This window comes from Podarcis gaigeae (genome assembly GCF_964106915.1).
Source record: "Podarcis gaigeae genome assembly, chromosome: 6".
In the NCBI taxonomy this organism is placed as follows: Eukaryota; Metazoa; Chordata; class Lepidosauria; order Squamata; family Lacertidae; genus Podarcis; species Podarcis gaigeae.
In genome coordinates, this window is record NC_139682.1 from 7,689,005 (window position 1) to 7,832,317 (window position 143,313).

The 143,313-nt window shown below is 46.1% G+C and overlaps 3 protein-coding genes and 1 long non-coding RNA gene across 15 annotated transcripts in view; 2 read left to right on the forward strand and 2 right to left on the reverse strand.

Annotated features, from left to right (window-relative positions):
- Nucleotides 1–1,392: 1,392 nt before the first annotated feature.
- Nucleotides 1,393–13,263, reverse strand: PPDPF (pancreatic progenitor cell differentiation and proliferation factor). The gene is made up of 5 exons (XM_083744831.1): nucleotides 12,889–13,263; nucleotides 7,190–7,280; nucleotides 4,049–4,123; nucleotides 2,800–2,896; nucleotides 1,393–1,843 (listed from the first exon to the last, which is right to left on the reverse strand). Exons 2-5 carry the CDS (start codon nucleotides 7,242–7,244, stop codon nucleotides 1,729–1,731), a joined length of 342 nt encoding a protein of 113 aa, XP_083600957.1. The 5' UTR covers nucleotides 7,245–7,280; nucleotides 12,889–13,263; the 3' UTR covers nucleotides 1,393–1,728.
- A 17,579-nt stretch (nucleotides 13,264–30,842) lies between these two features.
- On the forward strand, nucleotides 30,843–67,727 carry EEF1A2 (eukaryotic translation elongation factor 1 alpha 2). 2 transcript variants are annotated; one of them, XM_083744496.1, is made up of 8 exons: nucleotides 30,843–31,061; nucleotides 33,826–34,051; nucleotides 46,784–46,963; nucleotides 48,516–48,812; nucleotides 60,517–60,667; nucleotides 63,725–63,981; nucleotides 65,639–65,873; nucleotides 67,365–67,727. In XM_083744496.1, exons 2-8 carry the CDS (start codon nucleotides 33,908–33,910, stop codon nucleotides 67,490–67,492), a joined length of 1,392 nt encoding a protein of 463 aa, XP_083600622.1. In that variant the 5' UTR covers nucleotides 30,843–31,061; nucleotides 33,826–33,907; the 3' UTR covers nucleotides 67,493–67,727. The 2 variants fall into 2 exon arrangements, with proteins under 2 accessions (XP_083600622.1, XP_083600623.1); XM_083744497.1 differs by lacking the exon at nucleotides 30,843–31,061 and having other exon boundaries at nucleotides 33,809–34,051.
- Nucleotides 67,728–82,256: 14,529 nt separating this feature from the next.
- On the reverse strand, nucleotides 82,257–98,753 carry LOC310847275. The gene is made up of 3 exons (XR_014565752.1): nucleotides 98,616–98,753; nucleotides 89,277–89,378; nucleotides 82,257–83,187 (listed from the first exon to the last, which is right to left on the reverse strand). It is a non-coding gene; the product is annotated as an uncharacterized lncRNA (long non-coding RNA).
- KCNQ2 (potassium voltage-gated channel subfamily Q member 2) overlaps nucleotides 97,452–143,313 on the forward strand; it is a 146,457-nt gene continuing 100,595 nt past the window's right edge. For 4 of the 11 annotated variants that reach the window (XM_083744209.1, XM_083744207.1, XM_083744208.1 and 1 more), the window contains exon 1: nucleotides 97,460–98,111. In XM_083744209.1, the coding sequence (XP_083600335.1) occupies nucleotides 97,819–98,111 (293 nt within the window). In that variant the 5' untranslated portion in view covers nucleotides 97,460–97,818. Of the gene's footprint in view, nucleotides 98,112–143,313 lie in introns of all 11 variants that reach the window. The other 7 variants (XM_083744206.1, XM_083744202.1, XM_083744205.1 and 4 more) reach the window with 4 other exon arrangements.

A 143,313-nucleotide genomic window follows, 5' to 3' on the forward strand; every position in this document is an offset into this window, starting at 1 on the left:
AACCACAGAGCCTAGGACTTGCCGATCAGAAGGTCGGCGGTTCAAACCCCCGACGGGGTGAGCTCCCACTTCAGTCCCTGCTCCTGCCAACCTAGCAGTTCGAAAGCATGTCAAAGTAAAAGTAGATAAATAGGTACTGCTCCCGCAGGAAGGTAAATGGCGTTTCCATGAGCTGCTCTGGTTCGCCAGAAGCGGCTTAGTCATGCTGGCCACATGACCCAGAAGCTGTATGCCAGCTTCCTCGGTCAATAAAACGCAACCCGAGTCGGCCACGACTGGACCTAATGGTCAGGGGTCCCTTTACCCTTATATCTGGATTATCTCACTATTGCCTCGTCGAACTGGATGATTTTATTATTTATACCCCTCCCATCTGGCTGGGTTTCCCCAGCCACTCTGGGTGGCTTACAGCACACACATATATATAAAAAATACAGGGTTCATCCACACTTCCGCATGTGCTGTGCCTAGAAAGCACAAGTCCTGGCAGCTTGACCCATGCTTTCTAAGTATGGGTCCAAGGAGTTTTCCCCTTGCCCCACTCCTTTCCAAGGGAAAACCCGCTCTCTAGTGACACATCAGAACAAATGGCAATCTGGGGGGAAACCCAGATTCCTGCTAGCTCCGAATGAGCACTAAAGAATAGTTCTTTTCCGGGAGGATTTATGGAATAGGAAGTCTACCCATCCTAATTACCTGAAACCAAAATGGGACAAGTTTGCACTGCAAGAGTGGGGCCTTAGCTCCATGGAAGAACATCTGCTTTGCACACAGATGTTTGGGTCCTTGGTTTGACCCCTGACTTTGGAGAGGTTGGTTGTTTCTGTGACGTAACAAACTTGCACATAATTCCTTTGAAACTGAAGCCCCTCATGTTTTCAGAGTTCACAAATAGCAGCGGGTCTTTGACCTTGTGATGCCTCCTATACTACAGTCCCTATCAAATGTAGAGGTCAAACCATGTTACCTGCATTGTACAGTGGTACCTCGGGTTACATACGCTTCAGGTTACAGACTCTGCTAACCCAGAAATAGTGCTTCAGGTTAAGAACTTTGCTTCAGAATGAGAGCAGAAATTGCGTTCCAGCAATGCGGCGGCAGCGGGAGGCCCCATTAGCTAAGGTGGTGCTTCAAGTTAAGAACAGTTTCAGGTTAAGAACGGACCTCTGGAACGAATTAAGTACTTAACCTTAGGTACCACTGTATAGGGAAGCTTTAAAATGTATGATGCTGTACAGTGTTTTTAATATTTTTCTGGGAGCTGCCCAGAGTGGCTGGGGCAACCCAGTCAAGATGGACGGTATACAAATAAAATTATACTTATTAAAGTTATTTGGGCAAGAAATAACTTGCGCCTCCCGTTCGCAAGAGCACAAAGCCACACGCAAGCGGTTTAAAAGGCTGCTCAGGATTTATTAGTTTCCATCAGACGAGTACAAAACAAGAATGAAGTGTTAAACAAGGCTTCGTTGGGTGGGGAGGGAGGGGTTAGAAGACGTAGCTGCACCAAAAAAAGAAAAGAAAAAGGAAGTTGTAGAAAAGGATGGTACAGAAGATTTCTCTTTTTTTTTTTTCCTTTTTAGTTGCCGTTTCTTGCTTTTATAAAAACCTACGTCTAAGGAGTACTCGAAGCAGCCTGCCCTACTCTACGGGGAAGGGGAGTGGAAAATGGGCTCTGCCTCCTAGCGTTCAAGTCAGAAGCGTCTGGCCAGGGGGGAGCCAGCCTCCTCACGCGGTGGGACCCGCGTTCGGTTTGCTGGGCTCGCTGGCGTGGCGCTTCCTCATCACGTCCTGAGCCAGGCCACATGTGATCATGCCGTTCGCCACCTGGAAAGTGCCTGAGCTGGAAGGTCAAAGGGGAGAGAGAGATCAGAGGGTCAGAATGGCAGTATCGTCACTCGAGAATCACAGAACTGTAGAGTCGGAACCACGAGAATCAACTAGTCCAACCCCCTGCAATGCAGGAGTATTTTGCCCAACATGGGACTCGAACCCAGGACCCTGAGATTAGGAGTCTCACACTCTACCGATTAAGCAGTATGGTAGCCCACTTGCCCTGAAAGCGTACAGGGCAATCTTAAATGTGCTTACTCAGGAGCCCAAACCCACTAAATTTGAATTATATTTATCCAATATCCTCTCTCTCTCCAGAAATGTCTATGCTGGCCTGACCAGGGATAAACTCTCCCCACTAGCTACTGTGAGTTTAATGTGCAAAGAGCGTATGCTTTTTGTTATTATTTATTACTGTTACCATTTGCTTAATTTTAGTGTGTATTACACATTTTTTTTTGTTGTTGTTGTACTCTGCTTGGGGATTCGTTTTTATAAGACAAATAAATAGGGGACTAGAAACTTGCACTGCACACAATTCTTCCCTCTCGCCCAGCTATTTGGATGCAGAAAAGCAGGTGTGGTTTAAACTCTGATTCTATAACAGCCAACTCTGATTCTATAACAGATAGATATCTTTCACATTGCACACACTCCACCCCTCCCCATATAGGACCATTCCAATGTTGGAAATATAATGCAACACTTAAATATTTTCAAAAGTTAACCCAAACACTAATCTACCCATTTAGGAAGTATACAGTCAGGAAGAACAAGGACTGAGCTAGTTACAGAATCAGTGAAGAACAGCGGGGGCAGAGAAAACATTAGCTTCCCAGATCTCCCATCCCAGTGACACGTCTGTTTGAGATTTTCCAAGATCCCCTCTTCAGATCCAAACACACACACACACACACACACACACACACACTATTCAATTTCCAAATTCGGCACAATTTCACTTACTTCTCTGGGGATTCCGACACAGTTGTCATGACTGGGTGGGTCGTCTTTCCAAAGAAGAAGCTGGCCCACCAGTGCCCAGGGTCAGACTTGGGGAGACCTATGAGAATGGACACAAGTGTTGCAGTCAGAAAATGGGGACTCCTCTTCGATGCCCAGCTGGTGGAGAATTTGGCAGACAGATTGATGCCTTATGAATCTCTGCTGGAAGAGTGTTCCGCAGGAATGGGACCAGAGACACAAAATGCCTGGCTTGTAGTAGAAGACAGCTGAGCTTCAACTAACAGCCTTTCTCTGGATGATGTCAAGAGACTGATCTGAGATACAAGAGCTCAGGTGGTCCTTAAGGTATCCTGGACCCAAGTTCCACAAGAGCCCTGAACTTACTGCAAGGATGGGGAAGCCATGCCCTTCAGATGTTGTTGAATTAAAACTTCCATCACCCCTGGCCACAGGACTCCCACCAAGGGCAGACCCTGATGATACGGTGCTCTGCGCGAGACCAAAATTTGCTGCCCTCTCCAGCCCTTCCCAAAGCCTGGGAAGCAGGCATGAGGCTCTGGCAGGGTCCTAGAGCCCACCTTCGTCCTTCCCAAAGCCCAGCTAGAGCTTGCCTGCTTTAGGAAGGGGGAGGACTCTAGGACCTTGCCAGTACTTGCCACCCCCTTTTCCCAAAGCTGGGCAAGTGGTCCCTGGGCACCTGGTGGCATTGCCCTAAAACCGCCTCTGCTCCCACACCTGTCAAGGTAAAGATAAAGGGACCCCTGACCATTAGGTCCAGTCGTGACCGACTCTGGGGTTGTGGTGCTCATCTCGCTTTACTGGCCAAGGGACCCGGCGTACAGCTTCCAGGTCATGTGGCCAGCATGACTAAGCCGCTTCTGGCGAACCAGAACAGAGCACAGAAACGTCGTTTACCTTCCCACCGGAGTGGTACCTATTTATCTACTTGCATTTTGACGTGCTTTCGAACTGCTAGGTTGGCAGGAGCAGGGACCGAGCAACGGGAGCTCACCCCGTCGCGGGGATTCGAACCGCCGACCTTCTGATCGGCAAGTCCTAGGCTCTGTGGTTTAACCCACAGCGCCACCCGCGTCCCTGTACACTTGTCAAGAGCAGAGGCCAAAGAGCAAGGCATCGCAGTCTGAGCCAGCGCTCCAGAGAAACCAAATATGCACCCTAAAACGAGCCTGCAGGCAGCCCCGGGACCGTCCCCTACAAAGGCGACACCCTCAGAAGCAAAGATACTGACCTGGATGGTGAGGGATGACCTCCCCATACTCTGCACTTCCACAGGAGCTGTTGCTGGAAGTGGAACCCAGACGCCCTGCAAGACAAGAACACGTTTTTGCCCCATTAGATCATCACGCACCACAGTTCCTGCTGCAGCTGGGAGGAGTGCAGGAATAACGCAAACCGCAGTGGAGCTCTCTCTATGGAGGAGGAAGAGTTTGGATTTGATAACCCGCCTTTCACTCCCCTTCAGGAGTCTCAAAGCGGCTAACCATCTCCTTTCCCTTCCTCCCCCACAACAAACACTCTGTGAGGTGAGTGGGGCTGAGAGACTTCAGAGAAGTGTGACTGGCCCAAGGTCACCCAGCAGCTGCATGTGGAGGAGCGGAGAAGCGAACCCGGTTCCCCAGATTACGAGTCCACCGCTCTTAACCACTACACCACATTGGCTCTCTTCCAGCCAGGGCCGGGCCGTATCTGGGTTTCAACATTGTGATGTATTGCCAGGAATTCATGATATACCAATTTATCACGAGGTCTGAAATGACGGAGCTACGTAGAAGCATCGTCTGGCTTCACGGCTTTTTCCACACTTCAATTTTTTGCATAGCACAGAGACACACGATTTGTGTTATGTCGCCAGGTCCGAAATTACAAAACGGATATCACAATATGGACTTCAAGCCTGTTTTTGGATGATATATCAATACATTGCCCAGTCCTCCTCCCAACCTGCACGGCGTGAACATCCATGTCAGAGCCGCTTCGTGAGGGTGCTGGGAATTGTAGTTCTGCGAGGGGTAAACGGCAGCTCCCAGGACTCTTTGAGAAGAGCTGTGAGCTTTTAAATCTGCATTGAAAGTATAGTTTGGCTCCAACCCCAGTGCTGTGTTTCGTGGGAAGACCTTCTGAAACCAGGAAGGAGAGACCGGACTCTACTCTTGTCTCTAGCAAGGACTTCCACTGGAAGCAATGGTCAAAGCAACGGGAAACTCTTTTGGGAGCTCTGCCTGCTCACAAACAGCAAATCTGCAAAGCGTTTGGCTTGCACAACCAAACAGCAGCTGCTCTCAAAACTCTTGCTGGCGAAAGAACTGCAGTTTTCAGAAGTGGAGCAGAGAGGGGACCCCACCTCTCCAAGGAGGCCATTTTCCCTTACTGGTTTCTCCTGCAGCACCAGCCCTGCTACACTTTTAGATGAGCACACTGGGCTCGGAGCCCAGAGAGAGACAAAGGATGACATTCAGCCTCCCGTCCAACAAACTCAGGCTTTGTTTAGCTGCAGAACCGTTGGAGCTGACCTTTTATGGAGTCTCGGCTCCAACGCAGCGCCTTTCCCCTCTGCGCTAACGTTTAGGAAGGTTCCCTTAAAGGGAATAAAACGCCAGGAGGATGTTGGGATTATTGAGAAGCGGCCCCCGCGAGCTCGAGGCCCCGGGCGAGGTGGATGTTGAGCAGCATAATTCAAGACACCTAGAGAGGTTTGAAGAAGCAGGCAAGCAAATGTCGTCTTCTCCCTTCATTTATTCCAGGGCTGGCCAAACTTGGCCCTCCAGCCGTTTTGGGACTACAACTCCCATCATCCCCTAGCTAACAGGACCAGTGGTCAAGGATGATGGGAGTTGTAGTCCCAAAAAAGAGCTGGAGGGCCAAGTTTGGCCATCACTGTTTTGTTACCTGCTCCAGTGCAAGTCATAGGAACGTCTGCCGCCTCCCACAAGCTATCTGTGCACGATTGTAGTGAATGCAAGGAAAGTATTTTCTAGCCAGCCTCTATCCATTTCTGGGCGCTGGGGGGCTATTAAGAAAGAGCCAGGATGCCCACAGCATCATGGTCTTGCAATAAAATAGCCCACCAACAGGGGTCTTTTATTATTATTATTCTAACATGATAAAAAGTTCCTTTACATGAACCAATGGTGATTTACTGTTATAATTACAGTAGTACCTCGGGTTAAGAACTTAATTTGTTCTGGAGATCTTTTTTTAACCTCAAACTGTTCTTAACCTGAGGTACCACTTTAGCTAATGGGGCCTTGCACCGCCGCCATGCGATTTCTGTTCTCATCTTGAAGCAAAGTTCTTAACCTGAGGTACTATTTCTGGGTCAGCAGAGTCTGTAACCTGAGGTACCACTGTAGTGTTATTTGTGCATATTATTTCCCCCTCTTTTTATTCTTTCTTTAATTTTACTTCATTCCCCACCTTTATTATTACAGTGGTACCTCAGGTTACATACGCTTCAGGTTACAGACTCCGCTAACCCAGAAATAGTGCTTCAGGTTAAGAACTTTGCTTCAGGATGAGAACAGAAATCGTGCTCTGGCGGCACGGCAGCAGTGGGAGGCCCCATTAGTTAAAGTGGTGCTTCAGGTTAAGAACAGTTTCAGGTTAAGTACAGACCTCCGGAACGAATTAAGTACTTAACCCGAGGTACCACTGTACAACTATTATTACCATCACCATCAATTACATTTATATATCACCCTTTTCATCTAAGGAGCTCAAGGTGGCTGGGCGTACGACCCTGCAAGGTACATTAGGCTAAGCAGCGGTGACTAGTCCAAGGTCTGCCTGGAGCTTCATGGCTGAGTGGGGATTCGAACTCTGGTCTCCCCGGTCACAGTCCAACACCCTAACCATTACAGCATGGGTAGGCAAACTAAGGCCCGGGGCCCAGATCTGGCCCAATCGCCTTCTAAATCCGGCCTGCAGATGGTCCGGGAATCAGCGTGCTTTTTACATGAGTAGAATGTGTGCTTTTATTTAAAGTGCATCTCTGGGTTATTTGTGGGGCATAGGACTGCATTCACCCCCCCAAAAAAAATATAGTCCAGCCCCCCACTAGGTCAGACGGACAGTGGACCGGCCCCCTGCTGAAAAAGTTTGCTGACTCCGCATTGGAGTACTCCAGCTGCTTTGGGACTACAGTTCCCATCATCCCTGACCTCTGGGTCCTGCTAGCTAGGGATGATGGGAGTTGTAGTCAAAAAAAGCTGGAGACTCAAGTCTGGGAAACCCTGATCTTGACCTACAGCGCTGACTCTTATGAGCCATGAAGCACAAGTCTTTCCCAGCCCCACAACCAAAGGTCCTGGAGACGCCAAGGCTTCACTCTGGGCCTTTCTCTGCGCAACTCACACCCCTTCCCCATTCTTACTTCGGTAGTAGTCGTGGGTTGCCACAAGGGAGCCGCTTGACGGGATTGCTGCCATGTTTCTTTGTCTTCGTTCTTGTGCAAGTTGTAAACCCTGCGAGACAAAACAAGAGTAGCTGTAATAAAGAGAGACTGTAACCTGGTGCAGAAAGACGAACACAGGGAGGAGAAAGGCCATGGTGCATCTGCAGCAGCACAACCGGACGCCTTCCTCTGCCCCAGCTGCAACAAAACCTGTCTCTCCCCTATCAGTCTCTACAGCCACAGCAGGCGCTGCATTACCCTTTACCCTGACCATTAGGTCCAGTCGTGACCGACTGTGGGGTTGTGGCTCTCATCTTGCTTTATTGGCCGAGCGTACAGCTTCTGGGTCATGTGGCCAGCATGACTAAGCCGCTTCTGGCGAACCAGAGCAGCGCATGGAAACACCGTTTACCTTCCCGCCCGAGTAGTACCTATTCATCTACTTGAACTTTGATGTGCTTTCAAACTGCTAGGTGGGCAGGAGCTGGGACCAAGCAACGGGAGCTACCCCGTCACGGGGATTCGAACCACCGACCTTCTCATCGGCAAGTCCTAGGCTCTGTGGTTTAACCCACAGCGCCACCCACCAGGCAAAGACCACCTGTGTGAGCTCTCCTCAAGATGCAAGAAGCTGTCTTCCCAAACCATGTGAGCTAGGTGGGCACCAAGAACCTGTGGTCCTCTGCTTGCAGCTAGACTACAACTCCCATCATCCCTGACCACGCTGGCAGGGACTGACGGGAGCTCAACAAAATCGGAAGCATCAGAAGTTCCCCGATCCCTGGAGGGCACTGAACATTTCACCACACCCCAGCATTGCTAACTGGCTGGAGGAGTGCGGGTTAAGTTTGCACCTCAGAAACGCAGCACGGAGGAGGGCATGGCAATATTTGTTTCAGGCTACTCAGTGAGTGATCTCATCTGTTTGCCCACCAGGTTTGCAGGGAATGGGGTAAACCGGGTCTGTACTGGTCTATAGTGGATGAGAAGAGTCCCTGCCTGAAGAAAATGTTGAAATATACATTTATTAAAAAACCAGAAGCATTTTTATTAGGCATTGTAGGAACTGATATAAATAGAAATGATTGTAAGTTGTTTTTGATACGCAATGACGGCACCAAGAATTTTACTGGCACAAAAATGGAAGCAAGAAGAATTAGCGACAAAAGAAGATTGGAGGATGAAATTGATGGACTATGCAGAACTTGACAAACTAACGGGAAGAATTCGAAACTGGCAGGACCAGAGATTTACAGAAGATTGGCGTAAATTTACGGACTATATGAAAAGTAATTGTGATGATTCGATTACATTTGTAGGTTTGCAGGAAGTTTTGTAAGGGGAATAATTTGAATTATTGCCTTATTGAATGAAAAGGATGATATTAGTTATGAGGTTAAAGGTCATACAAATTTAAGAAATGCAGGAGAAATCTTAAAAGGCGGGAGATCATCAGAGGAAGTCCAAAAGATTGTATAAGAGATGGAAATTTGTAAAATGTATGACAATACAAATGTAAAGAGAGAGAGAAGGGTCCCTGTTTCCAGTTCTGCGTGGCATGGTTTTCTCGAAGCTGGTTTGTTACACAAGAACCTCTTTGAGCAGCCTTTTCAGGAGTGCTCGCCAGAGGTTTCATGCTGCGGCAGCACATTCCACAACAAAACTGCAAGCGTTGTTGGAGATGATGGCACGTGGGCAGAGACCGAAGCGAAACTCCAGAACGCTTGGCACAGCCAACCCCCCCCCCAAAGCAGACAGGCTCACAACGGCCAACTGCTGGGGGAAGAAGTAAGCTGCCTGTAATTAACTTCCATGGGGGAAGAAACAGTTGTCGGTTTGGCTTGGTTCTGAATCGGTACCTTTTACCAAACCCTCTGCTACTGGTCTGTTCTTTTATTGTTATTAGGTCTCTTGTGGTTTTCTACCTTGATTTTATTCTGTGAACCACCCTGAGACCCCGGGCACAGGGCAGTATATAAATTCATTAAGTAATAATAATTTAATCGTGAGAGGCAGGACTGAGATTTGGAGTTGCTTTGAAGTTCAGGCTCTGGGAAGCCACAAAAATTAGAATTAAATTCGGAATACAATTGGATTTTTTTTATTATTTTAGTTTTTTATTGGATTGCGATTTGATATGTTAATTGGATGTTTTTATTGGAAAATTAATAAATGCGCCAACAAAAAAATTAACAATTTATCCACGCCTCCTGCCTGCGCAGGAAAGATCAGCAGCAAAGTGCAAATAACATGGGGGAAGAGGGAACAAGACCAAGAAGGAGCAGGGATGAATTTTACATGACAATTTGAATTTGCTAACCAATATTTTGGATTTAGAATTAAACTGACGCTTTTGTCTGTATTTAGTATTTGGCTAATGTTTTTCCCCCCAAAAGGCAGGAGCTATCAGTTCCTAGCAATCTATTCATCAAGTCTGGACTATCTAACAAGAACGGTCAAAACACATTGGGCAACTCAGGAGAAAAATTAGCCTGCTTTGTACAAAAGAGAAAACAGCACTCCGTTTGGTAATCTTGGCTGGCTTGCATCGTATAAAAAAACATTTGAACATTTCAAGCTTGGATTCAAGCTCAGGCCCTGAACCTAACTCAAGGATGTGGTGATGGTAGGATTTTTGTAGTAATACAAAATGATTTACCAGTTTGCATTTAGTGAAGTGGGGTCTCAGCCACACCACACATTTAAACCACAGGGCTCCCCCCCCCCAAGAATCCTGGGAGTTGTAGTTTGTTAAGGGTGTAGGAAATTGTAGCTCTATGGGGAGAACTACAGTTCCCAACAATCTCTGGGGAGAAGCCATGTGCTTTATTGTGTTGATGTGACGTTATTCTTCTGGAAGCCTATAATGTAAATATGACCAAAGAAAATGTGCTAGTGCTAGAATGTAATATTTCGATATAATTTCACTCATTAGAACCTCTTTCCTAACCTTGTTGGACTACAACAGGATTAGGCAAACTCGGCCTTCCAGATGTTTTTTGGTACTACAACTCCCATCATCCCTGACCATTGGTCCTGCTAGCTAGGGGTGATGGGAGTTGTAGTGCCAAAACATCGGGAGTTTGCCTATGCCTGGACTACAATTCCCAACAGACCCAGCCAAAGTTTTTTTCTACATGGAGGGCTCACACAAATCAGACTAAGATGTTCCCTGTGGACAGAGAGATAAGTTTAGAAACTTCATTTTGGTTGTTTTGGCACCCCCTTAGCCCCCGCTTCCCTAAAATGCAGGGTTTTACTTTTTCCCTAGGACTAAAACAGCATTATTCCCTCACTTGTAGAGAACAATGTTTTGTTGCATTGTGGATTTTATTAATTATGTAGATATGAGGTTTCTATTGTTTTTCATTTTTGTAAACAGTCAACTTGAAAGCAGAGTAAAAAAAAAATGTTGAACACACAAACAAACCAAAAAGTTAAAAGGGGGGTGCACTGTTTGGGCAAGGGGTCAAGTCTGTCCCTGTGACCTTGGGCCATTAAGAAGCCCCACTGAGTTCCCCTAGATGTGGTCCCAGACGTTGATTTGAACAAGCAAACCTTCTCTTAAGCCCTTACATGCACCTACAAAAGCCATTCTCTGCAAGAGTAGAAATCTCCTTTACTTTGAAAACCCCCCCTTTTTAAACTTTAGGGGGTTTTTTTGCATGTTACCACACTGTAAACTATCAACCAGCCAAGAGACTAACATGGAACATTATTAGTCTATTGTGTTGGTAAAAAGCAGAGGACACATGGCATTAAATGAGTCAAAACCACCAACAGGAAATCAGATCTGGTTTATACCAGTTTACACAAACACACTCCTCTCTCTTTTGTCGCAATAGACTCGCGTATTCCCAGTTCCTTTCAAGTGGAAAGAGATTCTGAGCTACAAAAATGCACTCCGAGACAGAAACACGCGCTAAACTCTTCCCTCTACCTCAAGTAAAATAAATGAGATTTTTGCGGGGTAGGGGGACCTCAACACCACATTCAGTTGACTCAGGGAGTGTGGGTGAACAGATCCTCCGTTCCTTTGTGCCTTTCTACAGAATGTTCTCATATCTCTTGTGTGCGTGTGCGCGCGTTTAGCGGGTGGGGGAAGTCTTCCACAGCCAAGCAGCCAAAATCCGGACTGAACTGGCTTGCTGCAACCTACACATATAGAAACCTCCTTCCTCAACCCCCAGCCTTTGCAGTCGAAAGACACAAGCAGGGCGCGTGTCGCTTTTGCGTGCTGAAACAGCATTTCGGGGGACGGAGGAGGAAGCGAGGGTGTGGGGGGGAAACAGATGTAGAAAGAAATTATGCAAAAGCTCGAACAATGAGCCGAATTTTGGCGTGGGTGCCCCGAGCGTTTGCTCTCAGCCAATATGGCCACAAAGCCACCACATGCAGGGGCAGGTCTGCTGCACAGCTGTCAGCCAGCGAAAGGCGGCGGATTGCAAAGGAGCGAACGGATAAATATTTAAGTCCCACCAGAGGGAGAGAAAACGCAAAGAAAACTACCGCCCGAGTGGTGGCAACTGGGTTACAGGTAATCAAATTAAAAGGTTTCCAGTCAACGCTGCCCCCCCCACCCTCCCCTCTGGATAAGGCGGTGGTCTGCAAGCCGCGAGAAAGGGCGGAGACCCGGGAATGGAACGTTGAGACCCGGGAATGGAACGTTGAGACCCGGGAATGGAACGTTCATCAAGCGAGTAGAACGTTCACTCTTTGTTCGCAGCGGATGCACCGTCAGGAAGTAAACAATCACGCCCTGACGGTTTACCAAAACAAATCTCCCCCTTCTCGAAGCAATTCCCTTAACAGCTTAACGATCGAAACCCGCACATTCCTCCCACTTTTCAGTACCATCAACACATTTTAAAAGTTGGCAGGGGCTATAGAGCAAAGGTCGCTCCCCCCCCCCCCCCGCAGCAGTCGAGCAAGCCGCCATAACCCGAGGCGCTGGCTTTAGCCAACACAGATCGGCGTTTTTCGAATTTCACAACTTCTCCAGCACTTTTAACAGCCGGGTCTTGCTCGGAACAACGTCTCGCCGCCGCCTCCAATAAGGGCTTCTTCTGTTGCAAACCTAATTAAGCGCCGCTTGCAGGCGAGCAAGTCGCATTGGCCTCAGTGGGGTTTTGGGAGTCGCTGTGTACTTCCAACCGAGCCTCTCCAGCAAAATTACAAACCTAGCCCAGTCCACCTCACCTTTCACTTGTCAGAGGTTTAAAAATCAGACAGCCCTTAAGCAGGCGTGTTACTAGCTTTCAAATAAAATAAATTACAAAGCCCCCAAAGGTAAGTTTTTAACGTGTGATATTTTACTGTATTTTTGGTTTTTATGGAAGCCGCCCAGAGTGGCTGGGGAGGCCCAGCCAGATGAGCGGGGTATAAATAATAAATTATTATTATTATTATTATTATTATATTACGACAGCGAAGCTTCCCTCTGAATTCCCCCCCCCCCGCTTCAGCAGACTGAATTGTCGGGGGGTGAGAAATAAATAAAAACAGCATGCAAGCGATTTAAATCCATGCAATTACGCGCAACATTCATGCCCCAAGATGAATATGCTTACAAAAAAATAAATAAACAGCGGAAGCTCCCAGATCTTCCAGCGAGCAGAGCATTGCTACATGGCGGCCAGAGAAAGAAAAGGAAGAGAGAGGGGAAAGGGTTTTTTTACCTTTAAGACTTAACGCTTCGCTCAGCAAAATCCCAGCGGCTTCAGACCACAGGTGACCTGGCTCAGGGGAGTAAACGCTAGGCGACGGAGCCCATTTGCAAAGGAGATTTTGGGAGTACACTCCACGTCCACAAAAAAACACAGAGGCGTCTATGGATTTAAAGGCTGGCACTGCCGCTGCGGCGCTTTATATAGGGTCAGCCAAGCCTGGCTACGTCAGCTCAGGTGACGCCTCCATCCCCAAAACGGGGCGGAGAGGAGGGTCGGGTGAGCTAATCGGGGTGAAACACACGGGCTGCGCTGCGGCGTCTGCCCTCCTCGCCTTTTCCGAGCGAACAATAGGAGAAACGCCGTTTACGCGCAACGTTACTTGCGAAATTGGGAAGGAAACCACGACTGTTAATAAGCACAAATGAAAAGAACTAGGCTTTCCCCCAAAGACTCCTGGGAAATGTAGTTCGTTAAAGGTGCTCGGAATGGTGGGGGTAAACTACAGTTCCCATGATATCCTGTTTTTGGGGGGGGGGATGGGGGTGGAGCACCATACACTTTAAGTCAGGCATCCCCCCCCAACTCGGCCCTCCAGCTGTTTTGGGACTACAACTCCCATGATCCCTAGCTAACAGGACCAGCGGTCAGGGATGATGGGAGTTGTAGTCCCAAAGCAGCTGGAGGGCCGAGTTGTGCGAACGTGGCCTTGGACTCGAAAATGGCAACATCCTCAGCATGCCAAGGAATCATGGGAGTTGTAGTTTAGCCCTCCCAGAGCTATACTTCCTGGCACCCTTAAACTGCCCTTCCCAGGATTCTGGGACTATCCTCTGAAAAAAACAGAACCTTATTTTGAGGTGCAGTTCAAAAGGCTGGTGCTTCTTCTGCTGCGAATAATAGAATCAGAAAACAGTAGAGTTGTAAGGGACCCTAAAGGGTCATCTAGTTGAACCCCCTGCAATGCAGTGTTGTAAACAAAAATTGTCCTTTTCCCTTATGGGGTATCCAAGAGCCCATATAGAGTCCTTACGTAGGTTCCCTATTGGTAGGAGAAAATAACAGAGGCCAACCAGAGACTATTGAGAAGCAAAGCAGCTGGTAAGCTTGATCTTTATTGATCTGTTGCAACAGGGTGCTCCCCTCACCCGCAGGAGAGGAGGAGGACCCAGAAAAATGCCGTGCAAGGCCTTCTAAAGACTTTTGAAATTGCCACCCTGTAGATCAAGACCACCCCTCAGATACATCACACCTACATCACAGAAAAGGCGGTCTAGAACAGAAATTTGAATATTGTTTATCTCCTGTCTGGTAGGTTACTTGATTGGATTGCCTGGGGAGCCTGGCCATTCTTTTGTAGTGATAAATACTTAGTTCCTGGGCCAGGTCACAGGCTCACACCCTATTCATATCTTAAATGTGTCCTTAAGACAGGATTTGTGTGGAAAGAGACAATGGGGAGGTTTCCCACTTTGACTTTGCAGAGAAAACATTTGGTCAGTTTAGGAATCAAAATGGTTCCAGGTTGGTCTTCCTGTGTTGATCTATGTACGTGCGGTTATGAACATTAAAGGTAAAGGTACCCCTGCCCATACGGGCCAGTCTTGACAGACTCTGGGGTTGTGCGCCCATCTCACTTAAGAGGCCAGGGGCCAGCGCTGTCCGGAGACACTTCCGGGTCACGTGGCCAGCGTGACATCGCTGCTCTGGCGAACCAGAGCCGCACACGGAAACGCCGTTTACCTTCCCGCTGGTAAGCGGTCCCTATTTATCTACTTGCACCCGGAAGTGCTTTCGAACTGCTAGGTTGGCAGGCGCTGGGACCGAGCAGCGGGAGCGCACCCCGCCGCAGGGATTCGAACCGCCGACTTTTCGATCGGCAAGTCCTAGGCGCTGAGGCTTTAACCCACAGCGCCACCTGCGTCCCTATGAACATTACCCTATATTTAAGACCTCAAAATTCCTATCACCGCAGGAATACTTCCTCCACATCAGTCGGCCTGGGTGTCAAGTTCCCCTTTGCAGGTGGAGCTGCTTTTGTAGACCAAGGCAAGGCAGGTGTGAGGGCCAGTTGTGGAACATTTTCTCCTGGGACATTTGCCTGGGACTTATTGCCCTTATCTTTTTGCTGCCAGGCATTTTAATTAATCATTGTTAGAATTGGTTTTATGCTGTTTTTAATCTTCTGCTCTTGCTGATTTTTTTTATTTAAAAAAAATAAATATTACTGATACCTTTTTTTTTGTTCAGGCAACACCAAGTTAAGTCCTCTTTGTTCTGGGATGCTTGAGAGGAGGGGAGTCACATTCAGAGCCAGCTGTTCTGCTGTATCACATTTGAGGCCTAATTTCACCCCAAATAACAGGCTTCTCTCGTCTGTTTATTTCCTGCTTCCTCCTGCTGCTTCACTGCGCACAGGACCACAAATAATATTTTGTATTGTGCTTTTAATGCTGCCTTTCTTTCTCTCTCTCTCTCTCTCTCTCTTTTGTTAGATGTCCTGGCCTCCTCCTCATCAACACCACAGAAGATTGTGTTCAATCTCAATCTCTTGATTGAATTCCATACAGTTGCTTTTAGCAACATAGGAAGCTGCTGCCTTATGCTGAGGCTGCATGCATTTAAAACACATCATCCCCCCCCCCAAATAAACCTGGGCTCTTAGGGGGAAATAATGTGCTATGAATATATGGTGCATGTGCAGTCAGACCATTGGCTCACCTGGCTCTGTAAAGAAACCTGGGAATTGTAGTTTACCCCTCGTACAGATACAGTCCCCAGTAGTGCCCTTAACAAAATACAGTTCCCAGGGTTCTTAGGTGGAAATAATGTGCTTTAAATGCATGGTGTGTATGCATTCATGTCACTGGTCCATGCAGCTCAGTACAGTGCACTCTAACTGGCAGCTGCTCTCCAGGGTTTCAGATGGGGGGTGGGGAAGATATTTCTCTCCCGGTCTTACCTGGAGACCCCAGAGATTGAAACAGGGACCTCCTGCATGCATTTCAGGTGCTAAAGCCCTTCCTGGTTTCTCTGAAATGGTGGATGAAAATCTTAAATGAATAAGGGGTGGGTGGGTGTCATAGCTGTCAACCGTCCCTTATTTGGCGGGACAGTCCCTTATCCCAGCGCCGTGTCCCGCTGCTGTCCCTTATTGATTATGTCCCTTAAATTTCCCGGGTTTCAAAGGAAGCAGCTCCTCTCCCTCCCTCCCTGCCGGCCAGGGAGGAGGGAGGCTCCAACTGTGTTGCTTGGCTGTGTTGCTCGCCCAATAAGGAGTCTAAGAACGACTAGGGGGTGGAGCTTGCATGCTTTGTGCCGATCAATTCGCCCGCATTGCCCGGGTACTCGCCTTTGCTCAGCGCTTCCCAGCAGAGAGATGACGGTGGTTTTCCTTGCTGCATCCCCTTTGCCGGGTTGCTGCACTGTGGGAACCACCACTTGAGGCTTCGTTTGGCTGCTGGTTGACTAAAATCCCTTATTTTGGCTGCTGATCCCTTATTTTTGAGGCTGCTGGTCCCTTATTTTCAAATCTGTAAGTTGACAGCTATGGTGGGTGTTTTGAAGCCAACGTGACCTGATGCTCACTCCACCAGGGCAGATCTCGCCCACGAGCCCCAAAGTTTCTCCCCTTCCTCATTAACGTCAAGTGGGATAGCTTAGTTGGTAGAACATGAGGCTCTTAATCTAAGGGCTATGGGTTCAAGCCCACCTTGGGGCAAAAGATTCCTGCATTGCGGTGGATTAGGCTAGAATGATGATCCTTTTGGTCCCTTTCAACGCTACAATTCTATGACTTCTCTTGCTAAGAAGAGCTTCAGGGTTCCCCTCTTGGTTTTGCAGCTGCAGTCTTTTTTTTTAATCAGTAAGTTTGGTAAACATCAAGGAAACGAAACGTCTCAAGTAACACCATGTACTTGGCACACGCATGCAAACACACACAAAGAACCCTCATCGAGAGAGGGTAACAAATTGTGTCGAGCTGGAGAACTGGATAAACTCCGGGCCCTGCCAGGACATGAAAGGGTACATTAATCATCATAATATGGCATGCCTGGGACTCGAAAGCAAAACAACACAATTAGTTATCTCTTGCCTTTGCAGAGTCGCTTTTCCCGACCCGGCAAATTTCAGTCATGCAAACAGGCCCAGATTGCAAGCAGGCAATTTGGATACTGGTGGATAGAACAGAATAAGAGAATACAATAATGGAAGGGACCCCAGGGATCATCTAGTCCAACCCCCACTGAAATAGAAAAATTAAGGTCTTTTATACACACACACACACACACACACACACACATATAAAATAAATGTTCGTAAGCGTACCAACCAAGCACGTACATAGATATGTGGACCACATGTCTGGAGCAGGACAGGAGGACTGTCCTGAAACCATTTTGACTCCCAAACTGACCAAATGTTTTCTCTGCAAGGAGGGAGGGGGTGAGGGAACCTTCCCATTGTCTCAGGAATTGGGAAATCACCATCTCAAAGGGTGACAGATTACCAGGAAAGGCAATCAGATAAGGCATTATCAGATAACCTGGCAGACAGGAAAAACAACAACATTCAAATTTCTGTTGTAGACCGCCTTTTCTGTGATGTAGGTATGATGTTTGTGGGGGGGTGGTCTTGGGTTACACCCCTTCTGTGATGTATGTATGATGTATGGAGGGGTGGTCTTGAGCTCCAGAGCAGGGAATTTAAAATGTCTATACAGTGGTACTTCGGGTTACATACACTTCAGGTTACAGACGCTTCAGGTTACAGACTCCGCTTAGCCAGAAATAGTACCTCGGGTTAAGAACTTTGCTTCAGGATGAGAACAGAAATCGTGCTCCGGTGGTGCGACAGCAGCAGGAGCCCCCATTAGCTAAAGTGATGCTTCAGGTTAGGAACAGTTTCAGGTTAAGAACGGACCTCCGGAACGAATTAAGTACTTAACCCGAGGTACCACTGTATAAGGGCAGGCACACCTTGGTTCTGGGTCCTCCTCCTTTCTCCTGCGTGTGAGGGAAGCACCCTGTTGCAACAGTTCAATAAAGATCAGGCTTACTAGCTGCTTTGCTTCTCAATCTTCTCTGCTTGGCCTCTGTTATTTTCTCCTACAGATGGAGAACCTACAAAAGGCTCTATAACGGCTCATGTGTCCCCCATAAGGGAATAAGGGCAGATTTTCGTTTCTTACACCTGCAATGCAGGAATCAAGTTTGTTTTAAAATGGAACCAAGCTTGAAGGAGCTCAAGGCGGTGTCAATGGTTGTCCTCCTCATTTAATCTCCCAGACAACCCTGTAGGGTAGGCTGGGAGGCAGTGACTGACCCAAGCTCACCCAGAGAGCTTTATAGTCAAGTAGTGATTTCAACCCTGGTATCGCAGATCCTAGTGAGAGACTCTGACCAGTGGGACGCGGGTGGCGCTGTGGCTTAAACCACAGAGCCTAGGACTTGCCGATCAGAAGACTGGTGGTTCGAATCCCCACGACAGGGTGAACTCCCGTTGCTCTGTCCCTGCTCCTGCCAACCTAGCAGTTCGAAAGCACACTAGTGCAAGTAGGTAAATAGGTACTGCTCTGGCGGGAAGGTAAACGGCGTTTCTGTGCACCGCTCTGGTTCACCAGAAGCGGCTTAGTCATGCTGGCCACATGACCCGGAAGCTGTACGCTGGCTCCCTTGGCCAATAAAGCCTGATGAGCTCCGCAACCCCAGAGTCGGCCACGACTGGACCTAATGGTCAGGGGTCCCGTCACCCTTCTCCTTCATTGCAGATCCTAGTGAGAGACTCTAACCAATCTACCGCTTTGGCTCTCAGTTATACGGATTGCTTTCCGGCGCAATTCGGAGATTTTTGCACCAGATCGTTCCAAGAACTGTCTGTATCTTGGTCCTACGTGAGCCGTGGGGATTTGCAAAGCTCTTTCGCAAGCGTTCAAAGCGGCCTTCTGGTAAACATTGCCTTCTCGAGGGAGAGACCTTCCTGCTCTAAGCTTACGGTATTTCTTCCGGGAGTTTTATGACTCTGGCTGCATGGCCAAACCCTTTCGGCTCGTTGCATCACTGAGCAAGGGAAACCCACGTCTGATACAAAACAAAAAACAAACATCCGCCCTGCGATGGGGAGGAAAAAAGGAAATTTCAAACATTCTGGTGGTGGTGCAATTGCCTTAACCTTTTAAGGTGGCCTGAGGATTCCTGCTCTCCCCCCCCCCCCTCTTTTTGCTTGCTATTTTAACTTTTTAAAAAGAAAGAAAAATCCCCGCAGTGGCACAAAGCTCTCTCTCCAGAGCTGCTCACCAGCTACGCTTTCTGGAATGGCTTTTGGAGCGACCCATGTCTCATCGCTTCCAAGGCATTCTGGGAAGTTGGGCTGGGGGGGGGGGAGCAGCAAGACGAACCCTCTCTTCCACCATGGGGCCAGCTACACTTCGTGACAAGAAGAGAATTATTATTATTATTATCAAGGATTCATTAATCACTTTCTCAACCATCGTTCATTGCACATCGGCAAGACAGCTGGTACTCACCACGGAGTTGTTAACAGTAAGTGCCACGCTTTTTAAACAACAAACAGGTGTGCCGGTACTGCGTACACCTGAGTACCCCCTTTTTTAAAAAAAGCACTGCTTTTTTAAAAACCTATCAATTCTTTATTGATTAAAAGATTTGCATGTCTATACAAACATTATGTATTACAGTGGTACCTCAGGTTACATACACTTCAGGTTACAGACTCCGCTAACCCAGAAATAGTACCTCGAGTTAAGAACTTTGCTTCAGGATGAGAACAGAAATCGTGCTTTTGCGGCGCGGCGGCAGCAGGAGGCCCCATTAGCTATAGTGGTGCTTCAGGTTAAGAACAGTTTCAGGTTAAGAACGGAACTCTGGAACAAATTAAGTACTTAACCCGAGGTACCACTGTATCTCTTAACAGGTAAAAGAAAAAAGAAAAAATTATATAAAATAGAAAATTTATAAAGAAAAAAAAGAAATAAAGAAGTAACAAAGATAAGAAACAAAGAAATCAAAATTTTAAAAAAGAGGCAAATTTATTTACATAGTAAAAATACTCATCAGCACAATCCTTCTCATCCTCATTATACTGTTTGAAATAACATTCTTTTTTACACAGGTTTACATTGTATAATATCATTTCTTTCTGCTTTGCATACATTCCTTTGATCCTTTTCTTTACAAATATCACTCAATTTCTGCTAATATGGAGTTGTTTGTACAATAAAGTTTTACATAATTCTTAAATATTATCCATTCTCTAGTTGTTTAAAAAAGCACTGCTAATGTAGGACATATCCAGGATATATCCAGAATACTGCAGCTGGCATCAGTGGCCGTTTTTGAGCCATAAAAATGTCAAATTTTTTTGGTGATTTTGCTAAAGAAGCTCAACAGCTTTGACAAAAAGAAAACGAAAAAAAAAAGCTCTCTGTAAGCTTTCTGCCCAGCAACCCTATGAAAGTCTACCAGGCTTGCTTGTTAAGTGTGCACACTGCTTTTTGGAAGTAAACAGGGCTGGATTTAAGTTTGACGAAGCCCTAAGCTACTGAAGGTAACGGGGCCCATTATATATGTCCAGCTGTCCTTTGTCAACAACAAATTGTCGCTGTTTTTTGTGTGGAATATATGCTATACGGTAATTTATGGACCTAATAGGTATCTCAAGCCATTTGCACATAACAAAATATGTATTTTATCAAAGTAATTGTTGAAAAGTCTATACAGAATGTAAAGCCCATGCAGAATATAGGCACCCTATACAGTGGTACCTTGGGTTACCTACGCTTCAGGTTACCTACGCTTCAGGTTACAGACTGCGCTAACCCAGAAATAGTGCTTCAGGTTAAGAACTTTATTTCAGGATGAGAACAGAAATTGTGCTCCGGCAGCACTGCGGCAGCAGGAGGCACCATTAGCTAAAGTGGTGCTTCAGGTTAAGAACAGTTTCAGGTTAAGAATGGACCTCCGGAACGAATTAAGTACTTAACCTGAGGTACTACTGTATATAGAAATGAGCAAACCAGTGATATTTTAGGGAGCAGGCTAGCTGGCGGGGCCCATGACTTACATGGAGCCTACACAACACAAAACACTGTTGCTGTATGTAGGTTTTACTTTATTTGTTTTTTTATCTTCTATTTTGGAAATGTACATCCAGGTTTTTTTCCCTTTAAATTTTTTTGGGGGCTCCCAAGAGAGTGGGGCCCTAAGCTATAGCTTATTTAACTTATATGTAAATCCAGAGTGAGTCATAGGCAACTTTCACCCTCCAGGAGCGATACCCCAACACCCTGACATGCATACTCTCTTTTATATACAAAGGGAATAGATATTATCCAAGGCAATTTTGCTGCCTCTGCCAGGTCTACCTTGACACTCCCATTTTAAGGTCATTTCCCTAAGCCCTCTTGCCTGGACGTAAGTCAGTCAACATGATTCAGAGATGGGTCATATCTTCAGAGGCTGGGTGTGCCTACAAACACTGATGCATTAAACATTATCCAAGCCAAGGGCCTTGCTTAACCTGACTCCTTTTTCTTGCAGAGCTCTGCACGTCCCAGAGGGACTGGGCAAAAACTGCAGCTGTCTTTCGGGGAGACGTCACCCCCTGGTGGAGCACTGGCGCAGCACACTGGGAGAAAACTTTTAAAATAAGACATTACAGTGGTACCTCGGGTTACAGACGCTTCAGGTTACAGACTCCACTAACCTAGAAATAGTACCTTGGGTTAAGAACTTTGCTTCAGGATGAGAACAGAAATGAGAACCTGAAACTGTTCTTAACCTGAAGCACCACTTTAGCTAATGGGGCCTCCTGCTGCCGCCACGCCGCCAGAGCATGATTTCTGTTCTCATCCTGAAGCAAAGTTCTTAACCTGAAGCACTATTTCTGGGTTAGCGGAGGCTGTAACCTGAAGCGTCTGTAACCTGAAGCGTATGTAACCCGAGGTACCACTGTACTGAAAACTGATTTTTCAAATGTAATTTTAATTGCTGTGACCCTTCTTGGGGCGTTATGCTGAAAGACGGGTAATATATCAGAACTTTAATTTGTATTCTGCTTTCTCTAGAGTTTCCAAGGTGCTCAGAGGATGTTTGCCCCTTGGGCTCAGTTCCCTTCGCCTCTTTGGGCAAAGAAGCGGTCGCTTGTGCACCTGAGACAGCTTCCGGCACAGGATGAAAACGCTGTTTCTTCCTCTCTGACGGCTTCATTTCTATGATGTGGCTTGACAATAACAGGTAGCAGGAATCCCAGGGAGAGTGGGTTGCTCAGGGATGCAGCTGGTTGCCATGGCGATCCTGAGCAGCATCGCTGCTTTGCAAAGACGCCAAGTGAACTGATGAAGCCATTGGCGTTTTCCAACAGTTATACATATGTATTATCTCACAGAATCATAGAATTGAAGGGACCCGAGGGTCATCTAGTCCAACCCCCTGCAATGCAGGAAAAAATTGTGTGTGTGTGTTCAATACATTTATTTATTTTATTTTTACTCATAGCATTTATATCCCACCTTTTCCTCCCAAGGAGCTTATGGTGGTGTACATAGCTCTCCCCGTCCTCATTTCATCCTCTACAACAGCCCTGTGAGGTAGGTTAGGCTGAGGAAGTGTCTGGCCTAAGGTCACCCAGTGATATAGTTAAGCACCAAAAAGCATATATTTATTAAATCGGCTAACGAAACAGAAATACCAAATCATTTCAGCTTCTGGCTTCTTCAGGTGCTCTGAGGTGAATCAAAGGGTAGGATGCTTTTCCAGGGAGTCTTCTCTTCTCATGAGGTGGCCAAAGTCTTGGAGCCTCAGCTTCAGGATCTGTCCTTCCAGTGAGCACTCAGGGCTGATTTCCTTAAGAATGGAGAGGTTTGATCTTCTTGCAGTCCATGGGACTCTCAAGAGTCTCCTCCAGCACCATAATTCAAAAGCATCCATTCTTCGGCGATCAGCCTTCTGTGTGGTCCAGCTCTCACTTCCATACATCACTACTGGGAAAACCATCGCTTTAACTATACGGACCTCGGGTTAAATATGCTTCAGGATGAATATTTTCGGGTTGTGCTCCGCGGCGACCTGGAAGTAACGGAGCGTGTTACTTCCGGCTTTCGCCGCTTGTGCATGCGCAAACACTCAAAACGACATCACGCACATGCGCGGAAGTGGCAAATCACGACCCGTGCACGTGCAGATGCCCGAACACGGGTTGCATTTGCTTCAGGATGCGAACAGGGCTCCGGAACGGATCCCATTCACATCCATCACTGTATAGGATTAGGCTGTCAACAAAGTACTTGACTAGAAGGACAATCCTAAGCATGCTTTCAATTTGTTTAAAAATATATCTGCCAGTTTTTGCAGATATTTCCCCTCTTTTTATTGTACATGAAGGGTAAAAGACCCCGACCCTTAGGTCCAGTCATGACTGACTCTGGGGTTGCGGCACTCATCTCGCTTTATTGGCCGAGGGAGCCGGTGTACAGCTTCCGGGTCATGTGGTCAGCATGACTAAGCCGTTTTTGGTGAATCAGAACAGCGCACAGAAACACTGTTTACCTTCCTGCCGGAGCGGTACCTATTTATCTACTTGCACTTTGACGTGCTTATTGTACATTGCCTTCAGCCAATTATGTAGAAGGTGATTATTAGATGATAGATTAACCGACGGGCAGGTGCTGCCTTAGCAAAAGATGAATGGGGCTTACTCCCGAATAAGTGAGTTGCTGCACGTCTCATGATAAATCAGCTTAGATCACATTAATTTGGTGGCACATCTAAGAACCAATGCATGCTGCTGGATCTTGTAACTATCAAAGCCACAGTCCTCTAGTAAGACAAAGAGCCTTGCTGTGGAGTGTGTGCCTTGTGTGTTAAGAACTGCCAAAACAGGATCGTTTGTTTTTCTTTCTTTTGTGCCTAAATCTTGCAAGCAACAGTTTATTTTACTTTGACGTGTCTCTGTTCTTCAGACACACAGATGATGTGAATCTGAGCAGAGAGAGAGAGAGAGAGAAATAGAATACTCTCCCGCCTTTTCTCCCTCCCCTTCCACCAAGTATGCTGTTGCAATCAGATGAAATTCAGGTGCTTCCTGACATGATGTAATCCCATCTTCCTTAAACAGACTCTCTCTTTCTGCACTTTAACACCTCACAGCTTGAACCTGTAGGATAAAACCCAATTACAGCATCACTCCGCTTCAGCAAACACAATTGTCCTTGCTGTAGAACTGCTACCCTTTTATAGAATTGTAGTGTTGAGAGGGAACCCCTATGATCCTCTAGTCCAGCCCCCTGCAATGCAGGAATCTCAGGTAAAGCATCCATGGCAGATGGCCATCCAACCTCTGCTTCAAAACCTCCAAGGAAGGAGAGTCCACCACCTTAAATGGGAGTCAGTTCCACTGGTGAACAGCTCTTACTGTCAGAAAGTTCTTCCTGACATTTATTCAGAATCTCCTTTCTTATAACTTGAAGGCATTGCTTCGAGTCTTACCCTCCGGAGCAGGAGAAAACAAGCTTGTCCCCTCTTCCATGTGACGGCCCTTGAGATATTTGAAGTCCGTATAGTTAAAGCTATGGTTTTCCCAGCAGTGATGTATGGAAGTGAGAGCTGGACCATAAAGAAGGCTGATCGCCAAAGAATTGATGCTTTTGAATTCTGGTGCTGGAGGAGACTCTTGAGAGTCCCATGGACTGCAAGAAGATCAAACCTCTCCATTCTGAAGGAAATCAGCCCTGAGTGCTCACTGGAAGGACAGATCCTGAAGCTGAGGCTCCAAGACTTTGGCCACCTCATGAGAAGAGAAGACTCCCTGGAAAAGACCCTGATGTTGGGAAAGATGGAGGGCACAAAGAGAAGGGGATGACAGAGGACGAGATGGTTGGACAGTGTTCTCGAAGCTACCAGCATGAGTTTGACCAAACTGTGGGAGGCAGTGGAAGACAGGAGCGCCTGGCGTGCTTTGGTCCATGGGGTCACAAAGAGTCGGACATGACTAAACAACTAAACAACAACAACTATATCTCCTCTTTTCCAGGCTAAACATACGCAGCTCCTTCAACCGTTCCTCAAAAGGCTTGGTTTCCAGACTGTTGATAATCTTGATCCTTCTCATCCACCCACATTTCTTGAGTTCCCTTTAGTGCAGTTGCCCTCACAAAGTGTTTCCATAAGATATTAAGATTATGAATCAAATAGTAAACAAACACAGGTCACTGCATACTCGTATCTTTGCACGATTGGGGTCAGAAATCTCAGCACCTTACACTGGGGCTGGGCTTCATGAATGAAGCTTTTGCTGCAGTTTAAAACACCCTGCATCAGCGACAAGGTAACTTGATAGGGGAGAGGCAGCTGGCATTAAATATAGCACCCAGCTGCCTCGAGTTTTCCTGGCTGTCCCTTGCACATCAGGGTTTATTTTTAAATCCCTGACTCCAGTTTGAGGGCATCAGCAAAGCACAGAGATTTCAGCCACTTCAATTATTCCAGAATTCCCCTCTCCTCTTCCCCTCCCATAGCACTTGTGGACAATGAACTCCACCCCTAGATTTCTGGAGTCCAGTGTGCCATATTGACCCGAATATAAGCTGTACCTGCAAATAAGCCACACCTTTAAAATTCAAGGGGGGAGAAAAGACAATACCTGAATATAAGCCGCTCCCTTAAAATTGGGTTACAGGCTGAAAATTGCTATGGTTGGTAGAATTGTAATTCCGAGCCAATTTAAGTCTTTGATCTTGCAAGCCCGCAAAACCTACTATACAATTGATAAAATCGCAAATCGCTCTTCGGTTGCTACAATTCCGCAGGCACACAAGCTCGCAAATGGCAAATGAACAGTCCTAAGCTGGCAAATCGGCAACAAAACTTTTTTTGTGTGTTCCGTTTTACTGCATGTCTGTTTCAGCAGTGGTATTGTCAAAGCTCGTTTTTGTAATTTTTGCGAATTTAAGCCGCACTTTAACTTTTGACGGTCGGAATTTTTTGGGGGGGAGAGTGAGGCTTATATTCAAGCCAATATGGTAGAAACAAGCCCACGTAATCTTCATGTATACCCTTCAGGAACTCCTGGAATTGCTCAGTCACTGCCCTCTTCGCCACCTTACCCAATAAAGGGAAATTTGTGACCAGGTGGTAATTGTTATAAACCAGAGGATCTGAGGTGGCTCTCTTCAGGAGTGAGCACACTACTGCCTGTTTAAGGGCAGCTAGCACAGGAATCGTAGAATTGTAGAGTTGGGACCCCAAGGGTCATCAAGTCCAACCCCCCCACCCACCCGAAGATGCGTTCATCATGCCCTGGACCATGGATAGGCAAACTAAGGCCCGGGGGCCAGATCTGGCCCAATCGCCTTCTAAATCTGGCCTATGGACTGTCCGGGAATCAGCGTGTTTTTACATGAGCAGAATGTGTCTGAAATATACTCAGAGTCGAGAGTGGATTTCATGCTCTTTATTCAGCTCATAGTGGTGAGGAGGAATGGAAGTTCCCCCAGAATGTCTGCTTTATATACGTACATTATCTACACAATGGGCCCCACATGATTGGCTAATTCAGGGATTCTCCTGTAGGCCAATCTGGTTGCAGATTCACTTCCACCTGGAGCTGGATTGGGTGGCTCCTGCAGACCAATCAGACTGCTGCATTTGGATCCTATTCAACTCAGTACATAACAGTGTCCTTTACACTCATACCTCATGTTACATCCACTTCATGTTACGTTCTTTCAGGTTACGACCCGGAAGTACCAGAAAGGGTTACTTCTGGGTTTCGCTGCTTGCGCATGCGCAGACACGCAAAATAACGCCATGTGCAGAAGCGGCTAATCACAACTTGTGTGTGTGCAGACGCACCGCTGCGGGTTGCATTCTTTTCATGTTGCGAATGGGCCTCCAGAACGGATCCTGTTCGCAACCAGAGGTACCACTGTATTTAAAATGCATCTCTGGGTTATTTGTGGGGCCTGCCAGGTGTTTTTACATGAGTAGAATGGGTGCTTTTATTTAAAATGCATCTCTGGGTTATTTGTGGGGCAAAGGAATTCGTTCATTCCCTCCCCTCAAAAAAAAAAAAAGTCTGGCCCCCCACAAGCTCTAAGGGACCGTGGACTGGCCCCCTGCTGAAAAGGTTTGCTGACCCCTACGGCTGGACCCATCTGACCAACCCCTCCCGGCTGGCTTTCACCAGTCAGGATGGGCAGGGATGAAGAGAATAAGAAGTCGGTCCTTTCCTTCTCTCTGGCAATCTCACAATGTGCATTTCTGTAGCAACATAAAAAATGACAAGACTCCAGTGCTCTCTGCAGCAGCTGCCCCGTGGAACTGCCCAGCACCAGACAGAGAAGGGCAGAGTTGAGGGTATGCTAAAAATAACATTTAAGACTGACTCGACACAGGGTTGGGGTGGCCAGCACTTGCATGACTGATCCAGAAACATTTGATTAAAAAGGAAAGAATATCACACAGCTCCAACTGGTCCAGATTAATCTGGTCTGAGGGCTGCATTTTAACTGTGTTCTCTGCTATTTATAGCACTGTCAAAGCAGTGTTTCATTGTTAAAACAAGAGGAGTGGCCGTGTGGGTCTGATTCAATCCTGCTAGCGATCTTGGACAACACACGTGTCTAAACTTCTTCTTGGCAGTGCAATGTTTTCCCTTTTGTACATACATTTAACAGGTGCATTTGCATATATATCCAGAGGCAGAGAGCAACAATACTCACTAAGATGTGGGGGTTTTTTTATGTTCTCCAAATCTAAATGAAAATGTCAACATTCCTGGTTAGATATTCCTGGATTTTCGGAGGTGTTGTTGTACTCAGAGTAGACCCACTGAAATGAGTGCACCTAGGTTAGTCATGTCCACTAACTTCACTGAGTTTGGTCTGAGTACAACTAGCTCTAAAAAAATATATGCAAGAGTTCTGTAAGTTCCGTACGATTCAGCACTAAGATATTAAATGTTTTCAAAAAGTGTATCACTCAAAGGTGGAGTTCAGAAACACAATCCAAAAAACATGGTCTTTGGCTTTAAGGCCAAATTAGGAAATAATGTGCGATTTTCAATTTGAGAAACACTTTTGTTCCAGTTCTATTTAAATTGTGAGCTCAAAGAGGGTGAACCCCAGTCCAGCCCCCCCTTCTTTCTTTCTTTCTTTCTTTCTTTCTTTCTTTCTCTCTCTCTCTCTCTCTCTCTCTCTCTCTCTCTCTCCATCTTTTTTGTTTATGCAGTTCTTTGCACCAGCTACAATGATGGCACTATGTAAATGATTTAATGGGCTGAATCTAGAGATAAATCAGTGTCATATGACTTTAAGCAGGCATGGCTCCTTCCAAAGCATTCTGGGAAGTGTAGTTTCTTCAGGGTGCTGAAAGCTCTTAGGAGGTGCCCTATTCCCCTCACAGAGCTACAATTCCCGGAGTTCCCTGGGAAGAGGGGTCGATTGCCAAAGCACTTTGGAAACTGTGGTCAGTAAACATGCTTTGCTCTCTCTCTGTGTGTTTCATTTTAAATTCATTATTCCCTCACCCTTTTTTTGTGCCTCTGCAGACTTTGAGATCCTCCGCACAGCCTGCTGTTAGCTCATCACAATCGCATAGAATTCTAGAATTGTAGAGTTGGAAGGGACCTCAGGGGTCATCTAGTCCAACCCCCTGCCCGAATCTCTTGCCCAGCCTGGGACTTGAATCCACAACCCTGAGATTAAGAGTCTCACTCTCTACTTACTGAGCTGTTGCTGTTTGATAAGTTCACTGTTAGTACATATAAGGTAGACATATAATATGATATGGCTGATCAATTCAGTGAAACCCAGATTTTTTGGGGAGGATAAATGTTATGTATGACCGCAATTACAAACCAGAACATTGTAAAAATGAATTCCACATGTCATTAAATAAGTCAGGGATATTCCTTATGGAGTCCTTCAGACATTGCTGGGTGGAAACTCTCGTCCGACCAAGACAGCATGGCAAATCTATTTTGACTGCGCCATGTTGTGCCATGTTGACCACACTGATTTAAATTCTTGATATGTGCATGTCACCTGTTCCTTATGTGAAAAATAATCTGGAAAGATCTCGACCCTTAGTCTTCCATATGTGGTTCTGCTGATTAGAAGCGGAACATGAGTCATAGGCCTGATGCAACTGCAAAAAATAAAAATAAAAGGTTGATGCAATTTTAGGCTGAATGAATAGAACCAAAGATTAGTCCAACCTAATCAAGTCCTGCTCTCCGAGAAGACTATAGACAAGTTGGAATGAGTTCAGGGGAGGGCAATGAAGGAGGTCAGGTTCTGTGGGAAACTAGCCCTATAAGGAAAAGTTGGAGAAACTGAATATGTTGGGAGAGGGCCATAGTTCAGTGGAGGTACATCTGTCCTGCATGCAGAAGGAAGGCCTTGGGTTCAAAGCAACTGCTGTTCAGAGGCATGCCAGGCCCCCAGCAGTGAAGGAAGAAGAACACAGAGCCGTTGTGCTTCGTAGCTTCCTCCTCCGTGAATTTATCTCATCCTTTCTTTAAAAGCCATCTGAGTTGGTCGCCATCACGGAGAGTGAATTCTACATGCTTCATGGAGGAAAAAGGACTTAGAATCACAGAATTGTCAAGATGGAAGGGTTCCCAAGGGTCATCTAGTCCAACCCCCTGCAAATGCAGGAATCTTTTTGCCCAATGTGGGGTTTGAACTGAGATTATGGGCCTCCTGCTCTATGGACTGAGCTGTTCACTTTTTGCTCTTTATTTTGTCTGTCCTGAACCATCCAACATTCAGCTTTATGGGATGGCACCACTATAACTTCTGTTCCAGTCTGTATTTTTATTGAACGTGGTTTTACACATGAAATGGTTTTGAATTGTTTGTATGAATGGCATTGATCCTAATTGTTTGTGTCAACGTGTGTGTGTGTGTTTTGCATTGTTTCCCTATACGAAATCATTTTAAATTATTGCCACACATGGAATTGTGCTTGTTTTGAGTTTTTGCGTACGAAATCATTTTAAACTCTCGCTACATATATACTTGGGATGCGGGTGGCGCCGTGGGCTAAACCACAGAGCCTAGGACTTGCCGGTCAGAAGGTTGGTGGTTCGAATCCCCGCAACGGGGTGAGCTCCCGTTGCTCGGTCCCTGCTCCTGCCAACCTAGCAGTTTGAAAGCACGTCAAAGTGCAAGTAGATAAATAGGTACTGCTCCGGCGGGAAGGTAAACGGCGTTTCCGTGCGCTGCTCTGGTTCGCCAGAAGCGGCTTAGTCATGCTAGCCACATGACCCGGAAGCTGTACACTGGCTCCCTCGGCCAATAAAGCGAGATGAGCGCCGCAACCCCAGAGTCGTCCGCGACTGGACCTAATGGTCAGGGGTCCCTTTACCTTTACATATATATTTGCGTGTGCTTTCAGCTTTTCCTATCATTTTGAATTCTTGCCAGACATGGAATTGTGCTTGTTTTCAGTTTTTGCGTATAAAATCATTTTAAACCTTTGCTACATATGTACTTGCGTGTGCTTTCAACTTTTCCTACCATTTTGAATTCTTGCCACGTGTGGAATTGCGTTTGTTTTCATAGCTTTCCCTGTATGAAATCATTCTGAATTGTTGCTGCGTGTGGGATTGTGCTTATTTTCATATAGGTTCTATGGAATGGCTTTGTCACCGTGAAATCGTTTTGAGAGATTTCCTGGGGGGCGATTCCTAAGTGGAAGATGAGGAAACAAACGTCACCAGATCAGAAGCAGCAATGGTAACGGGGATGAATCATACCAAACTGGCGGCGCGTCCTAACGCTGCTCCATATTACGCCCTGTCCCCGCATTTATTCCTCTCCATCCCTTCCTCTTTCTCCTCCTCCCTCCACCTTTTCCTTTCTCCATCCATCCTTCCACCTGCTGCATACCTCCCTCCCTCCCCCGCAGCCTCTTCCCTCTCGTCCCTCCTCCTCCTTTTTCCTCCATCCATCACCCTCCGCCCTCTCCCTTCTCCGGCTCTCTGTACCGCAATGCTGTAGTGCGGAGGGGAGGGGGGAAGAGCAGCAGCAGCCGCCGGAGGAGGAGGAGGAGGGGGGGTGACTGCATTGCGCCGTCGCCGTCAATAGGTGGACCCCCTCCCGGGGAAATAAAGCCGTCCGAGCCGAAGCTGGCAGCCTCTGCTGTCTGAGACCACAGCTGCCGGTAAGAGTCTCTTGAAAGCTTGCTTTGCTGCCGAAGGACAACGCACCATTATTTCCAAACCCCCCTCCTTCCATTTTTATTTATTTCTTTTTTTTGGGGGGGGAATACCTTTGCAAAAATGGGGAGGGGGCTGGAACAGGTGGAGCGAGGAAAGCGTGGGCTGCAGCCTTTAAAAATAATAATACTGAAGCTGGGGGGGGGGGAATGTTGGTGCTTTAAAAAAAGGGGGGGAAGGCTGCGCTTTTAAATTTTTTTTTGCAAAGGAAGAGCAATAATAACGGGCGTTTTATTTGTTTGGCGAGGCGGCGATGGCTTTTTGCAAAACTGCGCTCTCCCACCCAACCCTTCCCGGTTGCAATCTCCCGTCTGGAATCGTCTCTTGTCTCTTATCTGTAATCCCCCCAACCCCCCCCCCATCTCCACCCCCTTCAAGTTGCGCAGGTGATATTGTGGAAGCGGGTCCGGGAGAGCGCGCGCGCGGGTTCCAGGGCGCGCGACCCCTAAGGCACTTAAGCCGGCCAGGAGCATCCGCGACCCAAGCGGGCGTTCCGGCAGAACCGGCCTGTGGATCGGACTCCTGAGCGGGGGGGGGGGGTTCGCTTTGCTGGGGTCCGGATCCTGTTTTCTGTCTTGTTTCCAAGCAGGTCTCTAATTTGCACAGTCATTCCAACCCGCGCGCCCCCCCCCGCCCGGTTTTATTGTCTTTTTCGACACCCCCCTCCCTCCTACACACTTAAGGCCTTTTTCGCATTTAGAAATTGAACCCCCCTTTTTTTAGAGGTGGGGGAACAGGTGGGGGCTTGGAGAGAGCGGCGCAGAAACCCTCCCTGCGTCGCACCGGTTGACCTTGCCACCATATCCCTGGCCAGATTATACGATTTGCAAATAACCATGATAATAATTACCCTAGATTTTTTTGAAAATTTGGTGGGGTGTTTTTTTGTTGGGGGAGGAGGTGTGTGTTGGGGGGGGGATCAGCGAAAGGGAAAAGAGAGGGGGGGTTGCAGCAGGTTTGCATTGCTTTCCCCCAGAATTTATTTCGTTTCAGCTCTGCAGGGATTTGCGCGGCGTTTTTAGCTCCGCAGGGGATCTGAGATAGGTTGGGTCATTCGGTTTTAAAAATAACCCCTTGCAAAAGGCGGGTGGGGGGGGGGTGATGTGGCTGAGAGCTGCATGCCTTCCTAGCTGATCCAATCCCTCATGTGGGTGGCGTGTGACAAAAGAGTGGCAGGGACAACCTTCAGATACACCCCCCTTCCCTCCCCATCACAACCCCAAAGCGGGAGATATATAGAATTATCCGTGCTCAGCTTGACAGAAATGAGCAGCAAGAAAATGGCTGGGGTTTTATGTTGCATGAACATAGAGGCTTCTAGAACCAGATATGGTGGCTTATGCACCGAGATACATTTTGCAACTTGGGCGAGCCGGGGCTGTGCGATTTGCAGAGCCTGTTTGCAAAAAGAGTCCATATTCCCAAATTATAGCCCCCTCCTCCCTGAGCGTTTGATACAGCGAGAGAGGCAGGTGGATTTCAACCCCCCCCCCCCAAGCGCAGGAGCAAGAGTGTCTGAAAATCAGGCTTTTATTTTCTCTTTTTATTTTGGAATGATGCAGCGTAGCTTTGTGAAAAGGTTTCGAAAGCTGAAAACGCAGTCTTCTTGGCTTGTATTGACCTAAGATTTCCAGATCTGCCTCTGCTACATCTTGGTGTTATGGGCAAAAGATGAGCTCTCCCTCCCCTCCTTCCCGCCCCCCCCCCTTACTGCTTGATCCTTCCACGCACAGCCAGATTCCAGTTTAGCCGCTCTAGGGAAGCACACCAAACAGCTATTTCTGGCGCTTTCCATTTGTGGGCACCATATTGTCCTTTCCGAAGATGAGCTTACTGGGAAATTTCCTAAGGTGGATCTGAAGGCCCGTACGGAGGAAAACCTCTCTCCTTTCGATACGATATCTTTATTGTCATTGTCCCATACAGAACAATGAAATTGAAAAATCTACATAAGAAATTCAAAAACCCTTAAAAACTCCATTTTAAAATACAATATACTATAGAGACTCCTTATACTGCGTTTAAAACCAGAATTGCATTGGGGTAGAAACTGTTTCTCAGGCGGCTAGTCCTGGTCTTTATAACCCTGTATCTTCTTCCAGAAGGCAGAAGCTGAAAGAAGAGATCATTTCCGTTGCTTAGGAAAGTGTAGTCCACGGGATTAGGTGCAATGAAGGAGTTTTTGCAATTGTTATATACCTGGGGTGTGTGGGAATAAAAGCACACTTTGTGCACAAGCGTGGCGGAACCAAACGTAGCTTATTTGGGAAAGGGTTTTTTAGGAGAGGCTACCAGTTCTAAAAAAAGGCAATTTTGGGGCGAGAAGGAGGTTGCGCAGGCATCTCTGGCTTGCAGCGCAATGGGGTTGCCACTGGTGTCAGTGGGGTGGACCCAGAAGGAAAAAACAAAACAAAAAACAGGGGTTCCTTTTCCCAGCTAGAGTCGGGGCGGATTTCTCCCATGGCAGACAGAAAATCCTCCTGTCTGGCCTACATTCTGCCTGCTGTTTACCCACCAAAAGATCTGATGGCTAAAGCACAGGCTTAACTTTGTGACAGGAAACCCCAGACAAAGACGCAAACACACACCCCCCCCCCCCGCAGGGCTGGAAAAGGCTCTGTGGCAGTTGCGTGTCTGGCTGTTGTGTTGTGCTCCTGTTGCTCCTGGCGACACTCCTGATCTCCTCTCTCGCACTGTTCTTTGCAGCAGCCGCCGCCTTGCTGGTCACAGCCGCTGCTGAGCTCTCCATCCCTCCGCAAGCGCCGGCCTGCCGATCCCGAGGAGAGGAAAGATGGGGAAGGAGAAGACCCATATCAACATTGTTGTCATAGGACATGTGGACTCCGGGAAATCCACCACCACCGGCCACCTCATCTACAAATGTGGGGGCATCGACAAAAGGACCATTGAGAAATTTGAGAAGGAAGCCGCCGAGGTAAGGCTCAAAAGGCACACATGCGTACAATTTGACCTTCAAGTTTGCCCTTCTTTTCTCTCTCTCTGGAACTAGAGTACGAGATGGAATAGGAGCAGTTGTCGCCTGCCGCTTCCCACGCCTAGAAGAATATTTGCTATGTATTGTCTCACGTGCTTTTTCATAGGTGCCTTTTCTGTCTTCCACCACGATACCACAATATATTTCCCAGGCCTGCCTCCCCTTGCAACTTTCCGATTCGTTATCCGAACAAGATAGGCCCAAACAGGGAAGGGGGTGACAGTGGAAAGCCTCCCAGCAGTAAACTGCCCCACCCCACCATCTTCCTTTGGCGTTGGCCACACCTGAACATGCAGCGCAATTGTGCTGGTGGCATTTCAGTTTGTGGTCCCAGGTCCCCTTTTCTTTGCATGAGCAATGTAGGTTGGAAAGCATGTTTGTTTGTTTTCTTCTGAGGCTAATGCTTGTGATGATGTGCTCTTTTGGCAAAATCGCCACCCCTGAATATATAATAATAATAATAATAATAATAATAAACCTTAACTCTTAAATAATAATAATAACGAAGGGGGGAACTTTGCCTAGGAAACCTCAGCTTTGCACCAAAAGCAGCAAAATTGTGAATTGTGCCGAATTGCAAAATTATTTTGCATAATTTAATGTACATTTCTTTACTTTTTATTATTCAGTTTGAGGGAGGGGTATCGGGAAAAGAGCTGCGTAGGACTCTAAAGCTCAGTTCCAAATCAGGTCCCCCACTTACTTTCGAACTTATTTTTGCACCTATACAGACTAGGGGCTTTTTTTTTGCAAATGAAGCTATGAGATTCTGCACCCAGTGTCAGCCCAGTCACAGTGGTGGAAAAGGCCAGAAGGTTTAAGTTTAGCTCTCTGCTGAAATGCAGAATCTTCCAATCACTGTTCTCCACCTACACCCTGATTAACTTGCCCAATAACACAGCACCGTGGGTCAGCTTGGCACTCAGTAGTATAGACCATGTGCTTTGGGTTCAGAATCCCCTGATTTCAATCTCCAGTATCACCAGTTAAAAGGATGAAATAGCTGCGATGCACAAGGCCTCCCTCTAATACTGAGAGCCAGAGAGAAGCCTGGGAGATTGCTTTCCAATATAATTCCCCCCTTTCCTTTAGGTGACCAGTCAGACCCTGATCTTGAACAAAACGCTCATCTATGGACACCTTCCTCCACAAGAATCTTGGGAACTGTAGTTTACCCATATAGAAAACTACAATTCCCAGCACCCTTAACAATCAACCGATCTCCAACTCAGTTCTGGGGGACTGACCTGTGTCTGCTGCTGCTCTCCCTGACCTGGAAATTCTGGCTGCCGTTACTTTAGAGAGAGTGGACTGTAGTTGCTCATTGGAGAGGGGAATGCATTCTGCACATGCCCAGAGTTGCTGTGTTGCATGTTCCTGGTATTGCCTGTTACGATTGTTGAGGGTGGTTAGGAGATCCTCCACAGAGCTATAGTTCCCAGCACCGTGTGCAGGCTACATTTCCCAGGATTCCTTGAGGGGAGCCATGACTGTTAAAGGATGTTGTGGATGTAGTCAAGCAACTTAGGGACAAATCGTGCCGAATAAATACCTTGTCTGTTTAGATCAGTATCATCTAGGGCTTGAGGCAGGGGTTCTTTCCCACCTCTGCCAGGATTTGAACCTAGGACCTTCTGCGTGAGAAGCCAGTGCTGTTCCACCGAGATACAGCAATTCCCGGAAATATCTGGTCCCCATCTTTGTCTTAGGCTCAGCTGTTCTTTGAGGGCAAGAGGCTCAGGAGACAGAGCCCGTTACAGTCTTTGGTAGCTGCATCAAATAAATATGGGCCTGTATAGTCTGAATTAGGGCATAGCTACACTTCAGACTTAAGCCAGAAGAGCCCAGAGGACACCAGCTGTGCTGAAAATTCTGTAGCAGACCCTCAAAAAGTGGGGCAGATGTTACTTTGCCTAAGTCCTGCAAGAAAACTGGTCACTCCAGAGGGCTATCTTAACTTAAGTGAGCAGATGTGTTTTCTTCCTAAACTCATTTTCTAATGGTCCCCACTTGAGATTCTTCCGGGGGTGGGGTGGGGAGCGCAGAATGGTGGGGAACCTTCCACAACATATTGTCAGAACCAGCTCTAGTTCTTGTTGTTGACTGAATCTGTATTTTGTTATTAGTTATTACCTTAATATCCGGCTTCCTGCCCCCCAAGTTGCTCAACGCAGCTTATGTGATCGTCCCTCACCTTTGTCTTCATAACACCCCTTTGAGGTAGGCTAGGCTGTCTCGAGATCACCCAGTGAAGTGCATGACTGAGAGCAGAGTTGAACCCTGGTCTCCCAGGGTGCAACACTCTGAACCATTTCACAACGCTGGCTGTTTTCTGATACCCAAGAATTGAGGGTCTTAGCTGTCTAGTTACTTGGCCAGACTGGTATCCGCTGCACTCTTTCCCCTGCTTTCATAAAAAGCATACCTTGGACCCCGGACAATGAGTCTAGGCCACCAGAAACCTCTCTTGCACAACCCTTAGATGGAGAGATGGCCGCTTCTTATAGACAAAGCATCCTTCTTGACTTGCTCCATTGCACCCACCTTTTTCTCTCTCCCCTGACCTTCTTTATTTTGCTTCGCTTAACATCCAGTCTTAAAAAACAGCTCCGGAAAAAAGCTTGTCTAGAACATCGGGACTTCCAACTTGGTCTTCATAAAGGAATTACAAATTGCTCTCTCCCCAGTTTTGGGTTCCCTTCCTAATGGACCAACATGGTTGCTTGATAATTCTCTAGTAGATGGTATGTTTCGGGTGCTTTTTGCTGAGTCAGCCCATTGGTCTACCTAGATCAGGATTGTCTACACAATGACTGACAGGTTTTGAGTCAGAAGTCTGTTTCCGCGGCCCCGCCTGAAGAGGCTGGGAATTGAGTTTCCAATTCAGAATGGATACTCAGTAAACAGCCAGCATCATAAAACCTGCCTGCTGACTTAAGTGCAAATCGTTGAGGACCGATGCTCAAGAAACAGGTTATGTGGATATGTTTGAGTTTCGCTGATTCCTTTATCACAGGACCCCTTTCGTTTTCTGCTGCCAAAAGTAGTATCCTTTATCCATTGGCGATGTTCTGTAGCGAGAAGGAAGGGAGTCATCGTTTGATGTGAGCCCACGGATAAATTGTGACGCCCGGGGGCGTGTCATTTTAGCCTCAGGTGAGGGGTTAGAGGGGAGATGAGATGAGATGAAATGAGGGAAGAAGGAAATCCCCTTCTGAACCTTCTCCACTTCTCTACCTACAGTCTCCCCCTCCCTTCTCCAGGAGGAAGGGGTCAGTGAGAGGGAATCCCCCTCTGCCCTGTCCTTCCTTATCCCTATAGTAAGACAGACCACCCAAGAGTGGTTGTTAACTGAGCTTCCTCAGCTTGTGTGACCTATTTCTGGGCTTAAACCAGGAAAGATGGATGCCTTCTTCCCTTAATTCTCCCCACCCTCTGCCGGCTCATGCAACTGGAACAAATGCATATTCTTACTCTGTTTACCTGTTCCTCCGTCCCTTTCACCACTCTTCTGTTGCCTTTTCCAGTGTCAACTTCAAGTTAAAATTGGAGCTGCTGCCAGCCTGTGTAGACAATATTGAGTTAGGTGGACCCTTGGTTTGAGTCAATATAAGGCAGCTTCTTAGGCAGCGGTAGAGTGTCTGCTTGGCATGCAGAAGGAACAGAGGCTCAGTCCTCTGCATCTCTGGATAAATGCGGGAAAAGGCTCCCCATCTGAAACTCTGGAGAGATGCTGCCTGCCAGGGTAGACAGTACTGAGGTAGATGGACCAGTGGTCTGACTCCTACTAAACATCAGGAAGAGCTTTCTGACAGTAAGCTGTTCGACAGTAGAAAGGCCTCCCTCAAGAGGCTGTGGACTCTCCTTCCTTGGAGGTTTTTAAGCAGAGGTCGAATGGACATCTGTCTTGGATGCTTTAGCTGAGTTTCCTGCATCGCTGGGGGTTGGGCTAGATGCCCCATTGGGTTCCCTTACAACTCTACATTTCTGTTATTCTGTGACTCAGCATAATGCAGCTTCTTGCACTGCTAATACCTCTCTCCTCATACTTGGTAGAATGCCATGCCTGTTCGTAAAGGTAAAGGGACCCCTGACCATTAGGACCAGTCGTGGCCGACTCTGGGGTAGCGGCGCTCATCTCGCTTTCTTGGCCAAGGGAGCTGGCGTACAGCTTCCGGGTCATGTGGCCAGCGTGAATAAGCCGCTTCTGGCGAACTAGAGCAGCGCATGGAAACGCCGTTTACCTTCCTGCCGGAGAGGTACCTATTTATCTACTTGCACTTTTGACGTGCTTTCGAACTGCTAGGTTGGCAGGAGCAGGGACTGAGCAACGGGAGCTCACCCCGTTGCAGGGATTCGAACTGCCGACCTTCTGATCGGCAAGTCCTAGGCTTAACCCACAGCACCACCCACGTCCTTTCCAACTCTACATTTCTGTTATTCTGTGACAAAGGATAATGCAGCTTCTTGCGCTGCTAATACCTCTGTCCTCATACTTGGTAGAATGCCATGCCTGTTTATAGTGCTATGTAAATAATCATAATGAATAACTCAGGTGAATCTCAGGTTTGGGCAGGGGGGGCGCAGTGCATGGACTATCAGGGACATTGTCCTAACCACATTTCTATTGCTTGCTGGTTGCCAAAGTTCTTGCAAAAAATAAACGTTTGCCACATTGGACCATCTTGCAAGGCCCCCTCCTTGGGTTCTTAGAGCAAGAGGATGCACTGAAAATGGCAATGCCTGGTTGGGGGACCTGCAACCCTTTAGATCAGTGGTGGCCAAACTTGGCCCTCCAGCTGTTTTGGGACTGCAATTCCCATCATCCTTGACTACTGGTCCTGTTAGCTAGGGATGATGGGAGTTGTAGATGTTGTTGGGACTACAACTACCGCTTTAGATGTTGTTGGGACTACAACTCCCAGAAGCCCCAGGCAGCAAGGTGTGATGGGAGTTGTGGTCCCAACGACATCTGCACAGCTGCCTCATTAGTTCCTAACTCTGCGCTCCTGTGCTATAAATTTACAGTTCTTTGGTAGATTGTAGGGGCTTCTAGTAAAAAATTTAAACCGTGCGAGGCTCAGTTGGCCTACCTTGCAAGGTTATTGTAATGCCAGTCGGAGTTAGAACTATAAATTGCCTGCTGGGTGACGAGCTGTATGGGCAAGAGATCGGGATCCCGAAAGGGATTTGCAAGGTGTTTGTCTGTGGGGCAGGGACTGGTGGAAAAGAGGACACTTTTTGCCCTGATTGTCACCTGGGTGGTGAGGGTACTGCAGGAAGCTTGTTCCCCATTCCTCCCAGACACCCCTTTCCCATCTATTTCCTACCTTTGCAGGTAACAAATAGGTGATCATCAAAACAAAGCAGATCACTAATCTGTGATTGCACCGTGCGAGAATGGAGCTTGAGGGTGGGCTGTAAATTCAACAAAATTCAGCTGTGTTTTCTCTCCTTTGTTCCAACAACTTAGCAAGTTTTCAGCCCTTAAGACAGGCATCGAAATAAGTGGATAGCAATGCCCTGCAAAAATCTTAGCGGTTTGACGGAGTGGATTGAGACATCTTTTAGAGCTCAGGGACCAATGTCCCTGTTCCTTCCTAGAAGCAGAATAAATTATGCAGAATAGGGCAGCGTGTGGAAAGTCCAGCACTTTGCATATTTTAAGTGGATCATAGAATACTTTCCGGTGCATGGTTATTTATTTATGCATGTGTTTTGGAAACGGAATGACAACATATTTATGAACAGGCCTTCTTTCTTTTCATCCTGCTTTTGGAATGGCTAGTTTTGTACCAAAGAGGCCAAAAAAATTTCCTCTTTAGGAAAGAGCGACGCCATTTCACGACGACGCCTGTTACTGCCCACAGCCGCATATCCCGACTCCTTATATAAGAAGCAAGAGAGGGATCACAATAAATTCTCTTTTAATGACACCTTCTTGACTGTTCCCTCAAATATACTGGGCATATTATTTCCAAGGGCAGATTCCTTAATGTCTTGATATATCAGCTGCAAATTGCCTCTGGTCCCTGAACCGTTGGGACCAAAGTGCTTAACACGGATCAAAATGCACAAGTGTCAAAAAGCACCCCGGCTTTCCTGACTCGCTTTTACCTTCCTGAGCACCAAGAATAGTATCCTAAGCTATTGTTCCATTTTGTGTGCGTTTTATTTCATCACTCTTCCCATTTCTGCAGTCTCAGTGCACCCACCTTGGTTGTTTACATCCACGTCAAGCTCCCTCTCTGTTTAACTATTCCAACTTTTTCGTACGGTGCTTTCATGCTTATTCAATATAATCCCTTTATCATACCTGTGGGGTTCTGATATGTCTGGCAACCTAATAAGGGCAGGGACAATTGGTTCATGGTGTTTCCGTGCGCTGCTCTGGTTTGCCAGAAGTGGCTTAGTCATGCTGGCCACATGACCTGGAAGCTGTACATCTGCTCCCTCGGCCAGTAAAGTGAGATGAGCGCTGCAACCCCAGAGTTGGCCATGACTGGACCTAATGGTCAGGGGTCCCTTTACCTTTACCCCAGTTAAACTATTTCAATTCAATTTTTTTGCCAGCTGATAATTTAAAAAAAATCGAACGGGATTTCTCTCACGTGAAATGTTAGCTGTCCAAATAAAGAGAGGTCAGGATTTATGTTTTAATTAATAGAATAGATAAACTATGAGAATATCTTCACAGGCAGACAAGAAGATGATTTTGCACCGAGTAGATGTCTCTGACTTTTTTTTTTGCCACGAGGTTTAAACATGCCATCATGAGGTCCAGAGACTTAAAAATACAAAAATGGAGGCCGGAACTTTGAAAACATGTTCGATGTGGTCCCCTCGCCATTTCTGCAAACAGTCGCCTGCCCCCCATCGTTATCTGAGCAAACAGCTCTACCTTAGACCCTGCAGCTTTGCAAGAGATCTGTACCAGCTGCCGAGATGCAGTGAGGTCTGGTATCTTCTAAAATAAGCTGTCGTTTCTTTGAATCAGCCAGGCAAGCCTTGTGGCACCTTCGCTGGCACGGCAGAAATATGCAGAGGGACGTGAAACTGCTATTAATAGCCAATTGACTCTGTGCTCTCAGCCTCCATTTTCTGATGCAAGGCAGTGTGTGGCGAGGGTATTCCTTTCCATGCGATTGCTTTGGTAGGAAATGGAGTCTGGCTCTAATAAGATTTTTCAAAGGTGCTGCTTAACTAGGGTTTTGTTTTGTTTTGTTTTAGAGAGCTAACGTAATGGAATAGGGTCCTTTGCCTTATAGAACAGAAGATAGTAGCAGTTCAGAAGGCTTTCTCTCCCTTAAAAAAATGAAACCCATCCTTTGTGGCCTTAAACAATATGACTTCTCCCTCTGCCCGGCCAATTCAAGATGTATCGAGTTCTGCAACAGAGCCGTTACTGTGCTAGGCTAGAAAATACGGCCTTTTTCTTCCCCTTTTGGTCCACGATCTCTGCGGGTAATCAAATATAGGCAGATGAAAAGAGGAGCAAAGGCATTTTGCTAAATAGAGGCTTGTCGCACACTCATAACATGATGCAGCAAGTTTCGGCGCAGTCCATTTTTTCAGCCGGAATGTACCAATTTTGATGGCTGCGGGAGCTGGATGGGCTGATTAGTCAACCTGATAAATTGTCGTCATCATCATTCGGTTGTACAGGGTGGGATGAGGGTCATGGTGCTTCTCTGAAAGGGAAACCCTTGTTAATTGCAGGTCAGGATCTGTCCTTCTCTACCCACCTGTCACACTGGGTCTGCTAAATGCAAGGAACAGATTAATTCCAGCAACTCCCTGAGCAAAAGTATTTATTTATTTATTTATTTATTTATTTATTTATTTATTTATTTATTTATTACGGGTGCTATGTATTCAGAATCAAGGTTGCACTCCCAGCCCAATAATGTTGGTTTATTCTGGTTTGATTCTTCAAGGTTCAGTTAATTGCTCTGGCAGTTGGGTTGCTGTCGTTGTTTATGTAATAAAATTATTAATGACCTTGTGATATTGAAGTCCACTTGGTGGCATTCTGGTCCAGATAGTTAAACAGGTGTAGGGCTGTGTGTTGTGCTGCAGAGGGCTGAAAATAATAATTTATGGAAAATATGCAAATGTGTGCAAATCATTTTCAGTGCATATGGTTCATCCTGGTTCCTGAGCACTGCTTGGGGCGCAGAATATTTAGAAGATGTATAAACTGCAGGATCAAATTGCTCTCCAAGCACTGTAGAAATGAAACCCTACAGAACATATAGAGAGTTGGAATATAGGGAAGTTTCGATGGGGAGAATGGAAGGAAACATGGCGTTATGCAGCTTTCTGGCCTAACTGCAGCAGGAAACTGGGCAGGTTATTCCTCAAAGGTGACAGGCATCCGGTTTAGGAGAACAAAGCAAGTTTTATTAATTAATCGGATATGGTGTGATGCCTGTCGCAGGGACTCCTATCACGGCTACAGAATAACTCCACCTCCAGCTTCTTTCCTCCACTGGAGGTTTTGAAGCAGAGGTTAGATGACCATCTGTCATGGATGCTTTAGCTGAGTTTCCTGCATTTGAAGGGGGTTGGACTACAGGACCTTTGGGGGTCCCAACTCTACAATTCTATGATTCTATAGCTCCTAACAGGCACATTATGCCCCTTGGGGACAGCCTCAGAGGTAGCGTGAGACATCTACTTAACATTTTGTGTTGCAATATATTTATCAAGGATTTAAGACTCAAGGCTTGCTGAGATGTTTAAGACTGAATCAGATAAGTGTTGGAAATCAAATAAGTTGAGGGAACATACTTTCACACGTGGTGGACTTGTAAAAGGGTGAAAGAGTATTGGGAAATGATACATAATTATTAATAATAATAATAATAATAATAATAATAATAATAATAATAATTTATTATACATACCCCGCGCATCCGGCTGGGTTTCCCCAGGCATTCTGGGCGGCTTCCAACAAAATATTAAAATACAATAACCTGTTAAACATTAAAAGCTTCCCTGAACAGGGCTGCCTTCAGATGTCTTCTAAAAGTCTGGTAGTTGTTGTTCTCTTTGACATCTGGTGGGAGGGCGTTCCACAGGGCAGGTGCCACTACCAAGAAGGCCCTCTGCCTGGTTGCCTGTAACTTGGATTCTTGCAGCGAGGGAACCGCCAGAAGGCCCGTGGCGCTGGACCTCAGTGTCCGGGCAGAACCATGGGGGTGGAGACGCTCCTTCAGGTATACTGGACCGAGGCCGTTTATTGAAAAAAAAAAGTTCAAAAGTCCTTTCTGTTGGGGATAATTCAGACGGAAATTCCCAGGTGTCATAAAAGGTTATTTATGTATGCTACTACTGCAGCCTGTGTTTCGTTAGCCCAAAAATTGAAAACGAGCGAGGTCCCAACCAAAGATGAATGGCTTCTTAAGCTGACAGAATATGCACAGCTTGTAGACTTAGCATATAGAATTAGAGAACAAGAAGAACATACGTTTAGAGAAGATTGGAAAACGTTTATTGAATGTATGGGGGGAAACTGTGTACACCTCAAAACGTTGGCAGCATTAAGATAAGTTCAGCAGTGTAAATACGTTTTGATGGATGCAGCAATGGAATAATGAATGGTTTAGTTTTTGTAAAATATGCAGGGATATATGATATGCAAAATGAACCGTGGAAAGAGGAGAAGGGAAGTCCTTGATATTTTAAGGCAGTATAAATGAGTATTTTAGATTGTAAAACAGAAAATTTACCAAAAAATTATATATATAAATAAGACTTAAAACTTGAAAGAAGTCTATTCTGCTCACTATGTTGTTGTTGTTGTTTAGTTGTGTCCGCCTCTTCGTGACCCCCTGGACCAGAGCACGCCAGGCACTCCTGTCTTCCGCTGCCTCCCGCAGTTTGGTCAAACTCATGTTTGTAGCTTCGAGAACACTTCCAACCATCTCGTCCTCTGTCGTCCCCTTCTCCTTGTACCCTCCATCTTTCCCAATATTAGGGTCTTTTCCAGGGAGTCTTCTCTTCTCATGAGGTGGCCAAAGTACTGGAGCCTCAGCTTCAGGATCTGTCCTTCCAGTGAGCACTCAGGGCTGATTTCCTTCAGAATGGATAGGTTTGATCTTCTTGCAGTCCATGGGACTCTCAAGAGTCTCCTCCAGCACCATAATTCAAAAGCATCAATTCTTTGGCGATCAGCCTTCTTTATGGTCTAGCTCTCACTTCCATACATCACTACTGGGAAAACTATAGCTTTAACTATATGGACCTTTGTTGGCAAGGTGATGTCTCTGCTTTTAAAGATGCTATCTAGGTTTGTCATTGCTTTTCTCCCAAGAAGCAGGTGTCTTTTAATTTCTTAGACACTAGCAATTGTAATTAACTCGAAGCAGGGGTTTTTAGTGTTGCTACTGACCATATACTGTGGAATGGCATTCCTGTCCCAATACGACAGACGCCCTTTCCAAAAACAACTGAAGACCTTTTTGTTCTGACAGCTTTTCCCAGACAAGTGAATGGGTCTCTGTCATCAATGCCTAGTTTGTATCGTTGCTTTAAATAAGTCTGCTTTTTTTGTTGGGAGTTGGTGTGTTAAATAAATCTGCTTGGGGCGGGGTTTAAAACTGTTTTTTATTTTACATTGTCTTGAGCTGATTGTGTAGTTTTAACATGTGGCTTGGACCGACATTTCCTGTAGCTGCCCAGCCTTGGTGCAGCTGGTTAGCAGTAGCCTCACCTGTTGCCCCCAAAAGAGGAAAGTCATTGCTAAAGCACAGGTGTGCACATGCTAATTTCTATGTGTGGATGTGAATTTGTAAAGCACTGATAAGATTTAAATGGAGGTGCATCACAGCTCACCATAGTGGGAAGGACTGAGCCAGGTAACCTGTGTACCTGCTTGAGCTGCTGTCCAGGTGAATAACTTTGGGTGTTTGCAGGAATTTTTCCAAGGGGTGGAGAGTGAAGGAAAATGCAGAAGGCTAGTTATCTCCACCTCCACAAATAATGATGAGAAAATAAATGCTTGTCCATTTCCCCTCATATCTCAGAATCCACAGATGCTAGAAAATTAGGATTTAAAAAAAATGAAAGCTGGGGACTTCAAGATCATAGTTTGTGGTGGTGGTGGGGCAGAGAACTAACTCCTTGATGGGCACCCTCAAAGCCCCTGCTGTCCCTTCTTAAGTTGTTTTTTAATATTCCAAACGGACTCTGACCCTACAGCTTGAAAAATGGGGGAAAACCTTCAGATAGAGCAGGGGTCAGCAAACTTTTTCAGCAGGGGACCGGTCTACTGTCCTTCAGACCTTGTGGGGGGCCGGACTATATTTTGAAAAAAAAGAAGAAGAAGAACGAATTCCTATGCCCCACAAATAATGCAGAGATGCATTTTAAATAAAAGGACACTTTCTACTCATATAAAAACACCAGGCAGGCCCCACAAATAACCCAGAAATGCATTTTATATGAAAGGACATATTCTACTCATGTCAAAACACACTGATTCCTGGACCGTCCGCGGGCCGGATTTAGAAGGCGATTGGGCCGGATCCGGCCCCCGGGCCTTAGTTTGCCTGCCCATGAGATAGAGGGCTGTCCTCTGCAATGCAGGACACATGGACACCCTAACCCGGCCTTTGACCCTGGGTGGTTACTGCTGGGGACCCTGTAGGTTGTCGCTCATCATGAATGGATCCTGCCGGCGAAAGCATTTGACAACATTCCCAGGTTGTTGGTTCAAAGGTCGGAAGAGGTTTCAACAGCTCAGCAGGCAGAGACTGAAAACGGCATTACAGGAAATGTCCTGTAGGCATCACACAGGCTTCCCTTAGGCATCTGGTTGTTTTTCTAGAAAAATAGGAACTCTTCATGAACGCCTCCCTCGTTATTCTACAATGGCAGTGGCACAAAGGTGCTCGAAATGCGTTTTGGCGAGTTCCCTGTCCCTCCTTAATTGTGGTGCTTGAAAAAACCAGCCATAACCGCTGCCTAGGCCCAGGGACCAATTTGGCAAGCTTGCTTTCTCTCGGTTTTCAAACTTAATCCGTTCCAAGGATCAATGGGCTGGCTGCAAAGTCAATGGGGGGAAAAAGAAAAGAAAAACACAGCTTGGAACCTGTTCGTTCCAAAACCGGAGCAGTTACTTCCGGGTTTTCGGCGTTCGGGAGCCAAAACGTTCCAAAACGGAGGTGTTCGGGAACCGAGGTTTGACTGTACATTCAAACCCCCAGAGATACAGGAACACAAGAATTGGAAGGGGTTTGGGGCATCATGCAGACTGTTTCCTCCCCTCTCCCAAATAAATCACAACCTCAACAGCATTCTTTGTATAGGAAAGCCTTTTAATGTGTAATGTTTTATTATGTTTATATATATATATTGGAAGCTGCCCAGAGTGGTTGGGGCAGCCCAGTCAGATGGGTGCGGTATAATAATAATAATAATAATAATAATAATAATAATAATAATAATAAATAAATAAATAAAAAAAATTGCACTTGGATTTTTCATAGAATTTTAGAGTTGGAAGGGACCCTGAGGATCATCTAGTCCAAACCCCTGCAATGCATGAATATGCAGTTGTCCCATAGGGGGATTGAACCTGCAACCTTGGCATCATCAGCACCATGTTCTAACTAACTGAGCTAAAGCCCTTACAAAAACTTCTCCCCTCTTTCTCCAACCTGTTAGATGGGGAAAGGCTCCTTCAAGTACGCCTGGGTGCTGGACAAGCTGAAGGCTGAGCGTGAGCGAGGGATCACCATTGACATCTCTCTCTGGAAGTTCGAGACCACCAAGTACTACATCACCATCATTGATGCCCCCGGGCACCGGGATTTCATCAAGAACATGATCACGGGGACTTCGCAGGTGAGAAAGGGGAGGCTGTTCGTCTCAGGGCAGGGGGCAGGGGACACCTTTGGGTTGTTCCCTGAGCGCCAGCATCCTTTTATCCTGGATGGGTCCCTGCCAGCAGAACTGTGTGACCTGGATTTTTTAAAAAATTGAAGTCCTAGGAACCCGGTCTAGCTTTGCACTCTGGCTGGCCAAATGGTGAAGCTAGCATGCTTTGTGCGTTGGAAAGGGGCCGTAGAAATTCTTAAAAATGCATTTGGAGCATGCTCTCCCCTCCCTACTTTCCTGGGAGTAAAAAAGGACAAACTCCCTAAAGGAGCCATCAACTATTTATAGGAGCAGATGGCACTATCAGTTTTCAGGTATCGAGCCAACAGTTCGTAGAACTTGTTGAGTTACAATATTGGAAGGGAAGATGGGATATTAGGAGCCCAATATGTACCTGTTTTGTTTAGGAAATCTCAGGGGGTGCTGCTGTATCCCAAGACACGTCGTTTGTTTGTTTATTTACTTATTGTGGTTATATTCTACCTTTTCCTGCAAGTGGCTCTCTTCCCTCCCCCCCACCATCTGCTTTATAAAACAGTACATGAACCGAAACACAGTCATCTTTTGAAACTCGCACCCCTCCAAATTTTGCAATGCAGGTCCGCAAGCCAAACAGTGTGTGCTGAAATTGGCTGTGCATTCAGTATAGTGAGCCTCGGCTTGCGGAACTCTCTCCCACCTGAGATTAGGCAAGCTCTCCTCCTTGTTGAACTTCCAGCAAAGACAAAGACATTCTTATTCCAGCAGGTGTCTTGAGGCCTTTAGTTTGGTTTCGTGATGGATTTTTATTGTTTTATTTTCCCATTTTCTATGGATTGTTTTTATGTACAGGTGGCAACCCTTTTGCGCAAGGGTTCTGTTCCTGGCCCCCGCGTGTGTCGGCAGAGTGCAAAAAACCCACCTTGTTCTGGCCCAGCTCTGCTTTTTTCCAAAAGGGGCCCAAGCACCAGGTGTGCGTCAGTTGCATGCAAATCAGTGCAAATTGGTTACTGCCTGTACAGTGCTTAGAAATGAGAAACGTACTTAAAAATGCAATACATTGGTTACCTCGGTTTTCGAACGTAATCTGTTCTGGAAGACCGTTGGAGTTCCTAAACGTTCGAAAACTCAGTAAACTCAATACTGCGTGGCCTTTTCAACTTCTGAGGCAAGTTCGAAAACCAAAGCATTTACTTCCGGGTTTACGGCGTTCAGAAACCGAAACGTTCGTCAATGGAGACGTTCGAAAACTGAGGTACCGCTGTATATTGCTTGGCAAAAAATGTGCGTATTGGGAGACGTTTGCACTAAAATGCTAGATGCTATTTTTTAATTTTATTTTACAAAACTCTGATAAAAGTTTCACGAGGACTTCTTTAAAAAATTGCGAGCCGATTTGGAAAAGTGGAACTTAAGATTGGGGGGAAGAAACAAGAAATGGAGAGAAAGTGAAACGGGGAAATTCTCCTGTGACGTTTTGCAAACCATCGTGCGAAAACCATCACACTCCTAAGCGTGTCTGTGCCTTGTTTCCCTGCAGGCCGACTGCGCCGTCTTGATTGTGGCTGCTGGGGTAGGCGAATTCGAAGCCGGCATCTCCAAAAACGGCCAGACCCGCGAACATGCCCTCCTGGCGTACACCCTGGGCGTCAAGCAGCTCATCGTGGGCATTAACAAGATGGACTCCACGGAACCACCATACAGCGAGAAGCGCTACGATGAGATCGTTAAGGAAGTCAGCGCCTACATCAAGAAGATCGGCTACAACCCAGCGACCGTTCCCTTTGTGCCCATCTCTGGCTGGCATGGCGATAACATGCTGGAGCCGTCTCCCAACGTAAGTCTCTGGTGGGCGGTGCTAGGCTGTGTTCACATGAGGTTTGCAGCTCCAGTTGGGTCCAATCGAAGCTGGAGGAGCTCCTCCGTCGTCATCTCCGAGGGACCGAGAAGTCGAGTTGTGAATACGAGAAGGGTTGGCTTGAAGAGGGAGTCTTAAGGCAGGACAGGGTTAGAAACTCGAGTATATAAGCTAGGTGCCAAATGGCTCCTTAAACCAGGCTTAAGGATGCTTAGTTGCCATTTTGGGGGCCATTTTGGCTGCTTGAAAGTTGTATTTTCAACACGACTTTCTGCTTCCTGAAATTTGTTCTCCTTGGGCAAATAAAACATCGTGGATAGAATTCTACAGGATGGCTTGCTAGTCCAATAATAATAATAATAATAATAATAATAATAATAATAATAATAATTTATTTGTACCCCGCCCATCTGGCTGGGTGTCCCCAGCCACTCTGGGCGGTTTCCAACATAGATTAAAAATACATTGAAATGTCACACATTAAAAACTTCCCTGAACAGGGCTGCCTTCAGATGTCTTCAAAATGTCAGGTAGTTGTTTATCTCTTTGACATCTGATGGGAGGGCGTTCCACAGGGCGGGTGCCACTACCGAGAAGGCCCTCTGCCTGGTTTCCTGTAGCTTTGCTTCTCGCAATGAGGGAACCGGCAGAAGGCCCTCGGCGCTGGACCTCATTGTCCGGGCTGAACAATGAGGGTGGGGACGCTCCTTCAGATATAGTGGACCGAGGCCATTTAGGGCTTTAAAGGTCAGCACCAACACTTTGAATTGTGCTTGGAAACGTACTGGGAGCCAATGGTTGGCGCTGCCTGCTGACATCAAAAGGGCTCTTTCTGAGGGTGGTAGCCAATTAAGTTTCACTCAGAGTAAACCAGTGTTTCACTCAGAGTAAACCTGAGTAAACTAGGCGTTTCGTTTTGGCGACTGTAACCCTGGTTTAAGGAGCCATCGGGCACCTACTGTAGCTTATATATTTATCAGAAACTCAGATATATATAAGCTACAGTAGGTGCCAAATGGCTCCTTAAACCAGGGTTACAGTCGCCAAAACGAAACCGCGTAGTTGCCATTTTTGGGCCAGATGTCGCTAAAGTCTTGTTTTTCAGTACAACTTTTTGGTTCCTGAAATTCATTCTCTTTGGGCAGATAAAACATAACAGGTAGAATTCTACAGGATGTGTTTCTGGTGTGTGAAAACAATCAACATCCAGGGACCCCCAGGTATGCACCTCCAGATGGTGGAGATGTCAGATGTCATCCTGGCGCCTGGGCATCTTCACTTGGTAGCAAGTGACCGATAGCCAGGTGCAAAATGCGCCTGGTGACTTTCAAATGCTGACCCTATGGGGAGAGGCTGTCCTGTCTACGGGGCTGTGCCTTGCGAAAACCTGACATTCCTGGCTGAATTGGATCTTAACAATTGCCCGGAAAAGATCCAGAGGCAGATTTTGCATAGCTGAGTTTCAATTGAGTGGATACGATTGGATTTTTGCAAAGCAGAGCCACAGAAGTCTTGGGCTTGTGGGAATTTGTCCACAACACAGTGGTACTTTGGGTTACATATGCTTCAGGTTACATACGCTTCAGGTTACAGACTCTGCTAACCCAGAAATAGTACCTCAGGTTGAGAACTTTGCTTCAGGATGAGAACAGAAATCGTGCGGCGGCAGCGTGGCGGCAGCAGGAGATCCCATTAGCTAAAGTGCTGCTTCAGGTTAGGAACAGTTTCAGGTTAAGAACGGACCTCCGGAACGAATTAAGTACTTAACCTGAGGTACCACTGTACAATCAAAATATGGGCACGGCTAAAGTGGATGAGCCCTCGGTTTATGCAGGGGGACAACCAGACCCAGCAAACCTAGTCATTACTCAATATGAGCATGAATCAAATATGTCCGATAATCCTTGAGATTCTGCTACCATCTTTCATTTGTTCTTTATTGGACCAATCAATGAACAAAGGGTTCCCTGAGTCTAAGAAGTTTGGAAAACATTACTTTGGGGCACCACTTGCCGTCAGTGCTGGAGTTGTGAGCTGTATAATTTCTTTTTGGGATGACTAAGGACACGGGTGGTGCTGTGGGTTAAACCACAGAGCCTAGGACTTGCCGATCAGAAGGTCAACGGTTCGAATCCCTGTGACGGGGTGAGCTCCCGTTGCTCGGTCCCTGCTCCTGCCAGCCTAGCAGTTCGAAAGCACGTCAAAGTGCAAGTAGATAAATAGGTACCGCTTCGGCAGGAAGGTAAACGGCGTTTCCGTGCGCTGCTCTGGTTCGCCAGAAGCGGCTTAGTCATGCTGGCCACATGACCCAGAAGCTGTACGCCGGCTCCCTTGGCCAATAAAGCGAGATGAGCACCGCAACCCCAAGGCCACGACTGGACCTAATGGTCAGGGGTACCTTTACCTTTACCTAAGGCCTAGTTCTTAACAAGATAAAGGGTTTCTGGCCTGGCCTGTAGTGCTACTTAAGTTTTTTGTTTATTGATTCAAAGCAGTGATAATAATAATAATAATAATAATAATAATAATAATAATAATGATGATGCCGGGCTCAGAGTGGCTAACAACAGTAAAATGATACAACATTCTAAAATCATTTCATTCTAAAATCAGTTCAAATCAGATTAATGGCAACCATTGGGCTCTGTGAGGATTGCCAAAGGAGGGGGTCAGGTTGTGCCCTGGCCAAAGGCCTGGTGGAAAGATGTCAAGTCCCGCAGGGCCCTAGTCTCTTGTGACAGAGCGTTCCACCAGATTGGAGCCACAGCCGAAAAAGCCTGCTATTCAGCTGGAAAAGGTTCCCAGAGCAGTTTGCATACCAGTAAAACTAGTGCATTAGTCCGAGCATCAGAGAGAGCCCCTTTCTCCACTAAAGGAGGCTTAAATAGCTACTTAAATACAATGATGTGAAAGATGATTATTCTGATGACCTCACAGCCTTTATTCCGGGTTGTATCTGGGAGCAGAAGAAGCTGCTGTTCGGCTGCGCCCCTCGGCCTCAGTTGCAATGTCTGTAAAATGGGAATAATGGTGGCTGAGTTCACAGAGTTATTGTGAGGGCAGGCTCAGCATCGGTCATGTAGCACTCTGCAAACCAAACTAGTAATCGTTTGCCACCACCTGTTAAAAGCTGTTTTAGCCAATTATTTTAATCAGCGTACCCAAAGCCCAGACAGCTGAATGTCAGCAGCCGCCAGTGTTGGAGAGATGACACTGAACAATCTAATTAAAAATAGGTTTGGGGAAAAGAGGGTGACGTCATTTTGAATTTATACTTCCTAAATATGGAGGTCAAGTGAGACAGGGCAGCAGTACATCATTGCAAATCTGTGTCTAGTGGGGCGTTGCTGGGCTTGTGATTGAAAGCTGACCCCCCCCCTTAAATCTGGTTCCCAGAACTTTTAGATGCAGCAGAACCACCTATGTTAGGAGGAATGCTCACAAAAACCTGACAGATATTTTGCAAGGATGCAGAAATGCATAGCTGTCAACTTTTCCCTTTTCTTGCGAGGAATCCTATTCGGAATAAGGGAATTTCCGTTAAAAAAAGGGGGAACGTTGACAGCTATGCAGAAATGTGGGGAGCTCAAATTCAGAGTGGGAAATTGAGAGAAACTGAAATGGATAGATAGATAGATAATGTCTGCCTCTACAGTTGACCCATCACTGCAGTTGCATGGGATTACCTCAGTTGTTGAACGCAATCCATTCCGGAAGACCGTTTGGCTTCCGAAATGTTTGACAACCAAGGCGCAATGGGCGGTTTGCAAAGTCAATGGAGAAAATTGGGAAGGGGGGGGGAGAAATGCAGCGGAAGCTGTTTGACTTCTGAGGTGCGTTCAAAAACGGAAGCATTTACTTAGGGTTTTTGGCATTTGAAAACCAAAATGTTTGGCTTCCGAGACGCTCTAAAACCAAGGTAGCACTGTATTGTGCTGAGGCATCCACATTGGTGTCCAATTCCTGGGAAGTAATTCCTTTCCTCCCTTTTGAGGGAAAGAAAGGGCATGTGAGGGCCTTCTGGAGGACTGGGGCATCATGTGGATATAGCGATGAGATGTTCCACATTTTTTTGGGGGGGGGGGGATTTTGAAAAGTATGAACTGGGGCTTTCTCTGGTCAACAAAGTAGTCACTCTGTCCTGCCCTTGTTCCTGCATCAGTTTGCTAGATGCTAGATCATTTATTATGGTCAAAGACCAGCTCACATAACATAACACAATAAAAACAGCGTTCATAAAGATAAAATACAGTGGTACCTTGGGTTAAGTACTTAATTCGTTCCGGAGGTCCGTTCTTAACCTGAAGCTGTTCTTAACCTGAAGCACCACTTTAGCTAATGGGGCCTCCTGCTGCCGCCGCGCCGCCAGAGCACGATTTCTGTTCTTATCCTGAAGCAAAGTTCTTAACCTGAAGCACTATTTCTGGGTTAGCGCAGTCTGTAACCTGAAGCGTATGTAACCTGAAGCGTAGGTAACCCAAGGTACCACTGTATAGGGTGCCTATATTCTGCATGGGCTTTACATTCTGTATAGACTTTTCAACAATTACTTTGATAAAATACCACTGTATACAATTGGAGCAGATAGCAGTAATAGCTCATGAGTTAAAATTGAGATATATGCATACACCCGTACAACTGAGATTTGGGCTACCGTAAAAAATTGACCCTGAGGCGCCCCAAAGGGCAACTTCAGCATTTCCCTAGTAAGCAATTTTATTCTCTGCATCAGTTTGTAACTCCACAGCTTCTGACCGTTTTCAGTTCCTCCAACGTTTGTGAGTCTCTGGGCTTGCCAAAATTTAATAATTACATTTTTTTACTTGCCCTCCTCCGTGAGGGTCCCAGCAACTTAAGAATACGTCAAGTCAAAACAGATCACATTCAGGAGAATAGGGTGGGGCCTAAAGTGCATAACCAAACAGACAACCCGCCCCCCCCAAAATAGTTACCTGAAACCGAGAGGAAAAACGAATACATTGAAAGCAACTTGCCTATTTCTAAATAGGCCACACAGATAGTTAAAAGCCCAAGGCCTAAAGAGGGAAGTTTTCACCTGGTGCCTCCTTCTGGAGCATTCCAGAAACGGGGAGCCACCACGAAAGAGGCCCTGTTCTTGTGTTGCCACCCTTTGGACCTCTTGTGGAGGGGGCACACGAAGAAGGGTCTGAGATGATGATCACGGGGTCTGGGTTGGTTCATATGGGGAGAGGTGGTCCTTGAGGGATTGCAGTCTTGAGAGTGTGACCTCTGCTGGACTGTCACCTCCCCAAAAACATCAGAAGGCAGTGGCAGTACCAACAGTGTCCACTGATTTTCACACCCGTCTTTAAAAGAAAGGAGACGGTCTTTCAGATAATGGCGCCAACTAGCTAGAGAGCCTTTGTGGGAATAGGGGAATAGGTGTCTCCTTACAAAACTCAGCACCCTGGACAAACTACATTCTCCATAATTCTTTGGGGAGCAAGCCAGGACTTTAGAGTAGAATGACGCTGCTGTAAATGTTTGGTGCTGGGCTATCATTTAGGGATTTTTGTTGATGGGGTGGTTGTTGTTATCGATACTAACTTTTTGTATCTTTGTTTTAGATCTTACGATTTACATGTAAATTTTTCAGTTCCTTTGTGCATTTTTCTGATGTTTTATTTATTGCTTATGGCTGCTTTCGTTACGTTTGTTTATGTGTCTTTTTTGTGTTGTAAGCTGCCTTGAGCATGGTTTGAATTTTGGAAAGGCGGCATACAAACAAAATTATGTATGTATGGTGTGACTGGCCTAGGACTGGGCAGATCTGGGTTCGAATCCTTAGCCAGCCATGAAGTACACTGGCTGACCTTGGGTCACCCACGGTATCTCAGCCTAACTAAACTTCCAGGGGTGTTGAGGGTAAAAATTGGGGGCGGCAGTAGCACTTGTAGTCTTATGTTCAACTCTTTTGAGGAAAAGTAGGTTGTAAGAGCAAATAAAGAGAGAATTGCTTGGTTACTTAAATTTCTGTAAGAGATTATTATTCTTAGTGCTCTATAGAGCTGTTCCTATGTGCTCAAAGCAGTTCACATACATCATCTCAGCCGCTTTCAACAACAACCTTGTAAGGCAGCCCGCTATAACAGGTGCATTAATGCAAACTAGAGGCAGGGCTGAGATTAAAGAAGTTAGTCTCAGCTACTACAGCTCCCATCATCCCTAGCTAACAGGACCAGTGGTCAGGGTTGATGGGAATTGTAGTCCCAAAAAACAGCTGGAGGGCCATGTTTGGCCATCACTGGTCGAAGAGGGTATGTTTCCTGCGATTCCGCAGTCCCATGAACAAATGAAGAATTTGGTGTTAGATGTAAATTCCAGTGGCTTGAGTACGTCTCCTTTCGGAAATGCAACCTCTTAGCCCTTAGGACCACAGGGATAAGCTTGAATTTTCCTTGCAGATTGCCTCAGAAGCTGGTGGGAAAGTGAGAGCGAAGGAAACGGGGTGCAGAACAAATTATACATAATAAGGTGACACATGCAAATTGGCTTTATGTGCATAACCTGCACAGGTCAAAGTGTTCAGGTTTTGTGATGCGTAACTTGCAAAAGTGATTTCGCTACTGAATTTTGCCTGCGTAGTGTTGTCTTTCGCTGCTCAGACAGAGACGCTCTGTTTTTCTGAATAGCATTTCTTTTCAGAAACGTGGAGGTCCTGTTCTTTCCTCTTCTCTTTCTACCCTCCAGATCTCTTTATATTCCCTTCCCTTCTCCTGGCTGGGCTGGGGCCTTCCTTAATGCGGAAGCTAGTCAGGTGACCCCTCTGAGCCTGTCATGTGACCACCTTGAAATTCAGCAAGTCAGCGTTGGTGTGTTGGCGGAGATTAGTTTCTGTGAATCCTCTTGACGGTCCTGCACAGCTGGGCTAATGCTTGGTGACCTCCTTCAGGGAATACAGGACATAGCTTGGATGCAAGACAGACAGTATTGGTGGCTAGGAAAATGCGGGAGGGGATGTCCACAGAAGTTTCAAAATGAAGTCACCTTTAAAGATGTAGAAAATCACTGAGTGGGTGGCTGCTAACTACTGTCTCTCTCACACACTTGCAATTGCTAAATTTGTTAGGGGATTTGATAAAACAATGTACATTTAAATTTCAGGGTAGGTAAACGGAACCTCCAGGGACACGGGTGGCGCTGTGGGTTAAACCACTGAGCCTAGGACTTGCCAATCAGAAGGTTGGCGGTTCGAATCCCCGTGACGGGGTGAGTTCCCGTTGCTCGGTCCCTGCTCCTGCCAACCTAGCAGTTCGAAAGCACATCAAAGTGCAAGCAGATAAAATGAGCCCCAATTTTAAACTTATTTTTTTTGGTAAAAAAAAAACCCCTAGTCTTATACACGGAAAAATATGGTAATTTCGGTCACAGACCAGTTCCAGCTCACATACAATATCAGGGAAATCACAAAACACGATAGGGATACATTTGAATTTGCAATTGGGTACAACAGGGACAATACAGATATTGCAGCAGTTAAAAATATGTAAGTTAAATCTTAATCACTAAAATATAACCTAAAATTGTCATTGAAGGCCTTGGTCATCAAGGTAGCACCGCTTGTTCCCTAGGTTTTATGGCAGGCGCACAGAATTTGGCCACCCTTAGCGTGATCTCTAGATCCTTGTCCTCTACCGGGGATTTTAGACATAGGGTGAGGGATAATGGCAGATGTGGTCGATCAACATCTGGCATTGGAGAGAGGAAAACAATACTTTACACTCTACTCCAATTTTTTGCGGTCGACGGAGCCTCCCACATCCCTTCTGCATTGAAGGTGTACCACGCAAAAGTGGTTTCCACCCTCTGTTATGCTGCCCCACTCTGGGCCCCAGGGTCCAATTTAACATCGCTGGGGACATTGCAGAATCAGTTTCTCCGTCGCCTCCTGAAACTCCCCATGTGTGTGAGCAATGCAGCCATACATCTGGAGCTAAGGACTGCATCATTGGAGACTGTCATCTGGAAGCGAGTCTTTGGCTACTGGCTGTCCAGCTGGCATAGGCTTCCCGACCATTACCTCTTTCAGTGCCTCTGGCGGGATGACTTTGTTAATCCGTGGGTAGGAAAAATCCATGCCAAACTTATGAGCATCGGAATTTCCCCAGCAGACTCCTTAAAGATGAACCTACGCTCAGCCAAAAGCCTTATCGAGCAAAGATTAGCAGACATTGAAAATCAACACAACCTCTCCAGGGGTGGGGGTGTCTGCTCCCCCAGGTATCATGGAATAACCCCACCACTTGGCCTTCCATCATATATGTCATCTCTTTCATCTGTACCACACCGACTTGCATTTATTCGTGCAAGGTTCAATGTTTTTCCATCGAACCTGCTGAGCCACAGATTTTCCAAGGGTTTGGTGTCTCCCCTATGCGAGTGTGACGGGAAAACAGTTGAATCTCTTCCACATATAATGTTCAACTGTCCCTTACATAGCATAGCCAGGACTAAATTCCTGGGTCCTGCTTTACTGCGCTTGGTTGGCAGGCCTGTTGAGTCACATGCCGCACTGCTTTTGCAGGATACAGATCCTTCTGTAACTCTGCAGGTGGCGAGATTCCTGAATGCGGTTATCTCACACACAAAAACCACCAAAAAACAACATCAACAACAAAAACTAATCGGACAGTTATGATGAGAGTGCATGACGGATCTCGTCTCCAGTTCTCCTTTTTCTGGGAACCGTCCCTTGGATCTTTCCGGGCCCCAAGCTGTTATTTGTCACTGCTCAATGACCCACCCTTGCATCGTGGTGTTCCCCTTCTGTTGTTAGATGTATTGGTTTTTATGTTTCTGTGCTTTTAGGTTTGTACACATTTTATGGGCTAATAGCCGTAAATAAATAAATTTGATTTGATTTGATTTGAGGACAGCTTGAACTGGGTTCAAATCCCCACTTGGCCATGAAGTTGAGTTAGGGTAGGAATTGTTTTTTTTTTAAAGGATATTTATTAAGGTTTTCAAAAAAATTATAAAAAATAAAAAAACAAAGAAAAAAACAGAAGAAGCAATAAGACATACATACAAAACACATACAGTAACAAATATAATTTCAATCCCTTATATTCATAAAACTTACTTTCCCGACCTCCTCATACCTCCCCTTTCTGTATCCCAATCTCTAATTAAGTCAATTCAGCAAATCCTTCCCCTAATTTCTGTTTAGTTTTTAATCTTTCTTTTCTTAATTACATAATCATTACAGCTGAAAACCCCTAAATTTCTAAATCAACATCGTTCTAACATTCAACAATCTTACAATGTTTCTTAAGATAGTCCTTAAATTTCTTCCAATCTTCTTCCGCCGTCTCTTTTCCCTGGTCTCGGATTCTGCCAGTCCCATATAGTCTATAACCTTCATCTGCCATTCTTCCACGGTGGGTAAATCTTCTCTCTTCTGTCTTCCAATACTTTGCAATGAGTATTCTTGCTGCTGTTGTAACATACATAAAAAATGTTCTGTCCTTCTTTGACACCAATTGGCCAACCATACCCAGGAGAAAGGCCTCTGGTTTCTTCAAAAAGGTATATTTAAGTACCTTTTTCATTTCGTTATAAATCATTTCCCAGAAAGCCTTAGGGTAGGAATTGGTGACTGGTGTAGCCTACCTTCAAGGGTTGTTGTGGAAGGGAAGCAATATGGATGCTGCCTTGAGCTATTTGAGGGTAAGGACCGTAAATAAGGAAGCTACGCAGTGGCAGTTCCAATGGTTGTTAATGCTTTCTTTATTTATAAGATGTCTTAAATCTCACTATAGTCAAAGGACCCTCAAAGCGATGGACGGAAAGTAAAATAAAAAATCAAAAGCGGTCCATCAGAGTTTCTGAACATTGTGAAAAGCTGAGATCCAGTACCAGAGAAAAGAACATCAAAGCCATGTACAAAATAAAAATTCAAGTACCATACCAAAATAAAACGGGGAAGTGGCTGTACTCTAGGGACCAAACCTTCCCTTCCAATAATTCATCTTATTCTTAGAATTGTAGTAGTAGTAGTAGTAGTAATAATAATAATAATAATAATAATAATAATAATAATAATAATAATAATTTTTATTTATACCCCACCCTCCCCAGCCAGAGCCGGGCTCAGGGCGGCTAACACCAATAAAATCACAGTAAAAAAAAAAAGTGATGGGGGGAAAAACCCCAATTTAAAATACAGGTTAAAATGCAATATAAAATGCAGCCTCATTTTAAAGTAGCCAATAAATCAAGACCATAAGGGGAGGGAAACATAAGGGTCAGACTGAGTCCAAACCAAGGCCAGGCGGAACAGCTCTGTCTTGCAGGCCCTGCGGAAAGATGTCAAGTCCCGCAGGGCCCTAGTCTCTTGTGACAGAGCGTTCCACCAAGTCGGGGCCAGTACTGAAAAGGCCCTGGCCCTAGTTGAGACCAATCTAACCACCTTGCAACTTGGGACCTCCAAAATGTTGTCATTTGTGGACCTTAAGTTCCTCTGCGGGGCATACCAGGAGAGGCAGTCCCGTAGGTACGAGGGTCCTTGGCCGCATAGGGCTTTAAAGGTCAAAACCAGCACCTTAAACCTGACCCTGTACTCCACCGGGAGCCAGTGCAGCTGGTAAAGCACTGGGTGAATGTGATCCCGCGGGACCACAGGGGTCATCTAGCTCAACCCCGTGCAATGCATAAATCTTTTCCCAAGGCAAGGCTCAAACCCATGGCCCTGAGATTAATAAAGAGTCTCGTGCTCTACCAACTGAGCCAACTGAGTTTGAATGGGCAGTTGTGGCCTGAGTCTGGGGAATGGGTGACTTGCCTTTGGGAAACTGACCTTGGCAAATTTCGCACAATTGATCTGAGATTATGGGGGAAGGTGATCTTGGAGTGAACTGCTAGGGTTCATACTCCTGGCCTGGTGTTGTGGGAGATACACCCCCTTGGAAACCGCCCCCCCCCCAAATTATCTACAGATGGAGGCAGACTGCTAATCTCTGATAATACCTAAAGGAGCATCTCCACCCCCATTGTTCTGCCTGAACACTGAGCTCCAGCTCTGAGGGCCTTCTGGCGGTTCCCTCCCTGCAAGAAGTGAGGTTACAGGGAACCAGGCACAGGGCCTTCTCAGTGGTGGCGCCCACCCTGTGGAACACCCTCCCATCAGATGTCAAGGAAATATACAACTACCTGACTTTTAGAAGACATCTGAAGGCAGCCCTGTTTGGGGAAGTTTTTTTTTGTTTTTTTTATACCAACAACCAAAACACAAACAGTGAAACCCCCCCAGGCGGCTGATACATTGGGTATACATAATCAATAATAACATATTCAAATCAACCATATGTACAATTTTATATATGTTAATCCTCCATCCACAAGGTTCATTTAACTGTTTGGGGAAGTTTTTAATGTTTGATGTTTTATCGCTTTTTAATTAATATTTATTCATATTCTGTTGGGAGCTGCCCAGAGTGGCTGGGGAATATGTGTGTGTGTGGGTGTGTTTGTGTGTGTGTGTAAATAAATTAAATTAAAATAAAATCATCTCAAATTGCTCTGGGAAGCAAAGGAAGGATTGTATCCTTCAGTTCCTGCCCTTGTGATGAGGGAGAGATTCATACGGCTAGGTGTTCTGATGTGCCAACAGATCCTTCCTCACAGTCCACTGGATCCACACTCCCGCCATTTTGTTTTGCAGATGCCTTGGTTCAAGGGCTGGAAAGTGGAGCGCAAGGAAGGGAACGCCAGTGGAGTGTCGCTGCTGGAAGCTCTGGATACCATCCTGCCCCCCACCCGCCCCACAGATAAGCCTCTGCGCCTGCCCCTTCAAGATGTCTACAAGATCGGAGGTGAGTCCAGAGCTTTCCTGGCAGGTAGACAGGTGCCCTCGTTCAGTTAGGCGGATTTCCAGGCAGTAATCTGCTTTTGTAGTCTAAGTAACAGGAAGAGAAGAGGATTTGATTGCTGACACCGGCATTTACCTCTGCATTGTAGATCGCAAGGTATGTAGAAATTGTGCCTGTCGCCTGAAGGTGCCCTGACCGTTCGGTTTTGGCAAGAAGTCAGTTTCTCATCCTCATAATTGCGGAAGCAGGTTTGAAACTGCAGCGATGAACATGCTAAAAGATGGGGAAAAAGGGTCATGAAAAAGACACTTCTCTATTCTACTGTCCAACACTTCGCCTTTCTTTTTTATACATATATATATTTTATTAAGTTTTACAATTTTATATTCAACACAGTCACCATTATCACAATATATATATATAAATCCCAATCTCTCTCTCTCTCTCCCCCTCCCCCAACTTCCCTCAACCTCCCCTTCTGGTTCTTTAAATATTTGCTTTTCCTGCTTTTTTATTATTATTCTACCTTAGTTTTCTAATCTTTAACTTAAATCTTCCTATCTTTTTATATCATTTTTTTTTCCCAATTACATCTTGCACTTTGTTATTTTCCAGTTATTACATCTTAATATTGGTTTCTTAATTGTGTTTACTCAAACCCTGCTAGTGAGTCCACTTCTTTACAATATTTCTGTAGATACATCGTAAATGGTTCCCAGTCTTTTTTAAAGTCTCTATTGTCCTTGTCTCAACACTTCGCATTTCTAAGTTCATTTGCCGAAGGTCACTCACAAGCTCTTTCAGAATATTTCACACTTGAAGATACATTTCACAAATAATAATAATAATAATGCAGCCTCTTTGAAAAACCTGTCGCTTGCAAAACCTCCTAGCATTTTTAGAGTTGCTGCGATGTTCCATTCTTTTAAATTTATTTAAGACATTTATGTGCCGCTTAATTATTTTTAGGGTGCAGAGTACACCCATTTTACTGCTGCAGTGCATGGATTGGTTGGTTGTAGCCCACCTTAGGAAATATACCGTATATTCTCTCTCCTTCCCCAAAGTGCCTTATAACATAAACAACAACGTAAAAAACACAAAATTTAAAAACATCCATTCAAAAAGCAGTTAGCAGCATTAAATGACGGCAGCAGGTGGAACAGTTCTTTAACAACGATGAAATCCCCAAAATGCAGACCTGAACATAAAACATCTCCAGGCTTTCCATGAAAGGGGCTGCAGAATCATGAGCTGTCAGTTATACACAGCTGAAATTATCAGAATTGCCCTCCGTGCCTGAAGTTTCCTATGCTTTCCCAATAGGTGTGTGTTTTTAAGTTGTCCGATGTTATATCTAGTGCTGCTGTTGTTGTTTAGTCATTTAGTCATGGCCAACTCTTCATGACCCCATGGACCTGAGCACGCCGACCTGAGCACGCCAGGCACTCCTGTCTTCCACCGCCTCCTGCAGTTTGGTCAAACTCATGCTGGTAGCTTTGAGAACACTGTCCAACCATCTTGTCCTCTGTCATCCCCTTCTGCTTGTGCCCTCCATCTTCCCCAACATCAGGGTCTTTTCCAGGGAGTCTTCTCTTCTCATGAGGTGGCCAAAGTATTGGAGCCTCAGCTTCAGGATCTGTCCTTCCTTCAGAATGGATCGGTTTGAATTTCTTGCAGTCCATGGGACTCTCAAGAGTCTCCTCCAGCACCATAATTCAAAAGCATCAATTCTTTGGCAATCAGCCTTCTTTATGGTCCAGCTCTCACTTCCATACATCACTACTGGGAAAACCATCGCTATAACTATATGGACCTTGGTCGGCAAGGTGATGTCTCTGCTTTTTAAGATGCTGTCTAGGTTTGCCATCGCCTTTCTCCCAAGAAGCAGGCGTCTTTTGAGTTCGTGACTGCTGTCACCATCTGCAGTGATCATGGAGCCCAAGAAAGTAAAATCTCTCACTGCCTCCATTTCTTCCCCTTCTATTTGCCAGGAGGTGATGGGACCAGTGGCCATGATCTTCGGTTTTTTGATGTTGAGCTTCAGACCATATTTTGCACTCTCCTCTTTCACCCTCATTAAAAGTTTCTTTAATTCCTCCTCATATCCAGTGCGACTCTTGCAGTTCCTCTTTAGCCATGTCCACACCATTCATTTAAACTGCTATGATAACACTTTCAACAGTCACCACTTTCCCCAAAGGATTCTGGGAACTGTAGTATGTTGAAGATGTTGACAGTTGTTAGGAGACGCCTTGCTCCCCTTTCAGAACTGCAGTTTTCAGAGCACCCTGGGAACTGTAGCTTTATGAGGGCGCCATATGACAACTCTCTGCACCCGGAACAAACGACAGCTCACAGAATCCCTTTGGGGGAAGCCATAGCGATGTGAAGTGGCGTCATAGTTATCTCTCGCTTGGACTACTGCAATGCGCTCTACATGGGGCTACCTTTGAAGGTGACTCGGAAACTACAACTAATCCAGAATGTGGCAGCTAGACTGGTGACTGGGAGCGGCTGCCGAGACCACATAACACCGGTCTTAAAAGACTTACACTGGCTCCCATACGTTTCCGAGCACAATTCAAAATGTTGGTGGTGACCTTTAAAGCCCTAAACAGCCTTGGTCCAGTATACATGAAGGAGCGTCTCCACCTCCATCGTTCTGCTCGGACGCTGAGGTCCAGCTCCGAGGGCCTTCTGGCAGTTCCCTTGCTGCGAGAAGCCGTTACAGGGAACCAGGCAGAGGGGCTTCTTGGTAGTGGCACCCACCCTGTGGAACTCCCTCCCACCAGATGTCAAAGAGGAAAACAACTACCAGACTTTTAGAAGACATCTGAAGGCAGCCCTGTTTAAGGAAGCTTTTAATGTTGAATAGGTTATTGTATTTTAGTGTTCTGTTGGAAGCCGCCCGGAGTGGCTGGGGAAGCCCAGCCAGATGGGCGGAGTATAAATAATATTATTATTATTCTATTATTATTATTAAATGCATGGCTGCTGAGAGTCTCGAGGATTGCGTTTCATTGCATGTTTCCCGCTGCCCTCTTTTCCCCTCCGCAGGAATCGGGACCGTCCCCGTGGGCCGTGTGGAGACGGGGATCCTGAGACCCGGCATGGTGGTCACCTTCGCCCCCGTCAACATCACCACAGAGGTGAAGTCGGTTGAGATGCACCACGAGGCCCTGAGCGAAGCGCTGCCGGGGGACAACGTTGGCTTCAACGTCAAGAACGTGTCCGTCAAGGACATCCGCCGCGGCAACGTCTGCGGTGACAGCAAATCTGACCCGCCTCAGGAGGCGGCCCAGTTCACTTCTCAGGTCAGCAGAAAGCGAGGCGGCAGCCATTTTGAAAGCGTTTGCCGTCGTATCACAGCTTCTGCGGCCGTTTGTTTGATGCAGACCTCTGTCCTGCTGGTGATGCTTGAGGAAGACAGAGCATTAACCAAGAGCCCTGAGATTTTACTCTGCAGAAGTCGCGTTGCAGGACGCCAGCTTTTAATAGTTTGCTTGGTACAGTTAAACTGCTAAAGGCGCAATCCTACACCCACTTAGCTGGGCTAGGAGTGAAGCCCAGTGAAAGCCTAAGACGTACAGTCATACCTCATGTTATGTCCGCTTCATGTTACGTTCTTTCAGGTTACGTCCTGCGGCAACCTGGAAGTACCGGAAAGGGTTACTTCCGGGTTTCACCGCATGCGCAGAAGCGCAAAATGATGTCACGCGCATGCGCAGAAGCGGTGAATCGCAACCGGCATGTGTGCAGAGGCGCTGCTGCAGGTTGCGCTCTTCTCATGTTGCAAATGGGCCTCCGGAACGGATCCCGTTCGCAACCAGAGGTACCACTGTAGTTGTTTAGCTCCAGGGCTAGGTTTTAATTTGTCTCCTGATTAGTCTGTAGGACTGACGACGAATCAGTAGTCTCTCATTCAGTGACTTTTGATGGAAGGGTCACGGAGCACCCTTGTTAAAGGCCAGTTTTCCTCCTCACAAAGAATGCCAGGCTGTTGCTCATTAAATTTATAACCTATCCCACGGATAAGTAAATTCTCCCTTCAATATGCCCCTTCGTGGAATGTTTTGCAAGGCATGTAGCTATTTAGATTTATTTGGCTTAGCCATTTTAATCACTTGAAAGCCAGATTCAGACTAAAAAGAAAGTGATAATGCAAAGGTAAAACCCTCAGAAGTCGAGAGGAGGGCCAGTGCCGTCCCGCTGTTGTGGACTGCATGTTCCATTAGCCTTAGCCGGCATGCCCAGTGCTCAAGAATGATGGGAGTTGTAGTCATCAACATTTGGAAAACACCACGCTGATTACTCCTGCCCTAGTTTCTGGTATTAGCCAAGCCGGAGAGTATTTCAGGGTATTTTTATGTTTTCTAGTCGTTTGTTCAAGTCCATCTCCCTGTCACTTTCCTAACAGCAAGAAGTTCATTTCTCTTTTAGGGTAGATTTTTCCCAGTAGGGTGACAGAGCGATGTCATCTGCTTTAATTGTGCAAAAGTACAGCTTTTCCCATCCACACTTTTGTTTGTCTCGTGATATCAAGTCACAGGTTCAAGGTTGTTGTTTTTTTTGACCCACCGCTTTTGTCCAGAAAACCTGCTCTTTGCTGATGAACTGGAACAAACAGCAACTGGGTTTTCTGCAGACTGGCATTTGTTCCCATTCAGAAGTAAACTGCTGGTTTTCCCGGGGGGGGGGGGGGACCCTCTCAGAAATCATGGGATAAACAGGAATATGGATGCACCTTTAGTTTCCGAAAGTGCACTTGAATCCCTCCTGCAAACTACCGCCAGTCTGCAGGAGCCCATTTTCCAGAATGCAGTAGCTAGAAGCGGCTGCCTTTTCAGCAGCCTTCCACCAGGGAGCAGCGTTGCCCAGCTGGGAAAGCCAGAAAGTTGATGTGGTCATCCCATGCCCTTCCCGAATTTGTTCCCGACCTGAGTCCTTCTCTCGTTCTGTTGCACGGCTTAGGTGATCATCTTGAACCACCCCGGCCAGATCAGCGCTGGATATTCCCCCGTCATTGACTGCCACACTGCCCACATCGCTTGCAAATTCGCCGAGCTGAAGGAGAAGATTGACCGGCGTTCCGGCAAGAAGCTGGAGGACAACCCGAAATCCTTGAAATCGGGGGACGCCGCGATTGTGGAGATGATCCCGGGGAAGCCCATGTGTGTGGAGAGCTTCTCCCAGTACCCACCCCTGGGTGAGAACCTCATCTTTCCTTTTATTTCCCCCCAGATGCCTACCAAGATGGGTGATGGGGGGCTATTTCAAACTAAACGGCTAGATGCCCAGAAACTCTGATGTAAGATAGACCTAGGAGCGGGAGGGAACCTTCTACGGCCCATATCTTAATTGCCCTACCTCTAGTGGGGCAGATTTGACGGCTGAATGGCTCTCCCACCTGCCAATCACCTAATGTCACTGTGATGTTGGGCAATGCTGCGCTTTGAAGCCCCGATTATTGGGGCTTCAAAGCGCAGCATTGGGTTGTTCGAAAGTCCTTTGGAAGTGTATCCATGCTGCCTTTTTAATCTCTGAAGGTGGGAGGCTTTAAAGAGCATCTTAGAGCAATTTAGGAAAGGGGTTCCCTTTTCTTAATCACAGCAAGTTCCTTTTTTTTTTGGAAGAAAACTTGGAATTCTCCAATGGCTACTGTAGACACCTTTTGAGCAGAATTGACTCACGCTATCCATTGAAGAAGGCATATATTTTAACCAGGCTGTTAGACCTAAAGAGGGAGCTGTGCTTTCTGCTCTCTGCTTATGTGTTCTGCCACTTGTATCAGAGCTAGGATGCATGGATGGAGTTTACTTAGCTGCCACTTTTCCACAATGAGCCGTCCCCAGAAGCAGCGGTTCTCAACCTGTGGGTCCCCAGATGTTGTCGGACTACAACTCCCATCATCCCTGAGCTCTGGACTTGCTAGCTAGGAGTGATGGGAGTTGTAGTTTGACAACATCTGGGGACCCACAGGTTCAGAAAGGCTGATCTAGAGCAAACATTCAAAACATCAAAATACAAATATACGAAATACAGAGATAGCTCAGTTGGTAGAGCATGAGATACTTAATCGAAGGGTCGTGGGTTCAAGCCGAACACTGGGCAAAAGATAACTGCAAAAGATAACCACGATTCTATGATTGGCATGGTTTTAATGTATTTAAATTGATCGATCGTTTTGATACTGTCTTACATTTTTGCCAATTAATTTTTATTGCTTTTCATTTCTTAGCGAATTTAACATCAAATGAATTCAAATTTCATACAAATTTAAAAGTTGAATTCCCGCCTCACTGTCCTGATGTCTCACTACCCACCCTTATTTGCTGCTCAATATTACATACATTTCAAAAAAACTTAACATATTTTAGTATTTTATCCTTATTTTCTTTCTATTTTCCTTTTCGTTAGTTTTGATTCTATCAACGCTTAATCGTTTTTTAACCATTGTTTACCCCCTATGTTTTTAGCTGTTCTTATTTTTATCTGTACACCCACCTTGAGACTCTGCTACAGGGCAAATAAATTTATTGTTGCTGTCGCCATTATATTAGTAATAATAACAAGATCTGCACGGCCACATTTTGCCACTAGAGGGCAGTAGAGCGCCATAGGCTCTGTGGAATTGGCAGGAAGGGCCCTCGTCCTCCGCCCAGCCTCTCACTCTTAACCCTTCGTGTGCACCATGCAGGGCGCTTTGCCGTGCGCGACATGCGGCAGACCGTGGCCGTGGGCGTCATCAAGAACGTGGAGAAGAAGAGCGGCGGCGCCGGCAAGGTCACCAAATCGGCCCAGAAGGCCCAGAAGGCTGGCAAATGAATCGTAGGTGCCCAGTGCCTCGCGCAGAAACCATCCCCGCAGCCGGGATGCCGCCACCTTCTCCCCGAGGGGCATGCGTGCACATCCGCTTGTAAGAGTCTGTATGTCAACGACTGGATGCTCACCATTAAAGTCCAGTGGAAATTCTTTAAAAGGAAAAGCATGTCCCGGCGTCCGTGAGGCTTTGTGTTCAAATTTTACCAATAAAACTGGTATACAACATCCACAGCGAAAACGTGAGGGTGTCGTTTGTGCGGTTGGGCCAGTCTGCCCGTGAGTCGTTTTCACTTCTTCGTGCTGGCAGTATTATTAAGAGCAGTTGGTAGAGCGTGAGACTTGGGGTCGTGGGTTCGAATTCCACGCTGGTCAGGAAGACTCTTGCATTGCAGGGGGTTAGGTCCCTTCCAGGTCCACGGTTCTAAGATTCTAATACAGGGGTCAGCAAACCTTTTCAGCGGGGGGCCGGTCCACTCTCCCTCAGACCTTGTGGGGGGCCGGACTATATTTTTTGGGGGGAAATGAACGAATTCCTATGCCCCACAAATAACCCAGAGATGCGTTTTAAATAAAAGCACACATTCTACTCATGTAAAAACACCAGGCAGGCCCCACACATAACCCAGAGATGCGTTTTAAATAAAAGCACACATTCTACTCATGTAAAAACACGCTGATTCCCAAAATGTCCGCTGGCCGGATTTAGAAGGCGATTGGGCCGGATCTGTTCCCTGGGCCTTAGTTTGCCTACCTACGTTTTAATACATAACTATAATATTACTGTCATACCTCGGGTTACAGCCACTTCAAGTTGCGTTTTTTTGGATTATGGTTACGCACCCACCGAAACCTGGAAATACTGGAACTTCTGAGTTTTGGCGGTCGCGCATGCGCAGAAGCACTAAATCACGCTTTGCTCATGTGCAGAAGCGCCGAATCGCAACCCGTGCGTGCACAGACGTGCTGTTGCGGGTTGAGAACATACATCCCGCATGGATCACGTTCGCAACCTGAGCGACCAGTGTATTGCAAATGGTCCGTTTCATCTTTACACCTCGCCCGAAAACTCGCAGCAAAAGTGTCACTAAAAGTACTCGGTGCGCAACGGCTCTTAAACAACATGGCTAGCTAGAGCCATGGTTGGCTACGAGAGGCCAAGGGGTACCTCTGCGGCTAGAGCATGGTGTTGATGACGCCAAGGTTGCAGGTTCAATTCCCATCTGGGACTGCTGTATATTTCTGCATTGCAGGGGGTTGGACTCGATGATTCTTGAGGTCCCTTCCAATTCTGCAAGTCCATCCAGGTCCCCCCCCCCCAAAAATATGGAACATCAGAATGAGAGACACAGGCACCCACCGCAAAGGGTACCTAGATGTACCCTGTTTGTTTGTTTTGTATTTTGCTACATTGACTTCGGTCTGTAGTAGCAGCTGATGCCCTGATTTTACAGCTGGGTTAGACCAGCAGGGCCCAAAAATATTTACATAAGGGATGTTTTGAGAGGGAGGAGGGATCACTTGCGGTTGCTAGGCAACTTGCCAAGCATCTCCTGCAGCAAAAATTGCCACCTGGGTCTTAAAAGATGTTGGAAATAAGATGCTTAAAAGCCTGTTTAACTTTCCTATGATGAGATGAATGAGTTTCATGGGATGAGCGCGTGACATAAATAGCAGTGGTAATGATAGCAAACTAATAATTCAAAGGCTAAAAATGCTAACCATTTTAAAAAGGAATTTTTAAAAGCGTGCCTTTAATTAGAAGTTTACTACAGCAATTTTAGGCTGCTCCGCAAAATTTATTATTTATTTCATTTCATTTCACTTTTAATTTGTACACCACCTTCCTATATTACCAGAAACAAGACGATTTACAAGCTGAAGAAACAACAAAATAGACAGCAACGATCACACGCTTAAGAGCAATCTGATCCAATACAAAAAGTTGTAATAAAAACCTAACTTTAAAATAGACAACTTGTATCAAATAAAGCAATCTTCAACAATCCATTAGAATATAACAGTAAACGGTAAAATTAAATTTCAGGAAATAATAAACAGTTTGCACTTAACAATTTTTTTTACTAAACTATAATAAAGATAAGGGCCAGTTGCAATTCATAAAATAACTCAAAGCATTCAAAATCGCGTAAAAGGATCAAATGGAGAAACAAGGACACACAACTTACAAAATTATTTTTTTTATGAAAAGTAATAATTTGCATCTCACTTTTGTTTCCAAGGAGCTCTGTGGGTTAGCTAGTCTGAGATGCAGTGTCTGGCCAAGTGGGGATTTGAACCCTGGTCTCTCACAGGTTCTCTTAACCATTACACTACACTGTCCATTGAACAGGAAGAAATTGGAACTGAGTAGTAAATCTTAGCTTCCTCCACAAGATGCCTCCTTGGGTTCTGTTGAGCCGAAAGAGCCCGAAGGGTGGATAACTCCTGAGTTCTCGGCATCGGTTGTGAGACTGCCTTGCGCCTTCACATCTCCCCCTACCCCCACCTCGCCCAAATCCAGGCTGAGCCCACCTTTACCTGTTAGCATCCTGCCACAGAAGCAAGCAGGAATCTTCTGCTCTCACCGCTGCTCCTGGTGGGGTCCACCATCCTCTGCCTCCTGACCCGTCTCTCCAGGAACCATGTGTTGGCATCAGAACTTAGCAATCACATTGGCGATCCAGGTGGAGGTGGACGCAGGTGGCGCTGTGGTCTAAACCACGGAGCCTCTTGGGCTTGCTGATCGGAAGGTCGGCGGTTCGAATCCCTGCAACGGGCTGAGCTTCCGTTGCTCTGTCCCAGCTCCTTCCAACCTAGCTGTTTGAAAGCACGCCGGTGCAAGTAGATAAATAGGTACCACTGCAGCAGGAAGGTAAATGGCGTTTCCGTGCGCTCTGGTTTCCGTCACGGTTGTGATGGCCTGGGATTCCGATTCAGAGGACGAACCAGAGGAATCCCAGCCTGCACAGGAGTCCCCGCCTCCAGGGCCGGCTGAACTGGGGCAAGGCCTAGATGCTGAAGAGCCTGCACCTGTGGCAGAGCACCAGGAGCTGGCCCCAGGTGAAACCCTTCTGGCCCCAGAGGGGCTTGAGGACTCAGTGGCTACAGGTGAGCCTCCTCCAGGGCCCAGTAACCCTTCGGCCTCTCCTGATCTGCAGAGGCTTAGGGCAGAGAGGCGAAGGGAACTGGTTGCTCCCAGGAGGAGTGCTTGCCTTAAGGTCAGAGGAGGCGGGGCTCCTGGGGGCCGGGACCGCCCCTGGCCTTAAAAGAGGATAAAAGCCCAGTCAGCCCGGCCCCAGGTTGCGGGAGCAACGTTGTTGTTGGCTTTGGACCTTCCTGTGTTCCTGATCCCTGCTCGGCCTCCTGTTCCTGACCATCCGGTGTTCCTGATCCCTGCTCGGCCTCCTGTTCCTGACCATCCGGTGCTCCTGTTCCCTGCTCGGCCTCCTGTTCCTGACCATCCGGTGTTCCTGTACGCTGCTCGGCCTACTGTTCCAGCGTTCCTGTTCCCCGCCCGGCTCTCCGCCTCGGACCTCGCCCCTCTTTGTGTGGACTCTGCTTACGCCCACGGTACCTTACCCCCGGGACCAGCACAACGGTGTTCCGTTGCACCGGAAGCGGTTTAGTCATGCTGGCGACATGACCTGGAAAGCTGTCTGTGGACAAATGCCAGCTCACTCAGCCTGAAAGCGAGATGAGCGCTGCAATCCCATAGTCGCCTTTGACTGGACTTAACAGTCCAGGGGTCCTTTACCTTTATGTTACCAGGTGGAGGCAAAGGGGAATCAACTGTATTGGAAGAGGAAGACCAGGGTGTGACCTTTTGGTGAGGGATGCAATTAATTAATTAATTAATTAATTAATTAAATCTTAGCATTCTAGTAACTGAGCTATAGGTTAAAACAAAGGACTGCAACTTTGGGGATCTGCAGGTCTCTCTCTCTCTCTCTCTCACACACACACACACACACACACACACACACACACACACGCCAGTTCTTTTGGCTGCAATACAGCGGTTCTTTCCAGTGCTATTTTTCTAGAAAAAGAGGTCTGGAACTGAGTTCTGGTGAGTTCCAGCTGAAAAAAGGGCCTGGTTCTTTCCAGCCTAATACCGGGGGGGGGGGGGGGGGACACGGATGGACGGACGGGAACTCTGTGGGACCATGTTGGGTTAGCGCAGTGTTTTCCAACCTTGGGTCTCCACCTGTTCTTGGACTACAACTCCCATCATCCCTAGCTAGTGAGGCCAGTGGTCATGGATGATTGGAATTGTAGTCCGAAAACAACTGGAGACCCAAGGTTGAGTAACACCGGGTTAGAGGGAAAAGAGTGGGGCAGGGGGAAGTGTTAACAGAAGCAGATTTGGGTCAAACGTGAAGAGGAACTTTTCTGATGCTAGGAGGACAGACTGCCTTGGGATAGGGATGTTTGATGGACAGAGAAGTAGGTCCTTGGATGGGGGCAGAACTGCTGTGTTAGTCTCCTGGAAAGTGGGCCACTTGCTTACCTGGAGGGAGTCGCCATGGTGCAAACCAGTTCGCTGATGGGAACCCAAAATTGGTTCTGCTGGTATGCAGTGGTGAAGATGGTGTGGCGTTTCTGCGTCACCCAGCAAGCACTCTGTCGGAGGCATTGAAACAGGCTGACTGGCTCTCTGTCTGAGATGCTGTGGCTGCATCTTATAATTGCAGATCTTGCATCAAGCAATGGTTTAGATGAGATTGTCAGGAGTTCAGCCTACACTCGAGTAGGACCCTGGCAGAGACACATGCCTGACTGGCATGTTCCCTCCCTCCTGGTCGATCGTTCGGGAGCTTCAAAAGCTTTCTTCACCCCAAACATCACAGCGACCAATGCCAACCGACACCAGCACACTTAGGGATCCGCAGAGTTTGCGCATCATGCACGTGACAAACCTCAGCAACTTGGCATTTTGGCTAATCTACTTTATTTACATAGAAACACACACAGCACTGCAACATGGCTCCCTCTCTCTCTAGCATCAGACAGCAAAGAGAAAAAGAACAAAGGACAATAGTCCCACTTCATGGAACACAGTACACAAACATCCTGTCTCCGTCATTTCCCATTCTGGAGTCAAAACATACACCATCATGTGATAGACAACTATCCTATGACTGCAATCATGGAGCAGGAATTCTAACAGAGATAACCACCAAAATTCCATTCTGACTATAAGAAGATCAAACCTCTCCATTCTTAAGGAAATTAGCCCTGAGTGCTCACTGGAAGGACAGATCCTGAAGCTGAGGCTCCAATACTTTGGCCACCTCATGAGAAGAGAAGACTCCCTGGAAAAGACCCTGATGTTGGGAAAGATGGAGGGCACAAGGAGAAGGGGACGGCAGAGGGCGAGATGGTTGGACAGTGTTCTCGAAGTTACCAACATGATTTTGACCAAACTGTGGGAGGCAGTGGAAGACAGGCGTGCCTGGCGTGCTCGGGTCCATGGGGTCACGAAGAGGCGGACACGACTAAACGACTAAACAACAACCCACTTTCTATCTTACACAAGAGCCTAGCTCTGATCTGTTAGCTTCATTTGGCCATCCTTTTGTAATTAACGCTCAAGCGAATCAGAAAATGAACACACACCCCCCGCATAATTTTTAACTGTTTTTATACTAAAAATATGAAAGGATAACCAAACCATCCTTTTATGTGCCCGCAAGGCTTTCAAGTCACAGATGAGCTGTAGGAATCAATATCTGCAGTAATTAACAATGTGTTTTCAGAGCAAAGGAGAGAGAGGATGAATCTCAAGGGGCAGAAACCAAAGCATTTCTCTTAAACTGTGTTGAAGAAAAGGGCATCGCGGTTGTGGTTTCCTTCCCAAGGAATCCTGGGAAGTGTAGAGGGGGCATTTAAAAGAATCCCAAGCCCCTGGACCAGAATGCGCCTCCCATAATCCTGGGAATAGAAGAGCACGAGAAATTCTGCACAAAAGTGTCTCCTCTGAAATTTCAGCCACACAGGGGCTATTCCTTGTGGCAAGCCAGCCATGTGCTCATGCGAGTGGGATGAGGTGCTGCCTAATTTGGCCGTCTCCAGGCTGTTCCAAAACACACATCTTGGCTTCTTCTGGCATTCTGGGGTGCGTGCATTGCAATAACTGAGTCTTGATGTTCCAGTCTTTAAAGGTGACGACGCACACTTGGAATGCCGTTGTGTTCTTACGATGAAGTGGGCAGGAGAAGAGTATGATTGTGTCTACACAGATTGGCAGAACGTGTTGATCTGCTCTGCGCTGTGCAGTGTCGGTGCACAGATGTGCTTCCCCCCAACTCGGTGCCCTTGTAGCTGTTGTTGGCTGTCGTAAGACTCGCCGTGCCACCTTGTGGGTATAAATAGGAACTTGAGAACTGCCAATACATCACCGTCATCAACCCGGCACCCTCCAGCTGTGCCAGCTCATGGGAGTTGTAGTCCAAAACATTGAGAGGTCAGCAGGCTAACAAAAACTGCACTAGGGAAAAGATTGCTCACAGGAGTGAGAAGATGTTGGACTCTGGCAAATCCTTGGGGCAGTTTTTTTGGGGGGGAGGGGAACTCATTAACACCTGTTGAAATTCTTGCAAAGAATGAACCTGGGTGAATTTCGCTCTGATCCTTCAAGGAAGGGGTCATATACTCAGGATCACCCAACACAGATTACACAAAAAGGAAAACTCACTGTGTCAGCTCATAAGAAAAAAATCAAAAACCGTATTAGGGCAATACCATCATCTATTATTATTATTATTATTATTATTATTATTATTATTATTATTATTATTAATTATTATTATTAATTATTATTATTATTATTATTATTATTATTATTATTATTATTATTATTATTATTATTATTCTCCTGCAAGTTCCAAAGCTTTCAGAAGCCCAGGCTTTCAGTGTGGCTGATTATCTACTTTTGAACAGCACAATTGTCAAGATATGACAGGCGCTCAGTATCTGTACTTTCTAGAAACAATTGAAGGCAATTTTTCAGACAGTCTCTCCCAGGTGAATGAATGGGTCTTTGCCATCAGGGTCTATTTTGTGTTGTTTTGTAAATATATCTGGTGTTTTGTGTGTGTGTCTTAAACTCTTCTTTTTTGCTACTTCTCTGGAACATTGCCTTGAGACATTCATGTAGAAAGTGGTAAAGAAAACAACAGTGATAACAGCAGCAACAAGAAGAGGCCAGATAAAATTTTGCAAAATAGTGTGCATGCTTTTGAAGTACCAATTGGTTATATTTTCTCTCCCTCTCTCTCTCTATATATATATGATAGATAGATGATACATAGATAGATAGATAGATAGATAGATAGATATAGATATAGATAGGTTATTTATATATATATATATAAAAGTTTTTTTTAACATATCATTCCCAAGTCATTTAACATATTTTCTTATATTATACAATGTTTTGGATTTCCATCAGCCACCTCTGAATATTTTTCAATCTTTATTAATACTTGAATTGGTTTTCAAATATTTCAAATATTTACGCTGATTGGTTATATTTTCTATGCCACTTTTCGTTCAGACGAATCCTGGAGCGGCTTACAACCAATGAATAACAACAACACAACAGAACATAATAGAACACTGTGAATACAGCATAAATCGTATGGAATAATGAACGAATATTAAGTGAAACAATTACAATCTATAGAACACTCTTAACGAAACAACTAAAAATTAAACATCGCAATGAAAGCAAAAGTAATATTCTATGATTCAGAAATCAGTACAGCAGTTATAATCTATAAAACAGTATCAACAACATTAACAACAATATCAACAACTGGATAACACTTAAGTTATCCAGAACTCTTCATCAGGCTAGAAAAGGGATGGGGAACATTTTTTAGCCTGGGGACCATGTTCCTTTCTGAGGGCCACAGGCCAACAAGGCAGGCTAGTTTTCTTCTACACGCTCCACTGTCTGTCCCCTATCTGTTCTCTGTCCAGGCAAGCAAGAATGGCAAAAAATTGAGGGGTGGGTGAAGGAGGGCTAGTGAGGGATGTGGGCCAGGGAGCATTCAGGGGGAGAGAGAAGAAATGTCTGGGGAGTCACACTGAGCCCCTGATTTGGAGGTTTCCCATTCCTGGAATAGATGGCAAATAAAGCAAGCAGTGTCAGAGTGGGGAGGAGGGAGAACTTGGCTGATAGAGACGCCATGAGTCTGCATCTAGACCATTTGGGGAAAGCAGAATTTCCACTTCTATGGAGGCATCAGGTTACAGCTCAACCTGCTTGGAGCAAGAGCACCATTTAACGGAGATCAGTCAGGCCCTTGACCATTAAGGCATCCCTAGTCTGCCCTCTTCCTTGTACAGTGGTACCTCGGGTTACAGACACTTCAGATTACACCTGCCTAGGCTTCCAATTTGCTCCCCACAAACCAGTTCACTATAGTCCAGTGTGTTCAAAATGAATTCAGCTCGCTTTATCATTGGAGGCCACAGGAACTGCTAAAATAAGGAAACAACCAAGCGTCTTTCTAACAACCCAATCTCTCGCCAACCGAATGGGCTGCTCCTGCTCAGAAGATGTTGTGCAGAATATCTTGCTGCTTTCAGGCTCAGCGGTATCTCAATGGTAGAGCATCAGTTTTCCATGCAAAAGGCCCCAGTTTAAGTCCCCAGGACCTCCAGGGAGGGCTGGGAGAGAACCCTGCCTGAAACAATGGAGTGCTGCTGCCAGCCAGTGTAGGTAGACCAATGGGCTGACTCAGCAGAAGGCCACTTTCAATGTCCCCAGTGCAACATAAGAGGAGACATCACCTTGCCTACAAAGGTCCGTATAGTTAAAGCTATGGTTTTCCCAGTACAGTGGTACCTTGGGTTACATACGGTTCAGGTTACAGACTCTGCTAACCCAGAAATAGCACCTTGGGTTAAGAACTTGCTTCAGGATGAGAACAGAAATGGCGCAGTGGCGGCACGGCGGCAGCGAGAGGCCCCATTAGCTAAAGTGGTGCTTCAGGTTAAGAACAGTTTCAGGTTAAGAACGGACCTCCAGAACGAATTAAGTTCTTAACCCGAGGTACCACTGTACAGATTATAACACACATCCGTAGGGGAGCTTGCAAGCCTGACGGGAGCTGCTCTCGGCTCGGTTGGAAGCTTTCCCCCAAGATGAGACAGCTGGTCCTTCCCTATGACAGCAGATGAATCACAAGAAAACATCATGCACAAAAGTCTTTCTCATGTTCAGATTTCACATCTAGCCTGCTGTTTTGCCAGTGAGCCTCTCTCTTAAGAGGAGCTGCCCAGAACGTCTATGTGACTTCTATCGTTGAGGGCTGTAGCTAGGAAATGGATATTCCTGGATACCAGAGTCCGAAGTAACAGCTTTGGATCTAGCAGCATCCCCCAAACTGGACAGAGTGCAGCTCTTGTGGGAATCTTCAGGGTGACAGGAGAGGATATATTGTTTCTTAATATCCTTCCTAACTTGCGCTAGCAAGTTCCTTTACTTAGCAGAGTTTACATTCCTCTTTTCACGCACACCAGATAGCTGGTTGCAGGCTCGTGTGAGCCTCTCACTATTAAACAATTCAGTCTGTCTCAGATTGAATTGTACATTCCTGGTAAGTTCCCTTGAATCCTTCTTAAAAAGAATAAAGACACCACGATCTTATTCAAAGATGATAAAAAAGTTTACTCACATCAGTTCATAGTTGGATTCCTGAAGGAAAACCTAGTTACAAATATGTACATGTAGATCTGCCCCATATGGGGGAATAATCCCAGTGCTTCTGCTAGCTGAGTAGCTAGCAGAGCAGTCCTAGCTAAAAGCTGGTCAAACAACGACGGAAGTCAAAGAGAGAGAGAGTGCTGCGTGACTTTTCTTACCTGGGCAGGTAAGGTCACACTCACCTTTAGTCACATGCAAAGGAAGGATGCTGCAGCCGGGAGGAACAGGAAGTTTCGACTGACTGGACCAAAAATTCCTCCACATGTCTTCTCTAGCATTACAAGGAATGCTGTACTTGACGGCTCTCATGCATCATACCCCACAGCTCTATCCTGAACAGGGTGCTGCCCCATTTCTCAGGCTTGAGAACTTGCAACATGCATTTTCAGGATTCAAGTTCAATTCATTGGCCGGCATCCATTCCATCATTGCCTTCAAGCACCAGTCAACACCTCAATTGCCTCTCCTGATTCAGATCCCGGAGCTGAGAGATAAAGCTGGGCGTTATTCACAATGGTGACACCTCACTCTAAATCTCCTGTTGACAGATCCAAGTGGTTTCAGATAGATGCTAAACAGCATGGTGGACAAGGCAAAACTCTGCAAGGATGCAAATGTTTCAGGGGGAAATGGCAACGAACGGGAAGTGAGCAACATGAGCCGAAGAGGATTTGGGAGGCTGAGCTCAGCATCCTGGATCTTAATTATGCTGTTTAAAGGTAAAGGGACCCCTGACCATTAGGTCCAGTTGTGGCTGACTCTGGGATTGTGGCGCTCATCTCACTTTACTGGCCGAGGGAGCTGGTGTACAGCTTCCGGGTCACGTGGCCAGCATGACTAAGCCGCTTCTGGCGAACCAGAGCAGCGCACAGAAATGCCGTTTACCTTCCCGCCAGAGAGGTACCTATTTATCTACTTGCACTTTGATGTGCTTTCGAGCAGGGACCGAGCAACGGGAGCTCACCCTGTCACGGGGATTTGAACCTCTGATCTTCTGATCAGCAAGTCCTAGGCTCTGTGGTTTAACCCACAGTGCCACCTGCGTCCCTCAGGGTAGTGATAAAGCGGCATATCAAATCCAAACTCTTCTTCTTCAGCAGGGTGGGCATCGACCGGGGCTAAGGCAACCGTGCTCCAAGATCACTGCCCTTGCAGGAGACAGGGTTATGGGTGTCCTGCTTTGAATCAAATCACTGAGCAGTGCAAGTTGTCATCCTAGAGTAATTAACCTTGGATTTACTGCATTGCCTTGTAAGTCATTCCTTTCCTGGGGGAGCAGGGCTTACGTGGTGCTCTGTGCACCAAGCTGTTTTGCATCGCCAGTGTCAATGGTACCTTCCATTGGGGACACTCAGCAGGGAGTGACATTGCCACCATTAATGAGCAATGCCCAGTGCCCTCCGAGAACTGCTGATGCCAGCTCTGCTGTCACCCTGGTCCTCTTTTCCTTCCTGGACTTGGAAATGCCCCTTAACGGGAGGACCGATCTGGAGTCAGTAAGTGTACAAACACTGTGGATGCCAAAATCTCAGGCGTGGTGTTAAAGAAGACATGCTATCAGGGTCTAAACACAGAGTCTAGGGCAGCGGTCAGCAAACTTTTTCAGCAGGGGGCCGGTCCACTGTCCCTCAGACCTTGTGGGGGGCCGGACTATATTTTTTGGAGGGAAATGAACGAATTCCTATGCCCCACAAATAACCCAGAGATGCATTTTAAATAAAAGGACACATTCTACTCACGTAAAAACAAGCTGATTCCCAGACCATCCGTGGGCCAGATTTAGAAGGCGATTGGGTCGGATCCAGCCCCCGGGCTTTAGTTGGCCTATCTATGGTCTAGGGACAATGTGTGCTGGTCCCATGGGTTACCCGAGAGGCGAGGTCCAAGACAGGTCCATGGTCGAAGGTGCAGTGTGGAGGCAGTCTGTAGTAGCTGCAGCTGGGTGCAGAGCAGGGAGTTGGGTGAAGTCAGGAACAGGTTTGCAAGCAGGGAGCCAGGGCAGGTCAGGAGCTCAGGCAGGAAAGCAGGACAGGGTTCAGGCAGGAACTAGCAACCAACAATGTTGCTCCTGCAACTTGGGACTGGGGCTGGCTGGCTTTTATCTGCCCCGAGGCATGGGGAGGGCCTGATCCTCTGGTGATTCGCCTCTCCTGGCCTGGAGGCGAGCACTCCTCCGGCGCGAACTTAGTTCCCTCCGCCTCTCTGCCCTGAGCCTCTGCAGCTCAGGAGAGGCTGGAGGGTTACCGGACCCAGAGGCAACCTCAGCTTCCTCTGACGGGGCTGAGAGTGGAGCACCTGCAGGCAATGGCTCCTCCATCAGCTCAGGAGCCAGAGCAGACTCGGCTGATGCCTGCGCCTGAGGCCTGGGATCCCTCAGGTTCAGCATCCGAGTCCGAATCCCAGGCCATCACACAATGGGTGGTAATGCCCCATGTGAGGGGGTTAGATTACCTGGGGGCAGGGCAAAAAGAGGCAAGGAGGTGGCAGGGGGAATCTGGAGGTAAAATTGACAACCAGACTTTGAAAAGCTGGTATCACTGGATGAACCACCAATTTCATTGAATTAATTAAACGAAATAGTTTACATTGCATTTTTTAAAAAGTGCAATTAATGGTTGCTATTTTGAATTTCAGAGGGTTGTGCAAACCACTATTCTGAATAATGCTTGGTATAGGGTAGGGGATGTGTTTATGCACTCTGGTAGTGGGATGCGGGTGGCGCTGTGGTCTAAACCATGGAGCCTCCTGGGCTTGCTGATTGGAAGGTCAACTGTTCGAATTCCTGCGACGGAGTGAGCTCCCGTTGCTTTGTCCCAGCTCCTGCCAACCTAGCAGCTCGAAAGCAGGCCAGTGAAAGTAGATAAATAGGTACTGCTGCAGCAGGACGGTAAATGGCATTTCTGTGCACACTAGTTTCCATTACGGTGTCCCGTTAGTCCTGCTGGCCACATGACCTGCAAGTTGTCATGACCTGTCAAAGTTGACATGACCTGTCAAACTTTGACATGACCTGTCAAAGTTGCCTCGGCCTGAAAGCCCACCGTGAGCATGTGGTCCCCCAGAAAATTGCAAGAGGAGAATGTGGCCCTTGAGCTGCAGATGGTTCCCTACCCTGATTTAGTTCAATGACCTGCCAATCAAAGGTTGTAGCCTTGATTCTTATATCAGTTATTGAATTGGACTTCCAAACAGCAAAAGCAAAGGGAGCCCCAAGGATAATAGGGACGCAGCTCCCGGAAAAGATGGTTAAACTATTTATGCATGCAACAACAGCAGCCGGTATCCTGTATGTGCGGAAATGGAAAGGAAGAGAAGGACTAATCAAGGAGGAATGGCTTCAGAAGTTAATAGGCTATTCAGAAATGGCGAAAATAAGAGAGAAGAGAGACGAAATGGGCATGGAAGAGTGGAGACCCTTTTTGGACTGTTTAAAGAACTGTCATAGTCAAATGAAAATGTGGGCAGGGTTCAAATTATGAGCAGTGGAATGAAAACAATGCTAAGTGAAATTGTATTAGATAAAATTGTATTAAATGAAATTGTATTTTTTTATTGCATTGTATTAAAGGTAAAGGTCAAGGTACCCCTGCCCGTACGGGCCAGTTGTCTCTGACTCTAGGGTTGTGCGCCCATCTCACTTAAGAGGCCGGGGGCCAGCGCTGTCCAGAGACACTTCCGGGTCACGTGGCCAGCGTGACGAAGCTGCTCTGGCGAGCCAGCACCAGCGCAGCACACAGAAACGCCATTTACCTTCCCGCTAGAAAGCAGTACCTATTTATCTACTTGCACTTAGGGGTGCTTTCGAACTGCTAGGTGGGCAGGAGCTGGGACCAAAAGACGGGAGCTCACCCCGTTGCGGGCATTCGAACCGCCGACCATGCGATCGGCAAGCCCTAGGCGCTGAGGTTTTACCCACAGTGCCAGCCACATCCTTGCATTGTATTAGATGAATACAAATATTGTATTGTTGTTTAGTCATTTAGTCATGTCCGACTCTCTTGTATTTATTGTATTAGATAAATACAAAAAAAAAAAGTGTGTTCTCTAAAGCAGTATGCAAAAGGTGGGGATAAACATTTCATGGAAGTGAGGGTGGTTAAGTCAAAATTTTAAGAAAAGCATATATTGAAATTTAAGCGAATCTGTAAAAATTGTGAAAATCAATAAAAATTTATGACCTGGAGGGGAAACGGATTCCTTCCCACACATTTAGTCTCTGGCCTGCCCAGTCGCTAAAATTATTGCATCCTCCTGGCTCTCAGGCCGTGTTTCTGCCTTTCCGTTGAGCGAAAGGAGCAACTCCTCCCTCTCTCCCTCTCTCCCTCCCATCTAGCTGTGCTTGCTTAATAATTTAAGGTCCGTCTCTCGCTAATCCGCTGCCTCTGATTGGCTGACTCAGCAAGGCACTTTGGTCCTTCTCTAAAAAATTCATAAGGCGTTTGGAAGTGGGAGGCTGTTTGCTGCCAGTGCTGAGTCGGGGCAATTTGATCCATCCACTGCCCTTTCATTGGTGTAGGCGGGTTGCTCCGGCAGTGCCAATAAAATAATAAAATAAAATAAAATAAAATAAAATAAAATAAAAGCCCAGGCCAGGTGGAGTGGCTTTAGCAGACTGCTGAAATTCCTTTAGAAGGGACCTTCCTACACGTGGTGCCAAGGAAAATGCACAGAGGGATAGTTTAAATAGTCAGAAATAAAGAAAAAACACCATACAAGGTGTCGCTCATCTGCCATTCATTCCAAGCAGTGCATGGGGACGCGACTTCAGCTTTGCAAGTTCTTGGGTTCTCTAGAGGAAAGTAAATAAGCAGTATCTTTAGCGGTATGCTTCCTTGTTTTTCCAAAACTCCATTGGCCTGCCAACCTTGTTTGAAGGAGTTCATGAACGTTGATGCAGTAGTTCTTCATGTTCTCTCTCTTTTTTATATATTTTTTAATTGACAATTTCAACATAACAAATTATCAAAACAAATCATCTTCTTTATTTCCCCCCTTCCCCCGTCCCAGCTCCCCAACAACCCCCCCCAAAGACTTCCTTCAGTTCCTCTCTCTGATTTCTCAACTCATGTTGTTCTCTGCATATTGTAAAATTGTATACATCCTTGTATTATCTATCTACTATCTTAACCCTCACAAAATTTGTTTATGTTTATTCAAAACCTGCCAAGGAGTCCAGTTCATTTTGTTGTCTTTTTAAGTAATTTGTAAAAAGTTCCCATTCTTCTTTAAAGTCACAGTTTCCCTTATCTTGCAATTTGCATGTCAATTTCACCAGTTCTGCATAGTTCATCAATTTCTCTTGCCACTGTTCTTTTGACGGGGGTTTCCTCATTCTCCCATCCTTTTTCTATCAAGACTCTTGCTGCTGTTGTAGCATACATAAATAAGTTCTTTGTTTTCCTTGGCAGGTCTTGTCCTACAATCCCTAACAAAAATGCTTCTTTTTTTTTTTTACAAATGTCATTTTAAACATTTTCTTCAACTCATTATATATCATTTCCCCCTTTTTTTAAATTTCTCTGCATTCCCACCACATATGGTAAAAGGTTCCTTCCTTTTCTTTACATTTCCAACATATGTTTGACCCAGTTTTATACATTTTTGCTATTTGTACTGGTGTTACATACCATCTATACATCATTTTCATGTAGTTTTCTTTCAAAAGAGAGCAATCTGTAAAAGTTCTTCATGTTCTCAAGGCCTAGAGCCCCAGTGGCGGTGTTGGCAAAGCCAGTTCCTCTCAACTGCCCCAAGTCAGCAGCTTCACACTCCTTTTGACATCACCACGCATGTTCTTCATCCAGGAACTAAATATCCAAACTGTGATGTCTTTCAAGGAGACAGTACCAGGTCTCTCTGGAGGGATCCTTTCTGCTCTGGCCAAATTCCAGACAAATCTGAATCAGCTCTATTTGGTTCAGGATCTGGGATCTGGCTGGATCTGGTGCATAGCCCAAGGGGCTTCTTCTTAGACCACCAGCTGTCAACAAATATATGGACAACAAAATTATCGTCATCAACAGTAGCAACAACAGGCAAAGGAGGGGAAGTTTGACAGGATGGTCCCTTGGTAATAATCCTGCATATAGCATCAGCACACATCCAAAAGACATGTGCACGCTATACGATGTATCAGCAGAGTGAGCAGAAGCAAGATTGTGTAGGAATTGTGGCATCAAGCATTTTATTACATCTCATGTCAGTGGTGTTACAGCCTCACTGAGGATGTAGGCTGACTTATCGACATTCTTTGACATATATACCTGTACAGAGAGCATATTAACGCCCATCGTCTTCTGCAACAATGGGAGCTTTATCATGTATAATGAGATAAGAATCCAGTGTCTCTATTTAGACCAGGTCTCTCCATGGTTTTAAGTTTGGTAATAAGTTATTAACAAACAACTTATTCTCATTATACATGATAAAGCTACCATATTTTTTGCCATCTCACCCCTTGCTTTTTCCTGTAAGACCAATTGCAGTCGTTAACAGTCGTCAACCGGTTTACCACATCAGCCAATCACCCATTCCCACCACCCTTCTGAGTAATACCCCTCCCCACCGTCTCACTATATATAAAGGTCTGGTGGCTTCTGTTTCAGTGTGTCTGAAGATGTGTGCATGCAAACAAAAGCTCATACCAGTAACAAACTTCTTGTTGTTGTTTAGTTCTGTCCAACTCTTTGTGACCCCATAGAACAGAGCACACCAGGCACTCCTGTCTTCCACTGCCTCCCACAGCTTGGTCAAACTCATGTTCATAGCTTCGAGAACACTGTCCCACCATCTCGTCCTCTGTCGTCCCCTTCTTCTTGTGCCCTCCATCTTTCCCAACATCAGGGTCTTTTTTTTTTTTAAATATTTTTATTAATTTTAAGAAATACAGAAAAAAGAATAAAGGATAGTTATAAGAAAATAGAATAGAAGAATAACCAATTTCCATGTTCTTTTTCCATCCAATCTAAAGGACTTCCCCACATCCTCCAAACCCTGCGTTCCCTGTCATATAAAACATCAGCAATTTGTTAACTTATTTCAAAACTTATTGTATCTTCCATTTTATCATGTTCCCTTATTTCAATTTTACTATAACCCAATTCTTGTATGCTTTGTATTAAACACAATAAAGTTATTTCCTTATTTTACCTCTAAATTCTTGTATCTTAATTTTCATTTCATTAACTTACATTTGCTGAAGCTAGAGTTTCCTGAAAGGTGCATTTTTTTTAACATTCATACAGCTTATAGTGTTTTTTCAAATAGTCCTTAAACTTTTCCCAGTCCTCCTCAATTGTTTCTTCTCCCAAGTCTCGGATTCTGCCAGTCATTTCAGCCAATTCCATATAGTCCATCAACTGTGATTGCCATTCCTCCAGCGTGGGTAAATCTTGTGTCTTCCAGTATTTTGCAATCAAGATCCTTGCTGCTGTGGTAGCGTACATGAAAAAAGTTCTGTCCTTCTTAAGCACTCTCTGGTCTACCATTCCCAGAAGGAAGGCCTCTGGTTTCTTAGGTAAGGTAAATCTCAGTACCTTTTTTAGTTCATTATGGATCATTTCCCAGAAGGCCTTCACTTTCGGGCAGGTCCACCAGAGATGAAAGAATGTCCCTTCCGCCTCTCCACATTTCCAACATTTATTGTCAGACAGATGATATATCTTAGCTAGCTTGACTGGGGTCATGTACCACCGGTATACCATTTTCATAATATTTTCCTTCAAGGCAGTGCATGCCGTAAATTTCAAACCGGTGTTCCATAACCTTTCCCAGTCAACATCAGGGTCTTTTCCAGGGAGTCTTCTCTACTCATGATGTGGCCAAAATATTGGCGCCTCAGCTTCAGGATTTGTCCTTCCAGTGAGCACTCAGGGCTGATTTCCTTCAGAATGGAGAGGTTTGATCTTCTTGCAGTCCACGGGACTCTCAAGAGTCTCCTCCAGCACCATAATTCAAAAGCATCAATTCTTCGGCGATCATCCTTCTTTATGGTCCAGCTCTGACTTCCATACATCACTACCATAACAAAGTTAGCTGGTCTCTAAGGTGCTACTGGAAGGATTTTTTTAAATTTTGTTTCTCGAATGGTGTGACTTTATCCCCAATGGCACACTCTTCCGTTGTCCCTTGAGACAGATGGATGCCAATAATTTTCATTCTATTCCTTCTCCAAACTCTGAGCAGCATCGCTGCCAGCAACTCCAGAATTTGGAATATTCATGAACATCCCATAGCAGCTCAGCAAATTGTTGGGGAAGGCTTGCTCTCTGATAAGAACGAGCTTCGCTATTGCCAAAGCACAACTAGGTGTCTAGAGCAATTATTGACATTTCAGTTGTATTTTTAGCATACCAGCAGGTGCCCTTTGTGTTTGTATGTAAAAATTGGAAATGAGTTGGAGCAGGGATGGAAAGCTATTGTTGTGTGCATGCAATATTAACATGGCAAATCTGAATGCTTCTCAAAACAGACAAACAGGGATTTCTTTTAAGCAGCGATAGGTCAACTACATTGCGATTCTTCTGGCCAGAGAGCTGGTCTCATCAAGCCCAGAAGAAAGGCGAGGAAGACCTTCCACAAGGTTAAGCAGGGGAGAATTCATATGAAAGCTTCAAATCATTTGCATTTTCTAATCTAGCTGGATGAATCTGCTGAAGTTTCGTGCCCTGTTGCAGGACATCTTTGGGATTCTAGAAGCTGCAGTTCTTGTGGAGAATTTTCAGAGGCTGTGATAGCTCTGAAGGCTGGGTTGATGCTGTCCGCTTATGGCTTATTATTTTGAAAAAGCATTTGACATTCTCTTATTACACAGGTGTTGTTAGGCACTCAGGTACCCGTCCTCTTCAAGCTTTTAAAAATACCGTATTTTCTGCTCTATAAGACACACCAGACCACAAGACGCACCTAGTTTTTGGAGGAGGAAAACAAGAAAAAAAAATCTGAATCTCAGAAGCCACGAGAGGGATCGCTGTGTAGTGAAAGCAGCAATCCCTCTTGCTGTTCTGGCTTTTGGGATAGCTGCACAGCCTGCATTCGCTCCATAAGATGCACACACATTTCCTCTTACTTTTTAGAAGGGAAAAAGTGAGTCTTATAGAGCAAAAAATACGGTACTCCACCCCCCCAGCATTTTGCTGTGTTTCTGTTTCTCTGTGTTGCTGATTTCCAGGTTCCTTTCTCCTCTTGCACAGCTCCTTAAGCATTTTAATGGGGAAAAACCATGGTTAGATCTGATGCATAGATAAATGCATAAATATAGGTCTTCTTCTTTTTTTTTTACAGTAGTAAAATAGAAAAATGTGGAAGAAGCTTTGAACACATGTAAGGACTAGAGAGCAGCATGCTAGGCTTAGGTCTAGAAAATCTCGATCCAAACCCTACTTTCAGGAAATGGATTATCATAGTTCTGTGGAGCAATATGCCCTGAGACTCAATTTCCTCGGGGGGCCATTAGGGGGCACATCAGAAGATGGCTGATAATAACATCTCTCCGACCCATACGAGGTAATTTAGAGGCTATGATGGGGGTAATTAGCCTCCTTAACCCCCCCAGGATTGTGGGGGGACGACGGCCCTTGCCTGCTGTGCCCTCTACCACCCCCAAATTTGTGGGGATGGAGGCACTAGGCACAAAGCCCTCCTGTGGGACTTCAGCACTCCTGGACACTGTCCCTGATTCGCGCCACTAGCTGCAAGAACTTCAAAAGAAACAATTTGGACGAGGCGAACTGCATATACTTCAAGGAAGGAGGGGGAATAAAGACTGCTGACAGAAGACATCTCTGATAAAACAAGGCATGAATAAAACATGAGAAGATACGTCAAGATACAATACGGCAAATGACTGAGGGGGGAAGGAAAAAAAACTTCCCTTTCTTTTTCTCTGTGATTAAACAAGAATCCCCTCCCCTTATGAGTCAGAAATGTCGTTTTAAGGACTTAAGCTGTGGATTTAAGGCTGTGTGGAGATAAACGTTCGAACCAAAGCATGTTTCAAGACGAGCCTGGAAGGTATAAGAGCTTTGGAATGACGCAGTTAAAAATGCCGTCGCCATTTTGGGAAGCTCTGTCGGAGGTCTTGAGTCTGGGAGGAGAAAGAGAAACAAAGCTGTTTATATATTGTGGATTAAACTCCTCAGTGGGACTTAAGAGCGACAGCTTCGTAAAATTATGATGGAAAGAGCGATATTATCTATGAAGGAGATGATATATGGAAACCATCTGGACTTGGATTGAAAGAACGGGAAATTCACACAGGATTATTATATTTGTGTTTATCGGCTTAAGGAGACTGTCAGAAGAGATCATAAAGAAAAAAGAGAAATTATATGAACAAGATATGATGTGGAAACAGCAAGATAAGACTGGATAGAATTATGAACTCTGTTTGGACTGATTGGGACTGATTTGGACATTAACGCAGTAGCAAGAAGATGATCAGAATCCCCCTTCGGATCTTGAAGTATGGGTCCCCCCAACAAAATTTAAAATTTGGCTTTGTAATTCGGAATTTATGTGATGTGATTTAATTTGATGTGATTGGCCAGTTAATAAAAAATTATTTTTTTAAAAAAAAGAGATTCAATTTCCTCGTGTGCAAAAATTAGAACAGCAATGGCCTGCTCTGCCAGGTTGTTGTAGAGGTGATTTTAATGAAGATAGTAATGTAAAACACTTTGTACATGGGTGGTCTTATTTACAAATAAGATCTGTATGTGCAACAAGCAATGCTAATTTTTTCAGGGGCATGGCCTGTCAGATTATCGGAACCAAAGCAGAAGGCAGAGGATAGAAGACAGATGCCCGCCAAAAGGTCGACCGAGATGTTTGTCAGTCAAGAGTGACTAAGGGAGCTAAATTTATATAGTCTGGGGAAAGGAAGACTCGGGCAACATGGTCACAGTCTAAAAATATCTTCAAGGTAGCAATATAAATGAAGGGAGGGAATTGTCCGTGGTCCCAGAGGAAGGGTAGACAAGGAGCAGTGGCTGGAAGGTAAAGAAGGAAAAGTTTGTTTTGGAGATTAAAGAGGGGAGAGTTAACTTGAGAGTCCCTTGAGAGTTTATTCATCTTGTACAGAGGTGGATATTCAAGGGCTATTTGATCTGGGAATTGGGTGGAGGTGCCTTAGCAAAACTCCTTCTATATCTTTATCATCTATATATCTTTATATAAAAGGTCAGCTTTCTATCTCAAATCAGCCCCAAGAAAAAAACCACCCCATTTTCCAAAAAGCTGTCACAAACCAGAAATCACTTGATTGACCATTGCTTAGACCATTGGAAGCATCTAAAGAACTCTACAGTGGGTTATCGATCTATAAGGTGGGACAACTCACTTTTGCAGAAGAACTTACAGGTAAAATAAGAGTCACGTGTGGAAAAGTGAAAAAAAATCACTTTGTTGGAGAATGATATGATTTTATTACATATGTTTAATAAACAAGAAAGCAACATTCCCTCTCCATCTCGCTATGCAAGACGTTGGAATTTGTGATGCTAACATTCTTATAAAATGTATATTGTATTTAATGCCTTTCCCAAATTTCAGTGGTTTCCATTACAGTATTTTACTAACAATGATGAAAGATAACCAGGGACTGTGTTTGCTATTCTCTTTCTTATTCACTACACAATCACAGAGCAGCAAATATCGATTAACTTGTAATTGTTGCTGTGAATGTAATATGAAACTTAAGATGATTGTGGAACGAAGGAGAGTTATCTTTTCCTTTTTATACCTTTTACTGGAACATGCTTTGTTTCTTTGTTGTGGGAAAAAATCAATAAAAAGTATATAAAAAGCAAGCTAACCAGAAATTATTCGGTACAGACATGGCAATGCTCTCCTAAGCGCTCCGTGGTTTGGAAATAGTATAAGTTTCTCCAAGAAAGATGGGAAGAACGTGGGCAATTTCTCTAAGCACTCAGTTATCCTCCAGTAGGGCCTGCCCAAGACATTTTGCCACCTGAGGCAGACCCCAAATGGAGCTTCCCCCTCTATGCGAGGGAAGAAGGTGTGAGTGAAGACCTACATACATCATGAACATGGAGGGGAAGAATGACTTACATTTCGATCTGCTGCCTCAGTGGTTCTTGCCGCCTGAGGCAGCCGCCTCATCTTGTCTCATGGGTGGGCTGGCCCTGTCCTTCAGTGTCCACCATCCTTTCCCTATAGACAAAAGATTTTTCTCACAATCACATTCCCTGCTTCTTTTTCATTGTTGGTGGTAGCAGCAAGTTGGTGTGCAGCGAGAGGAGTGAATCTTTCCTTCTTCCTCTCCACTGTCTTGGCACATGGGGTCAGAGTATGCACAGGCTCAGGAGACCAAGGGAAATGTCATTTTCCTGAAAACTCTTCTCATTGCCATTTGAATACAATTCAAAGTGTTGGTGCTGACCTTTAAAGCCCTAAACGGCCTCGGTCCTGTATACCTGAAGAAGCATCTCCACCCCCATCATTCTGCCTGGACACTTAGGTCCACCTCTGAGGGCCTTCTAGCGGTTCCCTCACTGAGAGAAGTCAAGTTACAGGGAACCAGGCAGAGGGCCTTCTCGGTGGTGGCGCCTGCCCTGTGGAACTCCCTCCCACCTGGTGTCAAAGAGAACAACAACTACCAGACTTTTAGAAGACATCTGAAGGCAGCCCTGTTTAGGGAAGCTTTTAATGTTTGATTCATTACGGTATTTTAATATTTTGTTGGAAACCCCGCAGAGTGGCTGGGGAAACCCAGCCAGATGGGCGGGGTATAAATAATAAATTATTATTATTATTATTATTATTATTATTATTATTATTATTACTACTACTATTATTATTACTGCTTTGGGACCAGAGTCCTGCATTGCCAGCAAGAGCTGTCCAGTAGTTCAGGAGCCCAAATTGTTGAAGCATGTTGCATCAGCAGCTTCTGTGTACCAGTGGAACACCTTTCGATCTTGTCCTGGAAGGTGAGCAGGCTAAAGTTTGGATTTGGGTTCTTTCACCTGAGTAGGGCCCAGGGATGGGAGGCCTTGTGCTGTCAGGTGGGCACTGACTTCATCATCATCAACCTTTTATTTGACCGTCAGTCAGAAAAAAGTACATTTGTTAATACACAGTTAAACATCCAGGAAGATTTTGGAGCTTTGCAGGCACTGACTTTAGAACATAATACAAGTCTGGTAGATCAGACCAATGGCCCAGTGTACCTGAAGGAGCATCTCCACCCCCATTGTTCTGCCCGGACACTGAGGTCCAGCGCTGAGGGCCTTCTGGCGGTTCCCTCATTGTGAAAAGCAAAGCTACAGGGAACCAGGCAGAGGGCCTTCTCAGTAGTGGCACCCACCCTGTGGAATGCCCTCCTACCAGATGTCAAAGATAAAAATAACTACCTGACATTCAGAAGACATCTTAAGGCACCCCTGTCGGGGAAGTTTTTAATGTGTGACATTTTAGTGTAATTTTGGTCTCTGTGGAAGCCACCCAGAGTGGCTGGGGAAGCCCAGCCAAATGGGTGGGGTATAAATAATAAATTATTATTATTATTATTATTATTATTATTATTATTATTATCCAGTATCCTGGTCTCACAGTCGCCAAAGAGATGCTTGTGGAAAACCCGCAAGCAGGATTTGAGCACAAAAGTCCTCTCCCCTCCTGTAGTTTCCAGCAATACGTATTCAGAAGCATTGCTTCCTCCAGCCGTGGAGGCAGATCATAGCCATTGTGGCTAGTAGCCATTAAGAGCCCTCTCCCCCTCATGAATTCGTCTAATTGTCTTTTAAAGTCCCTTCAGTTCTGGGTTTCCACGTTGATACATCACTTCCTATGTTCACGAGCACTTTCTCTTTAAATTGCATATTCCAGGACACGTCTTTATCTACACTAAAGCAAAAAATAACAATACAGCTTTCAGAGACTGATGCAGGTGGTGCTGTGGTCTAAACCACTGAAACTCTTGGGCTTGCTGATCAGAAGGTTGGCGGTTCGAATCCCCGCAATGGAGTGAGCTCCCATTGCTCTGTCCCAGCTCCTGCCCACCTAGCAGTTCGAAAGCACACCAGTGCAAGTAGATAAATAGGTACCGCTGCGGCAGGAAGGTAAATAGCATTTCCGTGCACTGCTCTGGTTTCCATCACAGTGTTTGTTGCGTCAGAAGCGGTTTAGTCCTGCTGGCCACATGACCCGGAAAAGATGTCTGTGGACAAATGCTGGCTCCCTTGGCCTGAAAGTGAGATGAGCGCTGTAACCTCATAGTCACCTTTGACTGGACTTAATCATGCAGGGGTCCTTTACCTTTTTTTACATTTTGCAAATTGAAAAATTTCCCTGTTCATGGGGTCCTGGGGATGGTCTCGAAGGGTCTTGGGATCCTGTTCTGACCCTCTGCCCAACTCACTGGGGAAATGGGCTATAATAACAGCACTTACTCAGAAGGCCGGGTCAAGTCCAGGAAAGATAGGGAAATAATAATAATAATAATAATAATAATAATAATAATAATAATAATAATAATAATAAAATAAATAAAATAAAAATAATTTTATTTATATCCTGCCCTCCCCAGCCGAAGCCGGGCTCAGGGCGGCTAACAACAGTAAAATAATACAACATTCTAAAATCATTTCATTAAAATTAATTCAACTCAAATTGATGGCAACCATTAGGCTAAAGTTCTGTGACGATTGCCAAAGGAGGGAGTCAGGCTGTGCCCTGACCAAAGGCCTGGTGGAACAGCTCTGTCTTGCAGGCCCTGTGGAAAGATGTAAAGTCCCGCAGGGCCCTAGTCTCTTGTGACAGAGCGTTCCACCAGATTAGAGCCACAGCCGAAAAAGCCCTGGCTCGTAGTTGAGGCCAGCCTAACCTCTCTGTGGCCTGGAACCTTCAGGATATTTTTGTTTGAAGACCGTAAGTTCCTCTGTGGTACATACCAGGAGAGGCGGTCCCATAGGTATGAGGGTCCTAGGTAAAGCCAGGGTCTGCCTCAGAGGAGGCAGAAGTGGTCAGCACCTTGGACAGAGCCCTGTGAGAAAGCTGGCTGCAGTGCTCTCAGCAATGGCCAGGGAGATGTGCAAGGTGCAAAGGCCTTCTGAAGATGGAGCAGCCCAGCCCACCTGTTCGCTCCACCGCCTCTGAGAAGTTGTTTCTGGCCTCAAGAGCTACTGCTGTGTCCTGCAGCTGTGTGTGGGGATGACAGGGACTGCCCTGGGACTCAGAGTGGGGGAACGGTGTTTCTTCAAAAGGTCCTTGCCTCCCCACTTGTGTCCTCCTCTGTTTTCAAGTTTTGGTTGAGGTGGGGTGGGTGGGGGGGTACAACACTGCAAAGTGAGACCATTCAGGGTGTGTCAGGACCTTTAATCTGCAGCTGCACCAAGCAGAACTGGGTGGTCATATAATAATAATAATAATAATAATAATAATAATAATAATAATAATTTTTTTTTATTTATATCCTGCCCTCCCCAGCTGAAGCCGGGCTCAGGGCGGCTAACAACAATAAAATAATACAACATTCTAAAATCATTTCATTATAAAATTAATTCAAATCAAATTAATGGCAACCATTGGGCTAGAGTTCTGTGACGATTGCCAAAGGAGGGAGTCAGGCTGTGCCCTGGCCAAAGGCGTGGTGGAACAGCTCTGTCTTGCAGGCCCTGTGAAACGATGTCAAGTCCCACAGGGCCCTAGTTTCTTGTGACAGAGGGTTCCACCAGAGCGGAGCCACAGCCGAGAAAGCCCTGGCTCTAGTTGAGGTCAGCCTAACCTCTCTGTGGCCTGGGACCTCCAAGATGTTTTTATTTGAAGACCGTAAGTTTCTCTGTGGGACATACCAGGAGAGGCGGTCCCGTAGGTATGAGGGTCCTAGGTAATTGTGCTGGGCCTGGAGGTAACCTGTGAAATGCGGTCCAGGACCGGACCAGAATCCGAAGGTTCTGCTAGGAGTCAGTCCAACAGGGCCAAGGCAGGAAACCACGCAAGGACAGATACAGGATCTAGCATACAGCAATGTTGCTCCCACAACCTGGGGTGGGGTCCAACAGCCTTTTATCTTTGTCAAGGTAGCGGCCGGTCCTGATCCCCCAGCAACTCACCTCCCTGTCTCGCCCGAAGGCAAGCACTCCTCCTGCGAGTACTCAGGTCTCTCCTTCTCTCAGACCTCAGTCTCTGCAGCTCGGGAGACATCGGTGGGTTACTAGACCCAGAGGCCACCTCAGCCTCCCCTGACCAAACCGGTAGAGGAGCAGCTGTAAGTGATGGCCAGCTGGAGGCAACGAGGTAATCCCTGCATCTGGAGCCAGGGCAGGCTCAGGCCCCTGACTCGGCCCAGGTGGTGTTTGATGCAGGGGAACCTGTGCAGACTGGGGCTCTTCAGGATCAGGCCCCAGACTTGGTTCGGATGATGCCTGAGGCAAAGGATCTGGTGCAGACTGAGACTCCTCTGGTTTCGAGTCTGAGCCCGAGTCCCAGGCCATCACAGTAATACAGCATGGACTTGGTAGGTGACAGGGCTGCTTAGAGGTCCTTCTCCTTCTCAGAGGCCTCATCCAGTTCTGGGCTTGCCCCAGCTGGCAGTAGGTCTGATAAGCAGAAGCACTGTTAGATGGATTTTGTGAGCCTTTATGGTTGCTAAGAAACTTATACCTGGAGCTTGGGAAAAGAAACACCTACCGTATATTGCACAGTTGGTCTGAGGAGCTCACTGCCTTGCCTGCATTCATACCTGCATCATATAGATGTCAAATATGTGTGGATACTTGCTCGAACATCAAGAGGGCTTATATTACTGTATATTAGATGCTTAACCTAAGACACATGTAGTGATGGTTACTGTATCTGTAATGTGAGCCAATATTGTGAGGTGTTGTGTTTTTTTGCTACTGTTAGTATTATTTGTATATTATTTCTTTTTTCTTTATTTTATCTTCTTCTTTAATTCCCCCTTTCATTTGCAAATGGAAAAAATAATAGAAAGGAAGAGAAGAGGACTTTTAGATGGAAAAGAGAAAAAATAAGTGCTATAGGAGGAGGAGCAAATCACCGAGAAGTTAATGAAATACCTGGATCAGTCTTTCCAGTGGATGCTATCAGAGAGATATCTCCCACCTTTGCAACCTATTTTTTTGGGGGGAGGGGGTATGTGTAAAACAATGGGCTTATCCACACCTCCATTTGCCCTGCTGCCTTTCCCAGGGGAAGCCCATTCTTTAGTGTTGAATCAGAACAAATGGCAATTGATTGTTCTGTGGATTGCCATTTGTTCCAATTTTGCACTAAAGAGTGGTTTTTCTGGAGGAAAGCAGTGGGGAAAGGCAGAATCTCTTGGACTCATGCCTAGAAAGTTTGGGACGAGTGGAAAACAGTTCAGACTCATGCTTTCTAGACACGGGACAAGTGTAGATGAGCCCTTTGTACAACAAAGATGACAAAAGATGAAGCTTTATTTTTCTCTTGCATATCCCAGGACAAGTATTTATTGATGCTAAAGCAAAAAATAAATAAAACAAATACACTTTTCAAAGATTGATACAAATTTATTAATTGAAAATTGACAAGATGCTGGGGCCAAATTGACATTCACCAGAGAGTTCTTAAAGAACTCAGGTATGAAATTCTTGATATTTATTGTTTTTCAAATGTGAAGCTTATCTCCAAACCTGGCCTCCTAACCAGAGTATTGTACACAAAGTACAGTATGCTTTCTGCCCCAGAATATTGGTAGGAAGCATTATTAAGGTTAGAACTGTCAAATGCAAGATAACACAAGAAACAGAAAGCAACTGAGGATGATTACAGGTAGAGAAGGCACATCAAACCACCCCCTTTAGCATCACATTATTGTCCCACAATTGTCCTTGGGTATGAGTAGTCCAGAATCCATATTTCTTTTTATCATGACTAATAAAGGAGAACGAAACAGCAGAGAAGTTGTCTGTGTTTTGATTCTTGCAGCGTGCCCATCACTGAGATATTAATTTTTCCATTAGCGCTAGACTACATATCTGTTGGTGCCAGTCCAAGAACAGCTCTGCAATCAGAGTCCTCCGATGCTTTGCAACGGTTAATTTTGCCACTGGCATAAGGATAAGTAATATGTTATTTCAGGAAGTCAATGCCACATGAAATTTGGGGTTTACTGAAAGCCCATAATGGTTTGATGTTTTATTTGTCTATTGAAAGCTCTTTATGGTTTGTTATTTCACTTGTTGCTGCCTGATGCCAACTTTGCCAGCTGTGGCGCTCTGAACCAAAGTTTTGTGCTGCTGAAAAGCTTGCTTGTTACCTCAACTCAGCTGGGCCAAGAGAACAAACTGCCGGGACCCTTTTGCAATTTTTTTTAAAGCCATCAATTCACAATTGCACCAGCTTTATGTTTTATCTGCTGTAGCTTTGAGGAAGCACCTTGCATCTCAGAGCTTGCAATCATATTCTACCATGGGACTGCCTCAAGATTATTTTGAATACAGCAGGTTTTGTCTTAAAAATATCTTTTCGTTAGAATGATGTTGGAATGAATTTATGTGACTCTAGCAGAAATGTAACAAAGATTTAAGAAAAATAGACTGTTAATTGGTGAAAGGAAGGAAAGTAAACTTATATTAGTATTAAGAAAAATTCTCAGGACAAAAATTTGAAAAGAGGGAAAGGATTTGCTGAAATGGATAATTGACTTAGAATACAAGAAAGGGAGGTGTGAGGAGGTCAGGGAAATAAGCTAATGAAAGTAATGGGAAGATTTGTTGTATTGTTTCCTTTTTCTTTTTTCTTCTTGATTCTTCTTTTTGCTTACTGATTTTTCTTTTTTCCTTTTTGTATTTTATTTTTTCTTGTTTAAAAGGATGTTTTTTTGATTTCTCTTTTTGTACTTCTAAAACTTTAATAAATATCTTATATATATATAAAAATCTTTTCGGCACAATATATGGGTTTGTTTTTCTGTCTTTTGCAGCTTTGTGCATGCGTATGCTTAATCACAGCCCAGTTCTGCATGCTTCTTCTTCTTCTTCTTCTTCTTCTTCTTCTTCTTCACCGAGAAAGGCGGGGTATAAATAAAAATTTATTATAATTTATTCTTCTTCTTTGGCGATCACTCATAGCTGAGTAAGATTGTCTTCCATAAACACGGATTTAACAATGAGTCCGTAAGTGACTGTGGAGGCCAATTCTGGATCCACGCATCCTTCCACAGTGGGGACATTGTTTTTTGGGTGGGAGTTGATCACGGTGTGGATTTGCCAAGCGTGCCTTCCAGTGTGGTTTAGTGGTTAGGAGCGGTAGACTCATAATCTGGTGAACTGGGTTCGTGTCTCCGCTCCTCCACCTGCAGCTGCTGGGTGACCCTGGGCCAGTCACACTTCTCTGAAGTCTCTCAGCCCCACTCACCCCACAGAGTGTTTGTTGTGGGGGAGGAAGGGAAAGGAGAATGTTAGCCGCTTTGAGACTCCTTAGGGTAGTGATAAAGCGGGATATCAAATCTAAACTCTTTTTCTTCTTCTTTTTAGCATGTTTCTCCCTTGCGACCTGAGTTCGAGTGTCAGTTCTGCAGAACCCAGGTTCTGGTTTCTTTGAATAAGGTCGTTGAAGGATTATGCTTTGTGTTCATAAAATTGTAGAGTTGGAAGGGACCACCAGGATCTCAGTTGGTAGAGCACGAGGCTCTTAATCTCAGGGTCGTGGGTTCGAGTCCCACACTGGGCAAAAGATTCCTGAATTGCAGGGGGTTGGACTAGATGACCCTAGGGTCGCTACAATTCTGTGCATAGGAACCAACACTTAGGGACCGAGCTCCAGGGGTTCCAACTTGAATCAAATATTGGGGGGAGGGGGAACCAGGTAAGCTCAGCCCTGAATAACTGATCACATGAGTGGTGTACCCATATCATTTGCCCATCAACGGAGGTGAGGGACTTTATTGGGGGCAAGAGACCTCGGCCACTAGCAGTTGGCTGATATGCTCCGGTTCCTTTGCCACCCCAAAATAAAATATTTGAGGGGCCAGCCGCCTCAGTTGATTGGCATTGCCATTCAGATGGTGTGCATGGACGCCTGCTTTGATCGATCATGCGGGGAGAGCCATACCTGGGGCCCCAATATTTTATTCAAATATCGACGGTATATTTGAATAGAATATTTTGATGGTGTGATTCCCCCCCCCCCCGCCTGCGCCGTTGCCAAGGCTGCCGGCAGCCGGAGAGAGGCGCAGGAAGGGTTAAGGGAGGGGACGCGGGGAGGCACCGCCGGCGTCGGGGCGGAGCTGCGCCAAAAGCAGGCGGAGAGTGGGCTGCCCAGATTGCAGAAGCTCCTTCTCGCTTTCCCTCCACGCCGCTCCCCCTCCCGGCCACCCGCCGCCTCCTCCCTCCCCTCCGCTCCTCCGGCTCCTCCGCCAGCGCGGGGAAGCTGCGGCATCCTCCGCCGCAGCGCCCGCTCTTCTTCCTCCTCCCTCCTCCGCGCCTCTTCCTCGCCGACCGCTCCCCGCAACCCCCGCCATGCCACGGCCCCCATCCGGCCCGGGGCAGCCCCATCGCCCTCCTCACCCTCCTCCTGCTCCCCCCTCGCAGCCCCTCTGAGACCCCCCCTCCTCATCCTCCCCCCCATCGCCGCCCCATCGCAACCCCCCCCCCACCAAAGCAGGATGGTGCAGAAATCGCGCAACGGAGGCGTGTACCCGAGCGCGTCGGGGGAGAAGAAGCTCAAGGTGGGCTTCGTGGGTCTCGATCCCGGCGCGCCGGACTCCACCCGCGACGGCGCGCTGCTCATCGCCGGCCCCGAGGGCGGCAGCAAGCGCGGCTCCATCCTCAGCAAGCCCCGCTCGGCCGTCTCCGGCAAGCCGCCCAAGAGGAACGCCTTCTACCGCAAGCTCCAGAATTTCCTCTACAACGTGCTCGAGAGGCCCCGAGGCTGGGCGTTCATCTACCACGCTTACGTGTGAGTAAAGGGAGCCGGCGGACGGGCGGGAGGTGGTGGTAGTGGTCTCAACTGGGGGGTGGCGGGGGCGGCCTCCTTAAGACCCACCACCGCTCCAGCCGCGTAGGACCATCTCTCCATTCCATCTCCCCTGCCTCCACATCTCTTCTGGCAAGCCGAAAGGCGCCCGCACCCCTTTAATCGATAACCCTTTGAAAACCCAATCCTGCCCCCTCCAGCCACGGGCCCCTCCATCTAGGATTCCTTCCTCCCAGCCAATTCCCCCTTCTCCATCCACCTCCATTCTTGCAGCATTCCCAACCTTTTTCTACAGCAGCATCCCTCCCTCTTCCTCTTCTCCATCCGTCGCTGTGCCATTCCTTCCATCTATCGTTCAGTCCACCTAGGCACCTAGTCGGGAGATCTCCAGTTGTAAATATCTGCCTAGCCACCTACCCTTCTGCCGTCCATCCTTGGAGATCGCCTACCATAGCCCTCTCCCTTTCTCCCTCTCTCCCATCCTACCTATTTGTCTTGGCTGTATCTGGACGGAAGTGCTATCTGCAAGCCGTATCTGCAAGCTGCAAAGAGATGAATAGGCAAGGCACTGCTACCTTTTCCCCATCCCTTCCCGTGCACCGATTTGTGCCAGTTCCCCCTGCTGTTTGCGCGGTAGGGTTACTCGCCAGTTTGCTACTCTTAAAAACAACCACACAAAACCAGAAAAAACCCTGCCATAACCAGTTAGTTTTGGGCCTCGATTCTGGCGCCAGGCTGCTTTGCTTGCAGGGTTGGGGAGACACGTGTCCATTAAGCTTTGCTTAGCCATCGATCCATCATTGGGTAAAAACAGAAAAAGGTGAGAGATGAAGCAACAACCGGGAAGGGGGGTGGGGAGGAAGAGATGGGAGGGTAGAAAAAATGACTCACCCTCTCGCTAAACTAAAAACAAAGCAAAACAAAGAAAACCCAAACAAATGAGGGAGCTATCCATTGAAAGTGGTAAGCTGTATATCTAAAGAAACAAAAACGAAAGGGAATAGTGCTTTGTACAATGCGTCAGTTACCTGTGGAACTCTCTGCTTCTGTATGTTGTGATGGCAGACCTCTCGTATCGGTAGGCTCAGGGGAGCGCAAGATTGGATTGCAGTTAGTTTTTCAGTTACTGAGGACCAAGCTCCATCATCTCAAAGGCAAGATCCCAGGATTGGGCATCGCCAACTTTCCCCGTTTTTGTATCTCTCTCTGAAAAAGACACAGGTCTAGCTGCCTCTGGCAGTGTGGCTGGCCTGCTCTAGTGGATAAATGTTCATTTCATTTCAGAGCCTGTTTGCTTGTGTCTGCATCTCCCCGCTCCTCCGCTTCCAGCCAAATGACAGCTACCTGCTATCGGTCATGTTACTTTCTTTGCAAACAATTGGAGGAATAATTGCAAGGTGAGGGGGGGGGGGGATGACTTGCCATGTACTGTCTCCCCAAGGGCTTCATGCAGTAAATCAAAGTTACTGTTGAGACAGCATTTTGGGATTCTTATGATGATGCTGCCCAGCCTCTGCCAGGCTCTATTATCATCCTCGCCACTAGCCCCAATGTACAGATGGGGAAACTGTTTCTCTTCTGATGGGGAGCTTTTATACAACTGGTTGGGCCTAGGTAGCTGCAGGGATAAAACCCAAAGTCCCATTTTTGCCCAAGATTATGCCTACTGGAGCACAGCGTCTTTTTCTTCCCAATTTTAGTGCGGAGCAAATGCTCCATCCTTTTGTCCCATGTGCAAAGGAGCAAGGACTTGTATTTTGAATGTCTGTATGTACAGCAGATGCGATTCCGTATTGGCTCAGATCTGTGGAGCAGAATTGCTCACTGCTTTGCTCCTGCCTTGGCGTAGTCTCACCGTAGCACTATCTCGGGCTGAATGGTACACAGACCCAACTATATCTCACCCCTCCATGGCTTTCTCTCTCATCATCCCCTTCATTTCTCCTACTCCCCTGCCTGCTTTTAGATTAGAAGTGCCTCTGTAGATCCAGCTCCTCTATTTGATGCGAGAAATGCAAGGCTGCACAGCTAAGACGTCTTGGTTGCCTGCTTCCCCTCCTTGCACTGTTGACATTGGAGATACTGGAGAGATGGCTCTAGAAAGGGATGCAAATTGGAGCTGGGAGCTTTCTCATCAGGAGCAGAGAGGGGAGATTCAGGGACAAAAGGCAGATGTTGACACACCAGTGCTTCAAGGGATGGCTGCATGGATATAATTGCTCAGCTGCAAGAAGCATGTGTGTGTTCCTTTTTTTTTTTTTTTTTAAAAAAAATCAAATTATAGAAAAGACGGGCAGGGGATACAACTGAAAATGCGATGATTAATCAAGCATAGGTTGCTTTTGCAATGCACTTAGTAAAATTGCCACTCATTTACGTGCAGCACAGCCGTTCCGTTCTAGCTATATTGACAGGTATAAGTAAGATTTGTACTTTGTCGGGTATGAATCAACATCAGTGGCTGTCTTGTATGGGGACAGATGAAAATGGCTAACAATTCGGTCCTATGCATGGTTACACAGAAACAAGCCCCTTTATGTTCTTTGGACTTAAAGGCAACATGCAAAGCACTGCAATCTGAAAGCTTGCTGAAATGGAAAGGGTGTTTTTGTGGTTTTTTTTTTGGCCAGAGCTGCTTTCATTTATCATTCCCACGGACCCATGGAACTCTTTTCTGGCCTGTTATTGAAACCTGGAGATAATACGAGATATGTTCTGTTGGTGTGTGGTTACTTTGGGAGGGGGGGGGAATCTTTTTATTTAAATGGCATTGAAAATCTGCTGAAATGGAATTACTCACAAAGGCTTTGAGCATTCTCCTCCCCCCACTCCGAAATATCGTTGATCTTGGGGAGGGTGGGGAGAGCTGTAGGTACTATTTACGAATTTTTAGAAGGTGGTTCTTTTGCTTTCAACGGTTGGTGGGGGAAAAGTGCTGGTGGTAGTGGAGAAATTCAGAACAAGAATATGTTCTATATGCATTTATGTTCAAAACTTGCATATATTCAAGTTTTGAACTATGAAAAAAAGAGGGGGCATTGTATATACATTTTCAGGGCCCTTGTGATTTTTTGCCACCTAAGAACCAGAAAAAGCAAGAATGAAGAACCTGTGGTTCTTGAGATCAGGAGTGGGGGACCTTTGACTCTCCAAGTGTTGCTAAACAACAAGGTAAGGTAGTCTCTATGGGAGTATATTGTATTGAATTATGGGGTATCAGAGTTTTTAGGGGGCTAACCAGGCTGGGATAACAGGCTTGTTGGTCTGATGTAGATTTTTTCAATTTCGTTGTTCTATATGGGACAATGACAATAAAGATTATTGTATCACCGTATCATATCGTATTGTAACCCCCATCACTCCTGCCCATTGGACATGCTTGCAGGGGCTGATGGGAGTTGTTGTTCAGCAACACCGGGAGGGTCATAGATTCCCCACTCTTGAGGTAACTGGAATATTCATGTTTCTGAGAAAGGGCTTTAGAAGGGCTGTGAGTCCAGACTCAGGTTTGGGCCCAACCTGGGAAAAGGACCCTTCCAGGTTATTTCTTTATTAAATGTGTTTACTGCCCTTCATCCGAAGATCTCAGTTTTCTCCTGCTCTGGAGGCCAATGGCTTCAAGTTACAAGAAAGGAGATTCCGACTAAACATCAGGAAAAACTTTCTGATGGTAAGAGCTGTTTGACAGTGGGACAGTCTCCTTCACAAGGTTGTGGACTCTCCTTCCTTGCAGGATTTTAAGCAGAGGTTGGATGGCCATCTGTCACGGATGCTTTAGCTGAAATTCCTGCATTGCAGGGGGTTGGACTAGAGGACCCTTGCGGTCCCTTCCAACTCTACAATTCTGTGGTTATAGTTCCCCAACCTGCAGTCCAAAGTGGGACAGTCCTGTAAAGAATATTCCACACGGTTATTTAATTTCTGCACACTTGCCTTTGTTGTCACATTTGGGCTTTGGGGAGTCTCTGAGGGGAAGAAGGTCGCACTGCTGAGAGGCCCAAACAAACCTCTCTGCACTCTCTTGCAGTCCTAACTTGGTGCATAGATAGTGAATGCAGCAGGAAAACCACCCTGAAACTTAAGGGCTGCAACGGTGGAATGTTAGGCATGGAGATGGCTTCTCAGGTCTGTTGCACCTGGGCCGTGGTAGGTCATCACTAAGATCTTGAACCAATGGCAAAAGTGGGCAGATCACAGTATCTGGTTCAGGGATCCTTAAACTTTGTGGGTCGTGGGAGCTCATTTCATCTCGTGGCACATTGCTTTATTAAATTGAACTTGGACACCAAGAAGAGTCGTGATGAAACCAATGAACATGTCCATGGAGGCTCAGGTTAATTCTGTATCTGGGGTGGTTGTCTACCAGCTCCATCTGGTATGCAGGCTGAAACCCTACCTGCCCACGGACTGTCTCGCCAGGGTGCTGCATGCTCTGGTTATCTCCCGCTTGGACTACTGCAATGCACTCTACCTTTGGGGCTACCTTTGAAGGTGACTCGGAAACTACAGCTAATACAGAATGTGGCAGCTGGGAGCGGCCGCCAGGACCATATAACCCCGGTCCAAAAGGATCTGCACTGGCTCCCGGTATGTTTCCGAGCACAGTTCAAAGGGTTGTTGCTGACCTTTAAAGCCCTTAATGGCTTTGGCCTTGTATACCTGAAGGAGCGTCTCCACCCCCATCGCTCAGCCTGGGGTCCTCCTATGAGGGCCTTCTGGTGGTTCCCTCACTGTGAGAAGTGAGGTTACAGGGAACAAGGCAGAGGGCCTTCCTGGCAGGGGCACCCTCCCCATGGAACGCCCTCCCATCAGATGTCAAACAGATACAACTATTGTATTGATTGATGTTTTACTGTGTTTTTAATATTTTTTTGGGAGCCGCCCAGACTGGGGCAACCCAGTCAGATGGGTGGCATATAAACAATAAAATAATAATAATAATAATAATAATAATAATAATAATAATAATAATAGAACATCAATAGCCTTAGAGCAGTGGTTCCCAACATTTTTTTTACCGATGCCCCACCTAAGTACAGTGGTACCTCGGGTTAAGAACTTAATTCATTCTGGAGGTCTGTTCTTAACCTGAAACTGTTCTTAAGCTGAAGCACCACTTTAGCTAATGGGGCCTCCCGCTGCCGCCGCAGGAACAAACACAATTTCTGTTCTCATCCTGAAGCAAAGTTCTTAACCCGAGGTACTATTTCTGGGTTAGCAGAGTCTGTAACCTGAAGCGTCTGTAACCTGAAGCGTATGTAACCCGAGGAACCACTGTATCTCTAAAACCCTGATGCACCCACCTTGACATATTATTCTTATTATTCAAAAAGTGAACTCCTATTCACACGGAGGAAGCCTAAAAGGCCATTCACTGTTAATAACTCATTCTCAAATTGCCCCCCCTTAAAAATCAAATTGCACCCTTGTGGGGCGTGTGTCCCACATTGAGAACCGTGGCCCTAGAGGGAAAACAATAACAACTAATTTGATTTTTAAAGAAAAAAATTATTTGCTTGGTCACCTAGATGAGATCATGGCTCAACATAGGGGAAGGAGAAAAGGGGCTCCATACAAAGTCTGTGCAGATCATTGAGTGCTGGTGTCATCGACTCCAGGCAACATACATCTGGTCAGCAGCACATTCCTTTACTCAATCGAACTTGGATGCAATGAAGAGGAGTGGTGACATCAAAGCTGAAGGAGTAATTCACTCATCCCATAGTGGTGGGTTTGCTCATGTTTCTGAGAATTTTGTTGGCTCTGCTGGATTGTTGTGAGTCAAATATGGCTCTGTCTTGCAAACCTCTCTTGACTGGAAGTGAGTGATGCGGCCTCGTATTGTAAAACTTTGCACTTATCAGCTTCAGTGTAGTGGTGTTGAACATTACATTTATTTATTACATTTATTATGTGGTAGTGTTGCATGGGTGGCGCTGTGGATTAAACCACAGAGCCTAGGACTTGCTGATCAGAAGGTCGGCGGTTCGAATCCCTGCGACGGGGTGAGCTCCCGTTGCTCGATCCCTGCTCCTGCCAACCTAGCAGTTCAAAAGTACAAAGTGCAAGTAGATAAATAGGTACCGCTCTGGCGGGAAGGTAAACAGCGTTTCTGTGAGCTGCTGTGGTTCACCAGAAGCAGCTTAGTCATGCTGGCCACATGACCCGGAAGCTGTATGCTGGCTCTCTCGGCCAGTAAAGCGAGATGAGCGCCGCAACCCCAGAGTTGGCCACGACTGGACCTAATGGTCAGGGGTCCCTTTACCTTTTTTAGTGTTGCACATTACATTTATTTAAGGGGCCAGCAGCCTTTCCCCGCTTCTGTCGAGGGCCACATTCCCTTGGAGAGTAATCTCTTGGGGGCCACCAACTTCTCTTTGTCTTTCTTTTCCTCCCTGCTAGGTTGTTGTTGAGGGAGGGACAGCTTCCACTTGCCAGTGGCCTAAAGCAGTGGCATAGCGTGGGTTGTCAGCACCCGGGGCAAGGCAAGTAATTTGTGCCCCCTAACCCGGTAAGGGCAGAGAGCTGCGAGTGTGAGTGCGCCCCCCAGATGTTGCACCCGGTGCGGCCGGCCCCCCTGCACCCCCCACGCTACGCCACTGGCCTAAAGTGCTTGCTGAGGGCTGCAGGTTGCCATCCTCTGATCGATGGCCTTGGAATAATTCCTGTCTGTATAGCAGGGCTAGCAAAAGACTTGGGTCATGAAAGCTGCCTTTCAGCCTGCTCCTGTTTTCCCAGCGCTTACACCCCTGCGAGGTAGTCAACATTCTGCTCCTGGCTGGCCACCTGCAGTCTGTTTCTACAGTGGCCTCAGGCAATGTTGTTAATGCTCATGTTTGGAAGGGCTTCATGAGATGCTGCGAGTCAGTCTACTAACATGCTGGCTGGAGTTTTCGTCTGAAACATATGGAGGTCATCAGGTTTGGGAACACTGGAGTAGATATTTCTGGCATGAAGGTGCAAGAGACCTTCCTGGGATTTCAGCAGAGTTCTTGCAGATTGTATGAAGATCCAGTGCTACTCCTACTTAGTCATTGAAAATTACTAGCTTGGGTTCTTTATTTTTTTGTGGGTTGATTCCAGTGTTCGAAATATGCCAGGTGCATTTGGCACCTGGCTGTCGGCCACCAAAAAGTCATATTGAAAAATAAGACCTTAGAGCCATCTGGCCCAAAAATGGCAGCTAGGTGTTTGGGCGACTGTCACCCTGGTTTAAGGAGCCATTTGGCACCTATTGTGCCAAATTTCTAACATTGGCTTACTCTGAGTAAAACTTGGCTACCACCCTCAGAAAGAACCTTTTTGATGCCAACCAACAAACCTTCAAACTTGAACAGATCCACACCTTTTTGCCCTATATTAAAATGATGGATCTGTAATTCTAAATAGGCCTTAATCCTCACAAAGCACCTGCAGATTCAGATATTTGAATGGGTGTCAAAACTAAGGAGAGGCTAAGAAAACACAGACTCCAGCAGAGAAGAGGGCAAGAATTCTGATCCCTGCTGACATCATGCTTAAATCAAGAAAGATGTGTTTTGCTGAAATATTGGACAGCATGTGAACTTCGCCAAGTAATCAGCAGGCGATGGACTGCTTTTTGAAATTGCTGCGTTTGATGAGAGACAGTGACCTAGATCACTGATTCATGATAGCAACCTGACATAGACCAGTAGTAAAAAGGACGCTTGGTCTGTAATTATCACGGGCAAACTTTAATCCCACGACCTCACCCTGGGCTAGTTGATGAGTTATGACAACTGCGTGGAGACCCCTTGTAAAATCAGATTTCACAGCAGCCCCTCGCATCTGTTCAAAGACCCACTGTGAAGATCCACTTAACCATCATCCCTGATGGGAGAGATAATGGTTTTCATACTCACTACGGAGGGTGCAGGGAGAGATAGTGTGGTGTAATGGTTAGAGTGTTGGATTAAGACCTGGGAGACCAGGGTTCAAATCTCCACTCGGCTATGAAGCTCACAGTCCCTCACTCTCAGCTTAGCCCACCTCACGGGGTTGTTGTGATGATAAAATGAGGATGGGGAGAACCAATGATGCTAATTTGGGCTATTTGGAGGAAAAGGTGGGATACAATTGCAACAAACAAACAAACACAAACAAACAAACAAACAAAAACAAAAGGAGGATTTACTAACATTTTCATCAGTATTTCATCATCTCAGGACTAGCCGCCTGAGAAACAGTTTCTACCCAAATTCAATTCTGCTTTTAAACACAGTATAAGGAGTCTCTATAGGAGTATATTGTATTTTAAAATGGGGTTTCAGAGTTTTTAGGTGTTTTTGAATGTCTTATGTTGATTTTTCAATTTCATTGTCCTGTATGGGACAATGACAATAAAGATATCGTATTTGAAAGCCCCTCCCTTTGGTGAATTTTCAATGATTGTTGTGAAAAGGACAAAAACGTAGCCCGCAATTGCTTGCACGTTCCTGATTGGCATGTGGTCAGTTCAGGAAGTGTTGTTTGCCATTGATGATGTCAGCACATGATCAAATATGATTGGTTCTCTTAGTGTTGGGATGACATCTTGTTCACTCCTAGTTGGCTGGAATCGCTTTTTGAAGTAGAAAGAATCTGTGAACATATTATGTGTGTATGGGGGGAGGGGGGAGGAGAACTTGCATTAAAAGTGCAAGTCGGATTGGGAAAATTTGCGGAGAAGAGATGTGAAAAATCATGAACAACCTTGTAAACCAGGAAAGTTCACCTCCAAAATCAAAATGGGCAAATAATTGGTACAGTGGTACATCTGGTTAAGACCTTAATTCGTTCCAGAGGTCCGTTCTTAACCTGAGACTGTTCTTGACCTGAAGCACCACTTTGGCTAATGGGGCCTCCCACTGCCACTGTGCCACCGCTGTGCGATTTCTGTTCTCATCCTGAAACAAAGTTCTTAACCTGAGGTACTATTTCTGGGTTAGCAGAGTCTGTAACCTGAAGCGCCTGTAACCTGAAGCGCCTGTAACCCGAGGTACCAATGTATAGCCCTAGAAAAAACAGCCATTTCTGTAAATTCTGTTAGTTCTAGGATTTACAGTGGTACCTCGGGTTAAGAACTTAATTCGCTCTGGAGGTCCGTTCTTAACCTGAGACTGTTCTTAACCTGAGGTACCACTTTAGCTAATGGGGCCTCCCACTGCTGCCATGCGATTTCTGTTCTCATCCTGAAGCAAAGTTCTTAACCCGAGGTACTATTTCTGCATTAGCGGAGTCTGTAACCTGAAGCGTTTGTAACCCAAAGTGTCTGTAACCCGAGGTACCACTGTACAATTATATGACCTGTGTGTAAGGTTAGGGAATTTTCAGATGACAGTGACAAAGAACCTTCCTTCCTGCCTTCTTGATATCCTCCGGATCACGCTAAGATCTCCATCAACGATGCAAATATTTTGGCAGGGGCGATCGGAATGGCGGAAAGCTTTGGCCGTCTCTCCGCTAGCAGATCTTGGCTCATCGTGACACGAGATGTAATACATACCTTTTGCAAAGATGCATTGATGCTGTTAGATAGAAAGTGTTCAGTAGGCAAACATTGTGCTTTTGATTTATTTATTTATATTGTATTTTTTTCTTTTTTGAGCAACAAGAAGCGGAACTGACTTTTGGCCCTGGAGCATCTATTGGCTTTAATGGAATTATGCAGCTGGAGATGGTGCCAGGAGTTAAGTCGCTAGTCCTGATGAATCTGCTATTTTTGGGGGGACCTTTGTGTCAGCATTGGCAGTTCTGAAGGGGAATGTCGCAGGTTCAAGGATGCGTTTTCATTTTTATTTTTGGCAGAAGGGATTGTTGGTGATCACAACTTTTCGGGAGAACTTTGAGCAACGCTTTTCTGGATGGAGAAGGTATCAATGGTGGGCTGCGTTAGGACAAGTGAAATGATGCTCAATTTGGATAAGGTGGAGATGTTGATAGGGGACTCGGTTAAGGAGGAAGTAGGTCTGTTGCCTTTTTTGGAGAGAGTTATACTTCTTAAGAACTAAGTATGCTGTTCACTTTGATATTTATTATTTAGCTGTATAAGAACACAAGAAAAGCTTTGCTGGGTCAAGCCAAAGGCCTATTTAATCCAGTATTTTGTTCTGACAGTGACCAGTCAGATGCCCATAGCAGTTTTAGAAACTCAGCTTTATAATTTAGATGCCACATGGCTCCTTTAACCACAGTTACAGTCACCAAAATGGAATGTGTAGTTGCCATTTTGTGGGCAACACAGCTCTAAAGTCCAATTTTTCAAAGAATGAACTGACTGTGATTGATTCTCAGTTAAACATCTGGCTAGCATTGAATGAGCCATGCAATATAAAGTACAGTGGTACCTCGGGTTACATATGCTTCAGGTCACATACGCTTCAGGTTACAGACTTTGCTAACTCAGAAATAGTACCTCGGGTTAAGAACTTTGCTTCTGGATGAGAACAGAAATCGCGCAGCAGCGGCAGCGGGAGGTCCCAGTAGCCAAAGTGGTGCTTCAGGTTAAGAACAGTTTCAGGTTAGGAATGGACCTCCGGAACGAATTAAGTTCTTAACCCGAGGTACCACTGTATTTGTTAGATAAAGTTAAGTTAACGAAAAACAACTTCATGCAACTGTGTAAGTTTATAACTGAGTTTGTAACTGAGTTTATTTGTAACTGAGTTTATTTTTACCCTGCCCTCCCCAGCCAGAGCCGGGCTCAGGGCAGCTAACACCAGTAAAATTACAGTAAAAAACATAATAATAATAATAATAATAATAATAATAATAATACCAATTTAAAATACAGGTTAAAATGCAATTAAAATGCAGCCTCATTTTAAAAGTAGCCCATAGATCAAAACCATAAGGGGGGGTCACACATAAGGGTCAGACTGAGTCCAAACCAAAGGCCAGGCGGAACAGCTCTGTCTTGCAGGCCCTGCGGAAAAATGTCAAGTCTCACAGGGCCCTAGTCTCTTGTGTAAAGAGCATTCCACCAAGTCGGGGCCAGTACTGAAAAGGCCCTGGCCCTAGTTGAGACCAATCTAACCACCTTGCAACCGGGGACCTCTAAAACGTTGTCATTTGTGGACCTTACGGTCCTCCGCGGGGCATGCCAGGAAAGGCGGTCCCATGCGTGAGTGCTCTAATAATAGTATTATTACTATTATTATTAATTGCATTAATATCCCACCTTTTCTTCCAAGTAAGGTAAAGGTAAATGGTAAAGGACCCCCGGACGGTTAAGTCCAGTCAAAGGCGACTATGGGGTTGTGGCGCTCATCTCGCTTTCAGGCTGAGGGAGCTGGCATTTGTCCACAGACAGCTTTCCGGGTCATGTGGCCAGCAGGACTAAACCACTTCTGGCGTAACAGAACACTGTGACAGAAGACAGAGCGCGTGGAAATGCCTTTTACCTTTCCACCACAGCAGTACCTATTTACCTACTTGTACAGGTGTGCTTTTGAACTGCTAGGTTGGCAGGAGCAGGGACAGAGCAATGGGAGCTCACCCCGTCATGGGGATTTGAACCACCGACCTTCTGATCGGCAAGCCCAAGAGGCTCAGAGGCTCAGTGGTTTAGACCACAGCGCTACCCACATCCCTTCTTCCAAGTAGCTCAAGGTGGTATACATAGGTTTCTCCTTCCTCATTTAATCCACACAACAAACCTGTGAGGTAGGTTGGGTTGAGAGGCAGTGATTGTCTCTCAAGTCACCCAGTGAGTTTCATGGCCGAGTGGGGATTCAAACCCTGGTCTCCCAGGTCCCAGTCCAACACGCTAACCACTATGCCATTCCAGCTTTCTGATGTGAACTGGCTAGTCTCTTTTCTGGAGGCCGAAGACCAGCATCTCTTATGATTCGTGCTCCACTTTTTCTTGTTTGCTGGTTCCTCCCCTCCCTTTCCTTTGGCATTATAACTTTGCCCAGAACAGAAAAGTGACAAAATCATAACTGTACAGCTGAGGAAGCACAATTCAAGCACTGTGTTTGGCAACTGCAATAAATAATTACCCTGGGACATGAAACCAGAAAAAAGATTTTGCTGATAACTGTCTCTCTTGGAAGTTTCGCCCCTCCTCTGACTGTTTGGAGTAAATTACTATCATAAATAAAGTGGCGTATAAGGTGACTTGGATAACAAACCACAAGCTCCCAGTCTTGTATTTCAGGAGAGGGAGAGACTTTTTGGTTTTCCGCTGCTTAGCAAGCCAAAAATTTAAAACGGCAATCTCTATTCACTTATCCGATACTATCAAATTATGTTTCTTGGAAATGTAGGGTGGTAGTCAACTAGGTTTTGCTCAAGGGTAGACCCACTGAGGGCCGTCTTAAGTATATCCAGCGCAGATTACCGACGATTGAAGAATGGAGGATGAAGTTAATGGACTATGCAGAAATAGATAAACTAACAGGAAGAATTCGAAACCGGCGGGACCAGAAATTCACAGAAGACCGGAGTCAATTTACAGACTATTTGAAAAGTATTTGTGAAGAACAGACGACGTTTGTAGGTTTACAAGAAGTTCTGTGAGGAGTATTATTGGAAGTATTTCGAAAATAGACAAAGGAAAGGATAATTTATTAAGAGACTTAAAGGCAATATAAAGTTAAGAAATGTATAAGAAGTGGATAAAACGGTGGATTATCAGAGGTGCTGATGGAAGTCTAAAAAGATTGTATACGTGATAGGTTTTGTGGTACATTTTATAATTTATATGCTAAAATCAATAAAAATTATTATAAAAAAAGTATATCCGGCGCCGTGGTGCAAAGATCCCTCTGGCGCTCCCTCCCTGTTTTCCAGAGTTGCTGACCATTTTACGCCGCTGCTGGCAGCTTTGCGGGGCTGGAGGAAGCGGGCAGCGGCTGGAGGGTGGCTCCTCCAGTGGGGAAGAGGCAGTGGCTCAGGCACGGCGGTGCTTCAGTGAGGCGGGCGAGGTTGGTGAGCTGATGCTGGGAGGTGCTGCGTCCAGCCTCCACCTCTTCCCTGGAGCCCGTGCCGCGGTGGCCATGGCAGGCAGAGGCTCCGGGCGCGGCGCTGATTTGGCATGGCATGGCGGAGGCGGGTGAGGGCTGTCTCTTCCCTGGCGCCCTCCAGAACTTGGCGCCCTGGCACCCCACACCACTTGCAGGGTTGGTTTTTTTCAGCCAGAACTCGCTGGAACCGAATAGGGGATGTATTTTGCTTGTTACCATGTTATGTATTTGGTTTGTCTTTTTTTTTGCTATTGTAAAGGGCCCTGTGATCCTCAGACAAGGGGCGGTATAAAAATATAATATTAAATAGGATTCCCAGGATTCTTGGACAGTAGGCACAACTGTCTAAAGTGCCATGATATTGCTTGAACTGTATAGTCCAGATGGAGCTAGATCAGGCTTCCTCAACCTCGGCCTTCCAGATGTTTCTGGCCTACAACTCCCATGATCCCTAGTTAGCAGGACCAGTGGTCAGGGATGATGGGAACTGTAGTCTCAAAACATCTGGAGGGCCGAGGTTGAGGAAGCCTGGGCTAGATGATATGTTAAAAATAATTTAATTGCTGGTAGGGTTAGGAATAGGCCTACAATGTGTGAGCGGGGACTATGCTGCACCCCAAATAAAATTGCGCCGCCGCCCTCAGTTGCTATTTGGCAGGTAAGGTGAACCCTCTTCTTGGAGAGGAAGCCGTTGAAATAGATAACCAAACCATGAAAAAAGAGCTGCTTTTGCACACTGCATAATTTTGAGAAGGTCTCTCTCATCCATCACTCATCAGGGGGAAAAAACAACCCCTATTCTAATTGCATTTCCTTGCCTTCTTTGTCGCCGCTCAAAGATGCTGTTTTTGAAGCGGTGCTGATGCTGCATTTCGGTAAACTTGGCCAGCTCCTTTGGACAGAGCAGGTTCACCCCGCTGTGCTCTTAAGGCGTGTGGTTCTCAGCAAAATGTCAGGTCTCATTAGATTTCCCTTCTCCTCCTCTGACAAGGGTGAGCCCCCAAAAGCATCCAAGGGCTGAATCTTCTAGGAACGAGGCTGGCAGCACTTCGGGGAGAAACCTGCTGGCTCCATCTGGCTGACATCTAGCCATCCTTCAAGCTTCCTGTCTTTGAGTGCTTTGCGTTTTCCTGATTTCTTATCCAAACTTTCCTCTTCCAAGGATATTAACTGATCTGGTGTGTGTGTGTGTGTGACAATATGGCCATTTTCGAAAGGATGTGTGTCGCAAACCCTTGTCTTTGCATCAGACTGTTCCTGCAAAACCTGTCTCACTTGGGAGGAGGACTGGACCAGGGAAGGAATAAGTTAGAGCAGGGCCGTCTTTACCTGGGGGTGCAAGGGGTGTGGGGCACCTGGCTGCCAAATTCTGGGGGGCGCCGCTGAAGCCGCCTAAGCTCTTAACTACCTACCTGTTATGAAATAATAAATAATTTTGATCAAGCTAGAAAAACAAAATACATATACATTTGGTCTCACCACAAAATACATTTCCGAGCACAATTCAAAGTGTTGGTGCTGACCTTTAAAGCCCTAAACGGCCTCGGTCCAGTATACCTGAAGGAGCGTCTCCACCCCCATTGTTCTGCCCGGACGCTGAGGTCCAGCGCCGAGGGCCTTCTGGCGGTTCCCTCATTGCGAGAAGCAAAGCTACAGGGAACCAGGCAGAGGGCCTTCTCGGTAGTGGCGCCCGCCCTGTGGAACGCCCTTCCAGCAGATGTCAAAGCAATAAACATCTACCTGACATTCAGAAGACATCTTAAGGCAGCCCTGTTCAGGGAAGTTTTTAACGTGTGATATTTTACTGTGTTTTTGGTTTTTATGGAAGCCGCCCAGAGTGGCTGGGGAGGCCCAGCCAGATGGGCGGGGTATAAATAATAAATTATTATTATTATTATTAGGTATTACCAAAATGTATACCTACTGTTTCACTAAAGGACTTTTGATTTTGTGCGCTCATTTACCAAAGACGTTGCGCGCTAGCGGTGGCGCTTGTCGTTCACAATGGCGGTGCTTGTCAGGACGTAGACAAGAAATAAGGCATAAGCGTGGTGTCTGACATAAGCATAATAAAAGTTAATTTGGGGGCCAAACTAAATTTGGGGGCCCTGGGCGGATCTTTGCACCCCGACGGCGCATATGCTAAAGACAGCGCTGAGCCAGAGATTTCATTTGACTTTCATTTCATTTCACTTTTAATTTGTATACCACCTTTCTATGTTACTATACACAAGGCGATTTGCAAGCTGTCAGAGACTGGACTCAGGAGGAATGGTGGAGACTTCTCTCCCTCCTTCTGCTGCACTTCCTAGAGAAGAGGGAGATGGTATAGATTTAGAACAGTGGTTTGCAGAAGGTCATAGTTCAGAGGCTGCAGAGTGGAGAAGCTGGGGAATATTGGGAGAGGAGCAGGAGGAAGAGGAAGCACTGGGGAGAGATAGCTGACAGACTCAGAGTCTCTAGAAAGCATTCCTGACCCCCCTTCCAGGACCAGGAATGCCTTGAGAGTAGGAGAACAAATGCTCAGAGGCAGAAAGGACAGGGATGACCTAGAATAGGAGAAACGTAGGGGATGGGACTTAACTCGGAACAACGCTGTTATCTAAGAGGCAGCATCATACGTCTCTCTCTCTGTGAATATTGAAATAAAAACCTTGGTAAGAACTTCTTGTTTTTCCATTTCTGGCTGCCAGCTGTGAGGGAGGGGGATCGGATTCTTTGAGGCCTGACACAAGCTGAAGAAACAACAAAATCTGACATTTAGAAGACATCTGAAGGCAGCCCTGTTTAGGGAAGTTTTTAATGACTGATGTTTGAAATTATTTTTAATCTTTTGCTGGAATCTGCCCAGAGTGGCTGGGGAAACCACTCCCAGCCCATGGGCGGGGTAGAAATAATATATTATTATTATTATTATTATTATTATTATTATTATTATTATTAAATGAACAGCAAAGATCACACACCTAATAACATTCTGATCCAATGCAAAAAAGTCATAATAAAAACATAACTTTAGAATAAGCAACTTAAATAAAGCAATATTTAACAATCCATTAGACTATAATACTAAACAGTAAAATTAAATATCAGCAAATAATAATTTAAATAGTTTACACATAGTTTTCCCCACCATTCCTCTGTGTCCAACCAGTCCTACCACCCTTCCTGTTGTTATATTGTGCAGTTGCTTTACCCCATGGTTCAGAGTTGGGAAGATCACCTGCTTCTAGCAAGAAACCGCTGTGGTGAGACCAAACCTGTAATGGCTTCCACCATCCCAGGACAGCAAGGACTTAAGGCAGCTCTTGCAAACCTCTCCATCCCTCCTTATCTGAAGATCAGCTTCTTTACAAACAGAGCTGGGCAGATTGCCACGGGAATCGTGTAATGTGCAGGCGGGTTCTTAATGCCTATCCCTTACATCGGAGAGCCGCTGGTCTAACGAAAACGTTGGCTTGTAGGAATTGCTGCAAGCTCAGCATGCTGGCAGCCCGTAAGGAAGAAAGGAGGAGTGCGGATTGATGCCACGCGCCTGCAGCTTCACGCAGGGAATTGCAAAGTACAGTCTGTTACTGTACAGCGTTCACGTTGCCTTCAAGGCAGCTTAATGTGATTGATGGGCGTCCGTCATCTTGGACTCTCAAAAGGGACTTGAGCATCTCTGCAGGAAGAAGATGGGAGACAGGGCTGGTTCCCACACGGAGGCCAATCCCTCGATTTCCCTGCACTCGAGAACTTGCCGCCGAAGATGTGGCCACTGGAAAGTGCTGAGTTTTGCGGTAGTGGCTGCCCCGGCTGGCTGAATCAGTGTGGCAAGCCATTGATGCCCACTAGTCTGCCATGTGGCGTGGGTGATCGCTTTGTGGCGTGGACTTACAATGCGTGCTGGCCAGCAGAATGATGCTTAAGTTGACGTTTGTCTGAATGCCAAGACACAAATTTGGCTGACCAGGTTCCCCCCCCCTCCAAAAATGCATGCATCTTGGCAGCAAACGAGAAATTCTACCTCGTTAATCTTGAGCGATGTGGTGTGAGATAGCCCGTCTTGTAGTTTGCTCTCTTCCCATGGAAATCTGCCGAGAGTACATGCCTAGAATTTTACTTTCAGGGTGTACCGTTTTGTGAATGTTCTGTTTTACTTCTGGACTGGATCTCACAACATTGCTGTCGCACATTTTGGGTTGTTGTTTTGGAAATGACAGTGCAGTGTGGAATTGTGTGTGCTGCTGTTTCTGGAGGAAATCTTGCAATATTTCTATGTTGGCATGAAACTGGACCTCATGGAAACAGCTCCCTGAGTGAGTCTGTGTGCTTACATAAAAGGAAATTCTTGCCCAGTTGGTATTAAACAAGTGCACATTTTTGCTTTAGTGCAGGCATCCCTGAACTCGGCCCTCCAGATGTTTTGGGACTACAACTCCCATCATCCCTAGCTAAAAGGACCAATTGTCAGGGATGATGGGAATTGTAGTCCCAAAACATCTGGAGTTGGGGGATGCCTTTATTTAGTACTTTGGAGGGGTGTTTGCAGGCAGTTCAGGGTCAAATGCCCCTCCCCTTCAACTTGCTTGCTTAGAGTGCTGATCAGGTTCTCAATTCCTTTTGGGAATAAGGAAGAATCCAGACTAATGCGATTGATCCGGTGAGCAGATGCATTTCAGTGCAGTGCGAAAAGCCTTTGCCAAAAAATTGTTTGCACAGATTGTAATGTAGTTAAGGAATTGCTTCAGTTCTTTTTCCAACAAGGTCTTGTGATTGTTCGTTCCCTTGGGTAAATCTGGAGAGGCGAGTTTCAGCTACTTTGTTTTGAATAATAACGAACAATTTGCATAATAAACAAGTTAATGTGTGGGCAAGTGGGGAAAGGTCTGAGAAGGTTATTGCCAGTTTCTCTGTATACCTTCTCCTTGCTTGTTTGAAATACGAGTGCAAGAAACTTCTTGTTGTTGATGATGATTTATACCCTGCGTTTTTCCCTGATGGGACTCGAGGAGGCTTACAGATAAAAACAAGAATTGCTAAAAACATAGGGAAAAAACATTCATTAAAAACAATTAGACATTAATAGAATTAAAACTATATACATATATAAAATCTGTTTTAAAACCTGCAAATATTTACAATAAAAACAGCACAGCACCAGTCTTTCATTCAGTTCCCAAAAGCCTATTGGGATGAGGTTTTCATCTGAGGGCAGAAGGGCAAGGAGAGAGCCATTCTAGATTCTCTAGGGAGGAAGTTTCAAAGTCTGGAAGCAACCACCAAGAAGGCCCTTCTCTTACATCCCCACCAAGAGTACCTGTGAGGGTGTTGGGACTGAGAGAAGGGCATTTCCTGAATATCATATAATCTGGGCAGGTTCATATAAGGGAATATGGTCTTTTGGAGAGCTTGGACCTAAGCCATGTAGGGCTTTATAGGTCCTAACTAGTGCTTTGAGTTGTGCCTGGAAACAGACCAATCGCAGGTGGAAGTGTTGTGACAAGGCAGCCGTCTGCTCTTCCGATAACCTGCCCCATTCAGCAATCTGGCTGCAGCTCTTTGAACCAATGGAAGTTTCTGAGCACTTGTCAAAGGCAGCCCCCACACAGAGTGTTTTGCAGTAATCCAAACAGATTTACTGGGGTCAAATCAGCTGTCTCAAGGAACTGGTAAGGTAAAAGGTAAAGGACCCCGCATGGTTAAGTCTAGTCAAGGGCGACTATGGGGTTGTGGCACTCATCTCGCTTTCAGGCCGAGGGAGCTGGCATTTGTCCACAGACAGCTTTCCTGGTCATGTAGCCAGCATGACTACTAAACCACTTCTGGTACAACAGAGCACTGTGATGGAAGCCAGAGCGCATGGAAACACCATTTACCTTCCCGCCGCAGCGGTACCTACTTATCTACTTGCACTGGGGTGCTTTTGAACTGCTAGGTTGGCAGGAGCTGGGACAGAGCAATGGGAGCTCACTCCATCACGGGGATTCGAACCGCCAACTTTCCGATTGGCAAGCTCAAAATACCACTGTTATCACCACACACTTTTACCGGTGGTGTGAATAAATATTATTATCTATTTGTTTAATCTTTAAAAATAAATTATTATCATTTTTTGTAAGGAAGTGCAGACCTGTGTCCCCTTGCGGATATCTCCCAAAGTTTGCAAACTAGCTATGCCCTTTCCAATAGTCAGTGAGCATCTGTGAATGTTCATTCTGGAACTGAGTTCACAGGCAATTAGGCATTTGATTTTGCAACTGCAGGAATGCCGTCTCATTATGTCTTAAGACTGAATTGCTGTTTTGCTGTCAGATTGGTAGAGCTGGGGCCTCCGGGAATGAGGAATTGGCTTCATGTTTGCTGGAAAAGCAGCTTATTTAATGTGACCGTGTGGCGGGGTATGTAAGCGCAGCAATTTAAACGTGAGCTTCCACCAGGAATGATTTTTCTTCCTTTGGATGGGAGATCGTTTTGTATGAACCCGGGACATGCTATGCCTCTGTTGTATACCATATGCCTCTCTTGTATAGCAGTACCGGAACGGGTTACTTCTGGGTTTCGGGGGTCCTGCATGCACAGAAGCGCTAAATCGTGCTTTGCGCATGCACAAAAGCGCCGAATCACAACCCGCGCATACGCTGATGCGCCACTGTGGGTTGCGAATGTGCATCCCACATGGATCACGTTTGCAACCTGAGCGTCCACTGTAAATGGCAAGGGCATAAATGTTATAGCCAAATCATAGTCTTGGGGCACCTTTTTCTTTCTTTTTTCAATAGATCTTAGGCTTAGGTCAACTTTCCCTGACCTAGTGCCCTCTGTATCTTGTGGAACTCCAACTCCCATCAGCTGGTGTGGCCCAAAGGATGATGGGAGCTGGAGTCCAGCAAGATCCAGAGGGCACCCAAACCCCACCCAAGCTCTTTCACGTTTTGTCACTTGGCAGTAGCCGGCAAAAGTCTGGCATGACCAGGGATGCGCTAATATCAGCTTGTTGGGGCAGCTCCATTTCTTTTCATTTTCTGACTTCCTTTCAACAAATTAAATGGAGTTTTAATTGAAGATGAATTTTCCTTGCCTCTCTTTCTTGGGGAGAAGGATTAAATTAACTCAGCGCAGCAGAAACGAGTCTTCCGATTTAGTGCTCAAGAAGTAGAATTTGTGGCTCCTGGGAATGCGGAAGAGCATCAGCGTCCCTGTTGAGAAGCATGCTGTGGCCGAAGATAGTGATGCAAGGATGAATGAATGAGTTGCAGAGCAAAGGGCAGATGCAGAAGTTAGGGAATAAGGGAATAAGCTCACCAGCTGGTTTGCAAAAAGGACACCCTTAATCTTTTTGTGGTGCCGAACAAATTAAGTGATTGCCTAGAAGCATTTCTGTCCCACTGTACAGTTGGAAAAAGGCTTGCAGAGATTGGGAATAAGAGATAACCCTCCATGCTCAGACTCTAAAAGGTCATGGCACAAAAGGAAAAGAGAGGGGTTATTGTTGTTTAGTCGTTTAGTCATGTCCGATTCTTCGTGACCCCATGGACCAGAGCACTCCAGGCACTCCTGTCTTCCACTCCCTCCCACAGTTTGGTCAAACTCATGCTGGTAGCTTCGAGAACACTGTCCAACCATCTCGTCCTCTGTCGTCCCCTTCTCCTTGTGCCCTCCATCTTTCCCAACATCAGGGTTTTTCCAGGGAGTCTTCTCTTCTCCCGAGGTGGCCAAAGTATTGGAGCCTCAGCTTCAGGATCTGTCCTTCCAGTGAGCACTCAGGGCTGATTTCCTTCAGAATGGAGAGGTTTGATCTTCTTGCAGTCCATGGGACTCTCAAGAGTCTCCTCCAGCACCAGAATTCAAAAGCATCAATTCTTTGGCCATCAGCCTTCTTTATGGTCCAGCCCTCACTTCCATACATCACTACTGGGAAAACCATAGCTTGAACTATACAGACCTTTGTTGGCAAGGTGATGTGTCTGCTTTTTAAGATGCTGTCTAGGTTTGTCGTTGCTTTTCCCCCAAGGAGCGGGCGTCTTTTAATTTCGTGACTGCTGTCACCATCTGCAAACATCATGGAGCCCAAGAAAGTAAAATCTCTCACTGTCTCCATTTCTTCCCCTTCTATTTGCCAGGAGGTGATGGGACCAGTGGCCATGATCTTCGTTTTTTGATGTTGAGCTTTAAACCATATTTTGCACTCTCCTCTTTGACCCTCATTAAAAGGTTCTTTAATTCCTCCTCATTTTCTGCCATCAATGTTGTGTCATCTCCATATCTGAGGTTGTTGATATTTCTTCCGGCAATCTTAATTCCGGCTAGGGATTCATCCAGCCCAGCCTTTCGCATGATGAATTCTGCATATAAGTTAAATAAGCAGGGAGACAATATACAGCCTTGTCGTACTCCTTTCCCAATTTTGAACCGATCAGTTGTTCCATATCAGAACTGTAGCTTCTTGTCCCACATAGAGATTTCTCAGGAGACAGATGAGATGGGAAAAAAGCAAACTCAGGCAGTAGTTCTTAGTAATTAAAAAGAACACGTAGCTGGATCTAAGCGCAACAGAATGTCTGCTGCTTCCTCTTCCTCTGGTGGCTTCAGTGATGGCAGTTGTGAGCCGGAGGAGACGTTGTCAGCTGGAGCTGTATCATGGCAACACCGTAATTACATAGATAATTACATTTATGTTTATATCGTGCTGCTCTTCCACGGTGTTCAGGCTAGCACCAAAATCATCATAGTATTCCACATCTATGCTGTCACCAGTCTTGCCCTTTAACCACAACATTGCTCTCCCTCAGCCTTTCTGTTCTCATAGTACCTGCCTAGGAGAACAGTTTGCCTGCTGTGCCCCAGTATGATTTGCTTCTCTGGCCTTGTTTCCTTCCATTTGTGGGCAGGTTATTTTGCTCCCTTACTGCATTGGCTGTGAGGGGAGTATTCCACTCATGCTGGTTCAGAGATGGCAGCAAGAACAACCTGCTCTCAGAGGAGGTTTCCCAGTGCATCTGGGAGGGCCTTCTGGCGGTTCCCTCACTGTGAGAAGCCAAATTACAGGGAACCAGGCAGAGGGCCTTCTCGGTTGTGGCACCCGCCCTGTGGAACGCCCTCCCATCAGATGTCAAAGAGAAAAACAATTACCAGACTTTTAGAAGACATCTGAAGGCAGCCCTGTTTAGGGAAGCTTTTAATGTTTAATAGGTTATTATATTTTAGTGTTTTGTTGGAAGCTGCCCAGAGTGGCTGGGGAAACCCTGCCAGATGGGCAGGGTATAATAATAATAATAATAATATTTAAAAATCAACACTTCCAAAATGGGTTGTCATACGCCCCAGGCTTTTCAGAAATCCTGCCCAGATGTTATTTCCGACGGACGGATCCCAGATATTTCTGGGAAATCCTGGACGTATTGGCAGCCCTGGGCACTGTGCCTCTCGCTACCATTTGGTGGGAGCAGTGCCGTAGTGTGGGAAGGGAGGGACACACAGGGGAGGTTGCCCTGGGCACAAAATTGTTAGGGGCTCAAAATTCCAATACCCGGTGGTGCTGCCTTAATAACAGCTGCACGCTTCCTGTTTCCGGGTTCCGTTGAAAACAGCTTCTCCATGCGAACCAGGAAGTGAGCTCTCCAGACAAGAGAACATCTCTTTTCTCTGTGGCTGTGACCTCCTGGGTGACATGGTTGCTGTTAGGCCATTGAATGTAATAGTGCCACTGTATTCTGCTCTGGTCAGACCTCACCTGGAGTACTGTGTCCAGTTCTGGGCACCACAGTTCAAGAAGGACACTGACAAACTGGAACGGGTCCAGAGGAGGGCAACCAAAATGGTCAAAGGCCTGGAAATGATGCCTTATGAGGAACGGCTAAGGGAGCTGGGCATGTTTAGCCTGGAGAAGAGGAGGTTAAGGGGTGATATGATAGCCATGTTCAAATATATAAAAGGATGTCACGTAGAGGAGGGAGAAAGGTTGTTTTCTGCTGCTCCAGAGAAGCGGACACGGAGCAATGGCTCCAAACTACAAGAAAGAAGATTCCACCTAAACATTAGGAAGAACTTCCTGACAGTAAGAGCTGTTCGATAGTGGAATTTGCTGCCAAGGAGTGTGGTGGAGTCTCCTTCTTTGGAGGTCTTTAAGCAGAGGCTTGACAACCATATGTCAGGAGTGCTCTGATGGTGTTTCCTGCTTGGCAGGGGGTTGGACTCGATGGCCCTTGTGGTCTCTTCCAACTCTATGATTCTATGATTCTATGAATGTGCATGTGTAGTCTGCCCCCCCCCCCACCGCGTGGCCCTGGGCACTGGCAACCCACACTAAGCCACTAGCTGGGAGTTGCCGATGGGCAGAATTCTGTCCTGCTCTGGGTCCTCTTTGAGGGCTTTCCATTGGGGGCATCTGGGTTACAGCTGTGAGAACAGGATGGTTGTGACCACATGACTCTTTGGCTGTATCCAGCAGGGCTTTTTTCTTTTATTTCCCCAGACTTTTTAGAGAAATCTGATGCCAGTATTGATGTTTTTCGTTGGCTGCATGTAACTCACCTGCCTTGTTTTTAAGTCATCATATTGTGAATTTGAAACTGTTTTGGTTGTAACCTGCTCTGAAATTGCTGTGCGATGAAAAATGGGCCAGGAATATTTATATATACATACATAAACAAATCTATAGATTAAAAAAACACTGCTTTCTGCAGGGCATCCCCATCTACCTTTTAGCTTTCTTTTGGGGTTATGTGAACTGGGTTGGTCTGCAAAGGACAGGGGCAAATCTGCTGCTATATTCTGGTGTTTGTGTTTTTAACCTCTGGAAGAAAAAGATCCGTTCTATCAGCACCGCCTACCTATGTGAAATATTTATAGCTTTAAAAATCCCCCCACCATTGCAATGACATTAGTGAATCACTGGTGCCATCCTAGAATTCATTTATGACTCCTAATGCATATAAATGATTGTGGATCAGATTAAATTACAACCTTGGGCTTTTCCTGCTGGTCCAAGACGATGGCTGCAAATGCCTTTGTTCTCTTGCAGAGGATTCAGCAAGAATTTCATATCCTGCCTAAGTCTCTTTGCTTCTGTTGAGAGCGAGAAGGAGAACTTGTAGCTTGGGAAGAAAAGTCTCCTTGACAACCGAGCTGTGTGAAACGTTGCGGACTGGAATTGGTTATCATAATTAGGCTGTAGGAGTATTTGATGAGGTAAATTCCCAGATGCCGGGTTTACAGAGACCCTCCTGGCACCAGAGACGTGCAGGAATATAGCTAGGTATCCAAGCTTTGTTTTTATGTATGGGAATTAGCAGCATAATCCACTGAAAATTAACCTAGTCAGGCCCGGCCCTACCATTAGACAGGCTAAAACATCCAGCCTAAGGCAAATTTTGGGTATACAGTTACACAGAAGTAGATATAAGTCATTTTATTTATTACTCTCCACCACTGGGGATGGGAGTTAGCAGCACGGAGTGTCATTTGGAAAAAATGCCTTCTGCATTATCAGAATCAGGCCTCTGTTCCCTACAGAGTATAGAGAAATGGCTATCTTCGTTTTCTGTAGCATAGCTAGCTTTCTTGATTGCTGTGGGTACATATATATTCTTCTGCAACTAGGGAATGCAATTTCCAATTTTAAGCGGCGGATCAAAATGGCACTGGAGATTTTGGCATGATTTGGCAGGATCCAAAGGCCTACTTTTGGGTGCATTCAAGGGGAATTAGTGGTGCTGGTGCGGTGTAGGGGAAGGAATTTGTGTTTTAGATTGTGTGTTGCGCTGGGGGATTTCACAGGAGAACAGAAATTGGGAGAAAATAATTCCTTGCAAGTAGGTTTCTGTCAACTTGACTCAGAAACATTGAATGCCTACCTTTGCTTCTTCCTAGTGGGAACTGTCAGAAAGAACATCATTTCCCACTGGAGATCTTGGGACTTGCAGCCCCAACTTGATTTTCAGCTTGATCTTGCACCCCAGTTGCTGGAAAGCACAGTCGTCACCCTAAGCCAGCCTCGGATGATGTCAGAGGCAGAGTGGATCTGCCCTCCCTCTGTTTTCGCTGTGTTTAAGTTGTGCCAGAAAAGGAGTTAAGAGATAATACAAGTGATTAATCTCCTGCTGACTCCGGGGACTAATTTGTGGTGCTCTGCGATGGAGGTTGCTGCGGCACGAGTTGCATGCCTGACTCTGTTCATTGGGCACAGGTGCAATTTTGGAAACATTGGCCTTTTCTGTTGGCAAGGAAGGCTGCGATGGGGAGACTGGCTTTGTTAAAGGGTGGCTGGTTAGTCGGTTGTTGCTGGTGGAAAAGGAGGCTCTGGAACTGACACATCATCCATGCCCTCCAACATTTCTCTGATGAAAATAGGGTGGCGCTGTGGGTTAAACCACAGAGCCTAGGGCTTGCCTAACAGAAGGTCGGCGGTTTGAATCCCTGCTATGGGGTGAGCTCCCATTGCTCGGTCCCTGCTCCTGCCAACCTAGCAGTTCGAAAGCACTTCAAAGTGCAAGTAGATAAATAGGTACCGCTCTGGCGGGAAGGTGAACGGCATTTCCGTGCGCTGCTCTGGTTCGCCAGAAGCAGCTTCGTCATGCTGGCCACATGACCCGGAAGCTGTACGCTGGCCCCCTCGGCCAGTAAAGTGAGATGAGCGCCGCAACCCCAGAGTCGGTCACGACTGGACTTAACCATCAGGGTCCCTTTGCCTTTAAGGAAAAGCAGGACTTTCCAGGATCAAATCAGAAACTGGGATGGCTTCCATAAATCCAGGACTGTCCCTAGATAATAGGGAGACTTGGAGGGTTTGAGAACACAGGAATGCAAGTACACAAGAAGTTGCTTTGTACAGTGGTACCTCGGGTTAAGAACTTAATTCGTTCCGGAGGTCTGTTCTTAACCTGAGGTACCACTTTAGCTAATGGGGCCTCCTCCTGCTGCTGCTGCACTGCCGGAGCACGATTTCTGTTCTCATCCTGAAGCAAAGTTCTTAACCCGAGGTACTATTTCTGGGTTAGCGGAGTCTGTACAGACCTGAAGCATCTGTAACCTGAAGTGTATGTAACCCGAGGTACCACTGTATTGAGTCTGGCCATTGCTCTGTCGAGGTCAATATTGCCTACACTGACTGGTAACAGCTCTCCAGGGTTTCAGGTACAGGTCTCTCCCAGCCCTATATGGAGATGGTGGGGCTTGAACTGGGGACCTTCTGTCTGCAAGGCAGATGTTTTGCCTCTGAGCCGGATCGCGCCTGCGCCCACGATTTCCACCATCTGTGCGTGATTTCTGGTGCCGCGGAAGCAAGTCCCTGCACCGGTTTCGCTCAGCGTGTGGCTCGGTTTGGGGGTGGCTTGTCAGCTGGTCAAACAACCTCTGCAGGCTGCTTCCGGCCCATGGGTCTTAGGTTGGTGACCCCTGCTCTATAGGTAGTTGAATAAATAAAAGTGGCCCAAATATCCCCTGAAATCTTTTAACAGCTGAAGAGTTTATTTCCTTTATTAAAGAGGCACACAAATACGGAAACATGCAGAAACACCCTCAAACTCTGAATTTGTGGTTGTAAGAGAAAGTAGAAAGAAACAGAGAAAGCTTTAAATCAAGTTGGCTGCCTTTTATAGATTTCTGGAAGTGGTGGTTCAATCAAGGTCTAAATAAGTTTAGATCTTTCCCAACGGCTTGTTCGTATGTACTTTGTTTTGTGTTCATGGTACGTTTATAATGCACCGAGATTACTTTGTTCTTGTTTACTCCTTGTTCTTTTGCATAGCATATTTGGGGGAAAAGAGAGAAAGAAATAGAGGAATTAATCACTACCAACAGCTAAGTTGCTTCTCAAAGCTGCCATTAAACCTCCCACAGGTTAAAGGAATTTCAGTTTTCACTATCAGTAGAATTTTGGTGGGGTGCCAAGATCACTTTGGGCGTTCGTTCAAGACGGAGGATGATGAGATGAGGAAGCGGGAGGTGGAACACATCTACGAGAACAATAACAGAGAAGATAAATTACAACCATTAATTTTTAGGGTTCCCCCTCCATACTAAATTGCCTATCAGTCCAGTAGCCAGCTTACGAACCACTTTTAATTTGATGAGCAAGCATTTTATTTACTTTCTCTTTCCCTGTCGCAACAATGAGCTGCAAAGCCTGAAATTGATGGCTGCATTGAGAACCTTGTAGGCATGGAGAAAGTGGAGAGAGAAATGTTTTCCTTCTTCTCTCATAACGCGGCTAGAACTTGTGGATTTCCAGGGACAGATAAAAGGAAGTACCATACTTTTCCGTGTATAAGACGATGTTTTTTCTCTTTAAAAATAATGCTGAAAAATGGGGGTCGTCTTATACATGGTGTGTAAAGTTGCCAACAAAGGCCCGTATAGTTAAAGCTATGGTTTTCCCAGTAGTGATGTATGGAAGTGAGAGCTGGACCGTAAAGAAGGCTGATCGCCAAAGAATGGATGCTTTCGAATTATGGTGCTGGAGGAGACTCTTGAGGGTCCCATGGACTGCAAGATCAAACCTCTCCATTCTGAAGGAAATCAGCCCTGAGTGTTTACTGGAAGGAAGGACAGATCCTGAAGCTGAGGCTCCAATATTTTGGCCACCTCATGAGAAGAAAAGACTCCCTGGAAAAGACCCTGATGTTGGGAAAGATGGAGGGCACAAGGAGAAGGGGACGACAGAGGACGAGATGGTTGGACAGTGTTCTCGAAGCTACCAGCATGAGTTTGACCAAACTGCAGGAGGCAGTGGAAGACAGGAGTGCCTGGCGTGCTCTGGTCCATGGGGTCACGAAGAGTCGGACACGACTAAATGACTAAACAACAACAACAACAAAGAAGTGTACACATCATGGTGTGTGGGGTGGACTTTTGGTTGGTTGCTGCAGCAGCTATTGTACATGTTATTTGTTGCTGCGTCAATGGGTGGTGCTGATTGGCTGACGTTGTGGCAATTGGGCAGGCAATTGGCAGCTTCTGCTGGAGAGGGGACAGATGACGGGTGAGCGATTTTTGGCAATCCTCCCTAAAAAAGCTCAACAACCCTGGGAGACCCCCCAAAAGCTCAAGAAGTCTGGGTAACTCCCCCAAAAAAGCTCAACAAGTCTGGGCAATCCTCCGCAAAAAAGCTCAAAAACTCTGGGCAATCCTCCCCCCAAAAAAACTTTAGCAACTCTTTGCCATCTCCCCCCCATTTTCTTAAATGTGAGTCCCCCAAAATAGGGGGCGTCTTATACATGGGGGGCATCTTATACATGAAAAAGTACGGTATTTCTTCAAGCAGCACATTGTTAAACTATGGAACTCACTTCCACAGGTGCCATTAATGGTTCGCCCTCCTCATGCAATCGACACAACAGCCCTGTGAGGAAGGCTGGGCTTCCTAGCAGTCGCTGGCCCAAGCTCACCCAGCGAGCTTCATGGCCCAGCGGGGATTCGAACCCTGATCTCCCAGGTTCTAGTTCAAGACTCTGACCACTATACCACGTTGGCTGTGGTTGGCTTGCTCTGTTGCAGCTCATTGTTCATTACATACTCTGTGGCTCCTCTTGCAGAAGTAGTTTCTGCTTTCTGATGGGCATATAATGAACGTATTATCAATTAATAGCGTTGCTGCTGGGGCTGAGATGGTTTCACTGACAGACAAAGTGAGAGGGGAGCAAAATACAATTAAACAGATGCTGGAGTTACTGACTGTGCGATACGCTAAAGGCCTGAGTCTTTTTAAAAAACCAAAAACCCTTTCTCTTGAACTCAGTGAATTAAATAAATTGGATGATGAGCAAATGTGATTAATTGCAGCTTTCAACGGCTTTCGCTTCTTCCTGTCCTATTGCAGAAGCTTTTTTTGCCCCGCAGTTTATTAGCCTTTGAGTAATCAATGACACCATTTCATTAGTTTCTGTCGTCATTCAGGCAAATAAAAACCAAGGAACCCTCCTCCCATCTAGGATGAAGCTTAAGTACAAGCTGTGACGTTTCAGTATTAAGGAACTGACCTGCCTCAAGGTTCAAAAATTCCTTGCAAGGAGCTTTGACAAATCTGCCCTTCCTCTCTTGTTCTGCCTAGCCCTATCTCGCGGTATCATTGTGAGGACGACAGACAGTGGAAATGAGGAGATGTCGCCTTGAGCTTCTGGGAGGAATGGCAGGATATAAATGCAACAATAAATAAATATATAAATTGCGGCCAAATTATGCATTCTGCAACGTCAAGTGGTTAAAAGCCTTTTTGAGGCTGTACCATTTCGGATGGCAAATAAATACCCCGAGTTTGGCCATACCATACTTTATTTCTTTATTTGTTGGATTTTATATCCCACCTTAGGGACGCGGGTGGCACTGTGGGTTAAACCACAGAGCCTAGGACTTGCCGATCAGAAGGTCGGCGGTTCGAATCCCCGTGACGGGGTGAGCTCCCGTTGCTCGGTCCCTGCTCCTGCCAACCTAGCAGTTTGAAAGCACGTCAAAGTGCAAGTAGATAAATAGGTACCACTCTTGCAGGAAGGTAAACGGAATTTCTGTGCGCTGCTCTTAGTCTTCTGGCCACATGACCCGGAAGCTGTACGCCGGCTCCCTTGGCCAATAAAGCGAGATGAGCACCGCAACCCCAGAGTCGGCCACGACTGGACCTAATGGTCAGGGGTCCCTTTACCTTTATATCCCACCTTTGACTTTCCAGGCAGCTCAAGGTGGTGTACAAGTTTCTTCCTGCTCCTCATTTAATCCTCACGACAACCCTGTGAGGTATGTTAAGCTGAAAAGCAGTGACTGGCCCAAAGGTGAGCTTTGTGGCTGAGTAGGGATTTGAACCCTGGTCTCCCAGGTTCTAGTCTGAAACTCTGACCTTAGTTTCTTAAGGGCGTTGTTAAGCCCCCTATTCCCTTCCCAGAGCTACAATTCCCAGAGTGGTTTAACAATCAGTCCCTCTCCCTAGGGTGCTCTGGGAATTGTATGTCTGAGAGGGGAATGGGGTCTCCAAACACTCTCAACACCCTTTAGAAACTACAAATCCCAGGATGCTCTGGGGGAATCCATTACTGTTTAAAGTGATTTGTGGCACACTGGAGTCCCCTATTTCTGGTCTATATTCTTTTTAACTTGCAGCACCCAAATCAGGGCACAGTTCTATACACGACGCACTGTTTTTCCTATAAACAGGGAGGAGTGTCATTTATTTTTATTTTTGGGAGGGCATCTGCACATGCAAACTCTACCCCTCCACCTTTATCCTGAAGTGGTAGAGCCCTGGGAGAGCCGTACTGCTTTATTCTGCGATACATGAAAACTGGTCCTCAGAATGGGAAATTCTGCAGGCGTTAACCCCGTGTGCAGTCCTGATCAGTGCTGTTTGTTTTGAAGCTGTTTGGGAATGATCTAATCGTGCAGATGGTTTTGATCTGCAAAAAGGAGGTGTTGCATTGTTATTCCATAGTCATCACCCTCCCGCTCTGATGACCAGCTTGGTCAGCTGGGAATCGAGGACTCTTGAAAGAGATCCTTTTTGGAGGGGTCAGGAAAGAAGCACGTCGATCTTGCAGTTCGACTTGCATTCCAAACACCTCCCTTCCCCCAAAAAATTGCTATTAAATTGCTAAGGGAGATATTCAGCATGAGTCATCTGTAGAGTCAGGCAAACCTTTCATAGCCATCCATTGAGACTTCCCTTCCTCACCATGACAAATTCATATCCAGAAAGAATGGTGGGAGGAACCAGCTGGGGAATCACAAAGGGAAGAAGGCTCAGAGCCCAGGGAGTGGTGGGGGAACAATGATGAGAGGGAGAAGACTGGGAAGAAGGAGGTGTTGGAAGCTGAAGAGGGAACAGGGCGTAGTGAGCTGGGAGAGTCTGTGGCAGAGAGAAGCCCAGAATCGGAGGCAGAAGCTGAAACAGGAGTGGAGGGAGGCCAAGAGGCAGAGATGAGTCAGGCTGATGAAGAGGCACAAGTATCTCCCCATATTTCTGCAATAAGCTCTCCTCCCCTTTGTCTCCCAGAACTGAGAGCGGCATGAAAAGGGCGGAGGCACAGTCTCAGATTGCTTGGAAAAATCCCGGGAGTGGAGGGGACCTAGACGGCTATGGAGAGGCAGGGACTTTCAGTCTCAACAATTGATTTCATGGAGGGAGACCCGCAGGGGATGAGCTACTGTGTTCCTTAGGCCTGATGCTCAGCCAAGTCTGTGGAGATGATGTTTTTGCTCAGAAACGGTTAGTTCCAACTGAAACGGCACACTCTGTGAACAGAAGCCCTACATTCCTTCTTTGCTTTTAATCCATGGGGCTGCCTTCACAGCTATCAAGTGTACGAGTTGCATTGGGCTGTTGGACAAGAGGGGAAATGGTAGGGCTGGTTAGATATATTTTTTTAAGCATCAGTGCAGGGCTAGTCAACATGGGGCTCTCCAAATATTGTTGGACTCCAGGAAAGAAGATTCTGACTAAGAGTGTTGGATTGGAGGGTAGGACTCGAACCCATGGCTTCAAGTTGGAAGAAAGGAGATTCTGAACAAACATTCGAAAAAACTTTCTGACAGTAAGAGCAGTGGAACAAACTCTCCTTCCTTGGAGGTTTTTAAGCAGAGGTTGGGTGGTCATTTTTCACAGATGCCGTAGCTGAGATGTTGATGACGACGACAACAACAGCAACAATTTTTTTATTTATACCCTACCCATCTGACTGGGTCTCCCCAGCCACTCTGGGCGGCTCCCAACAGAATTAAAAGCACAATAAAACACCAAAAATACAAAACTTTCTTAAACAGGGCTGCTTTCAGATGTCATTTAAACATCAGATAGTTGTTTATTTCCTTGACATCTGATGGGAGGGCGTTCCACAGGGCAGGCACCACCACCGAGAAGGCCCTCTGCCTGGTTCCCTGTAACCTCACTTCTCTCAGGGAGGGAATGGCCAGAACCGCAAATCCTTCATTGCAGGGGGTTGGACTAGATGATCCTTGTTGAGGTCCTCTACAACTCTATGATTCATTGATTCCAACTCCCGTTGTGTGGAATGGACCTCCTGGTAAGTTGGTATCTACGGGAGGCCCTCACGTGCAAAGCACAGTGATCAATTGGGTATATAAGGGGTGAGATAATCTATGTATCCTGATATGGAACTTGATGCACCAAAACCAGTACTTTGAATTTAATCTGGTAGATGGTGGGCAGCCATTGATATCTTGTTCATCTGTGTAATCTTGCTAGCAAGGAGAATTCTGCTAACTGTTAGGATTTTTATCTATCCGAGCTGCTCCAGCGAGTGGTACTATGATTTGTATACATCATGTGAGTGTCTGAGAGAGTGTGAGAAAGGAAGTCTGTGTTATCTCTTCCCTCTGAGTACTATTGGAAGTTAGTTTCACTTCTCTGTGTGTCACAGTTCTGTACTGGTGTTCAGAGAGCACAGACATACTGATGCAGTCTCTGTATAAAGGTAAAGGGACCTCTGACCATTAGGTCCAGTTGTGGCCGACTGGGGTTGCGGCGCTCATCTCGCTTTATTGGCCGAGGGAGCCGGCATACAGCTTCCGGGTCATGTGGCAGCATGACTAAGCCGCTTCTGGTGAACTAGAGCAGCGCACGGAAACGCCGTTTACCTTCCCGCCGGAGTGGTACCTATTTATCTACTTGCACTTTGACGTGCTTTCAAACTGCTAGGCTGGCAGGAGCTGGGACCGAGCAACGGGAGCTCACCCCATCGTGGGGATTCGAACCGCCGACCTTCTGATCGGCAAGTCCTAGGCTCTGTTGTATAACCCACAGCAACTCCCGCATCCCAGCCATGTTCAGAGAGCACAGACGTACTGATGGAGTCTCTGTATATAAGACTGTAAATAAAGTAGTTTTAGAACTATGATTGAGTCTCTCTTCTGCTATGATATGCCAGAAGACTGGCGTGCTCTTTTCAGGAGAGAAGAGTCGCTTATTACCAGCCGCTCTGGACCGAATAAGATTTACAACCAGAGAGAGCCACCGGGGAACGCTCTGGAGACTTAGGGAAGTTTGCAACCTTCCCAGGGCGTTTTTCCAACATATGGCAGCATTCGGATGGTTTCGTTTCATGCACCTCTGTTGCTTTGAGATGGAGCACAGCGCGTCTTTTGTTCAGGGGAGTCTCGGTCCAGCTACGAGACCAGCACTTTGAATTTAGTCTGGTAGATGGTGGGCAGCCATTGCTATCTTGTTCATCTGCGTAATCTTGCTAGCTAGGAGAATTCTGCTAACTTTATGTCCAGAGGTATGATGAAAATATGACTCTGTAGATCCAGCTGGCGTTGGGAGCTAGGGACTGAGCCTTTTATTTTCCCCAGGAGTCTTGCTGCTTTGTGCTCTCTCCCTCCTCTGAGCTCTGGATTTGACCCTTGGTTAATGTGCACCATAAGCCTGTGTTGGCTTCTGCTTGTCAGCTTCCCCCCACGAATGCTCCCAGAGCTGCACGTACGTGCTTGTTCTCAAACCCTATGCAGCATCGGAGCCTGGAGGTTGAAGCCGAAACCAGATGCTGCCTGCTTTTTGCCAGGCGCCTACTTCTCTTTATGTTGATCCGCTTCATAACACACTTTGTTTGATAGGCAGAATAATCTTTTCGAATAATAACCATATAGCGAACACCTTCCAAGTGTTCAAGGTACCGAAGACGGCAGCGAGGACTCAGAATGTGTCAATAAAAAGCAACAACATCGGAAATTGGTTTCTGGTTTCATTATATTAAATGCCAGGCTTTGCCAGGGCAGAATCTGTGGCTGTCAAGACCTCGTATTGTACCCTGAAATGGTCTCTATAAATATCTCCTTAAAAATCCACGGTGCATCGAAATCTGGGAAATCCCCTTGAACAGCTTTAAGGGGAATAGAGGGAAGGAGCATTCCATTGCACAAAGAAAAATCCTTATGCTAATGGAACCAGCAACCAAAAAAAATTTAAAAATTGCCCAGTAGCACCTAAAGGTAAAGGGACCCCTGACCATTAGTTCCAGTCGTGGCTGACTCTGGGGTTGCGGCGCTCATCTCGCTTTATTGGCCGAGGGAGCCGGCGTACAGCTTCCGGGTCATGTGGCTGGCATGACTAAGCCACTTCTGGTGAACCAGAGTAGCGCACAGAAACGCCGTTTACCTTCCCGCCGGAGCGGTACCTATTTATCTACCTGCACTTTGACATGCTTTCAAACTGCTAGGTGGGCAGGAGCAGGGACTGAGCAACAGGAGCTCACCCCGTCGCAGGGATTCGAACCACCGACCTTCTGATTGGCAAGCCCTAGGCTCACTGGTTTAACCCACAGCGCCACCCGTGTCCCTTAGTAGCACCTTAGAGACCAACTAAGTTTGTTTTGGGTATAAACTTTAGTGTGCATGCACACATCTTCAGATACACTGAAACAGAAGTCACCAGACCCTTCTATATAGTGGGAGGGTGGAGTATTTCTCAGAAGGGTCGTGGAGATGGGTGATTGGCTCAATGGGTACAGTAAACCTGTTGATGACTGTTAACAAGTTCAATTAGTCCTACAGGAAAAAGCAAGGGATGGCATGCAGATGACCAAATTAGCTTTAGCATGTTTAATGAGACAAGGATCCAATATCCCTATTCAGACCAGGTCTCTACATAGTTTTCAGTTTAGTAAAAAGTTGTAATTCAGCAACTTCTCTTTCAAGTCTATTTCTGAAATTCTTTTGTAATAAGACAACTGCTTTGAGATTTTGTATTGAATGTCCTAGGAGACTGAAGTGTTCTCCTGCTGGTTTCTCTGTCTTGTGACTCCAGCAACGTTGAACACAATAGTACGCCATGGGTGCTGTAACTAGGGGGTTTCTGGAAAAGGTAAGAAAAGTGGCTGCTACATCAGGCCTATGGCCCATCTAGTCTGGCATTCTAGGCTGCATCAAGAGAAGTATAGTGTCCCGCTCAAGGGAAGCAGACTATTCTGACTTGGGCAGACCCCCCCTGGAATACTGTGTCCCGTTCTGGGCACCACAATTTAAGAAGGTTGACAAGCTGGAGGAGGGCAACCAAGATGATCAAGGGCCTCTGATCAGAGAATCTTAGAGGACTGGAGTAAATATTTGAATTATTTGAAAAGCAATTGTAATAAACAGATTACGCTAGTAGGACTGCAAGAAGTTCTGTATGGAGGACTTTGTGAAATATTGCAAGGAAGACTTTGAAAATAATTATTAGTTAAGGACAATTAAAGGTAATAGAGAAATTAAGAAATGCAGAACAAGCGATAAAGAACGGACAGTCTTCAGAGGTTGTTGGCGGAAGTCTAAAATATTGTATAAGATAAGAAGTTATGTTAAATGATTGTTGGAACGTATATGTGTATATATATGTATATGTATATGTGTGTGTGTGTGTGTGTGTGTGTATATATATATATATATATATATATATGATCAACCTATATATATATATATATATATATATATATATTTGCTTTCGTAGATTTTCACGGGTACAGGAATGCAGGTTTTGGTGTCCTCGGGTGTCTTCCCGTGTAAAAGTTGGGGTGTCTAGGCGACGTTTCGACGAGGTCTCACTCGTCATCTTCAGGCTGGTGCTTTCGGCTTCTTGACACCAGATCCAGAGGCACACAGAACGCCAACACCAATCAACCACACCAGACCCAAACCCAGACCCTCTCCACAGATGAATTACTGACACCATCCAGTAGCCAATCCATGGTGGCACCTCCGGATGCTGCACCCCCCTGCAATCCCTACACAGATCTGGCTGACACAAGCCACAAAACCACAGCTCGCCCCTATACACGAAGCCAAGCCAAAGCACAACTAAGTGCAATACAGCCATCTTCTCAGGAAAACTCTTCACAAAGTTCAAGAGGTCAAGACACAAAGACTTTAGCAACTAATCCACACCTAATGACCCACCTAAGTGGTACTCAGGATATCACTCAAGAAATCACTCAAGGTATCTCTCAAGTAATTAAGGAACAAAAGAAGAAAAGGCACACTAGCCTGGGAACTTCCTCTCTGCCCAGAACATTGGAGGCTAGACACCACACCCCCTCTACAGTATTTATAGGAACTCAAACATTGAGATCCCGCTCTGTTCCAGTAACAAGAAGCCGAAAGCACCAGCCTGAAGATGACGAGTGAGACCTCGTCGAAACGTCGCCTAGACACCCCAACTTTTACACGGGAAGACACCCGAGGACACCAAAACCTGCATATATATATATATATATATATATATATATATATATATATATGATCTTTGCTTTCGTAGATTTTCACGGGTACAGGAATGCAGGTTTTGGTGTCCTCGGGTGTCTTCCCGTGTAAAAGTTGGGGTGTCTAGGCGACGTTTCGACGAGGTCTCACTCGTCATCTTCAGGCTGGTGCTTTCGGCTTCTTGTTACTGGAACAGAGCGGGATCTCAATGTTTGAGTTCCTATAAATACTGTAGAGGGGGTGTGGTGTCTAGCCTCCAATGTTCTGGGCAGAGAGGAAGTTCCCAGGCTAGTGTGCCTTTTCTTCTTTTGTTCCTTAATTACTTGAGAGATACCTTGAGTGATTTCTTGAGTGATATCCTGAGTACCACTTAGGTGGGTCATTAGGTGAGGATTAGTTGCTAAAGTCTTTGTGTCAAGACAGGATATCTTGACTCAAGAAATCACTCAAGGTATCTCTCAAGTAATTAAGGAACAAAAGAAGAAAAGGCACACTAGCCTGGGAACTTCCTCTCTGCCCAGAACATTGGAGGCTAGACACCACACCCCCTCTACAGTATTTATAGGAACTCAAACATTGAGATCCCGCTCTGTTCCAGTAACAAGAAGCCGAAAGCACCAGCCTGAAGATGACGAGTGAGACCTCGTCGAAACGTCGCCTAGACACCCCAACTTTTACACGGGAAGACACCCGAGGACACCAAAACCTGCATATATATGATCATATATATGATCAAGGGTCTGGAAACCAAGCCTTATGAGGAATGGTTGAAGGAGCTGGGTATGTTTAGCCTGGAAAAGAGGAGACTGAGAGGAGATACGAAAGCCATCTTCAGATATCTCAAGGGCAGTCAAATAGGGACCAAATGGTCCCTCTCTAAGTGCAAACAAGGGGCTCTTCAGAAGAATTCTAAACTTGGAAGGGACCATGAGGGGCATCCGGTTCAACCCCCTGCAATGCAGGAATCTTTTGCCCAACGGGGGGGGGGGGGCTCAAACCCGCAACCCTGAGATTAAGTGTCTCCTGCTCTACCATCTGAGCTATCCCAGAGCTTCAGACGTTCCTAGTTTTGTGGAGTCTCTTGACTGCGGTTGTGCAGTGATCACCAAGAACTCTTCATTCTAAGCCTTTGCTCTGGGTGTGTCTGAATGTGCATGATGGGCAATAGGAGAGGCAGCGATCTCTCTCTTCAGGAAGTTGATACTCCAAGTTTGGACAATCTCTTAATCCCCACAACATTATGGTTCAGTGAAATGCAGGGCAGAGTTCCAGTTTGGCTCCTGGATGTAGACCCAGCACACAAACAAATAAATTAAAAATGCACCCAATTTCTGGACTTATAATCTATGCAAAGGATTTTTTAACGAGGTATTGATTATTCTAGCCTGCCTATAAACGTCCAAAGTGCTGATAATGCCGGTTTGGGAGAATTAAGCCGGAGTTTTGCAAGCACCTTGTAAATGTCAGCTTCACCTTCTTTATTGCCTGCCCTGAATTGCATTCTCTGGGCCAAAAATTCCATGCTTGAATTTCTGCAGTGTGCAAGTAGCCGGCAGTCCTGTTGGTTTGAATATGACAGGAATCGTTTTCCTATTGACAGGACAGCTTTGGGGCGAGATGGTGGCCCATGCCCTCAGGGAACACATGCCTTGGGACTTTCTTTCTCTCCCCCCCCCATTTTTTAAATTGATTTTCAAATTTATCATATACAAAATGAAAAAAGAAAAACATTACAAAACCCACAACAAAAAAAAAATTCAAAGAAAAAATTATTGCTTCAAATTCCTAATTTCATTACATTAATAACTGACTTCCTCAAATCCCCTCTGACTGAATTTTATTACATCCCCAGTTTAACAGTTCTCCAAATTCATATTTCTAATAATATTAACTTCTTTCATTTACTAACCTCTTCTCTTTTATTAACATTCAAATCCATAATAATTACTAACACATATTCTTATTCTATGCCTTGGGACTTTCATGTCTCCCTCTGGTGTTTCTGTTGTGGAATGTTTGCAGATAGGAAGGGCCATAGCTCAGTGGTAGATCATCAGAGTTCAATCCCTGGCATCTGCAGGTAGGCCTGGGAGTGACACCCTGCATAAAATCCTGGAGAGCTGCTGCCAGTCAGTGTAGGACATACTGAGCTCGATAGACCAATGATCCAACTCGGTATGAGACAGCTTCCTATGTTTTTAATGCGCACTGCCTTCCATACAAACTTGAAGTTTCCCTTCTCCTTCTCCTTCTCCTCTTCCTCCTCCAGTTTACTGTATTTTTCGCTCTATAGGACACATTTCCCCCCTCCAAAATGAAGGGGAAATGTGTGTGTGTCCTATGGAGCGAATGCAGGCTCCTTGGCTTCAGCGATAGCAACGCGAATTCTCCGAAATGCAGAGGGAGAGCTCCCCCCGTGCTCCGGAGACTTCTCGTTGCTTTCGCTGAAGCCGCCTGAAGCCCCTGGAGTGCAGGGAACTCTCGCTGCGCTCCGAAGGCTTGCGGATAGCCACCTGAAGCCTGGAGGGCGAGAGCGGTCGGTGCACACCGATCCCTCTTGCTCTCCAGGCTTCGCTTCACTGGAGAGGCGCTGCACAGTTTTCTCTCTCTGCGCAGCGCCCCTTCAGTGAAGCGGGAGGAGAAAGAGAAATGGAAGGGGCTCCGTTTCTCCTGCCGCTTCGCTGAAGAGGTGCTGCGCAGAGAGGGGGAGAATTTTTCCCCCTGTTCTCCCCCTCCTATGGTCCAGTGAGTCCTATAGAGTGAAAAATACGGTATATCCCGCGCTTTCTCAGAAGATCCCAGGGTGGTGTACAACATTAAGAACAAATTACAGAACATCAGTGATAAAAACATAATAACATAGCATAATGACAGACAGCCTAATAGGCAGAGTTGGTGGAATTCTTAATTCTCAGGGACCACTTTTTTCCCATACAGTGGCCTGGGAGATGAAAGTGCGTTTTCTCAAACCAATCTGAAGAAGTGTGGATGTACACGAAAGCTCATACCAATAACAAACTTAGTTGTCTCTAAGGTGCTACTGGAAGGAATTTTTTTTGTTTGTTTCTCAAACCAATGCATTCAGGAGCGAATAGGCAATGCTTCTTTGGGAACCTGGGGTGGTAATTGTAGGTGGGTTCCCACGAGGCAAGACAGAGTGATAACAGCAAGAACCTTTATTAAACTAACAGAGCTGGACAACAGGGGCAAAGCAACTGCTTATATACATTTCTGAAGGCCTGGGCCACTCCCACTCCCAACGTGATTGGCTGTCTAAACTTCCAAGCTGCGAATCGTGACTTAGAGTTCAAGGGCCAATGGCAGAGGCCCAAATCCAGAAATGTTCTGTGATTGGATATCATGTATCGGTTCAGAACACAGGGGCTCAGAATCCTTAGTCCAGACTCAAGCTCAGGCAAACACAGACCACATAACAGTAATAAACACACGTTTGTCTTTGAGCACTAACCTTGTAGTGATTTGTGTTGGTGTAAATTATACTGTGTTAAATTAAATTACTCTGGGTTTTTTTTAAAAAACAAAAAATATGCTTTTTATTAAGTTTTCATTTTAAATACACCAACACCAACAAACAAATATATCAAGTCTTTTTACATCTATCTTACTTTATGCTCCATAGAGCTGTTGACTTCACTCCTTCCCTTCCGCAGGTTTTCTTATTCCACTCCTTAATTCACAGATCCATTAATAAAAGACTAAACCATGACATAAGAATTATCTCAGTCCTGCTAACGTCTTCAAATTTCTACAGTTCTCACTTATATAGGCCATAAATTTACTCCATTCTTTTTGGTACTTTGTTTCTTCCTGACTGCGAATCCTATGTGTCAGTTTTGCTAATTCCGTGTACTCGACCAACTAAAAAATTACTGTGTTAAATTATATTGGGTTAAATTATACTGTGCTTGGAGCATGTCTGGATGTTCTGAGAGAAGGGTGCCAGGGGCACTGGGTTACCATAGCAACACCAGAGAGGTCAAGGGCTGCAGTGTTGGACTAGGACCTGGGAGAGCAGGGTTTGAATACTCACTCAGCTATGAAGCTCCCTGGGTGACCTTGGGCCAGTCGCCATCTCTTAGCCTAACCTACCTCACAGGGTTGTTGTGAAGATGAAATGGGAGGAGGAGGCCACGTCCTTGAGATCTTTCAAAGATGAAGGTGGTACAGTCATACCTCATGTTACATCCATTTCATGTTACATTGTTTCAGGTTACATCCCGCGGTGACCCAGAAATACTGGAAAGGGTTCCTTCTGGGTTTCGCAGCTCGCGCATGCGCAGAAGTGCAAGATGACGTTATGCGCATGTGCAGAAGCGGTGAATTGCAAACCGTGGTACCACTGTATATTAATGTACAGTCATACCTCGGGTTGAAGTAGCTTCGGGTTGAGCATTTTCGGGTCGTGCTCCGTGGCGACCCGGAAGTAACGCAATGCGATACTTCTGGGTTTTGCCACTTGCGCATGTGCAGACACTCAAAATGATGCCACGCGCAGACATGCAGACACGGATTGCGTTCGCTTCAGGATGCAAATGGGGCTCTGGAACGGATCCCGTTCGCATCCAGAGATAACACTGTAATAAATAAATAAGCCTACGTATAGAGACGGGTATAATAGCCTCTAAGGCATTGCTTTCGTTAGATCATAGAATCATAGAATTGTAGAGTTGGAAGGGACCCCGAGGGGTCATCTAGTCCAACCCCTGCAATGCAGGAATGTGCAGCTGTCCTGTATGGGGATCAAACCTGCAACCGTGGCTTTCTTTTCTTTTCTTTTTGCAATCTAGCAACAAGGCCTCCCCAACTCGGCATAGCATTGCATAAAAATATAGGCACATCTATATGTAACTTGTACGTTAGCTATAAAATACGTTGACATTAAATTGTTCCTGGTGCAGCCTTGCAAAAAAGAAAGAAAGAAGAAGACCCGTGGAAACCAGTAGTCTGGCCCATCTGCAGAGCCACATCCTGAAAAGAAGAAACAAGTGCTTCTGTATTCCAATTTACAAAAACTGTTCTGCCTGGTCACCTTGGGGATATATTTACTTGCCATAGGCGAGCGGCATTTTATAAGCTTGCTCCAGTGTAGCCTCAGGTTACAAATGCTTCAGGTTACAAACTCCGCCAGCCTGGAAGAGTTACCTCGAGTTGAGAACTTTGCTCCAGGATGAGAACGGAAATCGTGCGCCAGCGGTGCAGTGGCAGCAAGAGGCCCCATTAGCGAAAGCATGCCTCTGGTTAAGAATAGGTTCAGGTTAAGAACGTACCTCCGGAATGACTTAATTTCATAACTAGAGGTACCACTGTAATGCAGAAAGGTGGTAGCAACTTCAGTGTAAAACTCCCTTGCCCCCAAATAAATGCTGCCAAATGCCATCGGCTTAAAGATCTTACCCTGCTCTGTGGTTTGCTAGGAAATGCATTGCTAATCTTTCAGAGCTTCTGCCTCTTTGGAGAATGAGAAATACAAATGGAACCGGCTCTTTTAATTATACTGCTTTCTATAGATGTTATAGTATATCTGATCTATTTATTGTCTATTAATATAAACCAGAGGGCTGCATACTGAAATATGTGCCTTGTTTAGATACACTGCTTGGTGCATTATGTTTCTTAATTCCATCCTTTATGCCCTTTGCTGGTATACTCTGTTTCCTGGGCTGTTCGTTATCGTCTCTCCTTCTTTTTGCTCTGCTGTCAATTAAAGTAGCTTAAGCCAGGCTTCCTGCTTTGGTTCGAAATACTTTCCCTTTCTCCATCTGAAATTATATTTCCCCTCGTTGATATGATTGGAGGCGTATGATTTGATTCGGGCACCCCATTTTGTGCCAGTTCTCGTGGACAGGTTCAGGTGACAGTGCAAATTCTGGATTTTGCCGAGTTGGTAGGATGTCCCCTTGTGATACGGCAAAGAAAGGTAAAGGAACCCCTGGATGGTTAAGTCCAGTCAATGGTGACTATTGGGCTGCGGCGCTCATCTTGCTTTCAGGCCGAGGGAGCTGGGGTTTGTCCACAGACAGCATTCCGGGTCATGTGGCTAGCATGACTAAACTGCTTCTGGCGCAACGGAACACCATGAAAGAAACCAGAGCGCTCGGAAACATCGTTTACCTTCCCGCCGCAGCGTTACCTATTTATCTACTTGCATTGGTGTGCTTTCGAACTGCTAGGTGGGCAGGAGCTGGGACAGAGCAATGGGAGCTCACCCTGTCACGGGGATTCGAACCGCCAACCTTCCAATCGGCAAGCCCTGAAATAGTTCTAAGGCAGATGCTATGTTGCTTGGATGAACGACTTCTTGAGAATCCTTTTTAAGCTGTTCTGAACTCCTTAGAGGACAGGAGTATTGCAATTATTTAAAATGCTGTCGAGTCTTGTAGCCTTTCGCTCATTTCCTTTTCCCTCCCCTTTCCCATCTTCTGTGTGTTCTTTCCCCCTTGCTTTCTGCTCCGGTTTTTTTCTTCGGCTGCTGAGTGCATTTCCCAATCCCAAATAATTGCTTGCATGGATATCTAGGTCAGGAAGGGCTGGGTGACCCAAATTTATGTCTCCTCCTTGCATGAGTGCCTGGGTGGTGCTGCTCCTCTTTCCAGAGACACCTCTGCCTAATCCACTCCCATCCTCCAAACCTGGCACACAAGGGAGTTGGATTGCACAGCTAATGATCCTTTAATTCATTTGCAGTGATCCCAGTTCTTGGCACCTGTCTATCTTGAGAGACAATGGAGTGTGCCTGGGGGGGAGGAGTCAAATGGGGGGGGGGCGGTGCAAGTCAAACCAGTGTTAGTAGCACCAAAGTGACCTCCCTGGGGTGCAAGCCTTGACAGTGTATCTAAAGTATGGTTACCAGATTTTTTTCAAGGAATCCGGGAATACTTTAAAAAAAATATTCATGCCTTATTATTTTAGGAAAGTGTTGCCCAGAGTTTTTGACCTTTTTTGGGGGGGAACCCCAAAGTTGTCAGGCGTGCACCTTGACACAAGGCAGATGAAGAAGCCCATCTACAAATACACAAACACCCCCCAAAAAAGAGGTTGGGGGGGGGGCAGAGATCGAGTAAAGGCGCTCGCTGATCTTGGGAAAACACGCATTAACACACAAACACAAGGCTCTGTCTCTCTCTCTCTCTGTCTCGCAACGCAGCAAAGCTCTTTTCTAGGCTTCTCCTCTTCTTCAGCACCTTGCTTGCCCCCACCAACTTGGGTGCGCAGAGACCGCAGCAGAAGAGTGCTGGCGGCTCTTCACAATTTCGGGGTGAGCGTTGATCGAGGAAGTGAGCCAGAAAGAAGCTCTCTGGCTCATGCCTCGGTTTAAATAGCCACCCACCCACCCACCCCAGCCAGCGGATTGGCTGGCTGGAACTTTGACGTGGCCAGGACCTCTGGTGCTGTTCGCTGCCATGGCACCCACCATGTTGCTTCACCGGAAGACCCCAGGCATAAATCAGGGGACATTAATTAAAATCCGGGGAAAGATTTTGTCCAGGGACAGATTGGTGAATCCGGGGACTGTCCCCAGGAACCGGGGATGTCTGGTAACCCTAGTTTAAAGGTCCTGGGCTGCCCAGATGACAAGCCCCCCTCTCAGCCTTGCTGATGTGGTGCAAAGGAAAGCAGAGCAATGCATTTGTCACCAGCTTGGCTGCAGAAATTGCTGGAAGGAGGCGAACAAGGCACCATTCAACCATCTTAGGGACTCCATTCCGGATTTCTGCAGGCTTTAGTCTTTAGCCTTTTCTTCTCCCGAAGATATTTCACAAGGCAGAGGAGGTTTGGGAGCAGAGTTTTCCTTCTCCCAGATGGGCTCCCTTCCCAGGTTGTTGAGCCCCATCTGCCCCTCATTTCCCTCTAGAGCATGGGCAGAAACTGCCTTCTTGACTATTGGACCCCCCCCTTCCATTTCACATCATTGTCTACTTTACTGCCCTGGGTCTTTAGTGCCTATCAACTTCCTTTCCTCCCACCTCATGGCTTTCAAAATTAACCTTTATGTCATTGCAGTTTGTACGCTTTCCAATTCTAATTACACACATTACAAAATGGCTCAAAATTTAAATACAGTGGTATCTCGGGTTAAGAACTTAATTCGTTCCGGAGGTCCGTACTTAACCTGAAACTGTCCTTAACCTGAAGAAGAGTTTGGGTTTGATATCCCGCTTTATCACTACCCGAAGGAGTCTCAAAGCGGCTAACATTCTCCTTTCCCTTCTTCCCCCACAACAAACACTCTGTGAGGTGAGTGAGGCTGAGAGACTTCAGAGAAGTGTGACTGGCCCAAGGTCACTCAGCAGCTGCATGTGGAGGAGCGGGGAAGCGAACCCGGTTCACCAGATTACGAGCCCACCTATCTTAACCACTACACCACAATGGCTCTCTGCTGAAGGAAGGCACTCTCCTTTAGCTAATGGAATGGCTCTCCTTTAGCTGATGGGGCCTGCTGCTGCTGCGCCGCCGCTGCACGATTTCTGTTCTCATCCTGAAACAAAGTTCTTAACCCGAGGTACTATTTCTGGGTTAGCGGAGTCTGTAACCTGAAGCGTCTGTAATCTGAGGTACCACTGTAAATATAGAAAGGTAGAAAATTTCTCATGACAAGTCTTTAGACAACCCTGCTAGTGATGTTAATTGCTTACAAAAATCTTTCAAATATTGTATAAATTTACTCCAGCCCTTTTGGAATCAGGGGCGTCTTACCCATAGAGGCTAGTGGTGTGGGGCGCCAGGGCCCCAAGTTTGGAGGGCGCCATTGAAGAGGCGGAGGCTGGACGCGGCGCCTCCCGGCATTGACTCGCCGCCCTCGTCCACCTCTGCCATACCGCACCGAAACACAACCCAGAGCCTCCGTCTGCCATGGCCACCGTGGCACAAAATAGCCAGCTGAGCCAGGAGGTGCTGCGTCCAGTCTCCGCCTCTTCCTCACCGCCTCCAGCCCCACCGGCAGCACTGTCCTCCCTAAAAAAACTCTGGGAAATGGTGGGGGGCACTGGAGGGAGCTTTGCACCACGGCACCGGATATGCTTAAGACGGTCCTGTTTGGAATACTC

Bases quoted from the DNA above. Each gene is read 5' to 3' on its own strand.
- PPDPF (XM_083744831.1), bottom strand. From the start codon at position 7,244: ATGGCAGCAATCCCGTCAAGCGGCTCCCTTGTGGCAACCCACGACTAC. The intron at 4,124-7,189 runs GTAAGAATGGGG...CTTGTCTTGCAG, and splicing joins AACCCACGACTACTACCGAA to GGCGTCTGGGTTCCACTTCC. The intron at 2,897-4,048 runs GTCAGTATCTTT...CCATTCTCATAG, and splicing joins GGTCATCCCTCACCATCCAG to GTCTCCCCAAGTCTGACCCT.
- EEF1A2 (XM_083744496.1), top strand. From the start codon at position 33,908: ATGGGGAAGGAGAAGACCCATATCAACATTGTTGTCATAGGACATGTG. The intron at 34,052-46,783 runs GTAAGGCTCAAA...CCAACCTGTTAG, and splicing joins TTGAGAAGGAAGCCGCCGAG to ATGGGGAAAGGCTCCTTCAA. The intron at 65,874-67,364 runs GTGAGAACCTCA...TGCACCATGCAG, and splicing joins CTCCCAGTACCCACCCCTGG to GGCGCTTTGCCGTGCGCGAC.